At 49.7% G+C, this 143678-nt stretch overlaps 2 protein-coding genes across 2 annotated transcripts; one reads left to right on the plus strand and one right to left on the minus strand.

Moving 5' to 3' along the window:
* Positions 1-24849: 24849 nt before the first annotated feature.
* CCDC167 (coiled-coil domain containing 167) lies at positions 24850-38473 on the plus strand. The gene is made up of 4 exons (XM_056137363.1): positions 24850-24914; positions 37028-37122; positions 37264-37316; positions 38300-38473. The coding sequence occupies exons 1-4, from the start codon at positions 24873-24875 to the stop codon at positions 38401-38403; spliced, it is 294 nt and encodes a 97-aa protein (XP_055993338.1). The 5' UTR covers positions 24850-24872; the 3' UTR covers positions 38404-38473.
* Positions 38474-40473: 2000 nt separating this feature from the next.
* CMTR1 (cap methyltransferase 1) lies at positions 40474-91870 on the minus strand. Its single transcript, XM_056137291.1, has 24 exons — positions 91757-91870; positions 90449-90583; positions 77032-77183; positions 75001-75159; positions 73438-73530; positions 71814-71885; positions 68730-68824; positions 68542-68614; positions 62319-62517; positions 61274-61392; positions 57485-57581; positions 56995-57127; positions 56211-56390; positions 49298-49354; positions 48437-48494; positions 47697-47765; positions 46170-46301; positions 45214-45336; positions 44239-44330; positions 43610-43678; positions 42585-42632; positions 41806-41918; positions 41330-41438; positions 40474-40771 (listed from the first exon to the last, which is right to left on the minus strand). Exons 2-24 carry the CDS (start codon positions 90576-90578, stop codon positions 40639-40641), a joined length of 2505 nt encoding a protein of 834 aa, XP_055993266.1. The 5' UTR covers positions 90579-90583; positions 91757-91870; the 3' UTR covers positions 40474-40638.
* Between the last annotated feature and the right edge of the window lie 51808 nt (positions 91871-143678).

Here is a 143678-nt window from a genome sequence, read left to right on the forward strand (position 1 = left end):
AGGTGGTATTTCGCCCTTGAGCGGACCGACCTCCTGGCTGCAGAAGATCAGGAAGGGCTTTCATGTGTTGATTGTACTACTGAACCCAGGTATGGTTACTACCCCCAGTACTTGGAGGTTGGAGCTAGACAGAAGTTGCTAGATGGAGCACAGAGACTAGCATGGGGGACAGGAGGAGACGGAATGAGGGGCAGTGGGAGACCAGAATGGGGAGGAGTCAAGTGAGACTGGAACAGGCGTGTAGGGAGAATTGAAAAAACAGCTACTGATCACCAACCAGCCTGGTGGCCCTGTTCCCTCCTTCATGCATCTGTTGGCAGCGGCTGCAGGCCAGGGTGGGAGTAGCAGGTCATGGCACCGGGTGGGCGAGAGAGAGATACCAACACCACTGGCCAGTTCACTGTGATTACACTGTAGCACTGTCCTCCCATTGTTCATCGCTGTTCATCGATTAGCTCGAGCAGACCCAGTAACATCTCCATTGTGAGACTTGTTGTTACTGTGTTTGGCATATCGAATCCGTCACGGGTAGCTTGCCAGGCTTTGCTGTGCAGGCGAGATACTCTCAGTAGCTTGCCAGGTTCTCTGAGAGAGGTGGAGGAATTGAACTCAGGTCGGTCGCGTGCAAGGCAAAAGCCTTACCTGCTTTGCTACAGCTCCTGCACTGTGATTACACACAGCATGGTACTGGGGATTTCCATTCAGACATTCTGGACCCAGAGATGGTGTCACATTCCACAGGCTAAGCTCCATCTTCCAAGACTTCTCATTTCAGACACCTGTGCAAAGCCCAAGCACTTACTTGTGCTTCTGACCAACTGGCTAGGGGTCCCCACTGAATAGCACACTTAACTCTAGAATGCCACTTAGCACTGGAAACCTCCACGCATACCATTTATTACAAAGACACAAGTCAACAGGCAGATGAAGAGAAGCCACAGGGTGAGATCAAGGAACTAAGGCACCTTGTGGGACTTGGGGCATGGCAGGCTGGCACTGGGATTGTTCTGTCCCCCACTCAGCAGCTCACTGAAGGCCTTCGAGGGGCGTGATAGATCATTGCCATTAGACCTTGCACTCAACATCCAGCCTTTCCTTCCTGGAGAACCCAGGAGGATTGAAAGCCCACAGGTTCTGGCTTTCTAATCAGGTTTACCTGCATTGAGTGCACTACTTTTCTTCTTGCTCAATGGAACATTCTAGATTATAGAAGTCATTTTCCCTAAGTCCAGAACTAAAGGGCGGTTTGAATTGTTTGGTTGTTAAGAATTGCCATCCTAAGGGACTTTGGGGAACATGCTGATTAGAAAGGATGTCATCTTGCCAAGTATACATCATCTAGATAAGTATAAGAACTTACAAACATCTGAAATTTTTTTGTTTGTTTCTGGACCATATCTGGTGTTGCTAAGGGCTTATTCCTGGCTCTGCTATCAGGGATCACTCCTGGAAGGGGTCAAGGGGACCATATGTGGTGCTAGAGATTGAACCTTGGACAGCTGCAAGTATGTCAGGAGTCTTACACACTATACTATTGTTCTTCCCCTACAAATTTTTCTTTTTTTTATTTTTGGGTCACACCCAGAGATGCGCAGGGGTTACTCCTGGCTCATGCACTCAGGTATTACTCCTGCAGTGCTCGGGGGACCATATGGGATGCTGGGAATCGAACCGGGTTGACCGTGTGCAAGGCAAACACCCTCCCCGTTGTGCTATCAGTCCAGCCACCCCCTGCAATTTTTTCTAAAGGAAGACCATGTCAACAGTCTTTGTGGTTGATGGTTTTTATATGGAGGGCTGATAGCACAGTGGGTAGGGCATTTGCCTTGCACACGGCCAACATGGCCGACCTGAGTTCAATTCCTCCACCCCTCTCGGAAAGCCCAACAAGCTACTGAGAGTATCTCGCCTGCACGGCAAAACCTGGCAAGCTACCCGTGACATGTTCGATATGCCAAATAGAGTAACAAGTCTCACAATGTTACTGGGCCCGTTTGAGCAAAATCAATGAACAATGGGAGGACAGTGACAGTGACAGGAGGGTACAACCGACAAGGTGATGAGAAGATCACTCCTTACATTTTATATAAGTGACTGGAGACGGCCTCTCTGCAAAACCCTGAGAAGTGAGAGGGAGATTAACATGTGCTTCTCTGAGCAAGGCACACGGAGGACGTAGCCGTTCAAGTGGGAATGAACTTGGGGTGTCTGGAAGAACGAAAGCAGAGACAGAGAGGGAATGGCAAAATAAATCAAAAAATGGCCAGGCCCATAAAGAGGCTTTAGGCCCCTATCAGAGAAAGCATAGCTACAGCCAGGAGCCAGATTGTGTCCTAAATGTGCTGACTGGGAGGGAGGGGAGAGATAGTAAGGTGAGTGTCTGCCTACACACAGCATACCTGGGTTCGATTCCCAGCATCCCATATAATTCCTAGAGCCCTTCCAGGGATGATTCCTGAGTGCAGAACCAGGAGTAATCTCTGAGCACACCAGCTATGGCCCCCAAACACCCAAACAAACAAAAAATTAAATTAAAAAATTTAAATAATGTGCTGGGAGACTTTGTAGGATTTAAAGCAATAAAATAACTTAATAAAATGACCATTATTAACGTTTCTAATGGCCACTTGAGGGCTGGGGATGGTAAATCCCTGCCTTGCATATATGAAGCCCTGGGTTTCATCTCAGGCACCACACACACACACACACACGCCACTTTAACTGTCTCTCATTAGTCCATTGACCATCCTTGCTCCCCATTCCTTAATGGGACTGAGAGAATCACACTGTGTTGGTCAGCAGGATATCACAGGTTCTCATGAGCTCCCTGATGATGACAAAATGGACATTGAGATGTTGCACAGGCCATGTGAGTGCTTTGGGAGAGCCAGGTTGAGGGGCTCGCCTATGAAGGCAAACTCCGGGGCCTGGAAAGAAGCAAAGCTATTGGTTAGAGCCCATTTTTTTCCATGTGACGGGTGAGGCCACACGGCAGTGCTCAAGGCTTACTCTTATTTCTGTGCTAGGGATTTCTCTTGGGGGACCATATGGGTTGCTGAGGATCAAACCTGGGTCACCTGCATACATGTCAAGTGCCTTACCCACTGTAATGTCTTGCCAACACCAAAGCAGTGGCTTTTCAAATCAAGTAGCATCAAATTCTCCCTGATGGGCCTGGAGAGATAGTACAGCGGTTAAGGCACTTGTCTGCACAGAGCACATCCAGGTGTGGTTCTTGGAACCCCCAGCCTGCCAGGACTGACCCCTGAGTACAGTTACTGGACTTAACCTTGAACATGGTTTGTCACTCCCTCCCCCCCACAAAAAAGAACAAAGTCTCTCAGATGGCTTACTTAAGACAAATTGCTATGCATGCTAACCACCTCCCCCTAACACACACAAAATCTGATTCCGTAAACTGGGAAGGGCCTGAGAATTAGCATTTTGTCCAGTTACTGTGCTACTGCTACTGGTGGTGGTCCAGAAAGCACACCTTGGGAACCACTGGGTTGGAGGGGGTTTCAGCTCCTGGGTACCAGCACAGCTATGTCCGGGAACACATTTCAGCACCAGAGGCCCTGGACAGCTCCGGCGACTCACTTCCTGTTTGTCTTACCTTGACCAGACACCAGAGTCCACCATGGGGGCAGTTTCCCCAGTCCCCTCCAGTCCCTGTCAGAATGCAGGCCTTCCTCCTCTGCCTCCGGGAGGCGCGTCTTCCAGCACTGTCTCGCACCTTCCTGGATACCTCTCAGGAGGCAGAGGATTTCGTCACCATTGTGCCTGCCAGGCTCAGCCTCCTCTCTCCCTCCCTTCTCAGCACTAGTCCCAGACTTCCTCTGTCACTGCACGCTCCGTTCACTTCACACCCTGGTCATTCTCCAGGCCTCTGACTGCCTCTTTTCCTGGCCGCTGCCTTCTGCTAAGCCCTGAGAGTTCTCTTCTCTCCCCGCCTTCCTTTCCCAGTTTCTGAGCCCTCCCCACTCCCCCAGAGCTTGTAAAAGAACCAAAGTTCTGGGTAACCTTGGTCCACAGGTCCCTCAGGGACGGTACTGGGGATTCCGACATTCTTCAAGCCATGGTTGCTATAGTTGTTCATCCCCCAGTTTGCATTTCTTCCAGCTGCCCTTTAAGACCATAAGTCGCCTCGGATGTTCAGTGGGCAGGTGATCCTGGTGCCTGCATCAGTCTCAGCTCCTCACCCTGAGGTACTGCAGTCAGCACAGCAGCCGGCCCTGGCGGACGCCGCAAACAGTGCCTTAATGAGTGCCATCACCTGGCTACTCTCCGATTGTCCCTGTCGCCTCGTCCCCTCAGGCCTCACCCAGTACCTGCCCCATGGATCTCCACAGAACCCTCCAGGAGAAACCTACCGAGCGGAGTTATCATTCCCTCTCGCTGGGCTCACTCCTACCGCCTCATTCCTCCAAAAAAAGATTCTCCCTCCTTTGCCTTTTTTCTATGTCTTAACTGCCGCTGTGTTCCAAGTGGAAACATTTGAATGATTTTTATGCAATAACTCCCCACCCCCAGTGCCCGGATCTTAGAGGCCTGGGAGATTAGTGTCAGGAGATTTGGTGGGTAATGGGTTCTGGGCAGTGGAAAACGGCCCCCTTTCCAGTGATATAATTACACAGGTTACACTTCCCTGGCTCCCGACCCAGACACAAACCTTAGGGACCCTGGTCTCAGCATGGATGGGGCATGGTGCCTCGTTCTGTAAATATTCTCCACTTGTTGTAAAGCTCTTGACAAATATCTAAGAAACAAGATGGTTTCCTTTCCCTCTTTCTTCTTTTTTTTTAAAGCCAAACACCGCAGGCCCTCATGAGTCACAAAAGTTTTGAGATATTACTCAGGAATATAGGAGGAAAACTCCCTATTTCCCCCCGTCAACGGGTTGGTTTTCTTATTTATTTACTAGTGTGCCACTGGGTAAATTGAACCCTGAACAACATTAAAAGGAAATAAACATATCTCTCAGCCGCTCGCAGACCTGGCTCGCTAGGGAGCTGGCGATCAGCAAGCCTCCTGACACGGATGAAGGTGCACCCGGGATGGGGTGGGGGCCTGGGGCCCCTGCAGCTGATGGGGGGCTCTTGAACGCCCTCCCCTAGCTTCTGCCACCCCCATATGGAGTCACACACCTGCCCTGTGTCGCAGCAGCTCAAGTGATGCAGGGACCCCCTTCTTCCCCACCTTCCTGCTCCCGTGTCGCACAACCACCCCCACCTCCACATGCCGGCAGCAGCAATGACAAACAGACCAGAACCGCAGGAGGAATGTCACCTCTGAGTCGTATCTGCATGGTTAGAATCAGAGGTGGGACGCCCGAGAGCATTCTTATAGCCTGTTTATAGTCACTGAGAATCAATACTTACTTTGGGGGGAATACTATTTCTCTATGCACCCACCCCCACACACACATATCTATGGTGGATGGATGGATCCTTCTCACCCTGAAAACCATGACAGATGAGTTTTGCTCGGACCTCTATGCATTTTAAAGGCACATTTAAACGCACTAAATTAGAATCTGGGTTGCCAAGGGCACCCACCCAGCCCTGGCCGTGCGGCGTCTCTCAGCAGGGGGGCAGCCAACCAGGGCCTCATTCGGAATTCAATCTCTCCTGAGTGGTGTGACTGCTTCTCTCTCCCGGCTCAGTCTCCGTGATAGAACAGCTGCCCCCTCTCCAGGGGGACGGGCCTGGGCTTGGTGTGTCCCCAGGGGAAGGCAAAGGCCCTAACCCAGGGTGTCTGGGTTCACGAGAAGGGGTCACAGATTCCGTCGACAAACCCATCCTGAGAACGCATTCTCCTACTCCAGAACCCACAGAGACTCCCAGATATCCACAGCAACTGTCTCCTCTCAGTCACTAACCCAAGAGAACCCCCCAGGTGGCTCCTTGGGATGCAGTGATTGATTAGTGATGTCTGCTACAGACACAGGAGGATGATTAGGGCCCCCTGCTGAAGAGAGAAATGTCTTCTCTGCATTGCGGAATTCAGTGTAAATCTCTCTCATTTTGGTTTTGGTAGGGGAACTTTGGGTCACACCTAATGGAATCAAAATTTACTCCTGCTTGGTGCTCAGAGGTTATCCAGTGGTACTTGAGATGTGTGATGCCTTATACATGCCAGAAATGTCATTGTCACTGTCACTGTCCTACTGTTGATTTGCTCGAGCGGGCCCAGTAACGTCTCCATTTTGAGACTTGTTGTTACTGTGCTTGGCATATTCAGTATGTCACCCAGACTTTGACGCACGGGCGAGATACTCTAAGTAGCTTGTCAGGCTCTCTGAGAGGGGCGGAGGAATCAAACCCAGCTCGGCTGGGCTGGCTGCGTGCAAGGCAAATGCCCTACCGCTGTGCTATCGCTCCAGCCAGAAATGACACCAGGAAATAAATCAAGGGCTTCGCATATAAAACATGCACTCTGATCAGCCTGAATCATCTCTCTGCACCTCCCTCCACTTTCAGTTTGGTTTTAGGTTCACACCCAGCAGTGCTCAGGGCTTGGTGGACACTATGGGGTGCTGGAAATGAAAACTGGGTCAGCTGCATGCAAGGCAAACACCTTAGCTGCCGTCGCATCTCTCCAGCCCCCCTCTTCTTAATAGGGGGCTCTCCTGGCAGTGCTCTGGAGCCAAGGCTATCCCCAGTAATGCACAGGGAACCGTGTAGCACTCTGGGGAGCTCAGAGCCTTGATTCTGCCTGACCGTGCCCTGATCCCTGACCTTGCCCCTGACTCCAAGCCCTTTTGGCTTCTCCTGCTCTGGGTGTCAGGGCAGCAAGGCCTTCAGGACTGAAAGACTGACTGATGACTGAGTTTCGAGTTTCAGAGCTGCCCCGGCCCTATCATCTCCTTTCTATCCTCCACTGACCTTCACACAGGGCAGCAACCTGGCCCCGTGCTGATAACCAGGCCTTTCCTGGCCTAACCCGACGTAGGCGATCGCCACTCTCAGAAACCCAGAGACGGTGTAGACCCAGGACCAGGAATCCCAAGACCCACCTCCATCCTGGCCTCATGTTCCGTCTGCAGAGTGGCCAGTCACCTCCTTCCCCTCCTCGCTCGAGGACCCCAGGCAGTGCTGTTGGCCTAGGTCGCGCAGACCAGGCCACCCAGCCAGTGTCCGGAGAGCCAGCCCTGTCACTGCCCCGCTCTGGAAGCACAGGCCAGGGAAATGAGAAGACAGAAGGGGAAGGGGTGGGGGAGCCCTGGGAACCCACAGGGTGGGGTCCAGCACCCCGAGGCCTCCCTGCCCTGATGGGAGGGCATCGCTGGAGACTGGGAGCCAGTCACAGGGACTGGAGGAGGCCAGGGGCGGCCGAGGGGCGCTCACCTGTCTGTGTGAGGCCGAGTTCATCCGGCCGTGCATGGCCCCAGGGACACCCAGCAACACTGGCAGCCCATAAAGGCACTTTCAAAGGAAGAACCAATGTGGGGAAACACCCACTTTTCAGGGGGGGAAAGATGCACGAGCCAGCAGGACCCAAGACCAGACACAGGGAGACACATGGAGACCCACCGCTCCCTCCACGACACCAGCCTCACCCCACACAGGGACAAGACCTGCCTCACCCACACTGGGACCCCCACCCTCCCCACTCCTACACTGAGGCGACAGCTGATCCATCCATCCCTCCCCAAGCTGAGGACACCAACCCGGAGAAAGGCCTGTGGCACAGCCAAGCGAGTTGAGTGGCACGGCTGGTGTGTGCAGCGGCCGGAGCGGCATGTGAGAGACACGGATGACAGCCAGCAGGATGGACCCAGCGTCTCAGCCCAGCCCGGCCTGTCGGACCCATGTGACCCTGGCTGGTCACGTGGCCTTCCCGGGCCTCTCCCTTGCCCAAAGGAGCTTGAGGGGAGATGTCAGGTCCCCTCTCTGAAGCCCACCTTGAGATGGCGCTTGGCGCAGTGGATGGGCAGAAGGCGGGGGGCAAACTTGCACCCTGCACCCAGAAGAGCACCTAGCTCCGTGGCGTCTGCGTGGCGGGGAGGGGGCACAGCCCCACGCCGCTCTGCTGGTGGAGGTGACACACACGCATTCTCTGGGACCGTCTTCTAGTCTCTCTTTCCACAGACACTGAGCACTTGCCATGTACCCGGCAATGAGCTAGAGGGTGGCAGGGGTACCGAGGCGGCCAGACCCTGTAGTGGACACTTCTGGCTGTCTCCGTTCTATTCTCCTCTTCTCTGGTCATGGAACTTTGGGCCAGGAGCAGCTTCAAACACAGTAAAAACTACATCTCCCCCAGCCTTCCTTGCAGCTGGGTATAGCCGTGCAACTAAATTGTGATCAACAAGGTAGGAACGGACATCACCAGTGTCCTAACACTCTCACTCCTCCCCCAGCTGGCTGGAATGTTGATGAAATGGCTGGAATTGGAGCAGCCATGTTGGACTAGGAGGTGCACCTGGACACGGAGCCGTCCATCTTAGACCAAGAAAATGATAGGAGCCCAGAACCCAAGACACATATGGACTTCAGACTACAGAGACTAAGAAAGACAACTTCCAAGTGGTCTAAGCAGGTATTTGGCAGGTTTACTGTTACCTGCACCCATCTGGAAGCTGACTGATCTGGACTCCATCACTGAGAGCTCAGGCAACTGGGGGAAGTGCACAGGAGACCAGCACAACTCTGCTAACCATGGAGAGAAGGAATACAACAGTGAATCCTAGGGGGAAGCACGGGGGATGGGAACCACAGCCTCACAGGAGCCCCCAAGGAGGCGGAGGGGCCGGTCTCTGGAGGGAATGACATCATGGGGGGAGGGACTGGGTGTGCTATAACCAACATACTGAGAGCGAGGGTTCCCAGAGCGGAACCCTGATCACAGGACAGAAACAGGACTTGGGGGAGGATCGATCCTGGCTGAGAAAGGCAGAGGCTGCGGGTGCAGGGTTCCTCTGGTGCAGGGTGAGCCCGGGTGCGAGTCAGCTGGCATGGGGTGGGTGGGGTCTGGAAGGGGAATCTCACCCATGACAGGCCGTGGAGCCTGAGAGGCGTGTGGAGGGGTGGAGGGGGGCCTCCACGGCCAGACCTATTTTATTTTTTTCGCTTTTTGGGTCACATCTGGCAATGCACGGGGGTTACTCCTGGCTGTGCACTCAGGAATTCCTCCTGGCGGTGCTCGGGGGACCCTATGGGATGCTGGGAATCGAACCTGGGTTGGCCGCCTGCAAGGCGAACGCCCTACCTGACGTGCTATCGCTCCAGCCCCACAGCTAGACATATTTCGATTTGGGTTTTTGGGCTATGCTCAGGGCTCATTCCTGACTCTGCTCAGGAATGACTCCTGCTGGACTCGGGACTGTCTGGGCCACCAGGGATCGAACCCAACTCAGCTGCGTGCAAGTCCAGCTTGGCCCAAAGGGGAGAGAGAGGAAGAGAGAGGGTCCCGGCAGGCCCCGGACACGCAGAGTGGCCGAGATAAAGACACATCTGGAGTGGCCTGAATTTATTCACACAGGGGCTCCCTCTCATTCTAGGGGGGAGGGAGCGCTTCCCTCAGGAAAGGTGCCTGTGGGGGTGGGGGCGGGGAGGACTGTGTGTTCGTTGGGGCCCACCCTACTGCCACCTCACACCAGCACTGAGACTCACGTCTCATTTCCAGAGGGTTGAGCCCCTCGCATCACACCCGGGGAGGCCCCGGGAAGGAGCTAAGGAAACAGGCTGGCCCTGGGCCTGGCTGGACCGGCCCCCCAAACTCAGCGTGCTCCGGGGCTCTCTCCGTCCACGCGCAGGTCCAGAATTCTGCTCAGCCTCTGCTGCCCTCCATGCGCCCCCCCCCCGCCCCTCCCCTGCCCTGCATCTGCAGTCAGCCAGCGCCTCTGAAAGGCGGCAGAGCCCCAACCCAGCCGTCCTCATCATCCAAGGTTTTCTTCAGTGTAACATTATTATGCAAGAGCAGAGGGGGTGGTTGCTAGGACACCCCCTGCCTGCCTCAGTCCTGGCACGGAAACTTCTAAGACATAAATCTGAGTGCCTTCGGGTGCTCGGGCCTGGCTGCTCTCTGGCCGCCCGCCCACAGATTTCTTCCTAGGAAGAGACTCAAAGTGCGAGGTGGGGTGGCGGACACTCATGGAACAACTCCAGGGGGCGCCATTCCCACGGAACACAGCTTGCCTTTGCACCTGGGGCCACTGACACCGTCCAGGCCCTCCGGGCCCCTGCTGGGCACTCCCTCCAGGCCTGGGCGCGTCCTGCCCCCTCTGTGAAGTGTGCCGTCACCCCAGTCGCCTGGAGCTCTTCCCGGGAGAAGCCCCAAGGACAGCACAGTAAATCAATAAACAAATTAATAAGCAAATATTGCTGTCTGCTGAGCCGGGAACTCGGCTTTTAAAAATCAACAGATGGCAGGGCTGGGGCGATAGCACAGTGGAGAGGGCATTTGCCTTGTACCCGACTCAACTCGGGTTTGAGACCCAGCGTCCCATAGGGTCTCCCAAGCACCACCAGGAACAATTCCTGAGTGCATGAACCAGGAGGGACCCCTGTACATCGCTGGGTGTGATCCAAAAAGCAAAAAAAAAAAAATCAACAGACGGCCGCTGTCACACTGGGTGGGCACTGCTCTGGGCCCCACTCGGGCCAGCCTGAGGCTGTCAGCAAGAACTCGCACCCTGCGCTCCATCTTCCATCCGCTCTTCTCTCTGACCCGAGCCCACAGGACAGGAATGGGTGACTGGGAGCCTGGGACCCCGCAGGGCTCTCTGGCCGCCTCCCCATCTCTGCCTGCCCATCCGGGAAGGAGCAGGCCAGCTAGGGGGTTCCCAGCCCATCCTACCCAGGAACCCAGGAACTGAGTTGGCTGCAAAGGTCTTGCAGGACAGCGGGCCAGACCCCCCGCCTGGGCGCAGGCCCTCCCCTCGGTGCCCTTTGCTGAAAGGGCCCCCTGAAGGGCCACCGCCTTCTCTTTTGTGTTCACAAATGCCACCCGATTGCCAGGCCTGGAGCCACATAATGAGGCCCGAGAGGGCGTGCTGGGGCGCTGGGCTCTGGCTGTGGGCCAGGCCTGTCAGCATCATCGGGTGAAGGGAAGGAGAGCAGCTCTGGAAAGGCCTGGAAGCCCAGGGGAGAGCGACCTTCCACTGAGAGTTCAGTCAGCTCAGGGACTTGTGCCGACTGGACTACGAACACGGGCAGCGGCCTACAGCGCTTCAGGGGATTCTGGCCCTGAGGTGCAAGGCCACAGCTGGCTGTCCCCTGCCTCTGAGGAAGGCATGCAGGGACAGCAGGTGTGCCAGACAGGAGTGGCCCCTGTCTCCTTGAGCGGGCTGGAATGCGCTCTAGATGCAGGCACTGGGCTGAGGTCTGCAGCGCGTCTGCCGAGGAAGCAGATTTCATCTGGCTCTACAAGGCCCCGGGTGTCTGATGTGGCGGAGAGGCTGGTCAAGAGCCCAGTGCTGGGGACAAGGGCCTCACACAGGCTCTGCTACCCGCCCTACCCAGGCCCCTCACTGTGCTCTTTGCGGGGAGGGATGGAGGCATCCAAGGCTTAAAGGTCCCAGGGGCTGTTTCCAGCCCAGCCCCTTGGCCGGACAGGTCAGAGGAGCAGCTGGTCACACAGAGGCCTCCAGGCCACACCCAGGCCACCCCCAGAATGCCAGGGTCAAACGGAGGCTGAAACAGGGCCCGAGCACACCACCCCCCGCCCCCGATCTCCGTGTTGGCTCTGGCTGCTCTTTCAGGAAGACCTTCATCCTCTCCCATCCACCCTTCCTTGGTTTTCGTTTGTTTGTTCTGAACTTTGGGAGTTTGGTTTTGTTTGGGGCCACACCTGGCAGTGCTGAGGACGGACTCCTGGCTCTGTGCTCAGAGATGACTTCTCCTGGGGCTCAGGGAGCTGCACGGGGTGCAGGGGATCGAGGCTGGGAGCTTCACGTAGGGCAAGTGCCCGGCCTGTGTACCAGCTGTCATGCTGGCACAGCATGTCCCTTATGATACACTCGTGTGTCCCTTATGATACACCTGGCCTGTGAGCCCAGGTGTTCGTACTCAGAATGCACAAATAACCATGCGCTCACTGAGGCCATGCCTTCCCGGGCTCCTGCTTAGGCCCGGCCCACGGGGAGGAGTTGACTGAGCTGAGGCAGAGGCCGGGACCACAAAGGTCCAACACTTTGACTCTCTCCCTCTGAATCCCGACAAGCCCTTCCCCGAAGGGTGTGTGGTGCGGTCAAGGTTCTGCCCGGGGGACCCCTTGGAGTTCAGAGACAGCAGGGGAGCCCGGGAGAGGTGGGGTACAAGTGGAGTGCAGCAGGGCATGCAGGGGTGAGGGCATAGGGGGCTTCCTGCACACCTTCCTGAGGGCCTCCCCTCTGCTCCCAGGCCCTTGGGGAAGGGGCTCGCCCAATTCTAGCCCCTCCTCAGGAGAGGAGCTGGGCAGACCCCAAGGCGAGGAGGAGTGAGACGTGAAGGGAGACAGGGGGGAGGCCCAGGTCCAAGTGGAAGGTTCCAGAACAGCTGTGCTTTCCCCACAGACCAGCAGGATCCCTGGCCGGAACCCACCCCTGGGCGCAGGGGACTAGGCAGGGGGTGGGCGCGTCACGGAGGACACCACCAGGAGCGAGCCCAGAGCACAGAGCAGGAGTCGACCGCGGGCAGTGTGGTGGGGCCCCAAAACGGAAACAAAATGTGGAGATTCTGGGGTGAATGAAGCCAAGGCTCCACCCCCCCAGCCTGTGGGAGGAGTCTCAGGTCCCTCCAGAGGCCTGGCCTGGCGCTGCAGGGGGCGAAGACTCAGAGGTGGGGCTGGGGTGGGCGCGAGAGGGGGATCCTGCTGGCTCAGCCCTCGCCACTGCTTGGAACAGAGGTTCAGTCCCCACTGCCCGGCCCCTGGGGGGAGGCAGGTCCCAGAGACACAGACACTGGCCTGCACGCTGCCGAGAAGGGGTCGGGTGCCGGGTCTGCAGGAAGTCGTAGCCCTCTCCCCCCACACCCCTCCACCCCGCCGCATCCTCCTCCTCCCACCCACCTTCCCCTCCTTCTCCCTCCTCCCAGCCTCCCCTCCTCTCCCCAGCCCTTCCCATTCCTCTTTGTGCTTCTATCTCTTCCTTCCACCCTCCTCCCTCTTTCCTCTTCCTCTACCTTTCACCCTCCTCCCTCCCCCTCGTCCTCCTTCCCCCTCCTCCCTCCCCCTCCTCCCCCTCCTCCCAGGGCTGCCAGCACCAGGCAGTAGAAGCCAGAGCCTAGAGGGGGTGTGGCCTGTGGGTCAGCGGGAGGCCCCTACCCTGGAAGCAGGTGCTCCTTGCTCTGTGTCCTTGTGTCCTTGCTCTGTGTCCTTGCTCTGCTGCCCCCCACCATGTCCTATCAGCACCAGAGGCCCCTCCTGGGCCTTGCCTCTGATTGTCTTTCTGCACCTGGGGTGAGCAAAGCCCTCCCTAACTCCCGCTCGCTCTCCAGGCTGCTGGAACCTCCCCGGGCAGCCCCAGAGACCCACTCAAGCACTCAGGGGCTCATCTCACAGATGTTCATGAGCCAAATATGTGCATTATTTTGGCCTGAAGGGGGGGCTGGGTGGGAATATCAGAATGACAAAGTTACATCCTAGAGGAATAATAGCCAAAATAAATAAGCAAAATGTCATAACAAGCACCATGGTGAGAAGGGAAGGAGAGTAAGGGAAGTTGGAAGGGGCTTGACTGAAGGGAGAGCGAGAGGGTTTCATAGGCGACTCGGGCTGGACAGGAAGGAGGGGGAGAGCGTCGGGCAGTGGGCAGGGGGAGGCCACCCACAGCGCCACAGGCGAGTGGACAGTAAGAACACGGCAAAGGCCACGTCCTGGGTTGACTGTGCGTGAGAGTAGTGGGAGGGGCATGAGGGGCACAGAGTGGGGGAGGGTCCCAGCTCGGAGGTTGGAGGCTGAGAGCTTTAGGACTGAGTGAATGGGTTGGAGATGGATGACATCCGTGCCCCTGTTCTCTGGGGCTGGGGAGAGAAGACGGGGGAGGGGGCGGGGTGAGGCTTTTGCCTTGCATCCTGCCACCCCTGCTCTGAATCTTTTGGTACCACATATTTGGTCCCCTGGGGCTGGAGCGATAGCACAGCAGTAGGGCATTTGCCTTGCGCACAGCCAGCCAGCGGCAGAGCAGGGTTCGATTCCTACGCCCCTCTTGGAGAGCCCGGCAAGTTACCGAGAGTGTCTCACCCACATGGCAAAGCCTGGCAAGCTGCCCGTGACGTATTCGATGTGCCAAACACAGTAACAACAAGTCTCATGATGGAGACGTTACTGGGCCCGCTCGAGCAAAATCGATGAACAACGGGAGGACAGTGCAGTGCAGTATGGTCCCCTGAGCACTGCCAGGGGTCACTCCTGAGCACAGAACTAGGAATAGCCCTGGAGCACTGCTGCCAGGTATGGCCCAAAAACCTGGAGAGAGAGGGGGAGGGAGGGAAGGAGGGAGGGAGGGAGGGAGAGAGAGAGAGAGAGAGAGAGAGAGAGAGAGTGAGGGTAAATAAAGTGGATGCATAAACAAACCCCCTGTTCTCCCCATCACCCCCAGCATCCTGTCCACAGTCGCATCCTTCTCCCACGTTACTGCAAAATAAAATCACTTTGGTGTTTGCGACTCACACAACGTGCGCTTGAATAGTTAAGCAATATAAAGCATCCTGTTGAATATTGTGTTTTGAAACTTCCGGGAACTGGCATCATATGGTTTTCTCACACAACCTTATGTCGGGGAGATTTACCCATGTTGCTGCGTGGAGCGCTAGAACTGAGGTCGCAGGCTCTGCTGAAAGGGACAGAGTTTTTTCAACTTTGTGGGCCCAACAGTCTGTTGCAAATCTCCAGCTCTGCTCTGAAGCGTGTGAACGCAGACACAGACAATGTCTAAATGAGTGAGCAGAGCCGTGGTCCATGCCAACTTTATTTACAAAGCCGGGCTGCCAGCTGGGTTTGGTCTCGGGCTGTAGTCTGATGATCCTGCTGTAGACGTGGGGCTGCGTGGTCTGTTACTGGTGCCTATTGATGGAGAGAGTTGGCTGACTTCCACTCCCCTACTTTCTCCCCTGCCTGTCCAGGGTTGTGCTTTTGAACCCTTTGCCCTGGGGAATGAATGAAGAACACATCCCTGCCCCTTACTCTGGGTTTGGCCTAGTGGAATTTCACCAGTGGAAGGCTCGAGAAGGTGACACTGCACGGGTTTCCACTGCACTTGTATGGTTGAACTTGGATTCTTGCCTCCCACTTGACATCATGCTCCTGACAGATCTTGGTTCTCTGGTCTGAGTCTCAAGTGGGAAAGGCTTAGAGCAGAGCTGCCCCAGCGTCCCTGAATCCTGCGGGCGAGGAGCAAAAGTTTGCTGTTGTAGGTCACACGTCCTTCCCCCTCACTGCTGTGGTTACTGCTCTGCTGTCTGGGGTGTCACGCCCTTGGCTATGGTGCCCGAACACTGGAGGTCGTACTTGTGGTAACCAAGAGTCACAATGGCAGTGCCAGGGGTCACAGTGCGCGAGACGAGGACAGGGGCCAGAGAGATAGTACTGGGGCCGAGGCATTTCTTGTACACAATCAACCTTGGTTCAGTGCCCAGCACCGTATACAGTCTCCTGTGCACCACCAGGAGTGACCCCAGAGCACAGAGCCAGGAGTAAACTGTGAGCACCGCTGGGTGTAGCCCCCAAACAGAAATAAAATGTGAGTGATTGAACTGAAGGTCTCACTCCTACAAAGCAGGCGTTCCTATCACTAGTCACACCCCCAGGCCCATCTTCTGGTGAGGGGTTGTTTGGGGCCACACTGGCAGTGCTCAGGGCTTACTTCTGGCAGAGCTTGGGGGACCATATGGGATGTCGGGGATCAAACCCGGGCCACCACATGCAACCCCCCACTGAGTGTGCTTTAAAGGTTTGCTTTTTACCCAGCGTGAATGCAGAAGTAAATGACTAATGCAACATTTGAGTTATTCCAAATATTTTGCTGTTGCCACAATGTACGTATAAGCGTACATTGCCAACTGTATGCCAGAGCATCTTCAACTTTCTTAGTTGATGTTGATCTGTTTTCGGGAGGCTCATACCAATTAACCCTTTACACAGCGGCTTCCGTGGCCCTCGTCCCTGACAACACTTGGTTGTGGCAGACACCCACTGACGACCGGGCCGATGTAACGATGACCAATGCACCCATGGCTTCGCCTTGCCCTGTGCTGGTTGCCAGTCACTGCATTTGTCTGTTTGGTGGTGATGGTGTGGAGCCAGGGATCGAACCCAGGGCCTCACGCATGTGAGGCGCTGAGTCACATCTGGCCTTGCATTTCTCTTCCTGTCTCCCAGCCCCATCAGCTACCACATAGCAGGCGCTGGGTAAATAGCTGGTCAATGAAGGCTTGAGGGGGCTGGAGCGATAGCACAGCGGTAGGGCGTTTGCCTTGCACGCAGCCAACATGGCCCACCCGAGTTCGATTCCTCCGCCCCTCTCGGAGAGCCCGGCAAGCTACCGAGAGTATCTCGCCCGCACGGCAGAGCCTGGCAAGCTCCCCGTGACGTATTCAATATGCCAAACACAGTAACAATTGTCACAATGGAGACGTTACTGGGCCTGCTCGAGCAAATCAATGAACAATGGGAGGACAGTGACAGAGTGAAGGCTTGAGGAGAAACCTTACTCAGACAGTTAAAACCTTACCCGGGGGCGTGTTCACGCTGAGACAGTGAACTCATCACAAGTACTACACATGCACACATCAAGGGGATAAAAGGCCAGAGCCTGTTTTTTTTTTTTTTCATGTGGGTATCTGACTTGGGCTCTGAATGCCACATGTTTTCATGCTCGAAAATGTAATCGACCCAGGTGGACCTCAGGGCATAAACAAGGGTTAGGGAGGGGAGGAGGAGCTAGACCTGCAGAGTCTAGGAATGTTCTACGGGGAAATGAAAAGGTAAAGGCAAAGGCCCTCCCGTTGATCGTCGATTTGCTCGAGCGGGCCCAGTAACGTCTAAGAAAATAACTCACATTTGTTTCACAGTTCTAAGTACTTGATATATATGTGAATATTTACAACAACCTTCTGAAGGTAAACACTGTAGTATTAATATTGACATGACTGTATTAGTACTACCTCTGAAGGTAAATATTCAGAGTGGCAACCTGGGGGCTGGAGCGATAGCACAGCGGGGAGGGTGTTTGCCTTGCACGCAGCCAACATGGCCGACCCAGGTTCGATTCCCAGCATCCCATATGGTCCCCCGAGCACCGCCAGGAGTCATTCCTGAGTGCATGATGAGCCAGGAGTAACCCCTGAGCATCGCCGGGTGTGACCCAAAAAGCAAAAAAAAAAAAAAAAAAAAGAGTGGCGACCTGAGCAGAGGCTTCTCAAGACACACAGCTGGAGAGCAGAGAACTTGAACTCAGATTCAAGGCCAAACCTTTCATCATTTTCTGGAAATCATCCCACACATTCTCAAACCAATGGCTTTAGCCCTCAGGGACCCTGGCCCCCCACGGAGGCTCCCTCCCTGAGCAGCGGGGGCCCTTTGGACAGCCTGGTCTTGTTAGGTGCAGAAGGTGAGATCCAGAACCGCGGGTTCTGGGGATGCTTGGACCTGGCCTCTGTACTGTGGGCAGGGATGGAAACACTGCCAGGAACCCAGAAGATGTGCGCCGGAAGCCATAGTCTTAGGTGACTTGGGTTACTTTTCTTGAAAAAAAAAATCCCTAAAAACTGTTATAACTTCAAAACTTCTCAAATCAAGAAGAAATCGGTATTTGTGGAAATGGATGGGAGTGCTGGTCATCATGCCCCGTTCTGCCTGGGCTGAGACCCACCAGGCCTCCCTAGGCCGGACATCAAACTGACTCCACTCGATCACGAATTTCCACCCATGCGGTCAGCTGTTGCAGGACGGGGCGCTCACCCCAACCTTGGGAAGGGTAGATGTGTCTTGGAGGTGGCAAAGGTCCTAGTCCTGTAGACCTTAGTGACGCTCCCTGTGCAGAGCAGGTGGGCCCTGACCTGTGTCCCCCCACCTCTGAGGCATAGAGCAGATGTCCAAGCATGTGCTCAATGAATGGAGCGTACAGCCTCTGTACCCTCTGGGGTGCTGGAGTGCTGGGGAGGGGGAAGGATGGAGGAGGGGTGGGCACAGGAATAGGGGAGATGCACGGGGGGGGAAGGGGGGGCTTGCCTCTGTCCGCCTTCCCCAAAGAACCTGTAGGCAGAGTTTGGCCCCCCGCAGGGACCCTGGCCTGGAGGGACAGTGCCCAAAGCACTCAACCGACTCCCACACAAACATGGTCCTGAACAAAAGACCTTGGATTTTCCTCCCAGATTCAGAATCCACATGTAAGTGTCCTGAGTGGGTTACTTAACTTCCCCTGAACATCAAAGAGTCTTTATGAGCCAAATGAGTAAGAAAATATTTGTATGTCTCGCCTCATAGGAGCGCCTGAAAGATATTGCATGGAAAGTTATTCCAAAGAACCAAACTACATTTCTGAGGATGCTGTTTACCAAGTAGAGCTTTAGAGGTTAAAAATGGATTGTGTTGTCCGTATGACTGAAATCTAATCATGGACAGCTTTTTAAGGCTCTGTCTCACAGTGATTCAATAAAAAAAATTAAAAATAAATAAAGAAAACTCACATGTTGCTTTGCTTTAGATTATCACAATGAGACCCAAGTACAAAATAAAATTCAGTGAAATATATTTTAGATGCCCGAGCCAAAAGCTGATTTATGTAAATGAAAATAAGCAGTAGATTATATTCTATAAAATCATTTGACTTTCTTTAGTACCTAGGTTAAAATCATATAGCATGCAATTAGCACAAATTGGCTTTTATTTATTTATTTATTTATTTTCTAATAATCCCATCTGCCATTCCTTCAAGTTTTGTTGGATCAAGCAAGATGAAGAAAATTTGTTATGCGCCTACAAAGGGGAGAGCTACCAGGGTGGGAGGGACACTGGGGATATGGTGGAGAGAAGTCACACTGGCGGTGGGACTGGGGTTGCAACATTGCATGCCTGAAACAACTCTGTTAGAAACAACTTTGTAAATCATGGTGTTTCAATAAAAAATAAAATTTGATTTTAAAAAAAGGGATTCATAAATCACGACCATCCTGTTATTCATCGATTGCATCAAGCAGGCCCCAGTAACGTCTCCTTCATCCCAGCCCTGAGATTTTTAAGAAAGTGCTTATTCAAAGGATTATGTTGTCTAATTTTCACAAGATTCTGATGAGGTAATAAAAGTTCTAATCCCATTTCACAGGTGAGAAGACTGAGATCCCTGTCCCCACAGTGGGTGAGTAACAGAACTGGAGATTCCCTCTTTCAACCACCAAGCTCCATCTGTTGCCTCTGTTGAAGACATCCGCAAGCATGATGGTCATTACTGTTGCTCACTGTTTGTTATTCATGATTACTCATTCCCATTACAACCCAGTGTCTCTTGGATAAGTAAACAGACTCTATAACAGTGTCCCTAGGAGGCAGAACTTTAAACAAACAGAACTTCAAGGTTTATTTCCTAGTCAGGGAGGAGAAAGAGCTAGGTCTAAAAAGCAACTTAGGAAAATTCTGGGTTATGAGAAACTGAGCTTAAACTAGCTTCCTCAAGGGGGCGATTTCCGGAGACACACCTTGGAGCTCTTGGACCTGAGTTCCAGTGGTCCATGGGGCTATTCCTCTCTCAGCTGTATCCTGCCTTGAATGAGAAAAAAACCCAGGGACGAGCTCCTATTGGTCTACCTGGGTCACATGATCTCCTCTCTACTCCAGCCACTCTGATCAGAAGCAAATGGCACTGTCATTGACTTCCCAGCTTGTTTTTGTTTTATTTTTGTTTCTATTTGATTAATTTGGGGGCTATACTCGGCTGTGCTCAAGGCTTATTCCTGGCTCTGTGCTCAGGGATCACTCCTGGTGGGGCTCAGGAAACCACATGTGGTGCCAGGGATCAAATCCAGGTCCTTCCCACGCAAAGCAAGTGTACTATCTCCCCAGATCTGGCGGCCCCACTTGGGTCACTGTAACTGTTGACAGACAGAGGTGAGGTATCTGGGAATGGCAATGCAGAGACACAGAAAATCTCTGGAGCCAGTGGTCACTCCAGTGTGTGTCCTCTTCAACAAGTGACCCTATTCTTCGCGCCACAGCTACTGACCAAAAGTCACCTAACAGGTTGACTCCCCCGTGTTCTCCCTTGAACACCATCTTGCTTGCTTCTCTCTCTCTTTCTCTGCTTGCCTAGTTCAACTCTGGAGAAACCTGTGTCTTCTGCTGAACTCACACTTTTTCCTTTCTCTCCCTTCACATCTTTCTAAATAAGTTTCAATAAAAAACGACCCTTAAAAAGAAAGTCACCTAATAGATTATACTTTTCACGCTCCTATTTCTTCCAGAAGGATTAGGTAGTCGTATAGATGTACTTTTTATTTCATTTTGGGGTCGCACGCTGTCTGTGCTCAGGGGCTACTCCTGGCTCTCACGTAGGGAGCACTCCTGGTGGGCTCAGAGGACCATGAGGAAGGGCGGGGAACAAACTCAGGTTGGTCCTTCCAAGGCAAGCACCCCAGTCACCGAATTACCTCTTGGCCCCATCTTACAGGCATTCATAAATGAGGAATCATCTGTCCTCTGCAAGTCACTTCACTCTCAGTGTACCCATGCTTCCTGTTCTGCAAAATGGGGGCGATTGTGCCGACATGCGTTTCCTTACAGAACTATGCAAAACCCACAGAGCTAATGGAAGCGAACATCATTTTAGAAAGAACAAAGTGCCATATTGACAAACACAGGACGTATTTATTGATTTACTTATGCCCCTTGTGTTCCAAAAAAAGGATCTGAGGTAGTTTACCAAACCACACACAATACAGTGGGTTAAAAATAGATAAAGCAAAGAGAGAACAAGGATAGGGGGGTGGGGGCGGGGAGTCAGGAAAGCACTAGTTCTTGAAAAACCTATGCTCAAAAGCCCTAACAAATTCAGATCTGAGCTTCCTCAGGAACAGAAAAATGAGAAGTATGATAAGTTAAAAAAGGCACAGTAGCCATAAGGAAAAAACATAGCTGCAGGCCAGCAAAGGTCACATAGCTCATCTTGGCACTAATGTCAGCTAGAAATTTCTTCTAGCCAAGCAGCTTCAGGATGAAGCGATCTGAATATTCAACAATAATTAGATCCCGTCCTTTGGTTTTCACAAGGTCGCTTGACATAACATCTGGGTCTCCATGGATTTATCATCTACTTATTTGATTTCATTTCGTTAAAATGACTGGGTTCTCATAACGAACTGGCAATCCAAGACAGTCTTTTCATCTATTTTTCTTCTTTGATTTTTATGGTGAGACGGGGTCGGGAGCAAGGAGTGGTAGATGAGATCTCCCAAGAATGGACACAAAAAGTTTGAGCCTCTTGGCTGTGCTGAAACATAAAAACCGCTAAGACATAAAACTGATCCGAGCAGGCCATAAAGACGCCACTGCCTTTGCCTCAAAACTTGGGCTATAATCTGCTGTCCTAAAACAAAATTTAAACATAAATCAGCCTCCCACTATATTTTTCACCACCTACGAAAATCTTCATTTCCTGCCCCAAATATTTCTGAAAGCAAAGAATTCTGGTCTCCCGAGTCCTGTTCTGAGATGGTCTCAGGACAATGGTGGAGGTTCAGGTCAGGGACCCCAGATCAGGACAGGGGTGGGTAGAAGAATGGAGCCAAGGGCCTCAGGACAAATAAACCCGGGCGATGCCAACCCGGGCTGCACTCTGTGCAGAGTCGTGAAGAGCATTCTCCAGCACAGGAGCCCCTGGGTGCTCCCCCTGCCCCGAGGTTTCTACTCCCCCATCTCCATCCTTATTGATGCAGTATCCCACCCTCTATGGAGCTCCCCTTCACATTCGTGATACTTTCCCTTTTGATCCAAAGCTGTCCCAAGACCCACAGCATTCTCGTATTTTATCTGAGCTCCTGATGCACTAAGTCCCAGACAGCTGAAATTCAATTGTGCCATGCCTGGCATTCTCTGTTTCCTGTGGTCAATCTCGCTCTCTCTAATTAGATTGGCAACATAGCAAGGCTCAGGGCTGGTTCTTCCTTTTACATATTTACCATGCAATCGATAAGAAAGTCTCGTCTCTGGATATTTGATACATGATGCAGTAACTCAAAATGGAGTCCCAGGAAATTAGCACTGTCGACTTCTTGCTGTACCCATTAAAGAAAGAAATGGAAAGCTGATGAGGAACCTAGATCTGCCCAAGGTCCTGCAGTAAGAAGCTGGCCCAGCCAGCAGAGAATGCAGCTCTCCTGTCTACCATGTGAGACTCTATTTCCCTTAAACATTTAGATCTGAAGATTCCAAATAGATGCTTACCGATGGACAGAGACAGACAGACAGCTGGCTCTCAGGAATCCATCTGCGTGTGGGCAGAATATCCAGCAGGAAGGCAGGCCAAGATGCACCAAGCTCGCAAACGCCCCCAAAGAATCTAAACCAGTGTGTGTGTGTGTGTGTGTGTGTGTGTGTGTGTGTGTGTTCTGGGAGGTGGAACAGAGACACCGGAGGACTTCAGTGGGTAACTGGGATTCATTCATCCTCCCAACACCAGGGTCATCAGTGTCTATAACATCCTGGCATATCAAGCCCATGATTGATGGTGTCAGCAGGAAGACCCAGGAGAGAAAGGAGAGATGCTTGTGACCAATGGGGGCTGCCTTCTGCAGTGAGTTATTGCACCCTTGAGAGCAGGAAACACCCCAAGTATTTGCCTCAAACTCCCAACAAAAGACACTTTACAATAATGTCTCAGAGAGAGAAAGCAGCATCAAAACAACGACAACAAAAATACCAATGTCAACAATTCCCAAGTGAAACTCTTAACAAGAAGCAGGCAGGAGTGGGCTCGTCCTGCAAAGTCCCTACTGGTCATACAAAGGCCACAGCACAAAGCCCGAGTCAGTCTCCCCTCAAAGTGACCCGGTACATGGTACTGTCTCTTGCCCCAGATCCTGTCTCTGCTAAACAACAGAACTGGAACTAGACTCCAGGCTGGACTCAGTCTGCAAGGGCCTTTCACAACAGTCCGCTGAGGCTCCTACCCCAGCCCCATTTCAAGTGCTTGTTCCACGATCAGAGCTATGGAATAGGGTTGGGTTTGGGAATCTCTTCAGAGAGCAGGATGCCAACTTGTCCATCATGTCTGGGGGGCAAGGGAATGGAAACAAAAGGAACTGCCATGAGGCACACCCAGATTTCCTTGACTTTTTCTTGGTGCCAACAAACAGACGCAGAAGGAGCCACTTCTCAAAGAACACAGTGTTTTTTCCTCCTCTTCTCACCTCCCCAGGGCCCGTGCCTGTGATAATTGGAAGCAGAGTCTGGATTTTCTGGGATCAGAACCAATGCAATGAAGAGAGTTCTCACAATCAGCGCTGTTGATTGACAGTTGATGGACAATGTTCCTGAGTCGGTTTTTCCTGCGCTGGGTGTTTGGCTGAGTGTGGCACTAAACAACTGCTCAACAGCCTGTGCCCTGCTCTGACAGATTTTACTGCACTCTCCCTCTGGGGGCCTCGAGCAGGCGGCAGGCGAGATGGTATCTCGGGTCCCCTCCAGCCCCATCAGTCAATGACTCTATCAAGAAAAGAACACAGATCTGAAAACATTCCTTTTCTCTTCGAACACAGAGTTGAGGTTATTATTCACACATAGAAACATGAGCTCCAACAGAGATAACGGGTCAGAAAATAAGGCCTCCGTTCTGGTCTTATTCTTTTTGATTCAGTAACTTCATGGTGTGAATTTCTCTTAAAGAGAAAGTTCAGGACAGAGCTACCTGCACAAAGATATTTGTGTTGGCATTATTTGTAGGTAAAAAAAAAAGGTAAAGGCCCTCCCGTTGATCGTCGATTTGCTCGAGCGGGCCCAGTAATGTCTCCATTGGAGACTTTGTTGTTACTGTGTTTGGCATATCGAATTTGTAAGTAAAGTCCAATAAAATAATAACCAATATAAGGATGGTATGTCTTCACTACGTGACTTTTGTCATCACAAATCACTTCAAAGGCATGGGGCAATGTCTGTCTGTCTGTCTGTCTGTCTGTCTGTCTCTCAGGGCTTACTCCTGTCTCTGTGCTCAGAAATCACTCCCGGTGTGTGTGTGGGGGGGGTGTCTAAGGGAACCTTATGCGATGTTGGTGTCAAATCTGGGTCATGTGCAAGGCTGCACCTTGCCCATTGTACTGTCTCTCCGGCCCACTCCCAGGTGTGTGTGTGTGTGTGTGTGTGTGTGTGTGTAAAATGAACTAGAAAATATCAGTGTGCATCACAGGTGGTAAAGATATTTATCATGATAAATATAAAGATATTTATCATGTACAATAAAATCGCTACACTAAAAAAAGGCCGGGCCTAAGCCAGGCCTGGAAGGGAACACAGAGCAGCCGTGGTGAGTGGTGGTGTACCTTTTCATCTGTACTCTCCTATTAGTACCTTTTCATTCATACTCTCCTGTTAGTACCTTTTCATTCATACCCTCCTATTTATTGTAAGCTGTCCTTGTAATACAACAAGTCAGAACACAAGACACAAGAGGAGGAAACACTGCTCGGCTCTGCTCACGGTGTCCCAGGGCGATCGTGAAGCCGCGTTAAAGAGCAGCTGCCCCTGCCCGACCTCCTTCCCCCCAACCCTTCGCCGAGGTCCCCAGCCCGAACGCCGCCCCTCACAAACATGGCAGCGCCAGGCGCCCACGCCCCTTACCAAGATGGCGGCGGGCAGAAGCTCCACCCACCGCCCCGGCGGCCAATGAGGGAGAGGCACGCTGGCTGGCGCGTGCGCCCTGGCCCCAGGTGGGCGTGTCCCCGATGACGGGCTTCCCGGCGAGTAACATGACCAAAAAGAAGCGGGAGAATCGGGGCATCGCGCTGGAGGTGAGGGGCTGAGGGGGGCTGCGGCGCCTCCGCCTCGTGGGCTCGTGGTCGGCCCTGCTGCAGGCCAGCGGAGGGGCCGCTGGGTGGGAGGGAGCACGCGGGTCGTGGGCGGGGGGGGCGTGCCGGGTGGGGGCGGGGTGCCCGGGCCGGGGAGAGGGTCCCGGGAGCGGGGAGGGGGTGCCCGGGCCGGGGAGGGCGTGCTGGGGGAGGGGAGGGGGTGCAGGGGGGCGTTCCCGGGGCAGGGAGGAGGTCCCCGGGGGCGTGGCGGGGGATGCCTGGCGGGGAGGGGGATGCTGCCTGGCGGGGAGGGTCACGGGCGTGCAGGGGACCCCCCAGAGGTGGCACGGGTGAAGGGACGAGAAGCCCCCCTGCGGGCTCTGTCTGGGCGGGGGCGCCCCCAGAAGTGCGGGAGCGTGACTCGGGGTTTCATTAACCCCCCGAGATGGGAGCTCTCCGCCCGGTGCCCAAAGCTTGTAGCTGGAAAATTACTCTGGAACCTTTGGGAATTGGTACAGGCAGTTCGGGAATGCGTCCTAATAGTGGACTGCAGGATGGGGGGGGGGGGCAGGGGGGTGCATCCTGTTGGGCAGCTGCTGCCTCCAGGGTCCTCAGGCTCACCCCAGACCTGAGATTTGCTTACAGGTGAGGAAACAGGCTCAGTAGAACTCTGTGTGCAGCAGCTGAGAACCGGGCACGTGGGGGTTGCCTTCTGGTACACAAGGCCCTGTTGGCATACTGCAAGAGAGAGACCGGTGGCCGCCTTCCAACACTGGCCACCTAGCCCAGTGGTTTCAGGCTGAAGCCCGCGCTGAGGAAGCTGGCAGGGCGTGGAACCCACCCTGAGCCTCATTCAGCAGGACCTGGGAGTGCATTTTTGAGGAAAGACTCAGCGTTTAAAATGCAGCACCATGGGGCTGGAGTGATAGCACAGCGGGAACGACACGGCTGACCCGCGTTCGATTCCCAGCATCCCATATGGTCCCCTGAGCTACCGCCAGGAGTAATTCCTGAGTGCAGAGCCCCGAGCAACTCCTGTGCATCACCAGATGTGACCCCAAAAGCCAAAAAAATAAAATAAAATGCAGCACCGCAGGGTTGAGCCATAGTACTACAGCCAGGAGAGTGTTTGCCTTACACACAACCAACTGGGGTTCTAGCCACAACAGCACCCATATGGTCCCCCTAGTACTGCCAGGAGTGATCCCTGAGTGCAGAGTGGTGTGCATCACCGATGTCACCACCCCCACTACTCCCAAATGCACTACAACCCCATTCTGATGTGGAAAACTTAGTCCTAATCAGCCCATGAAAAATAGAGCTCTACTTGGCGGGGATGGCGGGAGAGAATAACATAGTGGTAGGATGAGATGCACCATAGAGACACCATAGACATGAGCTGATAGAAGAGAAATCCCAACATTTCTTGTTCTTCACCAAGAAAATTTGTTTTGTTTTTTTGTCCAAGCAGGCTAGTGGAAGGATCAGCAGGTGTCTGTAAAGGGTCAGATGTTAAATAGTTTAGACCTCATGGGTCTTAATCATTATGATCTTCATTGCAATGTTGGGCTATCCTCATTACACAGACTCTATTTCTGAATTTGCCCAGTTGCTGAAATATACTTGTAACCCACAAATCAGTACAAGTGCTTTTGTTATCATTGACAGTCAAGCAATGAAACATGGGGGTCATTCAGCTCAGGTCAAACAAGGCCGCATTCTGCTTTCTTGTTTCAGCTCTCATACTGTGAATAGATGTTCCTTTTTATGGACATTTAGTGCCACTTTTTTGCATGTTGGTGATTTTGCTGTTTCAGATGGCCTCCAAGTATAGTACTAAAGTGCTGTTGAGTGCTCTTAAGTGCACGAAGACTATGCGTGACTTAGAGCAAAAATATCTGTTAGCTAAAACTTCGTATGGACATGAGTTAAAATGCTGTTGGCCGTGAGCTCAGAAGTAACGAACCTACAATAAACATTAAATAAGCTCTCTTTAAACAGAAGCAGTAGCCCAGCGGGTAGCGTGTTTGCCTTGCATGCTGCCAACCCGGCCAACCCGAGTTCGATTCCTCCACCCCTCTCGGAGAGCCCGGCAAGCTACCGAGAGTATCTCGCCTGCACGGCAGAGCCTGGCAAGCTCCCCGTGACGTATTCAATATGCCAGACACAGTAACAACAAGTCTCACAATGGAGACATTACTGGGCCCGCTCGAGCAAAGAGATGAACAACGGGAGGACAGTGCTACAGTACTACATACAAAACAAGGTTTTGTATTGACCGGTTGGTGAAAATGTCGTGACCAGAGGCTCCGAGAAATGTCACCTGGTTCAGTACTCACCAATTTGTTGGTGCAGCAACTCTATATAGGACACAACTACTGCAGTCGTAAGAACTGACTCTATACCCAAGGCGTGTCTTAGCACAAAACCACCATGGACAGTATGTAAAGGAGTGGATGGGGCTATGTTCAGGAAACGCTTTTATATGAAACCAAGTGATCAGCCCTGCTTGCCGAGTCCAGGCTGGGGTACCGGAGAGCAGGGGCCCTGCCCTATTTCTTCAGTCTGTGGCTCTGGTCCCTCCCAAGGCCTGGTTATCAACATTCTGGTCCGTCATTTTTTTTACTTAGATCTTCTAAGATTTGAGCTCAGAAGCTGTGCCTTCGAAAAAGCCGGGCATCTGGCTGTGCCCCCACCCTGCTCCTCCATTGCCCCCAGCGGACCTGAGTATTGAATGTGAACGGACGCTCCATAGCAGTGGATATTGCCCTCTTATTAAAAGTCGTGTGCTCGGAGCCAATGAAGTGGTGATTTAATCAAAAATGTTTGTTAATCTGACGAGTGCAATAAAACCCCCACAAGTGAGTGTTCTCAGCACCTGCAAACAGTCTCCACTTGTAATGAAGCAATTACTGAGCGGGTGGCACTGGCCCTGGGGGCCGCTTGGGCAGCTGCTGCACGGGCAGCCCCAGACCCCCCCCCCCGCCTCCCCTACGGGGGACTCTTCAAGGGGGTTGTGGTTCAATTCTTTGCCACCTGTGAGAGCTCAGAGTTGGCATGCAAAACTGACTGTTAGTTTCCATTCTGAGGATTCTGGAAAATGGGAGAATTATAATGTAGACGAGAAATCCCCAGATCTGGTACTGATTTTTTTAATAGGGGCACATGTGCCGTGCTGGGGAGCCAGGGTGTGGCGTCCTAGTTGGTTGCTCAGCCCAGCACTAGGGCCGCTCCAAGCAGGAGCCATGTGGCGATGAGGCCCTCATGCATGCCAGCATGTACTCTGCTACTTGAGCCGTTTCCTCGTCTCTGCTAGTGATTTTAAAGTGAGAGAAAGAAAGGTTGCATTTTGGTCTCAAGTGAGAGGATCTGGACTGATTTAAAAACTAGTTTAGATTTTTTTTTTTTTTTTGGCTTTTTGGGTCATACCCGGCAATGCCCTGGCTCTGCACTGCTCGGGGGACCGTATGGGATGCCAGGGATCAAACCTGGGTTGGCTGCATGCAAGGCAAATGCCCTACTTGCTGTCCCATCGCTCTGGCCGCACCTGTTTTCGATTTTTTGCTCTTGGAGAGTAACGGCTGTACTTGGTCACAGCACTTTTCACAGCTGGACAGTTTTATTTGATGTCTTTAGACCTTCCAGTAGCCACATGATCTTCGCAGACATTTAGTATCTTAGCTGGTCTCTTAAAGGGGATGGCTTTGTTAGGACTGTTCACTCGTGCTCAGCAGTGAGAACTGCCTCTGGCCACAGGAATCCAGGTGGGCTAGGTAAGCGGAATATACCTGTTTTCCCCGTACCAAGAAATTCTGAAGTAGATGGCGACTGGCCTGGGTACAAAAGCTCTACCCTCTTTGGGTTGGCATTTCTGCCTTTTTAGCTGTTTCCTCTTCTTCAGGAGATAGCTGCCACAGCTTAAGCCATCACCTCCAACTCAGCCAGGAAGGAGAGAGGAACCACTGCCCTCTTTGGGTTTTTCTTTTTCTTTTTGGAGGGGCGGGTCATACCCGGTGATGCTCAGGGGTTACTCCTGGCTCTCCACTCAGGAATTACTCCTGGCAATGTTCGGGGGACCATATGGGATGCTGGGAATAGAACTCGGGTCGGCCACGTGCAAGGCAAACGCCCTACCCGCTGTGCTATCGCTCCAACCCCTGGGTTTTTCTTTTTTCTTAGCAAAGCCACAGTTCTTCCAGGACTTTCCCTCTTGGGACTTCTCAGTGTCCGAGCTGGCTCATCACCACCTGGAGCCGCGGTGAGGCTGGGACAGCTACCGCTGACTCTCTGACTTCCATAATGGAGCCGGGCAAAGGAGCAGCGGGCGGGAGTCAGGGCTGTGCCTGGGAACCAGCAGGGTGTCCGGTCAGGAGTAAACAGTGGAATCCTGATCCCAAAGCCAGGGCCAGGCTCTTGGGGTGGGAGAGGAGGGGAGCCTCCCACACTGCTGGCCCAGAGCTTCCCGCTGCTGTCTGTCTGGGAAGGCAGGAAGGGCCAGGCAGGGCACTCGGCACGGACAAGGCCAGCCCCAGCTGAGGGGTACCCACCGGTTGGAGGCGGGGATGGAAGCAGCTTGGCAGAGCATCCATAAATACTGACTGAATTGGCTGGAGGGGCCGAAGGAGGCTGTGCTCGCTCCTGCTGGTCCGTGGGAGGGTAGGAAGCTGCCGGACAGGGCAGGCAGCTGGACAGCCCTGTGCTGGGGCGCTGTGGCCGGGGGGCTGAGGGACAGGCTTTCTGTTCAGGGCTGCTGACCATTAAATGAGCCTCACCTGCTGCCGGGCCGAGCGACAGGTCGCCATTGGGCAGGTGATTTCTCTCGGCAGCCCGCGCCGGGCTCTGCTCCACTTGACGGGGGTCAGGAGACTAAAACCTCATTACCTAACGCGGCTGGAAGTCAGCATGTGTGCGGTGGCTGTTTGCCAGCACCTTAATTAATGAATTCATAAGGCGCGGGGTGGATGCCAGTTCTTGAAAAGTGCTCTGAGCCTTTCAGTGATGAAGAAGCTTTTGCTAATTTATCAAAAAAAAGGTATATATCCAGGAGAGGAGAAGCATCCCCCAAACAGCTTCCTGGCTGGGAGACGGGCCGAGGCCTCCAGGCAGGCACTGACTGAGTCCCCTGCAGAGCTGCTGTCAGTGTGCCCGAAGGGTCTGGAGGGCCCCTGCAGGTCTTGAAGGTCCGCATGGACCCCCGTGGGGCCCCTCGTGTTCCTCTGCCCAGCCCGGGAGAGCCGTGTGGAAGGTGGTTTTCTCTCACCCCGCATCCTTCCATCCTTCACAGAACTTTACTGCTTTAAATGGTGTCAAGGTAGGGCTGGAGAGATAGCACAACGGTTAGGGCATTTTCCTTGCACGCGGCCGACCCGGGTTCGATTCCCAGCATCCCATATGGTCCCCCGAGCATCGCCAGGAGTTAATTCCTGAGTGCATGTGCCAGGAGTAACCCCTGTGCATTGCCGGGTGTGACCCAAAAAGCAAAAAAAAAAAAAATGGTGTCAGGGTAAGGCTGGTCACCTGGAAAATCAAGGCCCCTGACCCCAAATTAGCATGGTGGTGTGACCTTGAGGCCCAGAGGCCTAATGGCTTCAGTGCCCTGGTCAGAGGCCAGTCGAGCAGGTGCTCTGCCACCTTTGCCCATCATAATCAGTGGAAATTAATGAATTTCCAGAAACCCAGTTTCCAGATTGCAGGGGCTGGAGAGGAAACAGCTGACGGCCCAAGCCTGGCTGAAAGGATCACGGAGACTCGGGGGGGCGGGGGGAAGGAGGCATGTCAGACCCTCGTGCACATTTTTTTTGGGGGGGGTCACACCCGGGATTGCACAGTTGTTACTCCTGGCTCATGCACTCAGGAATTACTCCTGGCGGTGCTCGGGGAACCATATGGGATGCTGGGATCGAACCCGGGTCGGCCGCATGCAAGGCAAACGCCCTGCCCGCTGTGCTATCACTCCAGCCCCTTCGTGCACATTTCTTGTTCTCCGAACTCAAACTGTCTGTGGGATCACAATTGAGGCAACTCGCAGCAGGTGCTCCGTGGATGCTGGTGAAGTAGGAAGCAGAGGGGGAGGACTGCAGCTCACTCAGCTCCCGTCTTAGTCTCTGATTGAGCCGATTTCAGTCAGTTCCCCTGTCACGGAGCAGAGCCCTTGTCCAGGATTATTCACTGGAGAGGCTCTGTTGAAGGCAGATCAACCAGCTTAGAAGATTTTTGGCTGGGATATGGAATCACTGTCCGCAGAGCCCTTTGTCGTGAAGGCGATTGGGAGGGATTTGAGAGGAAGAGCTTAACCTGCTGGAAAGAGCACAGGCTCTAAAGCAGGAAGACCCCGATTCAGGACCCAACCCTGCCACTCCCCAGCGACACAAGCAGGGGCAGTTTCCTTAACTATCTCTGTGCCTCTGTAAAATGGGGACAGTCCCTATCTTGCAGAGGTGGTGTAGATAACTAGATTGCACCCACATGCCTTGCCCAGGGTGTTCTTGCTTTCTTTAACTAGGCTGGTGAATCCACTGACAGCTCCTCAGTACTGCTGGGTGATCCTGGGCAAAGTGCTCGGTTGACCCAAGTTTGTGCATTGAAGATGTGGCTTGTGGGGACTGGAGCGATAGCACAGCGGGTAGGGCGTTTGCCTTGCACGCGGCCGACCCGGGTTCGATTCCCAGCATCCCATATGGTCCCCTGAGCACTGCCAGGAGTAATTCCTGAGTGCAAAGCCAGGAGTAATCCCTGAGCATCGCCGGGTGGGACCCAAAAAAGCAAAAAAAAAAAAAAAAAAGAAGATGTAGCTTGTCACATTACACCTCATGTCCAGCACGAGACACCAGTGGGTTCCCAGGAAGGCATCTGGCACTCCGGCGCATGCAGCTAGGAGCTTGAGCAGCTGCTGGCTCTGCATTGGTTTCACTGCGTGAGGACTTGGCTTCTGGAACCTTCCTCCTGCTGAGCATCCCAGCCATGGGGAACTCTGATTCGAGATGGTCTCGGGAGCCCATACTGTGCCTTTCCCTTCCATCTCACAGCCTGATGTAGACCATGCCTTATACCTGAGAGGCCCTCACCACCAGCTCCTGCGAGCAAGGCCAGCAAGACTGGGAGCCACTGCTGGGGATCGAACCTAGGGCCTCCAGCATGCAGCGTGCACTCCAGTCCCTGAACCACTGCCCTGGGCTGGCAACTCCTTACGCCAGAGAGCAGAGCAGCACTCAGGGTGCCTTCTGTTCTTTCCTGGCCGAAGTCTGGCCAAGCAGAGGCTCCGTAGGGAATGGGGGCGGTGCCATTTCACCTCCACGAATATGCTTGTGGGCAGCGCAAGTGAGTGTGAGGCCCCCAGCAGAGCCAGGCCTGACCTAGCCAGCTTGTGGCTTCCTCGAGACCTTGCTGGAGGGCTTCAGTTAGGGCGTCCTGTCGCCGTGCCTCAGGGGGTTTCAGACCCACAGTACAGTTTCTCCTAAGCGCTGCTTTTCTGGCTTAGAAACTCCAGGGAGATTTCTCCAAAGCTTGAAGGAGGTGTTGGACCCCAGCCAGGCCGCAGAGGGGAGGTCTGCAGATCTCGGGGAAGAGCACCCAACCAGCAGCAGTGAGGACCCCCTCTGCTGACCTGGACTGTGCGCCTGACATGTGCAGGAAGCAGACTGTCTCCTGTATTCTCCGTCTGTGGCAGGATTCCTCAGACCTGTTTGTTAGAGAACAGACCTGCCAGCGCTCCCGGGCTCCCCTCAACTCCTTCCTGTCTCACACCTCCCTTTTCTTCCTTTTCTGTGATGTCAGGACGGAACCCGGACTTCCCGGTTCCCAGCTCGGTGCTCTGCGGCCTCCCTGCCCAGTTCCCACTCCCAGCGGCCCCCCTGGGCAGGTTTAGCCAGGGCTGACTGCCACCGGGACACTCCCACACTCCCCACCTCTTAGTGGCCCGAACTGCTGGGACACGGGTGCACGTTCCACCCGCCCAGGTCCTCGGCACTGGGGCGGTGCCCAAGGGAACCTGCAGGCACTCACCCCGTGGCCTTTCCCCAGGGCCCCCCTGCAGCCATGCTTCCTGCTATCCCTCGGTGCCTGGCAGAGCTTTACAGCGCTGTCTTTGGGTGGAAGAGTGCACACCCCTCATCTAGCTCCCTGCACCTGCAGCTCCTGTCCCCTGAGCTGCAGACTGGCTAGGTTTTCCTGCCGTGACCCCCCAATCCAGCCTGCCACATAAGCAGGCAAGTGGCTGACAGAGCCCCGAGCACGGCCGCCCACCAGAGTTGACCTCTTTATCAGGGTCTCTTTCTCGGCAGGGCCAGGGCTGTGCGTGCCTGTTCCAGCCTAGCTGGATGCCAGCCCTGGCCCGGGACTCACTCGCCATCCCCGTCTCGGATACCGAGTCCTCCGTTCTGTCTGCCCCAGCCTCTGCCCCCAGCACCCACTGGCCAGGCACTTAACTCCCCGGGGGAAGCTCCTGCGTCTCGGCCCCGAGCCAGCACGCAGGCTGGCCTCAAGAGGACCAGCTATTCTGCAGCCAGTGGGGCTGACTCCCACCGCACCTTCCGTTTCTTTTTCTTCTTTTTTGGGGGGTCACACCTGACAATGCACAGGGGTTCCTCCTGCCTCATACACTCAGGAATCACTCCTGGCGGTGCTTCGGGCACCATATGGGATGCTAGGAATCGAACCAGGGTCGGCTGCATGCAAGGCAAACATCCTACTGCTGTGCTATCACTCCAGCCCCCTTCTTTTTCTTACAAACATCACAGGGTAACAGCCAGTGGGAACAGGCATTGTTCAAGCACTGTGGAACACAAGCGGTCTGATATGCTTGTAACTCTTTGACACATGAAATGTTGATCTCTGAAATGTCACCTCTTGTGCCTGTCGGTAACCTGAGGCCCAGGACTCAGGCGTTCTGGCGAGCAGCCCCGGCCATGCTGCTATCCTCTCTGAGAACCATGAGAGAGGCTTTCAGTTACTTGCGCTCCCAACAACCTGCCCAACATTGGCCCTCGGGGCTTCTACAATCTTTTTTTTTTCTTTTTGGGTCACACCCAGTGATGCACAGGAGTTACTCCTGGTTCATGCACTCAGGAATTACTCCTGGCAGTGCTCGAGGGACCATATGGGATGCTGGGAATCGAACTAGGTTGGCTGAGTGCAAGGCAAACGCCCTACCCGCTGTGCTATTGCTCCAGCCTCATTCTAGAATCTTCTTGACTTAGATTCCTTATTCTGGCCTAACCCCCGTCTTCTCTCCTATCCTGGATTCACTGTCCTCTGTTGCCTTAAGCTTGATGACAGCCGGGAGGAAGCCTAGTACACAATTTGCAGAGCACGTAATCCTTGCGCGTGGAGTTGAGAGCTCACTGGGAGACTCACCTCCCGGGTCCTTCCCCACCCTTGCCAGGCCCATCCTGCTGGGTCATCTGTGAGCCACCACCCTGCTCTAGTCCTGACCTGCCCTTCCTGCCTTCCCCACAGTGGGGGGCCTGGGTGCAAGGGCCGTGAGCCGTCTGCTGCAGTCACCTTCTGAGGGAAGAGCCTCCTCACAGCCTCCGTGCCCCCACACCCCCCCGCCGACCCAGCCCACATCAAGCAGCTGGTTATAAAGGAGGGGAACGTGCTATTTAGAAAGGAATCAGAAAGAGCTGTCAGCAGGACATAAATATTCATAGAGGGAGGTTAGAACTGAGTCCCTAAAACCTTGATTTGTGTTAGTTCATTTAAGCCTCATTAAAAAGTGGTAAATGAAAATGGGGCTATTCCACAGGACTGCAGATGAACTGGGCTTGTGCCCATGAAGGGCCTCCCACTGCCGGCCCCACCGGCCCCCAGAGGCCGCTGCACCCTGGCAGCGCCGTGTAAGGATCTGCATTGCTCCTGCTCTAGCTCTGGGTCCACGACCTCTTGTTCAGGCCCTGTGAGCTTTACGGGGGCATTTAGGGGTGGGAAATCCATGACCCACTCCTTTCCCAGACTGATAAGTAATTCAGGACCTGGTCTCGGTGCTGGTGGAGGACACCTGCTTAGGACAGGACAGTCCACCGAGGGGCTTCTCCGAGCTTCTGGCGTCTGGGCACAGGGCCAAGTTCAGATTCTCTTTGCTGGTTGAAGCCTCCCATCAGCCCCGCCGCTCACCCACCCAAACTCATGAGCACGGCTGCAAAAGCAGATTGTTGCCAAGGACCTGGCCGCAGAAGGGAGACCAGTGGCCACTGTGCTTTTCCAGACAAGCTGGAGTCAGGCCCCCCAGGGGCTGGTGATCACAAACACTAGAGGACTGAGTCAGCCAGTGGGCGGGGCTAGGACTGCAGCCTTGGCCATTGCCTCGGGCACTGAGTTGGAGAAGAATGGGTTTGGGCACACAGGACAGGGTGTTCTCAGCAGAGATATGGGTTGGATTTGGGGGGGAGGAGAGCACATCTGGTAATGCAGGGGTTACTCCTGGTGGCGCTCAGGGAACCATACGGGATGTTGGGGCTCAAACTGAGCCTGGGGCAGCTGATGCAACAAGCGCCCTATTCATGGTGCCAGCTCTCGGACCTGGTGTGGGTTACTTTGGCAGGAGGCAGTGGCTCTGCAGCACAGTAGCCGAGAAATCCCACCAAGCGAGCAGAGCCTGAAACCTGAAGAATTAAGCTCTGCACCTCGGGGTGTGGCCCTTAAGCACCACCACAGGGGCCTTAGTGGCCCCCAGCACTGCCCAGCCCAGAGCAGTACTTGAGCGTGCTTTCCGCCCAGGCCCCGACGCCCCCCACGCCCTGGGTCCCTGTGGGACCCAGCATGGAATTTGGTCGCCTAGTCGTGGCAGTGTGTGAACAGCAAGTCTTGGGATGCTGAGGGGGCTGGGCCAAGTGGGGTGCTGCTGATTCCACTCACAGTCCTAGCCGGCCCCTGAGCCTGGCTCGCCAGGGCAGGGGTTCCGGACAGCTGTTGGGCTCCCCAGGCCCTGGCTGGACTGCCCTCCCTTTGTGCCCGTTAGCAAAGAAATGACACAATTAGTCAGGCAATTAACTCAAAGCCCAGCAGTTGCTCCCTCCCACAGGGCCTGCTTCTGGAACCAGACTTAGGCAGCTGGGCTGCAGGAAGGGGGCGGCTGGTGTCCTGGAGACTGGGCACTGGGCCCAGATGTGCCACAACAGGGCTGCCAGGGGGCTGGGGAGGTCCGGAGAGTCCAGCACCGCACACCTGCCCGAGAACCCCGGTTCCTCTCAGGGTTGCTGATTCCCATGGGCAGAAGCCGCTCCAGGAAGAGGTTGGCGCCACTGACTCCTCAAAAAGGAGACGGCACCCAGGGGTGCCCTGTGCCCCACTGCCAGAACGGAGGCTGGCTCTGCCATCCCTCCCAGCCTGTGGGACAAACAGGGACCCAGCGTCGCAGAAACCAAGATCTGGGCCCCCTGCTGGCGGCTGTGCAGACAGACAGACGGACGCAGAGGCACTCTGGAAGCCAAGAGCACTCCAGCGGAACCCAGCTGGCCCGGTCCTTGACAAGGCATCTCCCTAGACCACAGCTTTGATTTTCCCATAATCAAAACAAATGGAGGAATGGATACCTTTGACAACTAACCTTTCAGGAATCAGCTATTCTGTCACAGTTACGGACACCTCGGTGATGGAAACTGTTTTTTGCGTAAGAAAAAAAGTCAGAAGTAGGCGCCTTGAGCTGCACTGTTTATATTCTGGAATCTGTATTCTGACAATGCATGCTCTTACAGCTGAGACTAGCTAAAGAGTGTCAGTGAGACAAAGAACCGCCTTCCGTCCCTGGATGTCACATTACCTTGTGTGTGAGGGCGCTTTCCCACGGCACCTCAGTTCACACTGGGGTGCACCCCAGTGGCAGGAAGTGCCCTGTGCAGCGCTCTGGTGGCTTCCTGCTGGGTCCGAAGGGGCATGTGGCGGGGACAGACCCAGCACAGGGGCTGCTCCTCCCTGCTCCCATCTCAGTCTCAGCCTCGTATCCGGGCAGCAACACCCAGAGTGGATTCTGCTGGCACTGTGGGACACCCGCATGCAAAGGACCCCCAACAGAGCTGCGGGAGGGGCCGGCAGGCAGGCTCCCCAGGCTCCCCTATCCCAGGCGCAGCATGTGGGGGCCGAGGCCCTGCCCCCGGACTAGTCCAGGCCGTGCTGTGTTTCAGATCGACGGGCTGGAGGAGAAGCTGTCCCAGTGCCGCAGGGACCTGGATGCCGTGAACTCCCGGCTCTGTGAGCCAGAGCTGAGCCCAGAGGCCAGGTAACAGTCCTGCTCCACCCCCAGCCCCCGACCTACTCTGGGGTCCTGGGTGTCCGTCCATCCCCCGACCCAGGCCATCCTCAGCCATCCTGCGCTGGCATGCCAGCGGCCTGGAGTCCGAAAACTCCTTCTCCCTCACAGGAGGTCTCTGGAGAAGGAGAGGAAGAGCCTGATGAGCAAAGCCTCCAAGTACGGTAAGAAAGTTCCCTTCCACTGGCAGTTCCACGTCCAGTCCGAGTCAGGAGGGTGGAGAGCCCAGTGGGGAGCAACATGGGAGCGCCTGGGAAGAGCCACCACCAGGAGGCTCCGGGGCCATTTGGCCTTTATTCCTCGTGAGGAGGCCTGGGATCGGGGCGCGACCAGACGAGGCTCGCCCCCACCCAGGTCTGGGCGTCCTGTTCTGCCGTGCCTGTGTCTTCTCCACCAAATTCCTGTGAGGCGAGTGGGGGACATACTCGCCCACCCCCACCCAGGATCTGCTTGGGCAGCAGGAGGGTCACTGTGGGTGGAGCAATGCTGCCACCTTCTGGATGCGAGGGGCAGCGCCGGCTGGAGGAAGAGGCTCCGTCAGGATCCCGACTGGTCGGTTTTGATCTCCCCCTAAGGGGACCAGCCCCGCCCAGAACAACCCTGACCCTCAGGCAGATGCTGAAAGCCTGAGCCGCCATCACCAGGCCTCTGTGGCCTGCCCCAGCTGCTGTGCCCTCCTCCCACGCCAAGGGTGGGGCCTCCGTCCTCATCTCCAGCCACCGTCCCCTTAGGGCTGAGGCCGTGCTGTGAGGCCTGGCCTCCAGGTCCCTGCCTCCCGTCATCCTCAGGAGCCGGGCAGCAGGGTCCACCCCCAACCAGCCAACCGCCCTCGCCTGAGCGTTTATAACTGCTCACACCAGAGTGCCAGGACTCCCTGGCATGCCACGTCACCACCGAGCTTTTGGGGGTAGCCGGGGGGCGGGGCCACAAACGCCGCCCCAGCTTCAGCTGCACCAGAGAAGTGGCTTGGCACAGCCCGTGCTGGGGCTTCTCCAGGCCGAGACCTTCAGCCAGGACCCGGCGGGGCGGGGCGGGGAGAAGGCTGGGAGGCCAGGGCCTCGCCCCAGCAGGGTACTTATCCGTGGCAGAGGAGAGGGGAGGGGTGGGGAGCACGCGGGCAGCCCGTCCAAGCCCCCCTCCCCGGCAGAGAAGGAACTCAAGCTGCTGCGGAAGGAGAACCGCAAGAACATGCTGTTGTCCGTGGCCATCTTCGCCCTCCTGAGCCTCCTCTTCGCCTACTGGAGCACGTGACCGGTCCTGCGCCCAGAGGCCCCTGCGCCCGCCCGGGCGGGCAGAATGCCCCTGTGCCCCGTGGCGCGGCCTCCCGCAGCCCACGGGAGAGGCAATAAAAGCTGCTGAGTAAATGCCAGGTCTGCCTGTGGCTGCGGACACGGGGGCACGTGGAGGCCGCTCTGGGCTTGGAACTTGGGGGGGGAGGGGCTCCCCTCGGACCCTCCCCGCCACCCCACCGCACAGCCTGCCCTCGAGCGCCCGGGAGAGGCGGGAAGCACTTTCCAAGCAAGGCCATGCTGGGAGCAGCTCCTGGGCCTGGACACTGCCCTCCTGTCCCCGTCCCCGTTCCCCCCCCCCCCCGCCCCCACACACACACTCTTCCCTTCCAGTCAGTGCCACTGTCTGTAACGCTGGCAGGGGAAAAATGCAGCCTGTGCAGTGAAGGGTGACGTGAGGACTTGAAGTGGTCGTGTCTAGGTCCCGGAGGAGCATGGAGTTAATCCATCTTCGAGAGGCCAGGCGGTGAGGCCGCATGGAGCAGAGTGGGCAGCGCGAGCCATGGTAATGACCAGACAGACTTATGGTGACAGTGGCCAGTAAATCAGGCGGCTCTGCGGCGAGCAGCAAACACAGACATCACTGCTGCCCTGCCCATCCCCCCAGCTCCCAGCTCGGGGACAGGCCGGGCAGGAGGTCACAAGAGCTGCAAGCTAATACCAATTAACTAGGTAAGAACAAGGAAGCAGTCGCCAGGGGGGCGAAGGCCATGGCAACACCCATCGGCCCCTCGGGCCAGGGGGACGAGTCAGACGCAGGGTGAGGACAGGCTGTGCCCACCCAGGGCAGAGGGGAGCTGGCTGGGGGTCGGCAAGCCCACTCCTCCCTGCTTCCTCCCCCCACTCGAGTGACACTAATTGGCCTGACACCTCTTGTTATTTTAGCCACAGACTGATCCTAGATTGTCACACTGCTGCGTGGAGCGAGCTGTGTGATTTACAGGCGGGGAAGGCGCCTGGCCCCTGCCGCCCGCCCGTCCCCTCTGCCTTGGGCTCCCTCTGGCAGCAAGCCGGGACCCCGCTGAGCGCGGACCCTGAGTGGTCCCCCTCCAGCCCGTGCTGTGGATCAGGCCAGCCCCGGAGCACCCGGACACAGCAGCTGCCCTCGCAGAGCCCACACGAGCATTAAAAATATGTTCCTCTTTAATGATCAAGATTCTGCAAGACACACTGATAGACCCAGAACTGGGTGGGAATCCGGCATCTCGGAGGCGCTGCCGCCAGGTGGACGGAGCGGGAGGCCGGCGGGAGCCTCGGCGTCCATCACGGGAACCTGTCGAGCCGGGCCGGGGCCATGGGTGCCCCCTCCCAAGCTGCTGCCCGGCTTCCCTCTTCCTCCCCCGCTTCCAAGATAGAGGAAATGGAGTGACCACGAAAGGACAAACTAAAGTGACTGTATCGCCTACTGAGGAAGAAAAACAAAGGGCGGGGGCAGGGGTAGCAAGGTGGCTGTGGCGAGCCCTGGTGCCATGATTGCCAGAGGGCCCGGGGGGCCCGCCCCAGGAGGGACCCTCGAACAGCGGGACGGGCCCAGGAAGGCGCGGAACCCCAGGAGGCAGTCGCGGCCATTCCCCAAGGCAGCGCCACCCACCTCCTGACCTGGCGTCGGGAATGTGGGGCCCACGACCTCCCCTCCCGGCCTGCGGGACTGTCGGAGGTCCGGGCTGGGGCAAACGGGGGAAGACCAGGACAGGTGGGAATGGAGACAAAAACCTTCTCCAACTTGGCATCAAAACAGAGCAAGTTCTAAGGACAAAGCCTTGATTTGTACAGCGGCTGCTCCTGCCAGCTCCCGGCAGATGCCCAATAAAAGCTGGGCAAAGCAGGAGCGCGGCCGCCCTCGGGGCAGTGCACAGAACTCAGAAAAGTGAGTACAGGAGACGGGAGAACAGCCGCAGCCAGGCCCCGCTGCTCTCCGGCGCCGCCTCCGCTGGCCCCCGTGCCCTGGACCTGCCCGCAAGGCTGCCCCAGGAGCAGTGTCCTTCGGGCGGAGTCCTGGCAGGTCTCCAGGAAGGGGGGAACGGACGGTGTCCCCGAAGGACCGCGGGAGAGCCTCTGGAGGCCCACGGGGAGACCGTCTCTCCCTCACGGGCACAGGCTGCCGTGAGCTCTCTCCCTGGTCTGCCCAGTGCTGGGGGACAGGCCGGGCACCCCGCCGTGGAATGACAGGACATTCGGTGGGGCTGCAGCCCGGCTCTCAGGCGCTGTGCATCTGGATGAAGGAGAGGACGTCCTCCTTGGACAGCCTGTCGGGGTCCTGAGGCTTCTGGGAGTCGTGCACGCGGATGCCATCCCCCCACTCCCAGAAGAGTCGGCCAAAGTAGCAGGTGCTGGGGGCAAGGGGAAGAGGGTCAGGGCCACAGGGAGGACGGGGTGGGGAGGGGGCTTGTGTCTCAACAACTTGCCTTTGGCGACCCAATTCCGCGGGGGCGGGGGGGCACCCCCTACCTCCTAGATCAGGTTTTCTCAAATCCTGCTTCCTTCACCCAACTGGATTCCTGCAATGACTCACCGGTATCCCCGGCTTAGCTGCCTAATGGCACAGTAGTGGTGTGCTAACAAACACCAGTGTTAACGGCCGATCACTGGCAAGTTAGGGCTGCCAGCCGCTGCCCAAACCTTTGACCAACAACCTGGCAAGTGGGCTCAGCCAGGACTCATGTCCGGGGGGTCAGGCAGTGGGTCCACAGCGTTTTCCCACCAGCCGGCAAATGACCGCTCCATGGGCAGAGCCCTGCCTCGGGCACCTCGCCCCCAGCCTGGCACTAGCCTGGGGGAAAGGGCCGCACTTCCTCCCGCCTGTGCTCGGTGAGCCTACCCCAGGCTGTGGGTGCCCAAGAGGCCTTCCGGGTGGGAGCAGCGGGGTGCTGACGGGGCGGGCTACTTACTGAAAGGGGGCAATGGAATCGACGGGGAGGTCAAAGGTAGACTTCTTGGTTTTCTTATTGTAGAAGAACTTCCTCTTCATTCTTTTGCTGAAAGCCATAGTCCATGGATCTGACAGGAAGAGGCCGAGAAAGGAAATAAAACACCCCCAAGAGATGGGCCAGGACGGTGTCGGGGCCTGCCTTCCCTCCACTCCCATCCTTCCATGGCCCTGTCTCCCGAAGCAGTCGGTGGGGTGCAGCCCGGGTCTCCTAAGCGGACAGCTGAAGCGTTCCTTCCCAATGGCCTGCAGAGCGGGAGAGGGGCCAGGACTGGAGGCTGGGGGCACTGAGAAAGGGATCGCTGGGGAGTGCAGGACAGAGGCCCCATCGCTCCAGCCCCAGGAGCTGCGGGGGATACAAGGTGCCCCCCCCCCCCGCCCACCACGGAAGGGAAGAGGCTCAGGAAACGGGCCCCACGACCGCCGCGCGGCACCCACCGTTCACCGTCCTGACGATGTAGAGGCCCGTGGGCACAAAGTGTCGGTCGTCCCGCCCCGTGTAGCTGAGCTTCGGGGTCCCACTGGAGCCCTTAATGATCTTCATCTCTAACCTAGCCCCCCCAAAACACAGAACAGAACCCTGACTGTGTGCACGGAAGCAAGCCAGCCCTGCCGTCCAGTCTCTGGCCAGTGACAGCTCGTCCCGACTGGGCGCTGGGCCCCCCAACAGCCAGTGTGCTCTGGAGGCCCAGCTCCACAGTGGAGGCGGAGCTGGGACCGGGCCCCCGCTGTGCTGCTGCCGGGGGGGGGGGCAGGGAGGGGGGCCGGGGGTGCCGTGAAGAGTCCATGAGAGCAGAGAGCCAGCGGCACACGCCCAGGGCGAGACCCACAGATCTCCGCACCCTCCACCCCCTAAGAAGGCCATGAAGAAGCTTTGCTCCCTCCAGCCCTCCAGGCTCGCTCTCTGTCAGCACCAGGAGCTGGAATTTATAGTGTCTCAAACAGCCTGCTGCTCGGCCCCTCGCAGGGACAATCTAACTATTACAGCATCAATGAGCCCGTATTTCTGCCTGACACGCCTGCCCCGGCCTCCTCCTGACAGGGTGCTGACTCAGCGCTCGGCACCAGAGTCCCACGGAGGCCGCTCGCCAGGCCCACACACTACCCCGGCCCCAGCCTTCTCTACTGAGAACCAGGGAACAAATCCTCAACACGCCTGCCCCAGCCCCCAGCCCGACTCCTCTCAAACCCTGAGCTAGTCCGGCCAAGCCACTCACCTGACAAAAATCTTCTCCATCTCTTCAAGCCTGTACACTTCCTTCACCCTGCGGGAGAGAGTAGCCGAGTGTCCTGAAGGGACAGTCTTGGCAGGGAAGCAGGACCCCACACCTGGCCTTGCCCTCCGCCTGGACCCTTCACCCTCCGAGTCCGGTGTCTGTTCTCCAGCCAGACCTTGGGTTTCTCAGTTGCAGCCCTGGCCCAGGTAGCTGGGGAGTGTGCCGATGGTTAGGGAGGAGGGAGAGAAAGAGAAGGCCCAGCAGACAAATGTGACCACCAGCAATCCCCTGCCACCCTGTCACCTCGCTGCGTTGACTGCAAGAACCGTGAGCGTCCCGGTAGCAGTCACTTCCAAACAGTCCTGACAGGCCTATTTCCACGGGGCACAGTGGACCCCTGCCCAATATGCAGGGCTCTTATCTGATGTCCACCTTTTCACCCTGGGGGGCTTGGGGACTGCTACTGGGTAGGGTCCTCAGGAATGGCCGTGATGGCAGCGCCATGGAAGCAAATGGCAGAAGGCACTTTCTGAGGAGTAGGAAGAAGCTGTCCCAGACACTCCGAAGACATCGGTAGGAGACACTCTTTGTACTGAATTTAAGTAAATATATTTACATTTAAAGGAACAAGAATTATTCTGACAAGGTGAAAATAGAGACCTCGATCTTTTGTGCTATGAAACCCAAAGGTCCCAGTCTGTTCTCCACGTGTCTGCCTCCTGACTGCCCTCAGCCCCCGGACTTTCAAGCGCGGCAACGAAGCCCGGCGTCCTCCCTCGCACCGAACATCCTCTCTCTCAAGCCTCGTTTTTTCCCCCTTTTCCACACCCGAGCTCCCCCAGCTTGCCTTCCTTACCTGAAGCAAACAAACAGGCCAGGTGTGGGTCATGGTCGGGGTCAGTGCTGCCACAACCATGTGCAGCTTAAAGGAAGGGAGCCCAGGAACAGGGGCCCACTGGGTGCTCCCTTCACAGACAGGGAGCCGGCGCAGGGCTTCCGGGTGACAGGCCATCTCATATGCTCACCTGATGGGATTCATATCAGGCCGACTGGGCTTGGAGACAGCTTTCACAAACTTCTCGGCAAGCTGGATTCTACGATTCAAAGAGTCTCTGAGACCCAGGTCAGGGCCCCAGCACCAGCAGCCAGCCCCCGGATCCTGTCTGCGGTACCGGCTGAACCCCAACTGCGAAGGAACTGCTCAGGGCAGCGCCCTGTCTCCCCAGAAGCCCCGTCACTCAGCGGTGCCCTCGTCAGCACGTCCCTCTGGCTAGGCCGGGACGTCTGACTCAGCTGCACCTGTGGTGGGTTCTGTTGCTGCGCTTTAAGGGCTGAGGCCGGGACACACCTGGAGAGCTCAGGGACACTCCTGGCAGAGCTTGGGGGGGACACTGGGCAGAGGATCATACCTGGGTTGGGGGCGCCCAAGGCAAGCACCCTCACCCCTGTCTGAGCTCTCTGGCCCCCAGCCCCTCAGCAACTGTGAAGCACACAGTCACCAAAACAAGTCCCCTGGGGGAGGTGCGGGGAACGGACTGCAAGGGGCCCACCCGAGTCTAAGACACACTTGCGACGGGAGATGCCCTCCCTTTCCTCTGCAGCCTGCCACACGGAAGCCCGGCCCACCCGCCCGGCCCCAGGGCGCAGGCCAGACCGTTGGTTGAAGTGTTGCTCCCGCACATCACTGCCATTCAGCACAAGGACATCCAGGATGTGGATCGCACTGATCTTCCGCTGAGCCTTTCCCTAGAAGAACACACACACACACTGCTCACGGCCAGCCCACAGCGGCCCGCTCTGCCAGCACCACGCAGCCAGGGCAAGGGAAGGGACTGGAACCATCAGCCGGTGGCCTCTTCAGTCTCCCTCCAGCTCATTTTCAGCACGGTGCAAGGGTCCAGGCTTCTGAGCATGGAGCTCTGAAGCTGGGAATGTCCTCTTGCACCTCAACTTAGTGGCAGGGCTGCCAGGGCCTGGCTTCCTGCTCTTTGCCAACTGGCAACCCATCTGTGTGAACTAAGATGTCATCCTAAGGGTTGTCATACCCGGAATTTGCGGGAAATAACAAACGGTTTCTTTCCAACAGACTTCAGAGCAAAAATTAAATCAGCAACTGAAAGTACCCAGCAGACCCAATAGGGCCCCTCAAAGCACAGAGATAATCATGGCCTCCCTTAGACATGTGGAGAATGCCGCCAAAAGATGAAATTTTATACACACACACACACACACACACACACACACACACACAGTCAGGACTTCTCAAATGTCATCCACTTGTGACCCTTTAAATCCTGAGAAAAGCGACATGGGTACGGACTGCCGGAAATACCTAAGATTCTCTGTGAGGTTGACTCTGAATCATTTGGCTGCCTTTCACTTGTGGCCAAACCCTACTCCTAACCCTGCCCACGTTCTACAGTCGCCAACTGGACCACAGTCCAGTTTAAGCAGCAAGGACTTAGAATCATTCCTCAAGAAGAAGGCTAACTACAAAGCCTTCCCCAACCCTGGCGGTGCCAAGCACCACCACATCGGACCCCGTTAACGCCAGGAAAAGGGCCAGGCTCAGAGTGGCCCTGGTCCCTTAGCTGCAGGGCCAGAACACATGAGCAGAACCACCTCTGACCTCCCCTTTCAGCTCATGGACAATCTCCACAGAGAGCAGAGTATCCCGGGGTAGCTCTGTCTTCAGGTCCAGCTTGACCCAGCGATCAGACTGGCGGCCATCCCACGTGTAGATCTGGGACTTCTGTGGGGCAAAGAGACAGGGCGAGGTTAGCAGAACGGTGGGGCCTCGGTCCTCAAAAGGACTTTCAGCTGGTGACCACAAGTCGATGAGGCTGAAGATGGCAGAAGAAAACGCCTAGGAGAGAGCAACTGTTCTATTCTGTGACGAGAACGGTGTTCCCTACTGATCAGTCCTCTATGTACAGAGCTGTACACCATGCCAAAGGTTGGCAGAACTTTGCCAAAGGTACCCAGAACTTCAACTTACTATAAACTTCAGCTTACTATATGTCTGAGGTGGGGATGGGCCCGGGTTCAGAAAGCAGAGATGTGGAGAGAAGGAGAAAAAAGACAAATGGGAGAAAACACAGAGAAAGTGAGGGAGAAAAATTAATCAGAAAGACAAGTGAGATTGTAGAGTGAGCAATGACTCTATCCAGTGGCGTCCGAACAGAACTACCAGACCTTTCCCTCCCTTCCTTGACACCAGGCGGTGTCAGACACAGGTGATGTGGGGTTGTGATGCTGCAAAGAAATGGCTGCATAGGCTCAAGTCAGATGAACTAACCTGCTACCCATGCTGCTAGTCTGGAAAAGTCTGTATCACAAGAACAGAGGCACTAGTCCTTTTGGCAAGACAGAGAGGTGAACAGCAAACAGGAGGCAGGGAGGGAGCGAGGGAGGGAGACAGCTAACTCAGAGGAAGAGAGAAAATGTAATCTGAAGAAACACTTCCCTGATGTCAAAAATCCCTCCTCCCTGGTGCCACGAAAACACGCAGAGTGCCAGGCAGCTGCCCAGACTGCCCCAGGTGCCGCCACCCCAAGCGGGGGAGGAAGCCAGCCGAAGTCTTACCCCCAGGCCGATGAGAAATTTCTGTTCACTGCCGGACACCATGCAACGGTAGTCGAGCACCGGCCGGATCTTCTCCAGGGTCCTGGCGGTGAGCAGCGTGGGCTTGTAGCTGAAGATGTCGATCTCAGTGCCCTGCACCCCGGGTCAGAGAAAACACGGCTGGGTTGGGAGAAGCAGCAGGCACTCAGGAGGGGTGCCAGTCCAGGGCGGGTCAGCAGGGGCAGGCAAGGGAGACGAGACGCCTGCTCTCTGAAACAATCCCCCTTCCCCAGGCCCCTGCGCCTACCCACGCTGTAAACAGGATCTATTTCCATCTGCCCGGAGTGTTCCTTTAGGGCCTACTACAGAACGCTGGGAAAGGATGCCGAATTCCCAAGGACATCTCCGTTTCCCAGGGCTAGAAGGAAATGTCCTGGAATAGAAAGGCCATCCCCCTTCCATGAAACGGAGACTAAGGACTCACCAGCAATTGGGTCTAAAGCAGTCAAGTCACACACACACACACACACACACACACACACACACACACACGTTACTCCTGGCTCTGCACTCAGGAATCTCTCTTGGCAGTGCTCAGGAACGGACACACACAGACACACACAGACACACACACACACACACAGTTACTCCTGGCTCTGCACTCAGGAATCTCTCTTGGCGGTGCTCATGGGACCATGTGTGATGCTGGGATCAAATCTGGGGGTGGCTGTGTGCGAGGCAAGCACTGTACGTCTCTGGCCATATATCTATGTATATTTTGATTTTGTTTATCTGTTTGTGGGGTGGGAGGTTGGGCGACACCCGGGGCTCCACTCAGGGAACCAGACAGGGTACTGGTGACTGAACCTGGGTTGGCTGCACACAAGAACCTTACCCACTATACTATCACTTCAGCACAATTTCTTTCTGTTATTACGTCACACTCAGTGGTTGGTGGTATGGTTTTGTGAAAGTCAGAGACCGACAGGTGTTCACTCCTGGCGGTGGGGCCACGTGGTATCAGGGATCAGACCCAGCTCTCCTAAACACCTGCATGCAAAGCATCACTCCGCCTGCTGGGCTGCCTCTCCAGACCACGGAAAACATGGAAGTCAGGTGGTACAAAAAAAACAGGACAGAAGTGTTCTGAGGGCCTTCTCACCAGTACAGGCAAGCTGGAGAGAGGTCGGCCTTGGTGACAGAGCTCCCCAGGCAATCTGTTCTGGCCCTCCACACCAGCTCCCTTGTCTATGGTCATCCCACACCTCACATCTCCCCTGGAGTCGGGTTTGAACCAGTCGGGGCAGGGGGGCCAGTGTCAGCCTTTGCCCAGAAGGGGTGCTGAGGACAACACATCTTAAGAATTCTCGGGCAGCATCAAGCTCTTGGGGACTCGACATCCTATACCAAAGGGTCTCACCTACGCTGGCCTCCATCCAGCCCCTTGGAGCCTGGGCAGTGCCTGAAAAGGCTCTCTAGGGATTTGGGGCTCCAGTGACACCTTCCATATAAGCCTCTCTTTTTATTCGCCCCAGACACCCAACTTACCTGAATGAGCTCAAAGAACTTAGACTTTGGGTCTGAGGAAGAAGGAGCAACCCGGGCCTGGTCCGGAATCTGAAACAAAGACGGCAAGAGCTGTTCTCCAAGCTCAAATGGGAAAATGCCCCCTGACTAATACGGCTTTTGTGGCATCGACAGCAGAAGGGCGGGATCAGACTGGGAAGAGGAAAGGACGCACAACAAAGACAAAACAAGGAGGGGCCAGGGTGACCGTACAACAGGCTGAGCGCCTGCACTGCACGTGGCAGATCTGGATTTGACCCTGGCATCCCATATATCCCTGAGCACCACCAGGAGTAATTCCTGAGTGCAGAGACAGAAGTAACCTCTAGTTATTGCCAGGTGTGACCCAGGAAGCCAAACGTAAATAAGACTAGTAATGCTTTAAGATTAAAAAAAAAGCAAGAAAGTAGAAAGGGGTGGAGGTGGGTGACGTAACGGTCGCTCCCCTTCAGGCCCTGCAGTAACACACCCAAGGGTGCTCCCTTTTGGGGACTCTCTAGGCCAGCAACGGCACAATGAGGCCCACTCCTTTCTGACCCAGATGCCAGGCCAACTGGCAGTGAAAGGGGCAGAAACACGCTTCCCAACGATGCCGAGACAGTCCTGAAAGGGACAGCAGACATTCTCCGGAGGGGAGAGACCCGCCAGCGACAGTGCGGAGCCATCCCATGCTTTCCGACAGCTTCCCTGCCCTGAGCAACATGCACCAGAGGGAGACTCACCCCCCAGAGTCGGAGGCACTCTTTCCGGATTTCTGCCTGACGAGGCTCACTCAGGGTTCTGGGGAAATGAAGTCAGCGAAAGATTAAAACCCCAAGAGACACAAGGGATTCGATTCCCAGAATCCCACAGGGGGCCTGCGTGAAGGACCACCGTGCTCACGCTGCTCTGAGCCCTGAGTGCTTATGTCATGTACATGATGCTACCGCCTCAACACGAGAGCTCAGATGGACGGCTTTCCCGCCCGTCACAGCAGCCCTCTGGAGGGGGCAGGAGCCACAGTCCAGCAGGGAGGGCACCTGCCTCGCACGCGGCAGACCCAGGTTCAATCTTCGGCATCACACATGGTCCCCTGAGCACCACCAGGAGTGATTCCTGAGAGCAAAGCCGCCCTGAGCACAACGGGTGTGACCCAAAAGGGGGGTCGGGGGGTAAAAACAGCCTCCCGACCACCCTCGATAACAGGACTGGCCACACACCCTCCTCCAAACCGCTGCAGGTGAAGTCCACTCTTCCCCAGGGAGTCGAATCAACTTCCGCCCATCCCTTCGGAGGTTGCCTTCCTCATTCCTATTTCTCCTCCTTGGACCACTTGTGACTGTCTTCTGGAAAATACCTCCTGCTATGCTACTCTCGATCCCTTGTCGCACTACCCTGCTAGTCATTTTTTCTACAGTCTTATCCTAGTTCCTCTTATCTCCTCAAAACATTTGAGGGGAAGGTTCATGCCATGTTTCTCGGGCAGCCTTCACAACCCTCAGCAGAGTGCGAGGTAAGTACAAAGACAGAGCCCAAGAGGAGGAGCAAAACAAAAAAGATCTTCCCTTGCCCGAGGTGGATTCTGGAAAGTGGGGAACACTCACGTGTCTTGCACAAAGGCATGAATTTTGGCCAGAGCTTTGATCTGCAGACTGCAATGGCTAGAAGACAAAAAAAAAAAAAAAAAAAGGTTTAATCTCAGAAGGTGTACAAAAAAGACAACCTAAAGATATCAAAACAGAGAAATTTAGCTGGAGCACTGGCCCCTGACACCTGGCGGACGAGTTGGAAAGAAACCCGCTTTAACTACGCCCAAACGAACGACTGACGTGTGAGGGCTGCTGAAGGCTAAGGACAGACAGGAACCGAGTCAGAAGCCCCCCCCAGACCCAAGTCTCACTAAAAGGAAGGCTCCGATCCCATCTTCAAATGGCGGTGAAGACACTCCAAAGAAATCAACAACGATTTAAGCCACCTATAACACCTGCTCTTTCTCCTCTATCCAGACGTGTTCTCTTACAGAAAGTGCCTAACATTTCATTAAAAATCAAAGTTAAATGTAAATAGGATGCGGCATTATAAAAGAAGAAAATGCCACCTGTAAACAAGAAGGAAAGAGTCCAAGAGAAGACCCAGAGAGGGTACAAATGCTGAAGTTAGCAGACAGGGCCTTTAAGTACATGTGACTGTGCTCAGGGCCAGAAGTCCCGTGCTCAGGGACCCAAGTCTGATGGCACCACGGACCCCGAAGCTCTACCAGGTTTGCCACTCCAAGCTGGATTGCTCTGGTGACTCACAGCACTGCACTGTTGGGCACAAACCTTGAACCCTCAGCCTAGTTGGCCAAGTATCACCAGAAGCAGCCTGCAAACTCTGAGCACTGTTTGGAGCCTCCAAAAATAAATTTAACACAGTTAGAAAGATAAATAGTACAAGGGTTAAAGTACGTGCCTTGCGTGTGACTGATCCCAATTTGATTCTTGTACCACATCGTTCGCCCCAAGCATCAGCTGGTACAGTCCTGTGGAGGCCCCTGAACACTGCTGACTGTGGCTAGGAGGTTCCCAGAGACCACCAAGGAGGCCTGGGTAACCCCCAGCACTGCAGGGCCCAGGCAGCAGGGCACTCTCAGCTCCATGCACTGAACTGCTGGCCTACTTGGCCAAGAATCACCAAAAGGAGCCCCCAGGCCTCCTGGGAGGCCCAGAGCTAACTAATTGTGATAAACATGTTAAACGTGCACAACAAGCATAAAAAGATGGACATCAATGAAGATACAGAATCTACTTTAAAACTGTAGCACTTGTCCTCCCGTTGTTCATCGATTTTTCAAAACAGCAAATATAAAATATTGTAAAAATGACTGGGCCGGAGCGATAGCATAGCGGGTAGGGCATTTGCCTTGCACGAGATCAACCCAGGTTCAATTCCTCTGCCCCTCCCGGAGAGCCTGGCAAGCTACCCATGACGTGTCCGATATGCCAAAAAAAAAAAAAAAAAAAACCAGTAACAACAAGTCTCACAATGGAGACGTTACTGGTGCCCACTCGAGCAAATCGACGAACAACGGGAGGACAGTGCTACTTTCACAGACAATAAAAATGATTCTTTTAATGGGATCAGCAGCAGTCTGAACAAGGATGGGAAAGATTAAAGTGAGCTTCAGGACAGGTCAACAGAAATCCAAACTGAGGGGCCAGAGAGCAGGCAAGGTGCTAGCCTTACACAAGACCAATCCAGTTTCAATCCTTGGCACCCATGTGTACTGCCAGGAGTGATCCCTGAGTGCAGAGCCAGGAGTAAGCCTTGAGCACTGTCAGTGTGACACCCCAAACGAGTAACAATAACCACAACAAAAACACACAAGAAACCGAAACTGGGCCAGAGAGACAGTACAGTGGGTAAGGCGTTTGCCTTGCATCAGCCGATGCGAATTTGACCCCTGGTATCTCATATGTCCCATGAGCACTACCAGAGTAATTCCTGAGTGCAGAGCCAGGAGCAACCCCTGAGCATTGTTGGCTGGGTGGCCCCGAAACAAAAAATAACAAAAAAGAAATCCAAAATGAAACATAAATAGGGGGGAAAATATAACAAAGCATCTAAGTTCTGGACAATAACAATTTAACATAAACTATAATTGAAATTCCAGAAGCAAAGGAAACAACATAACAACATCACAAAAATACTGACAAGATAACAGCCAAATACTTTCCCAAATGGATGACTAAAGTCAATTCAAAATCAAAAGAATCCTAAGCACAATCAATACCAAAAAAAAAGAAAGGTCATATATAAAGACATTATAAATGGGGCTGGAGAGACAGTACGAAAGTTAAGGCCCTCGACTTGAAAGATGCTGACCCTCTTAATCCCCAGCACCACTCCCTGAGCACTGCCAGGAGTGATTCCCGAGCACAGAGCCCAAAACATCCTCCACGCATCACTGGATTTGGCCCCAAAACTCTGTAATAAGTGGGGCTGGAGTGACAGCACAGTGGGTAGGGCATTTGCTTTGCACCTGGTCAACCCGGGTTCAATTCCCAGCATCCCATATGGACCCCAAGCACTGCCAGGAGTAATTCCTGAGTGCATGAGCCAGGAGTAACCCCTGAGCATCGCCGGGTGTGACCCAAAAAGCAAAACAAAGACAAAAAACAAACAAACAAAAACGCTCTATAATAAGGAAAAAAATATATATATATATATATCTGTCTCACGGTCAACATGCTAAAAGCAAAAGACAGAAAAATACTGCAAGGAGTGCAATGTCATTAGAATACATGAAAGGTGTTATGAATATGGCTAACAATGGGGAACAAAGGCACAGTATCTTTGAAGAGATGAAAAATTCAACCTCAAATTCTATATCCAATGAAAATATTCCTCAAAAATGAAAGAAGAAAACGCATTTTCAAATAAATGCAAGAAGTTGGTCTGCTATAGACCTGCACTGTGAAGCGAGAACCCCGGGGCCTGGAGAGTGCCGCAGGAAGGCTCCTGACTGCAGGCAACCGATCCACGCACCGCCCCCAGCACCCCATGCAGTGTGAGCCCCGTGGGGAGAGACCCCTAAGTCCAGTCAGGAATATAGCCTGAGCAACACACGGGGGATGGCCCAAACACCATCAACAAATAAAACAGGATGACAAGAATTCTTCGGGGTTAAAGGAAATGATTCTAAATAGACACGGTTCTGTGGGAAGGAACGTGGGACACATCATCAGTAAACATCAAGGGCATTAAAAAGAAAAACTGATGGATGTAGTATCTACATATTTAAAAATACTATGGATCACCCAACAACAGTGGAAAATACATTCTTCTCACATGTACCCGGAACACTTTCTAGGGCAGACTACCTGTTAGACCACAAAACAATTCGCCAACAGTCCCACCGTGCACCTGCTCTGATGAGCATGCTGTAAGACTGTGTTTCACTACGATGGCATCAAACCGGACTCAGCAAAAGGAAAACTGGAAAATGCATGGAAACATGGAATTAAATCACACTCTCTTAACCAACCGATGGGCCAAAGAAAGTAAAGGGAAAATTTTTAATTTTTGAGACAAAAATGGAAACACAACATACCAGAACTTATGGAATGCAGGAAAAGCAGTTCTAAGCGGGAAGTTCATAGCAATAAAGACCTACATTAAAAAGTAAAAAAAGATGTGTGAGGCCCTGGGTGTCATTCCCAGTACCAATTTTAAAAAAATAAGTATGAAAGATCGCAAATAAACATCCAAACTCAAACTCTATACCCTAAGTAACTAAGAAAAGAATAAGATTACCGGGGGCTAAAGAAAGGAAATGATAAAATTAGAGCAAAAAGAGATGAAACAGGGAACAGAAGAACAATTGAAAAGTAAGCAAACTAAACATTGGTTCTGTCTCTATTTGGGGAACACAGAGTGCTCAGGGAACCATGCAGTGCAGGAGACACTGGACCCCTGGACCTGGACCCCCCCCCCACACACACACACGGAAAGTACGTGTTCCAGCCCTCTGAGCCATCTCTTCAGGTCCCCAAACAAAACTGGTTCTTGCTAAAGAGAAACAAAACTGATAAATCCTTGGCTAGACTAATCATCAAAAAAGGAGAAAAACTCCAAATTAACCGAAACATATATTCAAAGGATCATAAAAAAAACTTCTTCAAATAACTATTTGCTAACAAACTGGGCAACCTATGAGAAAGGGAAAAATTGTTAGAAACACACTACCAAGACTGAATCAGAAAGAAAGAAAATATGAAAAAAAAGTTGCTTGCTAAATTAAATCAGAGACTAAAAACCTCCCACCCCCTTAGAAAAAAGTCCAGGACCTGGTGGCCTCACCAATTTTACCAAACATTTAAAGATGATACACCAATTATTCTCAAACACTAACAAAAACAAAACAAACAAACAAAATGGATGGAACACTCCCAAACTCATTAAATAAGACTAGCACTATTTTGATACCAAATCAGAAAAGGCTACAACTAAACACTGCAGGCCAAAATTCCTGATGTACACAAACGCAAAAAATTTCTCAATAAAATACTATGAAACTAAACAGCATATTAAAAGGATCCTCCATCCGTGTGGGACCACTGGACAATGATGGAGGGAGCTTGAAACACTGGTGAAGGAACTGGTATAGCTGTAGTACTACAACTATCACGGTCACGGTCCTCCCGTTGTTCATCGATTTGCTCGAGCGGGCCCAGTAACGTCTCCATTGGAGACTTTGTTGTTACTGTGTCTGGCATATCGAATACTCTCGGTAGCTTGCCGGGCTCTCCGAGAGGGGCGGAGGAATCGAACTCGGGTCGGCCATGTTGGCCACTTGTAAGGCGAACGCCCTACCCGCTGTGCTATCACTCCAGCCCATAAAATACTATTTTATACAACTACAATACTATTGTAAACTATGATTCAGTGAAAAAGAAATTAAATATATCAACGGGTCACTGTTGTTCATAAAGCAGGAAAATGTCTTTTTTTTGGTTCTTGGCGCAGACCCAGTTGTGCTCAGGCTCCTGGTGGTACTCAGGGTACCACCTGGAGTGCTGAGGATGGACCAGGGTCAGCCATGTGCAAGGAGAGTGACAGGAATGCCATCTTTATGTATGTACCCTTCCAAATTGGAAATGCCATGAATGTTATCCTCAGAAGGAAAGATAAGTTATGGTACAGCCTCACAACAGGTATTACCATTCAACGACAACAAAAAGAGGACAAACACAAGGATAAACATCAAAGCACTAAAAATAACCCGTGTATGATTCCATTCTAGAAAGTAAAATAGATGATAAAAATCAGAGGAGAGATCACTTCAGGGATGGGTTGGGACTCAAAGAAACTTCTGAGACAACAGGAAAAGTTTTTTTTATCTGAAGAGGTACAGAAGCTCCATGGACATATGCACTTGTCAAATCTGAGTAAAGTGTATGTATGGGGGAGGGGTGGGAAGTAAGGGATCAGGGTGCTTGCCTTTCATGCAGCTTCCCAGGTTCAATCCCCAGACCTCTATGGCCCCCAAACACAGTCAAGTGATCCCCAAGCACATAGCCAGAAGCAATACGCATCTCGGGGTGTGGACCCCACCCCACAAAATTTTTAAAGGAAAAGGATCATAGGATTAAACACTGCGATGGGAGCACCCAGAAATCCAGTTTTCTATTACTCATAGCAACAAGCTCAGAAAAAAAGATAGTATGGGGGGGGTGGGATACTGGGATTAGTGGTGGTGGAGAATGGGCACTGGTGGAGGGATGGGTGCTCGATCATTGTATAACTGAAACCCAAGCACAAAAATCTCTAAGTCTACAACTGTACCTCATGGTGTTTCACTAATAAAAACTTAAAAAAAGAAAAAAAGTGTTCCAAAGCCCTCACTTTGCCAACAGTAGGCCAGGTCAAGTCTGCTTTCCCCTCCTGAAAATTGGCACCCAATCCACCCTGGTGCCAATGATTTCTATCACGACAACAGAGCTTCTGTAGCAGTACTATGGAAAGTCAAAATATCTTGAGATGATGGGTAAATGGGAAAGTGCAGAAAAGGATAAAGATCTCTTCTTCTATGAGTCTCCAGCGCTGCTTATCCCAACAAACTTCCATGGAAGATTTGGAATTACACCGTTAAAAAATGGCCTTTCCAACCTATTCAGCCCCCTAAGAAATTACTTCCATTGATTCACTGCTGCAACTCTCTGAATCAACTCAAAAAACTTTTTTATCATCTTTGTCCACTTAGAAAAATAAGCCAAAGATAACAACTTTAAATTATGACCATTAATAGGGTAAAAATGTTTTTAAAGGTTTCTTTCTTTAAAAAAATAGAAACCATTCAAATTACCTCTCTGGGGGTGCTCATAAGCTGGAAAGAACTTTAATACTAGGAACTTTCAAAGCATGTTTTATACCTGCTTTCCAGGCATCTCCTGCCTCTCAAAAGGGGCCCTCTTACAAACTCAGTTACTCTTGCCTCTGAGGACACAGGAGGAGGTGCTCTGTAGGGTTCACTATCACACAGGGTCCCGGGACGGGAGGGTGGGGGGGGCTATACCAAACACCCACGAACCTAGGGATGAGGCACAGGAACAGGACAGAAGCCCCCAAGGTATCCACACGGGGCACTACAATCAGAAGACCAAATCCAAATGCCAATTTTTCAGGTTGACAAAGTGATACCAAGAGCCCGTCATTCTACCCTTCTTCATTTGCATCTTCTCTGATACCTCAGTCACGGTCACGGTCCTCCCGTTGTTCATCGATTTGCTCGAGCGGGCCCAGTAACGTCTCCATCATGAGACTTGTTACTGTGTTTGGCATATCGAATACATCACGGGTAGCTTGCCAGGCTCTGCCGTGCAGGCGAGATACTCTCGGTAGCTTGTCGGGCTCTCTGAGAGGGGTGGAGGAATCGAACTCGGGTTGACCATGTTGGCTGCTTGTAAGGCAAATGCCCTACCGCTGTGCTATCGCGCCAGCCCAGTAGTGCCGGCAAAATCCTTCCTATGTACTTACCTTTCATTGGACCGGATCATGTAGTCAGTAAATTCTTGGTCTCCCTTGATCACCTCCAAGGGCACCACAAGGTTCACATCAGCATCGGTGTTTGCCAGCTGGTTGAGTTTGATGTTCACCGAGAAGAGGTAGTCCCGCACGTCATCTATGCCCACCTTTAGGCCCTTGCACACCACATACCTGGGAGGAGAGACCTTGTCACTCTACTGAGCAAGGGTCCCCTCCCCACATACCCATCTCCCCAGTGCTCGCTGATCATGAAGCTAAAGAGTCTTCCTGTTCAGCCTTCTTTGCACAAAGAAAAGAGCAGGTGCTGTACAGCAAACGCTTGCCTCAAGCCCTTCCTTTTTACCTCTGGGTTCTCTCTGGCCGTGGCCTTTAACTACCCTGTGTCGTGCCAGCTACATCACCAACACTTGTTAAATCACAGACCCAATGAATCAAACACTCCACGGATCTGTACCCTAGCAATTCTACCTTGCTACGTTTTCTCTACATCACACAATATATGTGGTGCCCTGAGATGCCCACAGATCCTCTGGTTGTGTACTCCGGCCCCTTCCTCCCAGAGTTGTCTCTGGTTAGGCCTCTGAAAGCCGGAAAGGCAAACAGGCATATCCCAGAACCAGTGTCCTCCAGGTCATGACTCCTGTTGGCTCAAATCACTTCTTTTAAGCCAAGGTTTTCAAAGTAGCCTAAGAGAGCATGCCAGAGAGATGCGAGAGAATTTGCCATCTGGACAATCGGCCCGCTAGCCTGATAAAAACAGAGAGAAACAGCTCACCTCTCTGAGTTGGCAGGACGGCTGGTGACCGGCTTAAAGAGACAGACACGTTCAAAGCAGCAGTACAGCAGGTAGATGAGCCCCACGCTGAACGGTGTGAACAGGTCAAAGGTTTTACAGATGAAGTGGCCTCCTGGGTTATAGAGAAAATAACAAGAGCAGCGAATGCATCCTACTTTACGGAGTGGTAACGGCAGTCTTAGAGCATACGTGACAAAGTATGCTCCCAGGGCGCAGCATCTGGGCCAATCAAAAGTCAGAGGTAATTTAAAGGCCAGACTCAGGGACACTACAGAAGTTCCTTTCCAAAACCTCTGATGTCACCTGAAATCAGAAAACGTGTATCTGCGTGCGTGCGGCAGGTATCTAGCCCAGGTCCTCATACATGCAAAGCACGTGCTCTACCACTGAGTTACATCCCAATTCCAAAGGCAGAATCTGAGTACATGCTCTTATCTGACAAGAATATCTAGTAAGTCCGGGCTGTCACCTGTGCGGACAATGGACAGTGCCATGAGGAACTGACAGAGCAGCAGCTGCTTGCTGAGGATTTCTTGCAGATTCTCCTGCCCCTCCACTGAGAAACCCTGAAATGAAAAAACAAGGGTCAGGTGCAAAAAGGAAATGATGAAGACTAAGGAGAATCCCTACCCTGATAGGTACAGAATGATCTCTCTCAGACGTGGGCTCTAAAGAAACACAGCAAGGTGGCAACAAGGGGCGAAAGACAACACAGCCGGAGAACTGATGGGTACACTGGCGAGGGGTGTGGAACTCTGTGCACGGGAAACTGCTGGAACAGCAACCCGACGTATTTTAGGCTTCGTCAGCGAACTGCTCCTTTTCTTCCTCCCAGAGTAGCTTACCGTGCTCTTGCTAGCATCCCTAACTTAGTTAAAGTTTATCTTTGACCTTTCCTTTGTATTTTATCTCTCATTGTCACAGCTCCCCAAGTCAGTCTTGATTACTGATAAGCCAAAACTTTTTGGTAATTCTGGACTTTTTATTTGTAGTGCTTTGTATTTGAGGTGCCGTGTATTTTTTACCAGCTTTTCTATTTCCCCTATAGCCTTTTTTATATTTTACCACAGAGCAATGTTCTTCGCTTAAACACAGAAAGACTATCAATGCTGTGCCTCCAATATTTGGGAGCTGATTGACTGTGAAATATATCTACTCCAGGGCATTGGTCACGATTACTTGACTCAGGCTTCAGTTGCTGTCGTTCCTAACACCCTAAAAGGGAGGTCCTGCCGTGGGACTGGGATGGACCCAGGTTGAGAGGTGAAGCTATCCCAGCATCAAAACGGGACTGTCTAGAAAGCATAAATGCATGGTCTTGATGCAAGCTGATATGACTTAAGAGACAGGACCCCCATGGGGAAGGACAAGATGAAGTGGCTTCAGGAGACTTAGTCTGGTATTTACGGTAAGAGACTTGCTTGCTCTCAGAACCCAGAGAACTGGAAAGTAAACTTGACTGTTTAACATATACAACTGGAGGGAAAGACAAAAGCAATGCGGATGTCCCTGGGAGACCATGTGTCTCCTTGAATTCATCTCCCCAAGAGAATTGCCTCTGCCAAATGTTTTTCTCTGTAAATGATTAATCACACCTAGGTCCTATACCTCAACCCGCCTCAGATGTTCTGTAACTATGTTAGCAGCTCTGCATTAAGTATGCTAGCAGCTCGGGCCACTTTCATCACCACAGCGTGGTTCCTCGTCTCTGCTGGGGAGGCCTGGGGAGGATGAGAGGCAGCCAGGCCACCAAATGCACGCATAGCGCAGTACCCACACACTTTGTGGACTCACAGGAAACCATCATTAACAGCATTTTAGGGCCAGAGCCATAGTATAGCAAGTAGAACGTTTGCAAGCGGCTGACCCAGGTTCGATCCCTAGAATCCTATATGGTCGCCCAAGCATTACCAGGCGTAATTCTGAGTGCAAAGCCAGGAGAAACCCCTGAGCATTGCCAGTGTGGCCCCAAAGCAAAAACAATGAATACTTCAAATCACAGAAATAAAAGCAATCACAAAGTCAGAAGGAAAAAGAGAGAGAAAGGGGCCAGAATCAAAGTACACCACGAAGGGCAGGGTGTCTGCCTCACAAGCAGCCAGCAGGGTTCAACCCCCAGTCTGGTTCCCTGGGGGCAGGCTCCAAGAGTGATTCCAGAGTGCAGAACCAAGAGTAGCCCCTGAGCATTGCTGGGTGTGGCCCAAACTCTCCCTTCAAACAAAAAAGGAAAAAACTGAGAACCCCTACTTAATTTTCACTGAGATTTCTCGAACTGTTTTCACTTGATCTCCCCTAAAGACATAAGCTTTAAAGAAAAAAAAAAAGACATAAGCTTGGTGTTTAAATAAGTTTTAGCAGGCATGCAGCTCCACTGTGGGTGAATGGCTCCACGAGGACCCAAGTTCAACTACTAAGGCAGTGCAATTTTCTTGTTCTACCACTCACAAACAAGTCTCACGATGGAGACGTTTACTGGGCCCACTCAAGCAAATCGATGAACAACGGGAGGACAGTGCTCCAGTGCTGTGAAACTGAACGTGCTTTCGAAGATTACCAAGAAAAATCTAAAATTCATATGGGAATCCAAGGGCAAAGGCGTAACTGACCAAGAAATGCTAGATCGGAACCCCAGATCTCAAGCAATGCTTGGGAGGCCAACCCTCCCCCACAAAGAGTTGAGATGGTAAATTTTGTGTTTTTGTTTTACCACAATAATTTTAAAAGGTGAAGGGGGCTGGCCTTCATCCAACTGGGCCAAGCAAGGGCAGGCCTCCCTGACTCAGCCCTACTGACTCAAGAAATGACACAACACAAATGAAGAACACTGACTTCCAAATTTGGAGGTGCTTCTCGAAACACATGTCTGAGGGTTTTTCCCTTAAAGTGCAGGTCGCCTGTCCACACTGCAGAAAGACAACCCTGGCATTCACAACTCTGCAAGGGTTCCGTCCTCAACCACCAGGTGCCTGCCCTGCTCCTCCTTTCCCTGCCACAGGCTTTGGTGAGACATGGCACCTGCCGATCCTGCGATGACTGACATCTGCACGCTGCTTCCCTCCTGAGTGGGAGAGCCCCTCGAGGAGCCTCCAAGAGTCCTTTACCAGTCAGCCCTCCTCTCACCAGTGTCCTTTAACCTTTCTACACCTGGGAGCAGCACCTGTCCTGGATATGGGTCTATGAGCCAGCAGCTACCGCCAACTCGGTCAGCTGGAGCTTTTAACCTTTCTACCCTTGAGACGAACATAGTCTAGGGACTGACCGTTGAGGAGGCCAGCGCTACCAGGGCTCCCCAGAGCTGCCCGAGGAGCAGGCTCCGTCCGAGTTCCCTAGAGCCCAGCAATCCGGAGCCACCTGCAGATGCCCAGAAGGGGCTGCCTTCGGTGACATGGTCCTCTATGAGCCTCTCAAGAGGCTTAGAAGTAGACACCATAAATTGCACATGGCCCCCCACAAAAAAAGCCTCTGCCGAAAACAGTACCCCACGGACGAATGATGGAGATGTTCTCCTCAGATAGTTTGGCCTGTTTCATTTTGGCCGCAATCCTCCCCTCACCAAGTCTCACCGCCAAACTTTGAAGAAGTGAGCTAAAAAGGTTCACATGCCCCAGAGTTATCTATCTCACTAAATTACCCAGAGGCTTTATAAAGTCATTTAAAATATGTACACAGAGCTGAGAGGTAGTCTACATGCCTAACATGTGCCCCCCCTGAGTCCGACCTGCAGTACCATAGGGTCCCCTATATCCCTGGAGGCCCCCAGACACCACCAGGGAAGCCTGAGTAAGCCCCCAGCAGTACCACATCCTCAGGCCTTCACAGTGAACAGTTGGTCTGGTAGGCTGAGAATTTCCAGTAGGGCCTTGTACCCCTTTTGGGCCTTGGAGTTCCCAAAATCAATGAGAAAATAATATTTTGTACAAATATGTACAAAAAAATAAAACTGCATCACTCTCAGCCACTATGATCGAGAAGGAGCATCTATTAAACCAAACACAACAAAACATAGATACAGGGAGATAGTGCAGTGAGGCACTTGCCTTGCATAAAGCTGACCCCAGTTCAATCCCTGGCACCCCATCTGGTCCCTAGAGCCCTGCCAGTAGTGATCCCTGAGCACAGAGCCAGGAGTAAATTCTGAACACCAGACTGTATGGCTCAAAAACAGGGGGGTGAAAAAGAAGAAAAGACAGTAATAAATCTTCAAGGCTGTAACCAGAGAATCCCTAAAGTTTCACCCTAAGAAAAATAAATCACCTACCCCATCGGCCATCAGGAAGTGGACACCCTTACGATCTGTGTTATCCAGGACAAAGTTTCTAAAAGCAGAGATGTTATCCGGGCGAGTGATGTCTCCATCTCCATCGATCCCACCCTCGCCTGGCAGGACATAAGAGTCACAGTTAGCTCATCTGTCCCCTGTGTCCCAAGAGCTGGGACGAACACAATCTGGGACACAGTGCACACAGGTACCAGGTGGGCCCTGGGCCCCAGGAGGAAAATCTCTGTGAGGAGCAACTCCCTGCAGAGCCTCTTGTGCAGTGTTGGACCAAGAGAAGAAAGCAGAGCTTTACAATCATAAACACGGGTTCAATGGGAGCTGGCTGAAAGGCATCAGCTGAAGTAGGTCTGCTTCCAGCTAATGCAGTACTGAAAGCACCTGTGTTTAGGAACGAGTCTTAATAGTGTGAACAAGCACTATTAAGAATGGACTTCAGGGGGCTGGAGTGGAACGAGAGCACAGCAGGTAGGGCCTTTGCCTTGCACGCAGCCAACCCGGGTTCAAGACCCAACATCCCATATGGTCCCCTGAGCACCGCCAGGAGTAATTCCTGAGCACATGAGCCAGGAGTAACCCCTGTGCATCGCTGGGTGTGACGCAAAGAAAGAAAGGACTTCAGGTTTGGTGCCAATCGCCAAAGTGGAGGCGGGGGTGGGGGGGGCTCTTGTGCAAGCACAGACCTGTCTGCTATTCAGCAGTGCCAGGCCCGACACAGAGGACTGGAGATGGGCATGGGCATGGGGCCGTCACTGAGGACGAGGCAGTTTTCAGTATCTCCTGTTCCCCACAAAAGGAGGGAAGACTAATAGTGTTGGTGCAAGGCTCCTTATTGGGGAGTTTCAGTGTATCCTGCAAGCTGGTGGGAAAAGCAGACACTAAAGGGAACTGAGATGCTTATGACATGGACAAGAACCTCGGGCTCAGAGACCGAGGAAAGAAAACCAGCAAGCAGTTTTCACTGCTTCTGACCTGAGTCCCCGCGAGGATTGTCCCTCCTAGAACCTTGGACCCTCAGTATCCCTACCATAGTAGGGCTCGAAGAGCTCGCTGGAGGCCGAGTAGAAGTCCTCTAGCTTGAAGTCATTAGGGCCCCTAAGGGTCATTCCGAAGCCCTTGGCATGCCACTTCTTCCTCCACAGCACATACTCCGAGAAGCCGCCTGGGCCTGCGCAGACGTCAGCAAAGTACAGAAGTTCTGCTTCTCGGTCCTTGACCAGAGGCCTCTGCAAAGGCAAGCGAAAAAGAGGGGCGGGAGAAGAAAAACGAGCTAAGTGGGGCACAGACATACCCAAAGCTTCTGCTTCCCTTCTCTTCTTCCTCCTTATGACTTCCATTTTCTTTCCAATTTTTTAATTTGAAGTGATTTGGGGCTTACAGAAGAATTGCAAAGCCAAAGTTCTAATTTACTCCACCCTTTGCCCAATCCTGTTTTTTAACATCTTCTGCAGATCGATCAATGTACCACTGAACAACCAACTAGAAGAGGCTGCGCCACGGGGTCTTCCCTCTCTGCAAGTGTGATATAGCTTAGGGCACGCCCGGAGTTCTGGAACTACTAGGTGAAGATCAGAGAACCGCAAGGAAACAGTACACGAAAGAAATCGAAACATTCATGTCCCAACACAGCTTCTAGGTGACAAGGCTCTGCCTCTGATGACAGCCATCTAGTTTTATCACAACAGTAACAACTATCTCTAGAGCAAATAACACGAACTAAAACTCCATCATCCTATGACAAGCTCATCCAGGCATGCCGGGGTAGATCATTTCTCCTCCCCTGCCCACCACAGCACCCCACCCCAGCACTCTTTGTTCCTGAGCATCAATTATTCACATATTGGTACTATATTCATTTGTATACACACACTTAATGGCTTTTGCCACAATTTACCCTGTAGCACTTTCAAAGCAGCACAGTGGAAAAAAGGCTAAGTCATTCCTGCACACACCGGAAAGAGGGGGAAAAATCATGTTCTTAACCCAGCCCAAGGCTGCAATCTCACCTGATGAGTTACTGGCCCAAAGGAAGACTGGGGGAATAAAGGAAATAAAGCACTGAGAAAGCACCTCCCGCTGGAACAGAGGGCCTACATATGATCTCATTGTTGATCCCACGACATAGAGCCCTCACAAGCCAGAGCCAGGAGGTCCTCCCAGAGACAGGACAGCTGGAGTTCTCACCTTTCCCACTAACTGCTGTGAAGTCAAGGGCGAACACACAGATGATGTCTAGACCCAAGCTTCCTCGACTGTAAACTAGGACTAATGTACGTCATTTCTCAAGTCTGCCACAGGATTAAATAAAGTACCACATGTCAAAGAGCATTATAGACTACTAAAATATAAGGTATTTTATTCAACTAGATCAACTACCTTGAAATCAAAACTCTTATCCTTTTCCTTTCTTTTCTATGTCTAATACCTAGTGCGATAGTCTGTTTGCCAGCACTTTCTAAGTGCTATTCCCTGTAAGACAGAACTGAAACTTACAGATATGTATTCAATTTCTGTCACCTGCTATGCTTCCTACTGTTTTTCTCACCTCAACAATACCCCCAGGCACAGAAATTCCTCAAAAAAATGTTATGGTTTATAATGTAATACCTGTCACTGTCACTGTCCTCCCGTTGTTCATCGATTTGTTCGAGCAGGCCCAGTAACGTCTCCATTGTGAGACTTGTTACTGTGTTTGCCATATCGAATACATCACGGGGAGCTTGCCAGGCTTTGCCGTGCGGGTGAGATACTCTCGGTAGCTTGGAGAAATCGATCTCGGGTTGGCCAGGTCGGCCGCGTGCAAGGCAAATGCCCTACCCGCTGTGCTATCTGCTATCGCTCCAGCCCAATGGAATACCCAAGAATTTAAATTCCCTCCCTTCCTTTGTCTCTTCTAATTCTCATTTGCAGTTCAATGTCTTTACCACAGTCCCCTTTTTCTTTTTACCACAGCATGCAGAACTAGAAAGCTACTTATAGATCTTATCCCAACTAACTACCCATCACATACCTCCCGACCACTGCAGTCAGCCAAGATTAAGTTCTCCCTGCTCTTATCCTGCCACTTGCCTGACCCAGGTGGGACACTGAGGGAGATCCTAGCAAACCCTCCAGCCAGCTCATCTCTGCTGGAGCCTCACTGGGGTCTCAGCTCACCTGAAAAACACACCAAGCCTGCAGGGCTTGGCTGCTACTCTGGTCCCTCAGGGGGAAACAGAGATGAAAAGAAAGGAGGAAAAAACATTAGGGGCTAGAGAGAACTGCCTTTTATAGTGGAGGGTAAAGAAAGATCTCTGAAAGGGCGATTCTCCATGGCCACTAACAATCAATTCAGGTCAAGAAGCTTCCTGAAGCATTTACAAACAGGCCTGTATTTCTTATGTAACTAACATCTCTACCCTAAACCAGAATGGTACAACCCTGGTGCTGGCTCCATTTTCACAACAGAAAAAGACAATAACCGAATAACAGCTGCTGAAGGCGTTTACTTTCAAAAGCCCAAAATGACACTATGACTCCCCATCAGCTTGACAGAGCTCCTTTGCCAGGCAGGGGTTTAAAGAAAATCTGATGGAGCTCAGAAAATTAAATCAACATTATATCAACCTAATTTACTCAAGATGCTAATTCCAAGCGCCCTTTTGTGCTGCCTGCTGGTACTGGAAAACGCGGAAGGAGACTTAGCAAAGAGTTAGATGACTGAAGGCTGGAGGGGTTTCTACGCCAGCTCTACCAGCATGGAGGAAGGAAGCTGGAACTGAAATGTTAAAGAACTTTAAAATCAAGTTTCTTGCGCGAGTGGATAATGGGCGGGGGTGGAGGAGGAGTGGCGGTGGCAGGAGAGTGAGGACAGCAGGACAGGTCCAGGACAGCTGGCTTATGGCCGTTTCATTGTCAGAGAACTAACTGGGTAGAAAGTGTTCTGAAATCCTGAAGGTAATTTTTAAAAGAAAACATTTCAGAGTTTGTGTTGAGAAAAGTAAGTATTCTGTCTTGCCATTTCCCAAGAAGAGCCAAAGTCTGGTGATCCCACACAAAGGGGAAGGTGGCCACAACTGAAGTCTTACAGACAGAACAGTCTTAGAACCAGCTGGTCTCCCCTCCGCCCTCTGACTGGTGAACAGGGGCCCTGCAGAGAGCCAAAAAAGATCTACTTAAAGGACATCACCCATAATGCAAATGCTGCCCGGCTCCCTGCACTAAGTGGAAACAGCCTCTAGGTTCTCAGAGCAGATATTGATCACAGAGATCAATAAAAAGCACACAGATGCCCACATTTCAGTCAACACTCAGACCACAATTCTCAGAGCTCTTCCTCTCAGACCAAAGGGAGCACCCAAATCAGATGTCACAAATCTCAGTCTGGAAAACAAGCTCCCCATAAGAGCTCCTGTTCACCCAAAAGTATTCTCTATCCTATCAACAGTAAGAAAACAGTAGGCAAAAGCTCCCCAGTAGCAACAGGCTCCGTTCACAATGAGTCCAGCAATGTTTTCTAAATACCCCAACTCCAGCTCTCAAGCCCACTAGAACGTCCAGAACCTAAATGCAACAGGGACAGGGTCACACTGAATTTATCATTAGATTCCTGGGTTAGAGGTACTTGGGTTAAAGAGCTTGCCTTGCACACAGCCAATCCCAGCTTGACCCTGGGGCAGTTCTGGCACTGAATATGGTGCCCCCAGCACTGCCAAGAGTGATTCCTGAGTTCAGAGCAACTCCACCCGGTGCACCACCAGTACGGGGGCCAGCTAAGTATGTTTAACGGATGCAGAAAAAGAATCTGTGGCAGTGTTCCCCAACATGCATGATACAGCCCCTTCTCCATCCAGAGGGCACTGGAAGGATCCAGTAGATGGTAGCAGCCTGGAGTGCAATTAGGAGGTACTTTCTGGTTTGGTTTTGTTTTTTTCCTTCAAGAAAGCAGACTTCAAACAACACATCGGAGAAATGCCTCCAGACCCTGTGCCAGGCTGTCTCATCTGGGGCAACTTGGACTGGAGTGGGTGATCCCCCTACCCACCCCAACAGAGCCCAGCAGCTGAAAACCTCCAGAACTCAATCACCACCAGGCTTACAGCCGCTCTCCACATGCTCAGAAGAGCCTCAGCAGGAGTGAGCCTGCTGTAGAATTCCTGGAGCACGCGACTGGAACAATTCTTACTCTACACCACTGATATACCAAGAGTAGCACACCACATCTGGTGGGGTTTAAAGTAGAAGGCAGTACAACAATCTTTACACACTTTATTCAAAATAAGTTCTCGCTCTCGGAGAACCCGGCAGGCTACCAAGAGTATCCTGCCCACATGGCAGAGCCTGGCAAACTCCCCGTGGCGTATTCAATATGCCAAAATCCAGTAACAATGATGGGTCTCATTCCCCTGATCCTGAAGGAGCCTCCAATGTGGCACTTGCTAAAGTCTCAGGGCTAGGACAAATGGAGATGTTACTGGTGCCTGCTCGAAGAAACTGATGAACAATGGGATGACAGTGATACAAAATTAATTATTTCGGTTCTGCTCTGGGGCACAGTTTGGGATCTGAGGTGGAAACATTCGAAATATGGTGGTGGGAACGTGCAATGGTGGTGGGATTGATGTTCAGATATTAAATGCAATGAATTATTGTGAACAACTTTATAAAAATAAGATTTTTTAAAAAGGGCAGGATTTTCAAGAGGATATAGAGTAGTTTTTCTGTTTTTGTTTTGGGGTCACATGGGGGTAAGCTCAGGGCTTACTCCTGGCTCTGTGCCCAAGCATCTCTCCTGGTAAGGCAGAGGGCACGCGACGAGGTACCAAGGACAGAACTCCAGGTGGCCACATGCAAGGCAAGCGCCTTTCCCCCTGTTCTCTTTGGCCCGATTCTTCTGTCTTTTTCTGGAAGTACTCAAGATTTCATTTGGAGGCTTTTACAAAGAGGAGGGAAAGTGAGAGAGAGGAACGTGCTCAAGAGAGAATGTGGCTTTCCATAAAGCCAGGAAAGACAGATATGAGCCGGTCGTGATGGGGTGACCGAAACCTCATGGGAAGGGGGGCATTCCCGGCTTGTCCTTCACACCCTACCGAGGTCAGGAGTTGCTCCCCCCCCCCCCCCCCCCCCCCGAGCGGCTCTCCGGCACGGCCATGGCTCCAGAACACAGAAACCAATCTCATAATTATCTGACTCTCAGCAGAATTACTTCCAGGCTTAATAAGTAAAATACCAGAAATCCAAAATCGCGCGGCCGCGACATCATTTATTCTTGTGACAGCTGTAGAAAACAAATTATTTCACAATGCCTTTTCAGCATTGTCTGATTTGGGGGTGTAAACTCCAAATAATAAGGGTGCATCTTTTGTCGAAACAATGAATCTAATCAAAGTAGACAGAGTGTTAACTAGAATTCATCTGCCTCACAGGCATTGGGAGGCATGGGGAGAGGGGGTTTATTGGGGTTCTTCGTGGTGAAAAATAAGTATTGGTAAAGGGAAATGTGTTTGATATTTGCATGACCAAGACTTAAACCTGAAAGCTTTGTAATTTTTCCCAGTGATTCAATAAATAAATAAATAAATAATGAAATTTAAAAAGAAAAAAAAGAGAATGTGGGCTTCTCCAAAGGCAGAGAGAGCCCCTACACACACCCCAGCATTAGATATCACAGATCACAGTACTCCCATTGTTCATCGATTTGCTCGAGCGGGCCCAGTAACGTCTCCATTGGAGACTTTGTTGTTACTATGTCTGGCATATCGAATTCGTCACGGGGAGCGTGCCAGGCCCTGCCGTGCGGGTGAGATACTCTCAGTAGCTTGCCGGGCTCTCCGAGAGGGGCAGAGGAATCGAACTTGGGTCGGCCACGTTGGCTGCGTGCAAGGCAAATGCCCTACCACTGTGCTATCGCTCCAGCCCGGCATTAGATATGGAAGCATGAAAGTCCACATCTCAAGAGGGCAAGTGCGAGCGACACGTGTGCTCAGCCACATGGGCGCCAGCAGCACTTGGGCAGGGCAGCATATGCGCCTGCCATTTTCTTAAGGGTTTGGAAGAGGAGGCTGGGAGGCTGCCTCTGCAGCACGACTTCCCACTGTCTGCTGAGGCACCCCTGGGCCACGCACAGCACTGAGGAACCCTGTCTGAGGTGCCCTTCGCCAACCGATCTCTCTCTCGCAGGAGCAATGCTATGCGAGAACTGAATAGACACCAAACCCGAACCACCGAAGCCAGTCAGCATTGGGACTTCAGAAGCAGAATCTTGTTCTCACCCCACAGGAGTCTCGTGGATTCGTGAACATGCGATCAAATACGAAATCCATGTTCGCCATCTTCATTGCTGCCCTAGAACAAAGCAAGACAGGAAAGTGTCACCACCTCAAGTACGCAGGAAGCAGAGGCTCGTGACAAGGCGCACAATGACATGATGCCCGGGGAAGGAAGGGAGGCGTCAGCAGACCTGTTAAGGAAGAAGACGCCTCGGATCATCTCGTAAGGGTTGGCCCGGGTCCGAGCTCGCCGCATCTCCTCCCCATCCAGGACATCAAACACGCTCTGCCGGAGAGAATCAAAACCGCAAAGTGAGGGTCACCCTAACCCTCTGGGATGGCCCAGGACAAAGTAACGGACCAAAGCGAGTATAAAGGGGAAGTTCCTTGACTTGCTTGCGGCCAACCCAGGCTCAACCCCCACCACTGTTTATGGTCCCTTGAGCACCCCCAGGATTTGAGCAGAGCCAGTAATAAGAACTGAGCACTGAGCAGCACAGCCCCCCAAAATAAAATAGGAATTATAAAAAATAAAATCTTCGGGCCGGACTCCACTGCCTCACGACTGAGCTCCATAAAGATGCCATGTGCCTGCTGACAATTTCAGGTACATCAGGAGTTTGGGGGGCTGAAAACTCCAGGCCTTCTTGGAGTAGGGGCAGGGGCCATGCCCTCACCCCTCATCCTTCCAGAAGCCCCGGCAGACACACCCTCATCCCACTGGTGCTGCCATAGAAGCTCATCCACTGGCCCTATTCCAGAGACACATGATTAAGTCTCGAAAAATTTTGGATCAACTCGCTGCAAAAATTCTCAGGTACACAGGTCCCGGCTGGGATGTCCAGGGTGACATGGGGAGCGGCAAGCCAAGTTTCCACCCTACCAAAGCCCTGACAGCCACATCCACACCCCAGTAGCTGCCCCCAGCCACCATTCTTGTAGTATAAGTTCCTAAAGAAAACTTTAAGCTCCTGATTCTGTGAATTCCATCCGGAATACAGTAAATAATTTCTTTTCTATTCACTGCCTGATCTGGCTGGGTAATACAACATTTTCCAAAAATTAAAAATTGGAAATGTGAAATTAGTTTTCTTTACTTAAACACCATTTTTTTTTTTACTGAATCACCTTGAGATACACTTACAAAGCTTTCATGTTTGAATTTCAGTCACACAATGATAGAACACCCATCCCTCCACCAGTGCACATTTTCCACCACCGATGTCTCCAGTATTCCTCCTCCACACTGTCCCACCCCTCCCCCTGCCTCTATGGCAGGCAGTTCCCCTCTGACTCTCTCTCTACTTATGGGTATTTTGGTTTGCAATATAGATACTGAGAGGCTATCATGTTTGGTCCTTAATTTAGTTTCAGCACACATCCTCCATGACAAACAATTCCTCAAACCATCATTGACTTACTGATCCCTTCTCTATTCCAGCTGCCTTCTCCCCCAGCTCATGAGACAGGCTTCCAACTATGGAGCAATATTCCTGGCCCTTGTGTCTATCGTCCTTGGGTATCAGTCTCATATTATGTTATTTTATATTCCACAAATGAGTGCAGTCCTTCTATATCTGTCCCTCTCTTTCTGACTTATTTCACTTTAGAATGATATTCTCCATGGCCATCCACTTTCATGACTTCGTCTCTCCTAATAGCTGCATAGTAATCCATTGTGTAGATGTACCAAAGTTTCTTTAACCAGTTGTCTCTTCTCGGGCACTCAGGTTGTTTCCAGGTTCCGGTACTGCAATGAGCATACAGGTGAAGATGTCATTTCTACTGTGCTTTTTTGTAGCCTTGGGATATGTTACCAGAGGTGGTATTGTGGGGTCACATGGAAGCTCAATTTCTAGTTTTTGAAGGAATCCCCATATTGTTTTCCAAAAAGGCTGGAACAGTCGGCATTCCCACCAACAATGAAAGGGAGTCCCTTTCTCCCCACATCCGTGCCAGCACTGGTTGTTCTTGTTCTTTTTGATTTGTGCCAGTCTCTGTGGTGTGAGATGATATCTCATTGTTGTTTTGATTTGCATCTCCAGGATAATTAGCGATGTAGAGCATTTTTTCATATAAACACCATGATTTTCCAAGTTTTTCATAATACAGTTGTTTCAGACGCTCTGTTCAAACAGTCTTGACACTCAACTGCCCAAGTGGAAAACAGTAAATCGTAACAGTGGTATCACCACCAGAAAAATGGCTCCTGTGGTTGTGCGTGCAATGCCAGCTCTCACCCCTACTCATCCTCACTACACGTATGTTCCTCTGCACCACACCTGCGGCATCCTACCGAGGGACAGGAAGTGTGACATCAGGTCTCACTCAGAGTAAACAAACCCAGGCCAGGGTTCCTCCTGGTACCGAATGCCAGGGAGGGAACCTTTCTCCCTACTTCAGTTTTGCCTTCTGAAAGAAAGAGAGTCACGCTTCAGCTGAGATTCAGTCACCTCAAGGATACTCTGAACGCCAACAAGTGAGCTCCATAAAGCCCATCTGAGTCCTTGTTTCTTCTTCCAAACCATTTTCTCCTGGGAGTTTCTCAGGTTCGATATTCTGCAGACAATGCACTTCTGGGTCCAAACCAGGTCAAAAGCCATTAAGGAGAGGCAAACATTCGCTCAGCATCCTAAGCACTTCCCACCCACAACATGAATTAATTCTCACCATACCATAGCACAGCGGGTAGGGCGTTTGCCTTGCACGCAGGCAACATGGCCGACCCGAGTTCGATTCCTCCGCCCCTCTCGGAGAGCCTGGCAAGCTACCGAGAGTATTCGATATGCCAGACACAGTAACAACAAAGTCTCCAATGGAGACGTTACTGGGCCCGCTTGAGCAAATCGATGATCAACGGGAGGGCCTTTACTTTACTTTACCAGAAAGTACTTTCCACCAATTTTATAGATGGAAAAAAAAACTCAAACTCAAAGTAGCACTTCACTGATCCGGTAAAAAAGTTGCAAAACCAGAATTTGAATTTAGGTCTAAAAGAAACTGCAACCCTTCCACTAGGCCACAACCCTCTGGACCACAAAGATGCATCCCAGAGAGGGTTAAGGGGACTCTTTCCTGGCTGGGAACACAGGGACGAGCACACTACAAGGCAGAACAGGCACCAGGAAAAAAGGAGAACCTGGAGCGATGTACCCATACACATTTAATCTCCAAGTAAAATCTCTGTGAAACTCAGTCCCCGTAAGCGGATTCAAAATAAGCCCGGCACAGCCCCTCACAAGGCTCCCAGTCAAGCTCAAGCCAGAAGATCTTACCTTACACTGCAGCACACTGTGGAGAAGTTCTTCCCCACAAAACTCTGTTTCATCTTCAATCATCAGCTTTCTCTGTGAGAGAAGAATCAATTGTGACCGTGTGCAACTGCATTTGGAGGATAAACAGCAAAATTAGGATTCCACGGGTAGAGTAAGAGCAGGCTGAGTCTCTGCCAAGGAACAACAATACCTGAGGGACAGAAGAGGAAATCCTAAATTCCTCCAGATGGCTGAGATAAAGCAGCCCCTAGGTGCTTGCACTAGAGCACCATGTGGGTCCAAGCCTCCAGAAAGCAGAGTGAAAACTGCAAACAGAAAGGGTAGCTTCAAGCTGCCCACTGAGAGCCCAGAGGCAGGATGAGGACTGCCCGACACGAGGCCAGCCTGGCCTGCAAGCAGAAGCCTCTGGCGCCGTGATGAGTGTGAATGCACAAGGACAGGCACTAGCCTGGCAGTGCCAGAGGAACAAGGGCTCGGGGGGCCTCGGAGGAAGGTAGACCACCCCTAACCTAAAGTTAGAGGCACCTCTAAACAGTGATGCTCAAACGCAGACTCCTCAGGTGACTCTCTTCCAAATCACCAAAGAGCCCAAGAACTTTTGTTCAATCTGTGTCAGTGTTAATTATTAGAAATTAAAATTGAGGAATTTAAAAATACTGATCCATCAGTATATTTAAATATTAATATTTTAAATATCAATTCAGTCTATAAAAATGGAATGTGGGGGAAAGAGCGATAGTACAGCAGAGAGGGCACCTGCTTTGCATGCGGCTGACCTGGGTTGACCCCTGATATCTTATACGATCCCCCGAGCCTGAACACAACCCAAAAATAAAAAATAAAAATTACATGAATTTTAGGATTAAAAAAAGACATAGGAAATATAAATCTATTTTCCCACAAAAACATAAAGAAAATTGCATTGTTTTCTATTTTTGCAAATCCCTCCATTTCTGGTTTAAGAAATTTCTGCTTTAAGTGTCCTCTCCACATTCACATTCAACTGGTTGTGTTAACATGTCGAGCTACTGAGAAGCTCCACTGGACACCTGCTAGAAAATGAGGGCGAAAACGACAAGTGTCATTACAAAAACAGCTTTAAGCTGTAGACCGCCTGCAAGGGTCTCAGAGATGCCAGGAGGCAAGTATACTTTGGGACGCTGCTCTCGAGACCACACCGATTTGGTCACCATCTACATTACTCTTCCAATTTTCCAGGAGATGAAAGAGGTTCCTCACTTCCGAAGGACAGGGACACTGTCTTCACATCCACTTGGAACAGTGCCTGGCACCAAACAGAATACACACGAATGTGTAACAAGCTGGCCTAAAAAGCATCCGTAAGAAGATAAAAGCATTCACAGGAAGAGAGAAGTTCTGAATGTTGTGCTGCCTGGCAAGGTGAATGACTCAGGGGAGCGCGCAGGGGACTTCTCTGCCCCATCTCCCAAAGCCTTATTTGTAAAGGCATTAACACACCCTTTTGAAATCAGCTTTATTTCTCCCACAAAGGTTGGCTTCACGTTGTTCTTAAAAGGAGGCTACATATAATCTATACTGAACTGCAGAAGAAAACGAAAATAATCATGAAAGAATTCAGGGTGTATTTTCCTGAACTCCTTACCTTTCCCACGACTAACCAATCGCTCATTTCCTTAGCATCAGGAATTTCAGTGGTACATTCTGGGAACCATGACACCTGCTCAAGGGCACTGGGCTGCAAACACAAGAGACAAGCAGAGCAGGGTAAGATCGACGTGCAAGCTGTGCCCCAGCTCACTTGTGTTTTCCACCAAAAGAGAGTTAAAGAGAAAGGGGTAAAGAATCCAGGAAGCAGAGGCCAAACAGAGTAGAACTGAGTGAAACTTCCAAAGTTTAACTTCTGCAGACCAGCTCTGATCCTGGTTTGATTTCTTAGAGACTTCTCAAACTTCCAAGATTTCCTTTATTTCCTTCAATAATCCAGTATTATGTAATCAACATCCACCACAGTCTAACTGCTCAGAATGCAGTCAGAAAGAATGGTTCCTGACTAAAGGATCTATCATCAGAGCACTGGGGACACAAAAAGTGTCCGGCTTGCGTGTCTATATGTTTCTTTGCTTGCTTGTTTCCACTCTGTTCTATCGTGAACACATACTTTTCTCCTTCTCTTTACTCACATCTTTCTAAATAAGTTTCAATAAAAAACTATCTTGTGTCACCAAAAGAAGTATTTCTGAGGTGAAAACTCTTATCTAGCACCCTATTACAATATTTACTCTCTTCTGCCCTGTCTCACCTGCTTTTCACTTTTATTCATCTCCTCACAACTACCATGCCGACAGCTCTCGTGTCAGAATCTTGCTTGGAAGCCTTATTGGGCTTTTATCATGAGAGTTCTTTCCTGAACTGGAATATCAGGGAGACAAATGCAGTAATAATTTTCCAGAGCTCAGTTACATCAGAAGCTCAAATACAGCAATTATGGAAAAAGCTAAACATTTATGTTCTATTTTCTCTAGTTTCAACCCTGTAGCAACATTTCACCATGATTTGTAGGTGCTTCTACTATACCTATTTCAAATTATATTAGAATAAGATAGAATGTAAATAAATCGATAAAAAAATGAAAACAGCAGTATCAGTGCCAGGAAACAGGATATTTCTTTTGGTGGTCAGAGCTAAAACAACAGAGATGCAAAGAGTAATCAGGCTAAACTCACACACAACAAAGAGGAGGGTTACCTGGCATAGCACCTATTTCAAACCAGGATTGTCCTAAATCTGAGGAGATGGCAATTATTCCCCAGAAGACACCTAATCCAGCCACTCACACCATGAGTAAGGGAGCCCTCAACTGTGAAACAACTAAATTGTTTCAGCAAAGGGAGCTGACACCTTGTGAGATATATCAGTCACTGGTGGAAAGCTGTATCTATTTTCTAAAGTTTCTCGTGAAGCTCTCTGCCTTCCACTAGTCTTAGTCCTGCAGGAAGCAAGAGGAAGCAAACCCACATCAGCTTCTCTCTCTCCAAATCTGCTTTCCATTCCGGATGTCCCCCTTACATTCCACACAACAGTCAAATCCCCACCAATACCCTGATCATATAGCGTCTGGAGACTTCTGATTTGTTGTTAATAAGCTACGTAGAGCCACGCATCCCAAAACACAAGGAACTTTCTATCTCCTCCCCACACTGGTTACCTCAGGCTCGTCTCTCCAGTCCACATTCAGTTCTTGGTCAAAGCCTTGCAGAGTCAGACCCAGACCTCTTCGACCTTTCTGATTGGAGGCTTCAACAATGTCCTTCCGACCCTGGCTGTATTTACCCAATCCTTCGCCTTCTCTGAAGCCCATCTTGGCCTGAAAAAGAGAAGTAACAAAGCGTTTATATAATAGTAATTTTCTTGCAACCATCCATACAAGATAAACCTGAGAAATACAGTAAGTAAGACCTACACTTCCCTTGCAGTTTAACTGTGCCCAGTGCCTATCCTGGTGGTGAAATTAAAAAAAAAAATTCAGCCAGCTTCCTAGATATGTATTTTCTTTAAATGAACAAAAAGTACCTCCCACCATACACTACCTCTCTCACCCCAGCGCCCCTACCCACAGAGGGGAGCATCACTCACTGCGGGAAAACTGGTCTACAGCAACCAGAGGTTAGATAAATAATGAACTCCATAGCTGTAATTAAATGTACCGAGACTACAAAATGAACCTCATTGGACATTTGCATAACTACCCTTCCATTTAATTTGTCTGATTAAGTGAGAAGTAAATCTAGACTAGAACTGATAAAGAGGACATACTGCAAATGGAACCACTTTAAGTGGCAACTTCTATCTTCCTGGCAAACTGCCAATGACAAGGAAGACTTGCAGGTGTCCACTCAATCAAGAGATTAATTAAAAAGTCACGTCACGTAAAACTGAGGCATGGAAGGTATTTTGGACTGAAACATTTTCTGAAATGCCAAAACTATCTATAAGCCCCTGCTAAATCTAGATCATTGTGCCCAACTGTAGACCCCAAATCCTAAACTCCACAAACTCTCAGGACTGAAGTTCTAATAATAAGAAATGAGAAAATCTCAGAAAATTTATTTTATAAGATCTAATTCCCCCTCGGTGGTTTGTATTTCCTTTGGACAAGGCATTACCAGCCTAACACCTGGATGAATTCCTATAGTAGCCACAAATCCTTTCCCCCAGTTCAAAGGAGGTGACTGAATCACAAATCTTATTGTTTACTCCCTTAAAGTTCATGAATCCCCAAACTAGAATCCTGAGTTCTACTTTAGACGTGGTAGCCCTCATTGAGTGAATCAATTAGAAAACAGAGAAGTCAGTTACAAATTCAATGAGAAAAGTGATCAGGTTTTCCTATTCACCTTTCTGTGTTATATTAATGGGGAAATGGAAGAAGGGGAATTCTTTCGAAAGCACTAGTTGCACTATCCCATTTATTGTGGGTGTCTGAGAGTGACTAGAATTTTAGTCATTTTTCTTTCCTTTTCTCTTTGTTGGCAGGAAAGGGAACCGAGGAAAGGGGGTGGGCATAACTGGTGGTGCTTGGGGTGTACTTCTGACCTTTGTGTTCAGAGGACCACGTGGTAGCAGGAATCAAACCAGAGTTAGCCACATACAAGGCAAGTGCCTTAACCCTGTACTATCTTCCCAGTCCCTTTAGTGATTTCTTTTGAGATGACTCATAAAAGCAAAATTCATAGCACAAAGCCTTTTTGCCCATAGACATACATCTATGTGCAGGGAAGCATATTTACATATGCTCATGACAATTCACGACTAACGGCCAGAGAGACAGTACAGTGGGTTAGGCACTTGCCATGCACATATTCAATCCAGACTCCATCCCAGACACCACTATGATCCCCTAAGACTGACAGGAGTGATCTACGAGGAGAGCCAAGGAGTAAGGCCTGAGCACTGCCAGTTGTGGCAGAAAACAAACAAAACAAAGACCCAACTCATCACTAAGAAGAACAAGCGGTGACCCAGCTCCAGACATGACCGGAGGAGGAGCTCTAAACGGTCACTACGCATTGATGAATCCATATACTTTTACTGAGGAAAATGGCTACATTCTACATTACTAAATTTCAGTAACTAGAGGTTAAATAAAAATTCATGCTCTAGCTCTCTTCTTGTCATTTCCCTTCTCTAACTGTCCTCTAACTTTCCCTTCTCTAACCCAACCCAAGCAGTGACATACCATAAGCTTCTGGGAGACACTATTATACATGGAGTAGCGAGAAGACGTTCCCTCCACGAGGGAGTCTGCTTTGAATGCATCGTCGAAAGAGTCAGAGCTGTGCTGCTTCCCCTCAGTCTCGCTGTCAGACCCGCTGAGGCTTGTCATAGGTGCTGGAGGTGGGGGAGGGAGAAAAGGAGAATGTTTAGGTGAACTGACAATGCAAAATGTCTCTGGCAGGAAACATTTCTGTTTCAACCACTGCTTATTATAGGCATTGCACACATAAAATTCATTACATGACCAAGGGTCAAATATATTCTCTATCTCTTAACTAATCTTAGCTAAGTCACTTAAAGTTGCTAAAGGTATGTGACACACAATAGCTCAAAAGTATCTGTTTTCCTTTTAATTTCTTCCTTTACAAAACTGGAAAGTAAGAGTAAGTATCTGCCTCATGGGGTAAAGGTAAAGGCCCTCCCGTTGATCATCGATTTGCTCGAGCGGGCCCAGTAACGTCTCCATTGGAGACTTTGTTGTTACTGTGTCTGGCATATCGAATACTCTCGGTAGCTTGCCGGGCTGGGGTTAAAAGATTAAATAATATATTTGAAAGTGCACGATCCCCTAACTTCAAACTCTACTAAAAAGCAGTAATAATTAAAACAGCATGGTACTGGAACAAAAACAGAGCCGCAGACCAATGGAACAGGGTTGAATATACTGACATCTCCCCCCTAAACATATGATCATCTAATCTTTGACAAGGGAGCAAGAAATGTGAAGTGGATCAAGGAAAGCGTCTTTAACAAATTGTGCTGGCAAAACTGGACAGCTACACGCAAAAAAATGGGCTCAGATCTCTGCCTAACACCATGTACAAAAGTAAGATCAAAACGGATTAAAAACCTCAACATCAGACCATAATCCATAAGGTACACTGAAGAAAAGTTGGCAAAAGCCTCCATGACATTGAAGCTAACGGTATCTTCAAAGATGTCACGCCAACTGGCCGAGCAAGTGAAAACAGAGATAGACAAATGGGACTATCTTAAACTAAGAAGCTCCTGCACCTCAAAAGAAACAGTGACCTAAATACAAAGACAGTCTACAGAATGGGAAAGGATATTCACCGAATACACATCCGACAAGGGGTTGATATCAAGGATATACAAAGTACTGGTTGAACTCCATAAGAAGAAAACATCCAACCCCTTCAAAAAATGGGGTGATGAAATGAACAGAAACTTTTCCAAAGGAGAAATCTGAATGGCTAAAAGGCACATGAGAAAATGCTCTGCATCATTAATCATCAGGGAGATGCAGATCAAAACAACAATGAGATATCAACTCACACCACAGAGATTGGCCCACACCCAAAAGAACAAAAGCAACCGGTGTTGGTGCGGATGTGGTGAGAAAGAGACCCTCCTTCACTGCTGGTGGGAATGCCGACTGGTTCAGCCCTTTTGGAAATCAGTATGGACGATTCTCAAAAAATTAGAAATTGAGCTCCCATTTGACCCAGCAATACCACTCCTGGGAATATATCCCAGAGAGGCAAAAAAGTATAGTCGAAATGACATCTGCACTTGTTTGTTCATTGCAGCACTGCTTACAATAGCTAGAATCTGGAAAAAAATCTGAATGCCCGAGAACAGATGACTGGTTAAAGAAACTTTGGTACATCTACACAATGGAGTACCATATAGCTGTTAGAAAAGATGAAGTCATAAGATTTACATACAAATGGTACTACATGGAATGTATCATGCTAAGCAAAATGAGTCAGAAAGAGAGGGACAGACATAGAAAGATTGCATTCATCTGGGGAACATAAAGTTAACAAAATAGAAGACAAACACGCAAGAATAGCCAAGAAAAGTACAAGGAGGTTTACTCCAGGGCTTGGAGGCCATTCGCACATGTTAGGGGAAAAGGCAGCTCAGCTAGAGAAGGGAGCACCAAATAAAGGGTGTTGGGAGGATCCTCCCAGGGTGGGAGAAGCATGCTGAAAGTAGACTATAGACCAAACATGGTTGCCACTCAATGCCTCTTTTGCAAACCACAGCACCCAAAAGGAGAGAGAACAAAAGGGAATGCCCTGCCACAGAGGCAGGGTGGGATGGGGGGGATGAGGGGTGGGAGGGATGCTGGGACCCGTGGTGGTGGAGGATGGGCGCTGGTGGAGGGATGGGTACTTGATCATTGTATAACTGAAACCCAAGCACAAAAATTTGTAAGTCTATAACTGTACCTTATGGTGTTTCACTAATAAAATTCTTTTTAAAAAACTGCACTATCAACTATAAATTATATCTACTGACAGTATTATTTCAGTGCTGTTTACTTCTTGAATGCTAAATTTCCCAATACTGATGATTCCCGATTCTATTTTCAACAATTCTATCACCAGATTAACAGTTTCTGTTTTGAGTAGTCCAAACTCTTAAGCAGAGCGTGGGATTACAGCGCAGTCCCAGAGAAGCGCTGACTCCAAGGGGAAAAGCAGGGGAAGAGCAAGGAGAGCCGAAAAGCTGCACCCAAGCACTCCGGAAGGGAGTCAATGGCCAGTGAGTCATGGCTAACAACCTTGCTGCCAAAGGGTTCCAAATAAAACCCACCTCAGCACCTCCAGACTTTCGCCCTGACTTTTTTTCACTGTATCTATAATCCAGGATGGGAGACGCATGCTGAAAGTAGACTATAGACCGAACATGACTGCCACTTCATTGCCATGATTAGTCTGCATGCGGCAGACCTGAGTTTAATTCCCAGCATCGCATATGGTCCCCCACGCACTGCCAGGAGTAATCCCTGAGTGCAAAGCCAGCAGTAAACCCTGTGCGTCACCGGTGTGACCCAAAAAGCAAAAAAAAAAAGTTAGCCCCTGAGTACCTGAGTACTGACTGAGCCAGGTGCTCTGAGCATCACCAGATGTGGCCCCGAAACAAAAAATAAATAAAACTAAAATTCTTTTTTCATTTATCTCATTTTTTTAAAACATCAGTTAGCTGTTAGGATACAAATGCTTGTCATTCAGACCTAAACACTTACTAAGTATTTCTTGTAGATTATAGATACAGTAAAAAAAGTCAGGGCAACATTCAGTGTGACAAGAACCAAGAAAACTTAGGAGCCTCTGCTTTACACTGTAATGCATCAACAAGGCACTGTCAAATTATTAACAAATGAGTCACACTGCACATACAAACATGGAGGGTACCTGAAATCTCTTGATATGAAGAGGAAAACTGGCTTGCTAACTCAAGCCTGCGTTCTCCCCTGAACACATCTGTTTGCTTTTTCCACTGAGAAGCCTGTGTTGTCTCTTGAACGTGTCCTCCTCTTCTGTCTCTCCCCTCATATCTAAGTAAATTTCATTCAATATAAAATGTCTAACTTCACTTTAAAAAGGGGGGGGGGACAATAACATTGCTTATTTATTTCTTACCATTGCAAAAAGGATTTTTGGAAAGCAAGATATACAATACCAATAAAATTACTTAAACATGCTAGAAAGCATAGTTTGCACGCAGGGGTCCAGATTCCCAGCACTACTGTAGCCCTGTACCACTGTCCTCCCGTTGCTCATCGATTTGTTCGAGCGGGCCCAGTAACGTCTCCATTGTGAGACTTGTTGTTACTGTGTTTGGCGTATCGAATACGTCACGGGAAGCTTGCCAGGCTTTGCCGTGCGGGCGAAATACTTTCAGTAGCTTGCCGTGCTCTCTGAGAGGGGCTGAGGAACCAAACCCAGCTTGGCCGGGCCAGCGGCTTGCAAGGGACATGCCCTACTGCTGTGCTATCGCTCCAGCCCTACATGGTCCCCCAAATACTGCCAGGAGTGACCCGCATGTACTACCCTGGAGTAGGCCCAAGCACTACCAGATCCAAAATAAATAAACATGCAGCAACTAATGTTTAGAAGCAGAATACCTAAATAATTTCTTGAAACAAGTGAAAAAAAGTGAAATTTAATAGTAATATTTTTATATTGTTAGAGTTTTATATCACTGGCTATCTTTTATTTTTGGTTTATCAATCATGTGTATGTTATCTATAAAAAATGTAAATAAATAACTGGGGAGAAAACCTGACTTAGTAATTTAACATAATTCCTCTAAGAAACAAAGAAAAGTGCCTTAGACTAGAGAGACAGTACAGTTTTAGGACATTTGTTATACACGGCTTAGGCAGGTTTGATCCCTGGCATTCCATAAGGTCCCTCGAACATCGCCTGGAGTAACCCCAGAGCATGGAAGGGTATGCTACCCCCTCCAAAAAAAAAAAAAGAAAAAGAGAAGTGCTTAAGAAGAAGTGTTGACTCAGCTTAACTGCTTCTGGGAGGAGCTTCTAAGGAAAGAAACATAAGGCAAACATAAAACAGTTCTTTATACAGTCAAGATAGTCTCTACTTGGGTATCCATAACTTGAGGATCATGCCTAACTTAGAGGACTACAAATCATAACTCTCTATTGCAACAAACCATCTATTTTCCAACAAGAAAAGAAAGGATTCGCATCAAGAAGAACATAACCTTTTCTAGCACCCCAGGTCTAACTGCTCTGCCCTTCCACTAGGCACCAGTATTCAGATCATTAGCATAAAACATCACATTGCCAGACAGCCAATTACTGTCACTTGCCATCAGACTGGACAGCCACTCCTGAGAAATACGAACTATGGCAGTCAACTTTCTATACCAACACCTGAACTAAAGATTTCCATTTAATGGAGAGTAAGTGCTCATCTTATTATCTAGTTCTTACTCTGGAGAACCTGGCAGGCTACCGAAGTATCCTGCACGCATGGCAGAGTCTGGCAAACTCCCCGTGGCGTATTCAATAGGCCAAAACCCAGGAACAATGATGGATCTCATTCTCCTGACCCTGAAAGAGCCTCGAATGTGGCACTTTCTAAAATCTCAGGGCTAGGACGAAGGAGACGTTACTGGTGTCTGCTCGAGGAAATCGATGAACAGGATGACAGTGATACAGAAGTGCTCACTGGAGTGAACAGTTCTGAAGTTGTCACTTTTGCAAAACACCTTCTGTATCCAGATCCTGTATCTCTATTTTTCCTCTTATGATACCTCATGTACAAGGAAGGCAATACATTCAGTCCTCAGAAGTACAAGGGGATTCGGAGCGACAGTACAGTGACGAGGGCACTAGACTTGCACGCAGCAGACTCAAGCTCCATCCCTGGCTTCCGATAAAGTCCCCTGAGCACTGCCACAAGTAATTCCTAAGTGCAGAGTGAGGTATAACCCTTGATAACTGCAGACTGTGGCCCAAAAACAAACAAAAAGCCTAAGGGTACTTGTTATTGTACCTTTGTCCAAGCTCAGATGTGAACCAAGAGTGAACCACACTGTAAACAGTGAAGCCTGGGTAATACTGGGGTAGCTGTCACTTGTAAACAATGTACAAATTCCAGTGAGGATGCTGATTATGGGAAAGACCACACAAGTGTGGGGACAAGGAACAGATCAGATACTTCAGCACTTTCCACTCAAATCTGCTGTGAACCATTACCTGCTCTAAAAAACTGTCTTAAAAAGATGTTTGAAAGCAAGGTCTGGGTACAGCTCAATGGCAGAGCACATGCTTCATAGGTATAAGGCCCTTGGTTCAATCCCCATGCACCTTCCCCTCAAAAAAATATTTAAAAGGAGGGGTGAAAGCAATAGTATACTGGCTGGGGCATTTGCCTTCTATGTGGCTGACCGTGGTTCAATCCCCTGCATCCCATATGGTCCTTTGAGCACCACAAGGAGTAATTCCTGAGCACAAAGCCAGGAGTAACCCCTGAGCATCTCCAGGTGTGCCTCTCCCCCCCCCCCCACACACACACAAAAAAAATTAAAACAGCAACACTAATCATGAGAATGGAATACCTTTACCTTGATAGAGAATTGGTTCTCCTTGGACTACTGGTTAGCAATCCCTGCTCCAAGCAGAGATCAGGACATTGGTCAGAATCCAAAACACTGATAGTTTAATTAAATTAGACAACTTTGGCTCAGGACCAGGATATAAAAGAACCAGGCTATATGGAATGGGACACTATCCAAAAAACCCCATTCAAAAAACTTTTTCTTTCTTTTTGGGTCACACCCGGCAATGCACAAGGGTTACTCCTGGCTCTTCACTCAGGAATTACCCCTGGCGGTGCTCAGGGGACCATATGGGATGCTGGGAATTGAACCTGGGTCGGCCGCGTGCAAGGCAAACGCCCTCCCCGCTGTGCTATCGCTCCAGCCCACCTATTCAAAAAAACTTTTAAAATATCTAGCAGCCAAGGAAAAAACTGTGAATTTTTCAAGGACACATTTTATAAAAGAAAAAGGTAAGTGATCACATATGAGAAAACTGAAATAAACTTAAAAGCCAAATTCTGGGACTGGACAGATAGTATAGTGGGTAGGATGCTTTGTATGTGACTGAGTCAAGCCTAGAGTGATTCCTCAGTGCAGAGCCAGACACAGAGCCAGATATAGCCCCAAACCCAAAACAAACCGAACCAACAAACAAAAAACCCAACCTGGATTTTAAGCAGTTAGCATGGGGGATATCTGGGCTGAGGGTATCTGTACTGGGAGGTACAAAATATGCTCCTTCCCCTTAGGGTGGCTGTCCAATTCCCTTAATAAGGAGACAACTTGCTTACACAGACCAATGCAGTCCATGTCACAGAGTGCCACTTAGAAGGAAAGAACCAGAACATTAATAATGAGTAACCATGGAAACTGAGGGGCGAGATGGTATTTATTTTGCGCACACTTTTCTGCATTTTCTGAGAAACAAGAATACATTCGTTTAAAAATTGCAGCTTTTGAAAAAATGTTTAAAGCTATCAAGGAAGCCTTGAAATTCTTTCCAAAGAAACCTTCAGAGGTGGGGCCACAGACACAGCACTGCAGGTAGGGCACCTGCCTTGCACACAGCTGACCCAGCAGTCTGTTCGGTCCCCGAGCCCTGCCAGGAGTAGGCTCTGAGAATTGCCAAATGTGCCCCCCGCCCCAAACCAGCCCCTCCAACAGGGAGAAAAGCAAAGAAAGAAATCTTCAGAGAATAGCAGATCTGAGGGGCAAGACTTCCTGAGCCTGGGCCCCTCATCTATTTGAGCTCAAGAGGGATGTGCTCTGTCACAGAGTGCCCACCTGCTAGAGAATACAGATTCTGAAGGTGTTTACTCCCCGGCAACTGCTTCCAAGCCTTCCACACGTACTAAGACTGAAAAAGGGCATACCAGGAATGTGAACATCACCCTAAAGTTTTCTGCTGGGCAACACCAGAGGCTACAGCATTAAATCAACTACCGTTCCTTTTATCAGCTTTAGAGGGGATTTAACAGGCCTATAAAACAGTTCTACTAGGGGGCTGGAGCAATAGCACAGCGGGTAGGGAGTTTGCCTTGCATGCAGTCGACCCGGGTTTGATTCCCAGCATCCCATATGGTCCCTTGAGCACCGCCAGGAGTAATTCCTGAGTGGAGAGCCAGGTATAGATGCACCCTGTTCATGCACCCTGTGACCCCAAAACAAAACAAAACAGTTCTACTAATAGTTTTCTGAAAAAGGGAAACCTAGTATCCCCAAATGAGAGTGTACTCTTGGTCCACACGACAGAGCGGTCAGGCTGTCAGATTGCAGCAGGGAGTGGCATGGTGGTGTGAATACCACCATATCACCTTCAGATCTCAGAGAAAGATTTTGCCTTCATAATATTTTTATCAAATGACAGAATTAAATTTGGAAGGAAGGCATATTAGGCAAGTCACTAGTACCTCTGCTGCAAATACCCAGCACCAGACCCAGTGTAAGGATTTTTCCATTCTATTCTCTTCCCTGGGCTGGAGCGATAGCACAGCAGGTAGGATGTTTGCCTTGCAAGTGGCCAAGATGGTCAACCCGAGTTCGATTCCTCCGCCCCTCTCGGAGAGCCTGGCAAGCGACCGAGAGTATCTCGCCGGCACGGCAGAGCCTGGCAAGCTACCCGTCAGGTATTCGATATGCCAGACACAGTAACAAGTCTCACGATGGAGACGTTACTGGGCCCGCTCGAGCTTGAGCATTCTCTTCCCGAAGCACATGGCTGCGCTGTCCAGTTTCTGAGAGAGAGGCTGAAGAAGGGAATTTTTTTATTTAAGTCATCTGTAAATTATTCTACTTGAGACATGTGTTCTTGCAGACAAGAAGGGGACTTCAGCACCTCACGTAGGCCAATTCAAGTACCATCTCAGGTGCCGGAAGAGACACTCGGGAGGCAGCCCGTCCCAAGGCGACAGCCTCATGTTTGTAAGCACGTCAGATGCTAGAATTGCGGGGCCAACCTACTACCCCAGGAGGCATTTTTCTGTGAGAGTGAGGTGTGGCAGATAGGCAAACGAGCCCTTCTCTCTTTTTTATGTCACGTGGCATTTGAAGCCGAGTCTTAGCCTGATCCGATAGAAGCCAAAGTTTATTTTATCGGCGCTGCTGTCTGCAGACTGCCACAGTCGTACTCATTCTAACCCTGGGCCTTTGGGGCGATTCTTTTCAAATGAAAGGAGCTAACTATTGTGGCTGCAGCAGGACCAAGAGGAGGTTTGGATGCCCAAGACTGATAAGAATTTAGCAAACACTGAGCAGACAATTTTGTAATGAGGATATAAATTAACAGGAGTAAGAAGGCGAGTCTATTAAAATCATTAGTTTCATTAAGAACCTGCCAAAGCTAGGTGGCATTCCTATTAACCTCCCCAGGAACTTCCTTTCTTAAAACCTACCAGAGGGTCCAAAACATTATTTAGAGTTTTCATTTAAGATTTCATCTCTACCTTACAGAATTCATTACTCTTAAGTCATTCTTAAAAATAAAGCTCAGCAAGGCAGATAGCTTAGTGATGTCTTGACTGAAGGAGGCTGTGGGTTAAATCCCCTGCACCCAAAACCAAATCAATACAGGAAAAATATATATATGGTTTTTAATCTTTGCCACCACCATGCCGAGACCACTCTCCACACACATGAAGGTACCGGCAGAGGAACAAAGGCATGTGGATCCCGGGGCTGAAATCTCCAAGCCTGCTCGGATGGGGGCTGAGCATCCTCCACCCAGATCCTCCATATTCCAGTAGGCAGGGGTCACACCCAGCAACTGGCCCCCTGGCACCGTGAAATCCCATCAACGGCCAAGACCCAGAGACTATAAAACCCAGCTCCCACGGGGCCGCATTCATGGCCACGCGACATCTTATTATCTCATTCTTACTTTAGACAACCTGGCAGGCTACCGAATGTAACCTGCCCACACGGCAGAGTCTGGCAAACTCCCCGTGGCGTACCCAATATGCCAAATACCAGTAACAATGATGGGTCTCATTCTCCTAACCCTGAAAGAGCCTTGAATATGGCACTTTTTAAAAAAATCTCCAGGCTAGGACGAAGGAGACGTTACTGAGGTCTGCTCAAGGCAATCGACGAACAACAGGATGGTCGTGATCGTGAATCTTTGCTTTGTAGAACAGAGATTTCTCAACAACTGGCACAATTTTTTCACATGGCAACAGAGCAGTAGGACAAACACAGCAGGATTAAAAATCACAACAACACGCTGGGCATGGCACTAGCCACTAATGACCAAGGCGTGCAACACACACAGAAGAGTCAATCGTGGATTTTAGTGACCATCACATCCTGCGTGACAAGCGCTGTGGACCACACTCATTCCTATTTAAAGACTCAACTTCCCCTTCATGCCAGACAAATGGTAACTCATTAGAACAATTTAAACAGATACCGATAAAGGAAGTTTTTGATTAAGCTCATGAATCTGAGCTGACAGGAAAGCAATGGTGTTTCAGGGAAAATAGCCTATTTAGGTAAGAATTAAGCGTGGTGGACAAAAAGGCACTTCAGTGTAGGCTGGTAAAACAGTCTAGAAATTTCTAGAGCCAAACACCATAGAGTGTCAGAAGCCCACAACGGGAACACAGTTAATGAGGAAAGGAAATTGTTTTGGTGTGGACTAGTTTCCCCGTAAAGAAAAAAGGAACCAAACCGACCTCCACCTGCCTCTCTTCCCTTCAAAAGGTTAAATTTACTTAGTAGCAAATTTGCCTGTTTATTTAAGTTTTTAATAAATGCCTTCAATTTCCTCTAAAAAATACTCAAAAGAGCTCAATCCCACAGTGGCCATGACATCCCTTTTCCTCTTTGGCCTGGTGTTATTCTCAGATCTGGCAAGGCAGCAACTTTGCCAATGCTGTAAAACAGACATTAAGCTAGACAGACCTATTAGGGAACCATCACAATGACCTAGCAGAGGAGTCCAAAGAGGGCCAGGACAGTAACCACTGCTTTCTTGTTTTCCTAACTTACTCTCTTAAGAGTAAGTTGGACAAACTTGCAGGCTATCGAATGTAGCCTGCCCACAGGGCAGAGTCTGGCAAACTCCCCGTGGCGTACCCAATATGCCAAATACCAGTAACAATGATGGGTCTCATTCTTCTAAATAGCCTTGAATATAATCTCAGGGCTAGGATGAAAAAGACGTTACTGGGGCCTGCTCGAGGCAATCGACGAATAACAGGATGATGAAATGAAAATGATGAAAAACTCTCTTAAGAATGCTCCTCAACCATCTCTTCAGTTTATCTAGGCAGAAGTGGTTGGAGCAAAAGGAAACACACCTGGGGTGGGCATGGGGGTCAGTAGTTAAGCTATGCCTCTAACGTGTGGCTTCCTGACTGTGAACCCCGCCTCCACCCCCCACCCCTCCCACACCACACCCACACAAACCAAACAACCCCCTGCTTTCAAGCTTTCTTACAGTGACTAGAACAGGAAAGCTGCATTCAGACCTCAGGAGATCCATCATTTCTGAGAAGCAAACTACCAGGGTACATGTACAAGGGACAACCAAGAGTCAACACAGAACGCTTCCGGCGTAAGTGGCAAGTTCTTGATTAAATGCTCTGCCTTAGACTGGAGGAGAGACAAGCAAGAGGAAAGGGCTGGAGCATTGGAGCTTCTTGCCAAGACACTATCTGAGCGATTCAGCGAGAGCCAATGAGCAAAGAGTTTGGGCGAGAGCACAAACAGCCAGGTTGCTGATGAAACCACCAGAACACGGGCGCGCAGAGTTTTGCCGTCAAAGCGAAGCTGCCCTTTTCTAAAAAACAAGTTAAAGGTAAAGGTAAAGGCCCTCCCGTTGATCGTCGATTTGCTCGAGCGGGCCCAGTAACGTCTCCATTGGAGACTTTGTTGTTACTGTGTCTGGCATATCCAATACTCTCGGTAGCTTGCCGGGCTCTCCGAGCTGGAGCGATAGCACAGCGGTAAGGCGTTTGCCTTGCATGCAGCCAACATGGCCAAAAAACAAGTTACCCAAGAGAAATCTAGCAACGTTTATCTATCTCTGTCTCACGCCACACTTTCTACAAGCAAAATGAACTAAATGGCCTAACATCGGGCAGACCCCTAAGAGGCCCTGTCCACCTCATTTCATACAAACAGGCCATTTCATACAAACAGGCGGTCTGGTCATACGCTGCTGCTTCAAGAGAAGGCCAAAGGGGATTCCTGGAGGACAGGAGGAAAATCTCAATTCACATTCACATTTTTAAAATCTCGGTATTTAAGGCGGGCCAGTTTCTTGAAGGGTCCTTAACCACATACGCTTCGGTCCTCTATCTGGGAGTTGTGTTCTCCTTAAATATCTTGAAATATTTTTCAGATATTTTCAGCTACCATTCAGTGTAAATGCCTCCTCACCCCCTCAAAGATCTGCTTAGGGCTCGAGAGCTCCCAGCACTGTAGTAAGTATTCATTCGCCCAGACATGCGTTCCCTGCCCCCTGGTACCCCTCTCTTCCAGTACCCCAGAGCCCTACCTTCATCAAGCTTGCATTTTAGCAGCCTCAGTTGCACAGAGCTTTGCCACTTACTCTGGAATCCACCAAGACAATTTTAAAGGCAAATATATCTTCACGTACATCATGAAAGAGTCTGCCCACAGCGGCATCAAACACTGTCTTCTCAAGCTCCTCTCTGGACTAGCTTGTAAGTACAGACGATGAGTAACTGCCCTCCAATTAGTCTGCCACTTGTGAATAAACTCTACTTTCAACCACCCTCAAACCATGCTTCATCAATCTGTTAGCAAATTTCATTCCAATTTACCAGTGATCCAGCAGAGGACCCAAAATGCAACGTCTGATCTATCTGACTAAACAGATTCTCCCAAAGGCCAAGCCATCTAGGACATACAAGTGTGGAAATTCAGTCTTTGCAGGCATAATAAAATTAGGTGGAAACAGATTAGGGTGGCTTTAATCCAATGATTAATGTCATTATAAGGAAATACAGGGAAGCTAGCATAGTACAAGGGGTGGGGCGGGGAGGGCCATAGGACAGCGGGTGGGGCATCTGCCTTACATGGTCAACCTGGGTTCGATCCTTGAAATCCCATATGGTCCCCAGGCCCCACCAGGAGTAATTCCTGAGTTTTCCATATTTTAAAGCCCTGAGTTCAATCCCTGACATTCTCTCTCTCTCACACACACACATACACATACACACACACACACACACACACACACACATGCGCGGAAAACTTAAAAAAAAAACAAACAGGAACACACAAGCTATGGAAGACAAAAAAGCAAGAGGCAGAGGCAGAAAACAGAGTTCCCCTGCCACATTCCAGGAACACCTCTAAGAGAAAAGAAAGGCGTCTCAAGTACCCTGGGAGGAAAGACCTCTCTGCTGACACCCTGATACTTTTGCCCTCCAGAATTGGTAATAAATGTGTTTTCCCACTTTGTGGTAATTTGTTTCAGCAGTCCTAGGAAACTAGCTGGGCAAGCCAAACGCCAAAAAAAAAAAAAAAAAAAAAAAAAAGGCAATTTTTAACTACCTAGTATTTGAGTCAAGGTCCTAGACACTTTAGAATTTATCGCAAAAGTTGGGTGAAAATTGGACGATCATAACCAATAAGACAGGAAAGCAAAGTTCCAACTAGATCATCATGGATTACTATAAAGAGTGAACACAGGGATGTTTCAACTCATTTGTTTTTGATCACAATGGCTAAGGAAATGAAGAAAACAAAATGCAAAAACCTAGTGAGGTCGGATCAAGGCAGAAAGGAGCCCATGTTCTGTGAAAAAGTTCCATGATCATTAACAGCTACCAAGAGCACAGAGTACTCAATACTCGTCACCTACTGAAGGATCAGCAATCAACTACGGTCCTCCTGTGACAACTCCTGTTTTCAAAACAAGTGCCTCCTTATAGGAGAATGGCAGAGGGAAAGAGAATCTACCTACAGGCAACACTTAACCCTAGAATTTGCCCGATTTTCTCCAGGGACAGGGAACTGCATCCTGCCCAAGTCAAGCCCGAGATTCTGCCGGCCAGTGACGCCAAAGCCTACTGAAAGCATACCTTTGGCTGCATTATTGACAGAAGAGGGGGGTTCATCTGGTGTAGAGCTGAGGCTCAGGGCAAGCTCTGCCACTCTTTTCTTCTGCTTCTTGATAGGGGCAGTGCACTCTGGATCATTTCTCCTCTTCATTGTTACTGCAACCATAAACCCAGAGAGTGAGCAGCCCTTGTCAGGGCCACTAAAATCTGAGCAGGGAATCCACAGTATAAATCAACTGGATGGAATTTGGCAACTGGAAACAACTTTCAGTGCCAGCACTTGAATAACTTCTTCCTCAAAATGAGGTCCGGCAAGGATGCTAAGCCAAGCTCTGGTTTTCAATAACAGCAGCTTTACTGGGAAACGTGGTACCCACGGTGTCTTCTAAGCCACTGTCACCACTGGGTCCCAGTCATAGATAAACCCCACAAGCCGCAAGCAAAAGGCTACTGGCACTTTTGATCCCCTGCTTGTGATGTGACACTGGTTGCGGGAGATAGTAACGGACGTTGGAAATGATGAGTAATAAATATTAGCTACTGACTCCAAGGTGAAAAAAAAAAACCAGAATTATTCATTAGCCTTATTACCAGGAATCTTTTTTCTTTTTTTATTTTTTGGTACACTTAAGGATGCTTGAAAACATGAAAGAACCGGAAACATTCTTGGATTTGTGTTGCATTTTTGCAGGGCTGGGAGCTGAAGCGAGGAGGGCCTTGCAGCACGAAAGCCATGTGCTCTAGCAGCAAACCACGTCCCAGACCTGGTCGATCCGTCCTGAGACTGGAGAGGTTCTCTGCATCTTTTTTGGGGGGTGAGGGGCCACACCCGACGTTGCACGGGGGTTCCCCGGGCTCATGCACTCAGCAATCACTCCTGGCGGTGCTGCTGGGCATCGAACCCGGGTCCGCCGCGTGCAAGGCAAGCGCCCTACGCGCCAGAACTGGAGCGGTTCTAGCACGGGGGAGAAACAGAGCCCAACGCCGTGACGGGCTCGGGACCGAGAGGACGTCCGGGCGGGCACGTCACGGCGTGGCGGGGGTCCCGCCGGGCCCGCCAGGGCCGGGGAGGGCGGCGACCCGGGGACGCCGCGCGCGCGAGGGACGCGGGCACGGGCGCTCCGAGCAACGCCCGGCGGGAGCAGCGGCCCGGGCGGCGGTCAGCGCCGGCCAGCCCCGGCCGGAGAGCCCCGAGCCCGCCCCGAGCGCCGTCCGGGCGGCCGGGGACCCCGCAGTGTCCGGCGCCGCGGCCCAGGGCACCCCCCGCGCCCCCGCCCCGGCCCCGCCCGCACAGCCCGGCCCCGCGCGCCCCCGGGACCCGCCGGTGACCTGCAGGCGGGCGGGCCGCGCCGGCACTCACGGGGGCAGGCGACGGCGACGGACAGCAGCGGGGACGGGCCGCGCCGCCGCCCGGTTTCGTTTTCCCCGCAGGCCGGCCCCGCTCCGCCGACGCGACGCGCGGCCTGATGACGTCACGAGGCCGCCCGCCCCGCCCCCCCGCCCGCCCCGGCCGGGTCCCGGCCCCGGGCCGCGCGCTCGGCGGCCCCGCCCCTCCGCCCGCGCCGCAGGGCGCCTGCGCGGACCGCCGCCGGCCACGCCCCTCCCTGCGCGGACCGCCGCCGGCCACGCCCCTCCCTGCACCGCCGCCGGCCACGCCCCTCCCTGCGCGGACCGCCGCCGGCCACGCCCCTCCCTGCGCGGACCGCCGCCGGCCACGCCCCTTCCTGCGCGGACCGCCGCCGGCCACGCCCCTCCCTGCGCGGACCGCCGCCGGCCACGCCCCTTCCTGCGCGGACCGCCGCCGGCCACGCCCCTCCCTGCGCGGGCCCCGCCCGGGCCGGGCCACGCCCCGGCAGAGCGGGAGGGACCCCTGAGCCTCGCTGGGCCCGGCCCAAAGCACGTTTAGAAGGAGGTCGAGTGGCCGAGGGCAGAATCCCCGGCCTGGTCACCGCCGCGCCCTCCGCATCCCCGGGGCGCCGGGCAGAGGGACGGCGGCTTGGGCGTCTCACCCGGGACGCAGCCCCAAGCCCAGCCCAGCCCAGCAGGGCCAGAAGCCGGCTGAGCATCTTCCCCCTCCCGGAACAAAAAGCGGACCTCAAGTTCCTCACGCACGCCTGCCCCTGCCCTAGTGCCCGGTTCCACGGTCCGCCTGCTGGGGGGCGGCCTGTGAAGTCTGGGGGCCTCCCCCTGCCAGACGCGCAGCCCCCATCCCCAGCTCCAAACGTCTCTAGCTGTCCAGTTGTCATCCGCTGACACATCCTCCCAAAAACCAAAATGCACTTTTTTCTTTCCGTTCAGTCTAACCCATCAGTGACTAAAACCCATCAGTGAAACTTGAATCCCTTTAAGGTGAAGCTTTTAGGGCAGGCGTCACAGCCCAGCATGTAGGGTGCTTCCCTGCCTGGCACAGGGCCAACCCTGGTGGAATCCTCAGCATCCCATATGGTTCTCCGAGCCCATTGGGAGCCACCCCCTGAGAGCAGAGGCAGGTATAACCCCTGAGCACCACGGGGTGTGGCCCCCACCTGCACCCCAAAAATGAAACTTTCGATTCTTTGGGGTGGGGGGCCCACACTGGGAGGTGCTCACAGCTTACTCCTGGCTCTGTGCTCAGGAATCATTCCTGGCAGGATCAGGGGACTATTTAGGAGGACAGAGATGGAGCCCAGGTCAGCCACATGTAAGGGAAGCACCCTGCCTGCTTCACTATCTCTGGGTCCCTTCATTCTTAAAATGACTGAAAACAGAGCCAGGATTACCCTAAGGCCTGGAACACATACTTTGCACATGGGAGGCTTGGGTTCTGTCCCTGGCACTCCATGATCACTGAACTCCACTGGGGAACCCTGAGCACAGTGCCAGGAGCCGCCCCACCCCACCCCAACACCACTAGGAGTGGCCCCCCCAAACAAAACAAAGGTAAGAGTACCTGTGGTCGTTGTGTCTCTTGTAGCAGTGCCTTGTGCGACAGGTTCCTTGTCCCTAGCCTGGTTTTCTCTTTCACAAAGATGTCTTTCTTGTTCTTGGGCCACAGCCATTGGTGCTCAGATATTACTCCTGGCTCTGTGCTCAGGGATCACTCCTGGTGCTGGGGATTGACTGGGACGCTGTGTGCAAGGAAGAGCCTTATCTCCTGTGCGATCTCTCTCCTCAAACAAGTCCCTTAAGTCTGACTCCCTGGATCGTTCTCCCCACCCCTGCACCTTGCTTGGCTAATCCACTTAACCCTGCACTCTCAACTTCTCTGTCCTTTTCTCTGGAAATTATTCCTGACTCCCTAAGTCTTAGTTCTATTTCCTGTCCCTGAATGCCCATATTTTTCTGTTATCCAAGGGTCAAAACATTCATGTGTTGTGTAATGACCTCTTAACTCACTTTCCACCCAGATTGCTACAAACTCTGTACAGGAAATATGTCTGCTATTAAGATTACTTAACATATGGTGTCTGAGTAAATATTAAATCTTAAGACAACTTTCTTTTGTTCTCTCTTTTTTTTTTTGGCTTTTGGGGGTCACGCCCAAAGATCTCAGGGGTTACTCCAGGCTCTGTACTCAGGAATAATTCCTGGCAGTGCACGGGGACACATGGGATGCCAGGGATCGTATCCAGTCAACCATGTGCAAGGCAAACATCCTCACCACTGTACTGTCACTCCTGTCCCTATACTACGGTCTCTTGGTAGGGATTTGGATTGTTTCCATATCTTGATTATTGTACTAAGCACTACAATAAACATAGATGTGCCAATATCCTTTCAATTAATGTTTTGTGTGTGTATGTGTGTGTGTGTTCTGGAGATCTATGCCAAGAAATGGTATTGCTGGGCCATATGAGAGTGCTATTTTTTTTGTTTGTTTCCTTCTTTCTTTCTTTCATTTTTTTTTAATTTTTAGAGATCTACATATTGGGACCAGAGCAATAGTACAGCGGATAGGGCATTTGCCTTGCATGCAGCAGACCCAGGTTCAATTCCTGGCATTCCATATGGTTCCCCCCAACACCGCCAGGAGTAAGTCCTGAATGCAGAGCCAGGAGTAACCCTTGAGCATTGCTGGGTGTGACCCCAAAAGCAAAAAAATAAAACAAACAAACAAAAAATAGATCTACTTATTGCTTTCCATTAAGGTTGAACCAGATGACATTTCTGCTAACAATGGGCTTCTTTCTCATGTGGTCTTTGTCTGTTTGTTTTTTTTAGGGGTGGGGGGGACACACCTGGCAATTCTCAAGGCTTACTCCTTCTCTGCACTCAGGAATTACTCCTGGCAGTGCCCAGGGGACCATGTGGGATGCCGGAGATCAAACCTGGGTTGGCTACATGCAAGGCAAACACCCAACTTGCTGTACTATCCCTCGAGCCCCTCAGGTGGCCATTTTTTTTCTTTATTTTAAGAAACCACTTTTTTGTTGTTGTAGTTGTTGGGTTGGGGCCACATTTGGTTGTGTACAGGGATTAATATTGATTCTGTACTTAGGGATCAGCCCTGGTGGAGCTAGAGGCCATATGTGGTACCAGTTCAAGCCCAAATTGATCACATGCAAGGCAAGTGCCCAGCCCTGGTCTAGGGCGATGTCTCCATCCCCAAGAAAACACTCTTGATTTAGAATATGCCCTGAGGGGCTGGAGCAATAGTATAGCGGGTAGGGCGTTTGCCTTGCACGAGGCCGACCCATGTTCGATTCCCAGCATCCAACATGGTCCCCTGAGCACTGCCAGGAGGAATTCCTAAGTGCAGAGCCAGGAGTAACCCCTGTGCATTGATGGGTGTGACCCAGAAAGACAAAAAAAAAAAAAAATAGAATACGTTCTGGACAGAACAATAGCTAAAACTACTGGAGAATATGCTACACGCTCAGGGGCCTGGGCTCCACCACTGACCACATGGTCCCAAGCACTACTGGTCATGACTGCTTTCCAAAAGGAAATATTTTCCTGGACTCAGGAAGGCACATCACAGTCACAATCATAACCATCCTGTTATTCGTCGATTGCCTCGAGCAGGCCCCAGTAACGTCTCCTTCGTCCTCGCCCTGAGACTTTTAAAAAAAGTGCCATATTCAAGGCTCTTTCAGAGTTAGGAGAATGAGACCCTTCATTGTTACTGGTATTTGGCATATTGGGTACACCATGGGGAGTTTGCCAGACTCTGCCGTGTGGGCAGGTTACATTCGGTAGCCTGCCAGTTTGTCCAAAGTAGGAATGAGATGATAAGGAGGGCACATACAGTCATCAAAATGCCCCAGATTCAATCTGTTGTAACTGACTTCATTTATTTAATGAATCACGGAGAGACTATCTTAGGTGAGAAAGGTAGGACATTTAATTATTTAAATCGAGACAGACCACAACTAGGCAATCACCTGAAATTGCAGCCAGGAGTAGAGGTACAGAGCGCTTTAAGCAGGAAGATTCCTGGCAACACAGCACACTCGTGGGACAAAGAGGAGAAGGGAACAGAATGGGGCTTCTCGGTTGATTGCATCGTGACAATACACGGAGGGACACTGAGGCAGGAGGGACACGACACGGCACTCAGAGGGGCCCCTTGCTGCCAGGAACCTTTGTGGGGATGCATTCGGTTTCAGGTCTGTGGACATGTGCTAACCTGTTCATTGTTTCGGTGTCCCCACTCCTCCCCGCCTGGGGACAGGTGGCTTTGGTCCTTCTGCTCTGTTCTGGGCGGTTTGATGGTTTCTGACCTGCTCATCTCTGCCCAGCTCCCAGGACAGCTGCTCAGAGCTCCTGCCTCTGGCTGCCTCCCTGGTCACCTCAGCTTAGCTTCCTCCCGTCACTATAACAATACAGCAATATGGGGCGTTTCTTAACTCCAAGGGCACAGGGGGAGCAGAGCACAAGCCCTGCCATATCACAAAGCCCTGGCACCATGATGCCCCCTGAGCGCCACTGGAGCAGCACGGTACCCCCTTCCCCCGTACCCCAGAAGCAGAACTATGTCTCTGGGCCTGGCACGAGCTCCCAGCTCTGCTGGCTGAGTGTCACAAGAGCAGTACCTGGGCTCCTGAGCACTGCTTGGAAGGTACCCCCTCCACCCCCAAATAAGAATTATTTCCCTTGTCTCTATTAGTTTCAATTTTATAAAAGGTAAAAGGTAAAGGCCCTCCCGTTGATCGTCGATTTGCTCGAGCGGGCCCAGTAACGTCTCCATTGGAGACTTTGTTGTTACTGTGTCTGGCATATCGAATACTCTCGGTAGCTTGCCGGGCTCTCCGAGAGGGGCGGAGGAATCGAACTCGGGTTGGCCATGTTGGCCGCTTGTAAGGCGAACGCCCTACCCGCTGTGCTATAAAATGTTTAAAACACTTTAATTTCTTAATTTCAAATTTGCAATTGTAAAATCAGTGTTTCACAGGCATCCTTTAAAAGATTTACCTAATTGGGGCTGGAGAGATAGCACAACGGGTAGGGCGTTTGCCTTGCACGCGGCCGACCCGGGTTCAACTCCCAGCATCCCATATGGTCCCCTGAGCACCGCCAGGAGTAACTCCTGAGTGCAGAGCCAGAAGTAACTCCTGTGCATCTCTGGGTGTGACCCAAAAAGAAAAAAGAAAAAATTTACCTAATTAATTTTCATCGTTTCTAGCCCACAGACTTTCTTATATTTTAATTTTCCAAGTGATACAGACACATTCTACCCACGGATCTAAACTGACAGTTTCAAAAGTAACCTAAGGCCGGAGTGACAGTACAGCGGGGAGGGCGATTACCTTGCACACAGCCGTACCGGGCTCAATCCGCAACAGCCCATTTGGTTCCCTGAGCCCACCAGGAGTGATCCCCCCCCAACCCTGCCCGGGCATAAACCCAGCAGTAACCCCTGAGCACTGCTGGGTGTGACCCCCAAACAAACAAAAACAAAAAGACTAGTAAACTCAGGTTTACTAGTTAACATTTTAGCAAAATGAAACAGTCAGTGATTCTACCTTATTAAACTGTCAGAACAAGCCAGGATGTGGCCCAGTGGTAGATTGCCAGTCTTCCGTGTTGAGAACCTGGATTTAATCCCTCGTACCGCAAAAACAAACAAATGTAGTCAAAACAAAGTCAATCATTTCTCTTTTAGGCAGTAAGAGTTAATTCCTGAGTAATAAACATGGTTTATTAAACTAATAAACAGAACAATATTGTTCTCATTGTTACATTTCGCAATTCAAAATTAAACCCTTAACTCTTAACTGGCTTTTATTTACTAAAAATTACCCTGAATTGTACTACTTGCATCGTATTTTGGATCAGGTATTCTAATAATGCCATTTGGAGGCAAAATAAAACACAAGTGGTTGTGGGACAGGGGCACGTAAATATACTATATATAATTTAACAAATTGGTTGTTTTGAACCAGAACAAACCTAATTCTGTGGGCTTTGCTCCAGTCAACCCCCAAAGAGCCATTACTTGGTGCAATAAAACATACATACATACATACAAAACAGAGCAAAACTAGTAAGCAAATTTACTGACAATTTCAAAACAAGGATCAGCTTATAATCTGGTGCCTGGGTGTTAACAGTGAATCGTAAACTTTTGTGCTGTCTCTATTTTTGTTTGGGGTTCACACCCAGGCAAGCTCAGGGCTGACACCACTCCCCGCCCCTCCCCACCTCTGTGCTTAGGGATCACTCCTGGCTCTGGCTCTGACTCAGGGTGATGGAGAAAGAGGCAGACCCCTGCCTACATTTCAGACAGATGACTGGGGGGGGGGGGGGGGGGCGGGGGAGCAGTGGGGTCGGGCGACATGACCCGGCCGCAGATTGCTGTCTGGATGGCCTCAAGACGGCCTTGGTGGCCTTGGTAACTGCGGAATGTCCTTGAGACAGATCCAGTCCTGCTGGAGATTCTCCGCTCTCTGCCTCCAGCCAAGGTCTCCCGGGTCGTGGGATTCCTGTGAAACGGAGCTCCCTGCTTCGTCCAGGCATCTGGGCGCACAGGCCCACGTGGGTCAGGGGCACAATGTGCCTCTGCTCACCACCAGGATTCCCACAGAGCTGAGCTGTGCTCCAGCCTTACTCAGGCTTTAAAGAGAGGGGCTGGAGCGATAGTACAACGGGTAGGGCGTTTGCCTTGCATGCAACCGACCAGGGTTCGATTCCCAGCATCCCATATGGTCCCCCAAGCACCGCCTGGAGTAATTCCTGAGTGAAGAGCCAGGAGTAGCCCCTGTGCATTGCTAGGTGTGACCCAAAAAGCAAAAAAAAAAAAGAGAGAGAGAGAGAGAGAGCTTCTGCAGTCGCTTTCCCAGCCCTCCCTGAGGAGGAACCCAGGAGCACTCAAAAGGAGCACCTGTTTGAGCAGCGCTGCTCTGAGGAGGAAGAGCTGAGTTTGGTGACAGCTGAGTTCGGTGACAGGAGAAAAGGCCCCCAAAGCTCGGGTGGGAGACCTAGATTCAAAGAAACCCTGGCCCCCTCTGACCTCACAGTCTGTCAGTTCTTGGTCCGGAAGTTCTTGAACCATAAGTGAATTCATCCCCAAGCTGAGGGTGCCTCGTTTTTTCATGGTCAGCAATGTCCTTCCGCCCACTAGTGCTCCAGGGATCATCTCTACCAGGAACGCCATGAAGAAGACCTTCCCCTGTGCAAGAACAGCAATGGAAGTGTCTGTGTGGTGCTGCTGCCCCTGGGGTCGGGTCCCCATGCTTAGGACATGGCCCTTTTCCTTGACTCCTCCTCCTTCAGGCTCCTCCACTTCTTTCTTCTTCGGGACCTGCACTGCCCAGTGTTTGTGGGCCTCTCTTCAGCCTCTCTAGCTGGAGGGCTAATGGGGAGACAGCTTCTAGTACCTTTCTCCTTTCTCCCCCTTTCTCTATCACTTTCCGACTATACTTTAGACTTCTTGATTGTTAGCCTCTGTCATACTCAGTGATTGTTTTGGTTTCTGTTCCTTGACTTCCCAAGGGGCTTAGAACCCCCCAAAATCCCTTTCACCATCTTTTTTTCTGGGGGTAGGTGGAAGGGCTTGAAATTGTGGGGGCAAGGTAGGAGACGCACCAATAAAGAGGAATTCATAAGGAAAGAAAGAAAGAAAGAAAGAAAGGAAGGAAGGAAGGAAGGAAGGAAGGAAGGAAGAAAGGAGTTAGCAAGCTGTCACTTGTCATCTGCTACAACATGGATAAAACTTGAGAACATTCTACTAAGTGAAAAAAGCCAATTTGGGCTCTTCAAAGTTATCAGATGCAGAGAAATAGGACACAGAGTTATATTGGCAAGGACTTGGGTGAGGGGTTAATGGGGAGTTCTTTTCAACAGGTATAAAGTTTTAGTTTCCCAAGATGAAAAGATTCTAAAGATTTGTTTCACACCAATAAATATATATACGTACATATGCATGTATTTTTGGTTTTTTATTGTTTGTGTGTGGGCTACACTCAGCTGTGCTCAGGGATTACTCCTGGCTCTGTGTCCAGGAGTCAGTCCTGGCAGTGCTCAGGGGACCATATGGGATGCCAGAGACAAAATGAGAGACAAGCACCCTGCCTGCTGTACTATTGCTCTGGCCCCAACAATATAAATATATTTAACACTACCAAACTGTGTACCTTAAAGTGGATGGTAAGTTTTGGCTCCAGTGAAAAGAAATCTTTGGTTACATAACTTTGATCCAAGTTACAGGGAAGATTCTTGGAATCAATGGAAAAGTAGTCTCAACAGAGAAAGAAATTATATGAGAAAAAAATTAACTAGATGTGTTCGGTATAATGGAGTTGAAATAGGGAGAGACAGTGAACTTGAAGGTAAATCAATGGAAAGGACACATTCTAAAGAACAAAGAGAAAACATGAGAAAAAATTAACAGAGATTGAGGATCATGTCACCAACGGTCACCTTATTGGCATCCCAGGAGGAAAGGAGAAAAAAGAAAGAATTGAAGAAATAATGCCTGAAAACTTCTCAAATAGGGCCAAAAGATATGAGTCTGAAGAATCCAGAAGCTTGTCAATCACCAAATAGAAAAAAACTCAAAGGAACCTATTCTCATATCCCTTATAATGAAACAGCTGAAAAATAAAAGCAAGAAAAGTATCTTGGAAACAAGAGAAACTATACATCATATATAAGGAAACAATTACAATGACTGTGGATTTCACTTCAGAAGTATTAGAAATTCTATGTGTCAGTTGAAAGCAAAAAAAAGAAAAATTAGCATTGATGGCGTTTCAATGTATGTATATCTCTCTTTTTTTTTTCTTTTTGAATCACATCCAGCAATGCTGATGGGGTTACTCCTGACTCTGTACTCAGGAATTACTCCTGGCAGTGGTTGGGGGACCATATGGGATGCCAGGGATTGAACCTGGGTAAGCTGCATGCAAGGCAAATGCCCTATCCGTTGTACTATCGCTCTGGCCCCTGTACATCTACTCTTAAGACAACTACAACACTTATAAGCAAATTCATGACTTCACCTCTCCTAACAGCTGCATAGTATTCCATTGTGTAGATGTACCAAAGTTTCTTTAACCAGTCATCTGTTCTAGGGAACTAGGGTTGTTTCAAGATATTGTGAACAGTGCTATACTACAATGAACGTATAGGTACAGATGTCATTTCAACTGTGCTTTTTTGCATGCTCGGTATATATTCCAAGAAGTGGTATTGCATGGTCATAAGATTGCTTCATAGCCTGCCTCAGGAGAAGGGGGAGAAGGCATCTGGAATAGAGAAGGGATCACTAATAAAATGATGGTTAGAGAAACCGGTCGGGATGGGAGATGTGTGCTGAAAGTAGAGAAAGGAACAAACATGATAACCTCTCAGTATCTGCACTGCAAACTATAATGCCCAAAAGTAGAGAGAGAGTATGGGGAATATTGTCTGCCATGGAGGCAGGGGGAGGGTGGGAAAAGAGGGTATACAGGGGATATTGGTAGTGGGGGATGTGCACTGGTGGAGGGATGGGTGTTTGATCATTACGTGATTGTAACCCAAACATGAAAGCTTGTAACTATCTCACAGTGATTCAATAAAATTAAAAAAAAAAAACCCTAGGCGGCTCGATGGCCGCCATCCTCCAGAAACCATTCAGGTTTGGGCCCTCAGTGACGAGACACATGGGGTCTCACAGGATGGGGGTGAAGCTGGCCCTTTTCTGCCCACACCAAGAAAACCTCGAGTCACCTCCTACGAACGGCCTCTCTGACTCCTGATCAAGCTGCTTAATTGCCGTGATCCAAGAGCCTTAGGAACAAATCTCAGAACTCAGCAGGTTTTGGCAGAAATCCCTCCAGATTTAAGTGTTAAAATTTCAGAATTTCAAAATCACGCGGCCACTACTGCAGCCACGCAACATCATATGTTATTCATAATCAGCAATAGAAAACAAATTGTCTACTGTTGCCTTTTCAGCAGATCTGAGTGTTGGGGTAAAATCTCAAATAATAATGGTGAGCCTGGTGTCAAAATATTGAATGTGATCAAAGTAGAGAAAGAGTAATGTGGAAATCATCTGCCCCACAGGTAGGGGGAGGGTGTGGGATGGGGGTATACTGGGGTTTTTGGTGGTGGAGAATGGGCAATGGTGAAGGTATGGGTGTTTCATTGTATGACCGAGATTTAGACCCGAAAGCTTTGTAACTGCTCTCACGGTGATTCAATAAATAAAATTATAAAAAATGAAAAAAAAAGTAAGTTGGAGTTTATGCCCAATTCAATCACCTAATCAGTGGCTGAATAAATAGCAGTACTCCTACATTAAAAAAAAAAAAGACAACTAGACAACTACAACACAATGGGAGAGGAGAATAGCAAAATGATGAAGAGGTGGCAAAACTTCTTTATTCCACTAAAAATAGTGAAATTTTAATTCCTAAAGATTGTGGAAATTTGGGACTGGAGATATAGTACAGCAGGAGGGCACTTGCCTATTAAGTGGCCGACCTGGGTTTAATCCTCAGAATCCTGTAGTCTCCCAAGCACTGTCAGGAGGAATCAGGAGTGTAGGGACAGGAGTAACCCTTGGGCATTGCCGGCATGGTGCATCCCCCCAAAAAACTGTGGAAATATAAGTTTGTATATTGTTTTTCCTAGAGAGCAACAGTTTAATACTTCCAGCTTCTTGAATGGCAAAGTAAGAACGTCTGAAAATGCAGTTTGCATAAAGGCAAGGAAAACATAGTCTTGTTTTTCAAAATCGACCTTTTCAGAACTCTCAAAGTTCAGCATTGACCTGAAACAGTCCAAGAACTATTTCTTCAGGGCCCGATTTATAGTACAGTGGGTCAGGCATTTGCCTTATGTGTGACTGACTGGGATTTCTTCCCCCCGGCACCAAATAAGGTCCCTGTGTCTGCCAGGACGGATCCCTGAACACAGAGCCAGGAGTAATCCCTGAGCATTCACAGGTGTGGCCCAAACACCAAAAACAAAAAATAAAGGAAAAGAAAAAATACATAGATTTCTTCAAGAAAAAAGGGTGTCAGTAAGAAAAATGAGCTTTGTAGCATTGAACTTTGCCCCAATCCTATCTCCTTATCACCAACTCCACGCTCTTGACTGTAGTAGCTGTGAAAGCCAGGAGCTTCACAGCTACTGAAGAGGACAAAATAAAGTCGGAACCCCCATCTCCACCACACACATAAACACACATATACATACGCATACATACACACACACACACACACACACACACACACACACACACTCCTGGCCCTATAGAATGATGAGTAAGTGATCTACTTGGCAGCTCACAAGATATTCTCAGGGCTTGTTTATCTACCTGTGCAAACAGTCTTATTTGCTAGACATTGTAAACAACCAGTGGCTTTTTTTTTAATTGCAGCTGACCAGTGCAGCATTAGCACTTGGAACTAACAAAAACTTGAATAACAAAAAACCCTGTGGGAGTATGCTGCTGCCAGCAGGTCAACCTGTACCTATGGGGCGAGCGCATCAGCAGCCTGATGGTGCCTTCAGGCTTCCTGACACCCCAGAATTGCCCCCGTGCCTCTGGCTGGGCCCCCAACAACTTGGGACCAAGTTTCAAAAAAAAATTAAACGGTCAAAAGTTCGGTATGTGGGAGCCATGCCTACAAACCACCTCCAGCTCAGTTATACAAGCTCATTTACTGGCCTTGCTTCAGAGACCCTGAAGCAATTTCAATAACTAAATATTGAAAAAATGGGCTGGAGCGATAGCACAGCGGTAGGGCGTTCGCCTTACAAGCGGCCAACATGGCCGACCCGAGTTCGATTCCTCCGCCCCTCTCGGAGAGCCCGGCAAGCTACCGAGAGTATTCGATATGCCAGACACAGTAACAACAAAGTCTCCAATGGAGACGTTACTGGGCCCGCTCGAGCAAATATTGAAAGAGATCAAAATCAGAGGTTCGGAAATGAATCTCGGAAGAGAGCAGCATACCACAGAGATGTCTCCCCACTCCGTGCCAGGCTGATTTCACTGGGGCACCTTGGAGGGGGGCAGATGTATTCCTCTACCTGCCCCAAATGAACCCCAGCAGCCACAAACCTCCAGAACCTAATCACCGCCAGGCTCACGGCTGACCACCACAGGCTTGTCCTGTGCCTCCCACACATGAGAATGAATCCGCTGAAAAAACCAGGTATGAGGAACTAGCGACTGAAAACTCCAGGTTTCACAGAGTTGGGGATGGGTGACCTCCCCCATCTCCCAGCCCTTCCAGTTTCCTGGCAGTCACGCCCACAAAGTGCCTCTGGGCACCATCTAAGAACACTAATGGCCATGATTCAGAGACCCACAAATGAATCTCAGAGGAGAGCAGCACACCCCAGATGCCTCCCAACCACAAATATAAAAAAAAAAATTAGAATTCTAGGAGCACGCAGTTGCTTTCAGAGCCACAAGACATCTATTTATAGCAAGCAATACAAAATAAATTATTTAGCATCTGCCTATGGGCAGGCTGGAGTGGTGGCTGGAAAACTTGAAAGAATGGTGGTGGGAAGATGCAATGGTGATGGGATCGGTGTTAAAATGTTGAAAGTAATCAATTATTGTGAACAACTTTATGAAATCACTATCACTATCACCCTGTTGTTCATCGATTTGCTCGAGTGGGTGCCAGTAATGCCTCTATTAGTCCCTGTCATGTGCTAGTGTAGCCCAATGGCATATTGGGGGCTCTTTCAGGGTCAGGGGAATAAGGACCATCATTGTTTCTGTTTTTGGCATATCAAGTACGCCCTGGGTAGCTTGCCAGGCTCTGCCGTGCGGGTGAGATACTCTCGGTAGCTTGCCCGGCTCTCCGAGAGGGATGGAGGCTTTTGGGGCAGCCTCTAATCACCTTTACAGGTGTTCCCAGTCAGGCATATATGCAGGCAGGAGACTCTTGGTAGCCTGCTGGGTTCTCTGAGAGTGAGAACAAGAGAATAAGAGTCCCCTGCCCCCGTGCCTGGCTGTCCTCACTGGGGCCCCTTGGAGGGGATGGATTGAGTTTCCCTCTCCACCCTGAGCAGAACCCTGGCAGCTGAAGACCTCCAGGACCCAGCCACGGCCATGCTCAGACCACTCTCCACACACTAGGACGGGCCTCACGCATGAAGGAACCCGCAGAGGAACCCAGGTGTTTTATTTGATTTTATGAAAAATAAAAATATTTTATATTTACATAAATATAATATATTTTATATAAATAAGACTTTATGAAAATAAAATTTAAAAAATGTAAAAAACGTAATGTGGAGTTCATGCCTGTTCCAGTCAGCTTAATCAGTGGCTGATTAAATAGCAGTACTCCTACATTAAAAATTTAAAAAACATTTAAAAGTCTTGGGAATGAGTTGTCTTTGAAGAGCAGGGCGGGGGGGTGGAGGAAGTTGTCTCAAAATATTCGCTGAGAATGTTGCTGGGTGTTTAGATGGTGACATGAATGCACAGAGTTCCATAGAGGCTAAGCAACCCTGGGAAGACTGACTCAGAGTCTCTCCATGCAGGGAGTGTTGGGAACTGTATTCAGTCGATGGCCTTGACATCAACCACAACACACACACCCACAGACCCTTATAAAGGGTGAGACCAGGTGGAGGCGTGGAAGGAAATCTGTCTAGCCATTAAGCTAGTGGTTGATCATTAAGCTAACCAAGAAGCCTTCAGTGGTCATATATGACAAGGAATACAAAGAACACAGAATTCGTTTAGGAAAAAATAACTGAAAACAACCCCAAGTGTGGCCTTGGGCGCTAAGGAACATCACTAGCCTGAACACCATGCAATGTGACCCAAATTGAGAAAAAGAAAACAACAACAACAAAACCAGCAACGAGGCTAGAAAGACAGTACACTGGCTAAGTCGCTTGCCTTACATGCAGTCGGCCCATGGCTGATCCCTGGCATCACATATGGTCCCCGGGCAACACCAGGAGTGAGGATGCCTGAGCAGAGAGCTAGGAGGAAGTCCTGAACACCACTGTGTATGCCCCTCAACCAAACCAAAACACACACACGCACGCGCGTGTACACACACACACACACACACACACACACACACAGAGCATCAACAGAAACAAACTTGCAGGGGAGGAGGGGGTCTGGAGAGAGAGCACAGTGGGGAGGGCTCTTGCCTCGCACACAGATAACCTTGAGTTGGATCTCCGGCATCCCATATGGTCCCCCAAGAACCTTCAGGAGCAGTTTCTGAGTGCAGAGCCAGGAGTAACCCCTGAGCATTGCTGGGTGTGGCCCCTCCCCAAAAATCTAACAACAAAAAACCTGGGAGGTTCGTATTTCCAGTGTTACCACAATATTTTAAATATTAAGTCTTTACCATCAAAGGAATGGTAAAGTTGGTCCAGAAACTTGTGGTGGAAATGAGTCAGTAGAAGCCAAAGCCGAGAAGGCTAAGAGGTTAGAGCTCTAGGAAATGATTTCTTGCACCTGGAGGTTCTTGAAGAACCACATGGGCAATTTTTGAGCCAGAGTCAGCTAGATGCAAGGCTTGTACATTCACCCTCTTTCCTATCTCTCTGGGCCTTCATTTAAAAACTTAAATATAGAAATCTTAGAGTTGAAAAGCAGGTTTTACTCTGGGTTCTCACTATGGACCTACTTTCTTCCTGTCATGCGAAAAGCACAAGAAAGGGGCCAGAGAGAGAACAGTGGGGAAGGCATTTGTCTTGCACAAATGTGCCTAAACTGAGTTCAATCCCAGCACCCCACATGGTCCCCCAATCACTTCCAGAAGTGATCCCTGAGCACAAAATTAGGAGTAACCCCTGAGCATCGCCAGGTGTGTGTGATCCAGAAAACAAAACAAAACAAAAAGCACAGGAAAAACTGAATAGAGAAGAGGGGTCGAGCAGCATCGCATCCATGGCCCCTTGGCTGAACTGACAGTCCAGTTGACCAAGAATCACTGGTGGGTTTCTTGGCCAACTGGGCTATCTGGTCCAGATTTCCTGAACCTCACTTAGGAGGCCCCCCAAATTAAAAAAATGTTAAAAGAAATAAAAGAGGAACTTTAGGGCCAGGGAGATAGCTCATGGTTCGGGGGTGCATCTGGAAGGACTTGCATTCAGTTCCCTAAAGGTCCTGTCCCCCAGGTGTGACCCTGGTAGATGGCCTCCACAGGTCTATCGTGGCATTGAGCACTGACCCAGCTGATCCCTGAGCTCTGCTTTGGAAGTGGAAGAGGTCTTCATTCCAGTGCAGTTCCCACTGACCAGTGCTGTCTAGCTGGGGACCTGGGGCCCTGGGGCCCTTGGATAACACCAAGGCCTTGTTCTACTGTGATCAGAACCAAAAGATGTGGCTTATCTCAGAGAACTGTCACCTTCTCCAAAATGCAAGCCTCAGACCAGTCTTAAAGCTTTTCCGCACCCAGAAATTCCTTCTGGGTTTCAGTAGGAAGGGCACAAAAAAGAAGAAAAGTTGGTGGGGAACCACAGCCCAGCAGTGCTCAGGGATCTGCTCCGTGCTCAGGGATCACTCCTGGCTGAGCCCAGGGCACCGTCTGGGGTGCCAGGGATTAAACCCAGGTCAGCTATTTGCAAGCAATCACCTACCCTTATACGAAGTAATGGCTGAAAATGAGGACGAGGGAACTTTCTGGGATGATGAAAATACTTGATTTATTCATTTGGTGGTTGTATTATCAAGGTAGGTGTATTGTCAAGATTCATGAAGCTGTTCATAATGGACATTTATGATATGTTGGATGTGAAATTTACCTCAATAAAATATTTAACATACATGTCGAATCATATTTACATACATAATTCATGTTTACTTATATACATGCATATCAGTAAGAACTGTCACTGTTACTGTCACTCCCGTTGTTCGTCGATTTGCTCGAGCGGGCCCAGTAACGTCTCCATTGTGACACTTGTTACTGTGTTTGGCATATCGAATATGTCACGGGGAGCTTGCCAGGCTTTGCTGAGCGGGTGAGATACTCTCGGTAGCTTGCCTGGCTCTCCAAGAGGGGCGGAGGAATTGAGCCTGGGTCAGCCAGGTCAGCCACATGCAAGGCAAACGCCCTGCCCGCTGTGCTATTGCTCCAGCCCATCAGTAAGAAAAGTTCCTTAAGTTTTAAAAATTTAATTATGAGGGTGGGGAGATAACTCAAAGGGCTGGTGTGCTTGCTTTGTCTGTAGGAGGTTCGGGTTTAATTCCCAGCACTTTATGGTCTCCTGAGCTCTGCCAGGAAACCGCTGTGAGCACTGTCAGATGTGGCTTAAAGTGTGCCTCTACCCATGCAAAAATTAAATCAGGAGATAGAATTTGACACACACACTTTGCAGAATGTTGTTTTAATTTTAATTTATTTTTATTTTATTTTTATAAAGTTCACAATAATTTGTTACATTTAATATTCCAACACCCATCCCACCACCATATTTCAAATGTTTCCACCCCAACCCCCAAACCCTGCCCCCAAAGCAGGACCTAAATAATTTATTTTGTATTACTTGTTATGAATAATCCACTAAAAATAATCCAAAAAAGTTTTCCTTAGAGGAAAGTATGTGAAGATTGCTGTATTTCACCCTGGAGCCATCAAGCCCTTGTATAATAATGAGACGTGGCACAGCCACAAATGCAGCTGTGCACTCCAGGAATTCTAAAATTTTAAATACTGTTATACTATCACTGTCACTGTCCTCCCGTTGTTCATCGATTTGCTCAAGCAGGCCCAGTAGAGACTTGTTACTTGTGAGACTTGTTACTGTGTTTGGCATATCAAATACGTTACGGGGAGCTTGCCAGGCTTTGCCGTGCTGGCGAGATCCCCTCGGTAGTTTGCCGGGCTCTCCAAGAGGGGCGGAAGAATCGAACTCGGGTCGGCTGGGTTGGCCATATGCAAGGCAAACACCCTACCTGCTGTGCTATTGCTCCAGCCCAATGTTATACGATCATGATCACGATCATCCTGCTGTTCGTCAATTACCTCAAGCAGGCACCAATAACGTTTTCTTCATCCTATCCCTGAGAAATGCTTTTTCAGGGTTAGGAGAATGAGACCCATCATTGTTACTGGTATTTGGCATATTGAGTACGATATGGGGAGTTTGCTAGACTCTGCCCTGTGGGCAGGATACATTTGGTAGCCTGCCAGGTTGTCCAAAATAAGAATGAGATAATAAAATGTCGGGTCCCGGAGCTGAGATCTCCAAGCCTGCTCAGATTGGGGCTAAGCATCCTCCACCCAGATCCCCCATCTTCCAGTATGCAGGCATCACACCCACCAACTGCCCCCCCCACCCCGCCCGCGCCAGGTAATCCCATCAACGGCCAAGACCAGAGACCATAAAACCCAGCTCCAGGAAGCATGTTATACAACTGAGGTAAATTTAATTTTTTTAATTTTAAAATTGTATTTTCATAAGTTAGTTCACATTAATTGATTACATTCAATATTTCAGCACCAATTCCACCACCATTACACCTTACCACCACCATTATTTCAAATTTTCCCACCACTATTCCAGCCTGCCTGCCACGGGCAGATGCTAGATAATTTATTTTCTATTGCTTATTATGAATATCATGAGAGGTCACACAGTCGTAAAATCAGCCACGTGCTCTTGGAATTCTAAAATTGTAAGTGATTGAGATCCAGAGACATCTCTGTAGGGAGCTAGTCCATTTTGAGATTCATTTGTGAGTCTCTGGATCAAGGCCCTTAATGCCCTTAATGGCCCCTGGAGGCAGTTCGTGGGCACTACAGCCAGGACCCTGAACCGACAGGGAGACGGGAAGGGACAGCCCCATCTCTGCTACTGCCATGTGACCTGGAACCTTCAGTCTCTGGTCCTGCATACCTGGGTTTTAATTCTGGAAGTTTGTTGCCGCTGGGGATTCATTCGGAGTGGGCCAAGAGAAAGGACACCCACTCCATCTGAGGTGACCTGGTGAAATCAGCTCGGCACAAGGTCTGAGAAATCTTCAGTGAGCTGCTGTCTTCCGGGATTCACCTCTGAGTCCAATTTAATTTTTTTAAAAACTGGATCATGACTTTGGGATCCAGAGGCATCATTGCGGTGTATTCCAAGAGATTTATTTATGAGTCTTTGGATCACGCCATTAATGCAGGCTACCAGAAGCACAGGGAGATGGGGGAGGTCGCCCATTCCAACTCCGTGTGAGCCTGGAGACTTCAGTCACAAGTCCCACATACCTGGGTTTCTAGCAGATTCACTCATGGATGAGGCTCATCTAAACCTGTGGAGATCAACCAGGAGCATGGCGGCGATTGAGTTTTGGAGGTTTTTGGCTGCTGGGGCGCTGTTGGGGCAGGTGGGGGAACTCACTTGCCCCCCTCGGGTTGCATGAATGAGATAGCCTGGCGTGCGGTCTGGAGGCATACTCTATGGAGTATACTTATTTTAAGTACAAAATTCTCCCTTTATAGAATCATAACTATCTATTGCTGAAAATGAAATAGATGCTTTAGGGTGTTTTTTTAATAAAAAAAGAAGGCAAAATTAATCCTTTATCAAAGAATATGAAAATTATCAGGGCTAGAGTAGGGCACTTGTCTTGCACGCAGCCAACCCCGATTTAATCTGACACCCCATATGTTCCAGGAGTGATCCCTGAGCACAGAGCCTGGAGTAAGACCTAAGCACTGCCAGGTGTGGCCCTAAAACAACAACAACAAAAAGGTTTAGCTCATTATCACAGTTGAAAGTAACCTGGAGGGAAGGGAGGCAAGAGGTGACATTGAACCCCAACCCAGACATGCAAAACATGGGCTCGGCCCCGAGTCCTATTATCTGCCTCATGTACTTTTTTAAAATTTTTGTTAATGGATCAGAGACAATGTTCAAGACAAATGTCTTGAACGTAATAGAGCCAACCCTGATTTGATCCCGCCATCATTCCCCTGAGCACCCAGTCAGGAGTCACTCCTTAGCCCTGTTGGGTGTGGTTCAAAAACCCAAGGCAAAATATTTTCAGCCAGTGAAAAACTTCTGGCCTTTCTTTGTTAAGATAGAGAAGGGACCAGTATAGTCTATAGTAGTAGTTGGAAATGAGCACTCTGGACAAAAACTGAGCATTGAAAGTAGGTAAAGGGATATACATGATAACCTTGCAGTATATGTATTGAAAACCATAAGGCCCAAAAGGAGAGAGAGAGAGAGAGAGAGAGAGAGAGAGAGAGAGAGAGAGAGAGAGAGAGAGAGAGAGGAGTGCCTACTATGGGGGATGGGCAGGAGGGAAACTGGGGACATTGGTGCTGAGGAATGTACACCGGTGAAGGGATGGGTGTTGGGACATATCTGAAACCCAATCATGAACAATCTTGTAACTGTGTATCTCACTGTGATTCAATAAATAAATAAAAACTCTTCTGCCCTTTGAAGACTGGAAAAAATACTTGAAAGCCAGCAAACGTCTTTGGTAGTAGAAAAGAAATTCAGATTTTGCTTTCAAAGCTTTAAAAAAAAAAACAATTTAATGCACTTGATTTAAAAGTTGACCTCTGACAAAGTTGGTGACATTTAAGGCTCTTTTTCATGATCACTAGGTGAATTTGTGTCATGGGTGCATGCCTATGTGAAAAACAAATCATGTAAATGTGAAGAGTTTTCTCATGAAAATTGAAGAACTAGGGATATCCCTCTCTTCCTTCTAAATTCCCACAGCCTCCATGCCTCACCATATCAACAGGTCCAATTCCGCATCCTCTGAAGCACAAGACTGCACATGCAGCCATGAGACAGTTCTTCTCATCAAGTTCCAGACTGCTGGCAATTATACTTCTTGTCACTAGGTGAAGACAGAAGGAAGGAAAAGAGCAAGTCTCAGTCTATTCCTCAGAAAGTTAGCCTATGAACCAGAGAGACAGTAGAGCAGCTAGGGCATTTGCCTTGAATGCGTCCAATCTGGGTCTGATCCCCTGCAGCACCCCATATGGTCCCTCAAGCCCGCCAGGAGTAGTCCCTGAGTCCAGAGTAAGCCCTGAGTACCACCAGATCGCAGAACAACAACAAAGTGAGTTGGTAAGGAGCTTGCCTTGCACACAGCTGACCTGGGTTCAATCCTTGGCACCCCTGAGCACTGCCAGAGACTGATGATTGAGAACAGAGCCAGGAGAAAGCCCTGAGCACTGCTAAATGTGGTCCAAAAATTTTAAAAAAAGATGAAAATTAGCCCAGGGGGGCCTAACACAAAGCTCCCCTCTCAGCACAGCAAACAGCCTAAGGAATACTCGTAGAAGACAACCAGGTTCTGTGAGCAGGAATAATAACACAGACGGCTCAGACAGCACCAACGAACTCTGTAAATCCTCAGGTTTTTTTTTTCTTTTGGGTCAGACCTGGTCCAGATGATACTCAGGGGTTACTCCTGGCTCTGTTCTCAATCATCAGTCCCTGGCAGTGTAATTCCCCTCAGAATTACTCCCGGTGGTGCTCAGAGGACCATATGGGATGCTGGGAATCGAACCCGGGTTGGCTGAGTGCAAGACAAACGCCCTTCCCCCTGTGCTATCACTCCAGCCCTGTCTGTAAATCCTCAGAGAATGACTTTAGTGACTCCAGGATGAGAATGTTTAATGAGCTCGAAGTCAGCAAAGACCAAAAAAGTATGAAGGCTGAGAAATGAGAAATGAAAAAACTACAATCAGAAATGAAGAGGCGCTGGAGAGATGGCACAGCGGGTAGGGTGTTTGCCTTGCATACGGCCGACCCTGGTTCTATTCCCAGCATCCCATATGGTCCCCTGAGCACCGCCAGGAGTAACTCCCGAGTGCAGAGCCAGTAGTAACACCTGTTCATCACTGGGTGTGACCCAAAAAAAGCACACACACACACAAAATGAAGAGTATGGTAGGTTATATACATATCTCAAAAGAAGTTCTGAGCAGCAGGATAACAGCAGCTGAGAGAAGAAGAAAGAGCTCCACGATGGAAATCTCTAGAAAACAACAGAGGATGGAAAATACCTGAAAAGAAGTGAACAGTACAGGAGAGAAATATGGGATGAGTTCAGGAAGGACAGTATGAAGTTTATTGGAGTTCCTAAACAACATTTAACAAAGAATGAATCCTTCATTCAAGGAAAATTCAATAAAGAACCAATAGTTTAAAAAGTCATAGGCGAGCTGAAGAGAAGAACAACATGGAGGGCGGGATCCACAGATCCCGAAGGGAAAAAAAAAAAAAACAGGTTCCAAAAAGAGCCGAGATCATCAGGAAGCCCCAGATGGGGTAGGTACCACATCCCGCCTCCCCCAGATGGAACCCCAGTGACCAGAAGCCTCTACAACCACAGCTCAAGTATGCGGGAACTTGGACTTTTCCTCAAATGTGCTGGGACTGCAACTCCCAGGTAACCTCAGATTCTGGAAGTCACGCCCACAGCCCGCCCCCCAGCGCCATATTTACAGCATTCAGCCGAAGAGAAGAACAACATGGAGGGCGGGATCCACAGATCCCGAAGGGGGAAAAAAAAAAAACAGGTTCCAAAAAGAGCCGAGATCACCAGGAAGTCCCAGATGGGGTAGGTACCACATCCCGCCTCCCCCAGATGGAACCCCGGTGACCAGAAGCCTCTACAAGCACAGCTCGAGTATGCGGGAACTAGGACTTTTCCTCAAAACCGCGTGGCCGCTCATGCGGCCGCGCGACATCTCCCTCTATACAAAGTGATCCATGGAAAGTAAATGACCCAACGTTTCTCTCTGAAAATCATAGTTAAGTTTGGAGCACGGCCACAGCCCCAGAAACACAAGGACTTAATGCATAACCCAGCAGCTTGTAGCAGAAAAGTGAACGGGCTATGCGTTAATCCAGGCCATCATGACTGTCCAGATGGGAAAGGGTGTTGCCCCATTCGCCCTCTCCTCTCTGGAAAGAAAGATGGCGGCCACATGGGAGCCTTGTGGACAGCAGGTATGAGCCGGGGGTGTGGGGGCAACTAAAACCTCATGGGAAAGGGGGCGTTCTGGTCCATCCTTCACGCCCTAACGAGGTCACCAGTTGCCCCCCGCGAGCGGCTCTCCAGCACAGCCACGGCCCCAGAAGCACAAGGACTTAATGCAGAACCCGGAAGCTTGGAGCAGAAAAGTGAACGGACCATGCGTTAATCCAGGCCATCAAGTCTGCCGGAGGAGAAAGGGTGTTGCCCCATTCGCCCTCTCTTCTCTGGAAAGAAGGATGGCGGCTGCATGGGAGCCTTGTGGACAGCAGGTATGAGCCGGGGGAGTGGGGGCGACTAAAACCTCATGGGAAGGGGGGCGTTCCGGTCCGTCCTTCACGCCCTACCGAGGTCACCAGTTGCCCCCCGCGAGCGGCTCTCCAGCACGGCCACGGCCCCAGAAGCACAAGGACTTAATGCAGAACCCGGCAGCTTGGAGCAGAAAAGTGAACGGACCATGCGTTAATCCAGGCCATCAGGTCTGTCCGGAGGGGAAAGGGTGTTGCCCCAGTCGCCTTCTCCTCTCTGGAAAGAAACATGGCGGCCGCATGGGAACCTTGTGGACAGCAGGTATGAGCCGGGGGACTGGGGGCGACTAAAACCTCATGGGAAGGGGGGCGTTTCAGTCCGCCCTTCACGCCCTACCGAGGCCACCAGTTGCCCCCCACGAGCGGCTCTCCAGCACGGCCACGACTCCAGAGCACAGAAACCAATTTCTTAACTATCTGACTTTCAGTAGAAAAACTTCCAGGGTCAATAAGTAAAATAGCAGAAATCCAAAACCAACATATAATTCTTGAACCCAGCTGTAGAAAGCAAATCACTTCACAATGCTTTGTCAGCATGTCTGATTCGGGGGGGGGGGGGGTAAACTCTAAATAATAGTGGTGAATCTTTTACTGAAACAATGAATCTAATCAAAGCAGATAGAGTGTTAACTAGAATTCATCTGCCCCACAGGGACTGGGAGGGGTGGGGGGTGGGGTTTTATTGGGGTTCTTCATGGTAAAAAATAAGTTTTGGTAAAGGGAAATGTGCTTGATATTTGCATGACTGAGACCTAAACCTGAAAGCTTTGTAACCTTTCCCATGGTGATTCAATAAATAAATAAATAAATAAATAAATTAAAAAAAAAAGTCATAGGCAAGAATTTCTCAGAGTCGGGACCAGAACGAGAGTACATCAGACTGGGCACTTGCCTCGCTCGAGGTGCACCTGGGTTTGATCCTTGGCACCCGATATGGTTCCCAGAGCCCCACCTGGAGTGATTCCTGAGTGCAAAGCCAGGAGGAAGCCCTGGGAACAGCTGGGTGTGAACCAAAAAACCCAAAACAAAACAGAAAAGAATTTTCCAGAATTGAGGAACACAGGTACCCAGATCTAAGAGGTTAGAAGGATTCCAGCAAAAATAGATAAATAGAAAAAACTCCAAGTACATTATATTCAAAAAGACAAAATCCAAAAACCAAAAGAGAATATTGAAAGTGGTAAGATTTTTTTTTTTTAAAAAGTAAGGTACATACAAAGAAAACCCATAAGATTCACAACAGATCTATCAAATGAGACTCTAAGAGACAAAGAGGATGGAGGCAAATACTCAATGAAATGGCACGTCACAAGAATATTTTATCCAGCTAAACTATCATTCAGATTTGAAGGAATATGAGCTTCACAGGGAACAGCAACAGCTTAGGAAATCCGTAGGCTTGAAGCCATTCTTGCAAGAAGGCAAAGGAGCTTCTTCAAAGGACAAGACAGGAGCCATCTCAAAGTTGTGGGGAGGGAGGGCGGAGATAAGGAAAAAGAAAGGCTATGAAAGGAAGCAGGAGAGGGGAGGGGAGGGAGGGTGCTCAGACTAGGCATTCACTCATGGTGCTTATGGTTACCCCCTACTAGATTAAGAAAGGCTTCTTTACTGCTAGCTTGCTAAGACATTTCTCATATTTTTAGTAGCAAATTAACATTTTATTTATATTCAATGTTCTATGCTTGATCTCCAAGCTTGCTCGGATCGGGGCTGAGCATCCTCCACCCAGATCCTCCAAATTCCAGTAGGCGGGGGTCACACCCACCACCTGGCCCCCTGGCGCCGTGTAATCCCATCAACGGCCAAGACTCAGAGACTATAAAATCCAGCTCCTGGAACCGCGCAGCCACATTTGCGGCCGCGCGACATCTTATCAGGACATCTTTTTATGACATCTTATTATCTCATTCCTACTTTGGACAAACTGGCAGGCTACCGAATGTAGCCTGCCCACAGGGCAGAGTCTGGCAAATTCCCCGTGGCATACCAAATATGCCAAATACCAGTAACAATGATGGGTCTCATTCTCCTAAAGAGCCTTGAATATAATCTCAGGGCTAGGATGAAAGAGACGTTACTGGGGCCTGCTCGAGGCAATCGATGAATAACAGGATGATGAATGAATGAATGAATGCTTGATCAGGTGTTGTGTTTTGTTATTTCTTAAGATCCATAGAGGGTTTGGAGTGATAGCACAGTGGTTAGGGAGTTTGCTTTGCACGAGGCCGACCCGGGTTCGATTCCCAGCATCCCATATGGTCCCCTAAGCACCACCAGGAGTAGTTCCTGAGTGCAAAACCAGGAGTAACCCCTGTGCCGGGTGTGACCCAAAAAACAAAAGAAAAAAATAAAGATCTGTAGAGATTTTTCCCTTAGTAATTTTGCTATCCATGCAGATGTGCAGTATTTATAATATTTTCTGTTTTTATTTTGAGGGTCCACACCCAACTATACTCAGGGCTTATTCTTGGCTCTGTGCTCAGGGTCACTTCTAGCAAAATAGGGAGAACCCCATAGGGTGCAAGGGTCAAACCAGGTCAACTACACGCAAGGCAAGTTTCTGACTAGTTGTGCTATCTCTCCAGCCCCAGTACAATATTTTCTAACATAAATCCAATATTCCCTTTCTTAGGGTAAAACACACTTATAGTTTTATAGGCTTTTCGAATTTTCCCCTTAAAATGTTCTTAATTCAAAAGCAAAGGGGAGGGGCTGGAGCGATAGCACAGCGGGTAGGACGTTTGCCTTGCACATGGCCAACCCAGGTTCGATTTCCAGCATCCCATAGGGTCCGCCAGGAGTAATTCCTGAGTGCAGAGCCAGGAGTAACACCTGTGCATCGCCAGGTGTGACCCAAACAAACAAACAAACAAAAAAGTAAAGGGGGGGGCGGTAAAGTGATAGTAGAGAGGATAGAACATTTGCCTTGCACAAGCTGACCTGGGTTCAATCCCTGAGAACCATGGGGTCCCCTGAGCAGCGACAGGAGCAATTCCTAGGAGCAGAGCCAGGAGTGAACCCTGAGCACCACTGGATATGACCCCAAAAAGTGAAAATAAAATTTTCTTCATTCTCTTCACTCTTACTAAAGTTTCTATTTGTAGGATTTATCTATTTTATGCAATTTAATGTATTAATACGTAATGATTTACAATATTAATTTGATTTAAATACCTGTTAAAAAGAAATATACAGTTTTTAAAAATTTTACTTTCTCAACCTATCACTGGTTTATAAATTTTGTGGTAACTTTTTTTTTTAATCATTTTTTTTATTAGTGAAACACCATGAAGTACACTTATAGACTTATAAATTTTTGTGCTTGGGTTTCAGTTATACAATGATCAAGTACCCATCCCTCCACCAGTGCCCATTTGTGGTAACTTAAGAGGTTGGTAGATCTATTCCTCTATATGTATGTAGGTATCACCAAGTGCACTAAAAACAACAACAACAAAAAGAACCATACCTCTCCCATATGTGAGATAACACATAAACAGGCAACCACGAATGGTCAAAGTCATCAGAACTTCATATCCTTCTTGCCCTCCCAAACCCATGAGTTGCCCCCCACAAGAGGCTCTCCAGCATAGCCATAGCCCCAGAGGCACATGGACCTAATTCGGAACCCAGCAGCTTCTGGCAGAAATGTGAATGGACTATGAAGTAAGCTACGGTGCCATGCCCCCCACCCCGGAAGAAAAGGGTTTCTGTCTCTTCCACCATTTCCTCCACCCCCCGCTGGCATGGTGGCCTTCGCCTCAGAGCTTATTGGACAGCCAGGTATGAGCCAGCGGTGACAGGGCAACTGCAGCCTCATGGGATGCAGTTCCTTCTTGCCCTGCTGAGACCACGAGTTGCCCACCACGAGTGGCTCTCCAGCATGGCCATGGACCCAAAGACACACAAACAAATCTCAGAACTATTCGGCTTTTGGCAAAAATCCCTCCAGACTTAGTAAAATATCAGAAATCCAAAATCATATGGTCTTCATAACCAGCAACAGAAAACAAATTATTTCACAATGCCTTTTCAGCAGGTTTGATTGTTGGGGGGAAATTCCAAATAATAATGGTGCATCTTTTGTCGAAATAATGTAATCAAAGTAGAGAGTTAAGTGGAAATCATCTGCCATTACCAAGCATCTTCGTGCACCATCTTCTTATAATGAGGTTTTTTTTTTTACACAATTTTATGTGGCGAAAGATCTTACCATCTCTAAAATGAAATATAGTGCCCACGGTCTTTCTAGTTTCCAGAAGGACTCACAAAACAAGATTCTTCCTTGTTGGAATCAGCATGTGTCCAGGAAACAGAAACATAGCAGAAATTAGCAGGCCACACTGAGAGTGGGTTAGGGAGACACTGTGTCCACCTGCGAAAACTCTGTCAGGCTTGCTGATATTATATATCAATTTGTATTAAATTTACACACAAATACACAAACCTCCACACACCACACTCTGGGTTTTTGTTCCGTAACATTCATAATGCCAGTGAAATCCATAATAAATATTTTTCATCATTTGTCATTTTCTTTGACATTTCATTTAAAATTGGCCTTGCAAAAAATATACAAAATAAACCCAAAAGAAAACATTCAATTCCCTTTCTTATTTGATCCTGAAATCATTTCTGATTTTAGAAAAGTTGCAAGAATATTATGAAGAATTCCTGTATACCCTTGACCTAGATTTCTAGAAGGTTCACATTTTACCATCTTTATTTACCATTTCCTCTCTCTTTTTCTCTCTCTCTCTCCATATATATGTAAATATCTTTTAAATGCATTTTTATCACCCTTTATACACATACCGCTGTACTATTGCTGGGCTGGAGCGATAGCACAGTGGTAGGGCATTTGCCTTGCATGCGGCCGGCCCGGCCGAGCTGGGTTCGATTCCTCCACCCCTCTCGGAGAGCCCGGCAAGCTACCGAGAGTATCTCGCCCGCACGGCAAAGCCTGGCAAGCTACCCGTGACGTATTCGATATGCCAAACACAGTAACAACAAGTCTCAAAATGGAGACGTTACTGGGCCCGCTCGAGCAAATCGATGAACAATGGGAGGGCAGTGACAGTGACAATACACATACCTTCTCTGTACAAATGCATGCTGCCTTTATAAACTGAAAGAAAATTGTAGGCATACGTGGTATCCTTTATCCATTATGAAAGGGGTTGTTTCATAAGAAAAAGAAATTAACATTGTTACTTGACCATTGTGTTTTGTTTTTGTTTTTGTTGTCTTTTTGGGTAACATGGGGAAATGTTCAGCCATTTCTCCACACTCTGCATTCAGGAATTACTCGTGGTGGTGCTCAGGGGACCACATGGGATGCCAGGAATCAAACCCTGGCTGGCTGTGTGCAAGGCAAACAAACTAGCCACTGTACCAGCCTAACCGTTGTTATTTCTATTTCACCAATTATTCCATAATGTTAGTAGTAGTAAACAACCATTTTCTGGTGAATGTATGCATACATGTGTGAAATCACCTCTCCCCCGCCATGACTTTAAATAAAATTTTATAGGTACTAGAAGTTTTCAAAATATTGCATATAAAATTCTTTCTATAGCAAGTAAAACAACTCAAGAAATAAATATAAGAGCGATAGCACAGCGGTAGGGCATTTGCCTTGCACGCAGCCAACATGGCCGACCCGAGTTCGATTCCTCCGCCCCTCTCGGAGAGCCCGGCAAGCTCTCTGTGACGTATTCGATATGCCAGACACAGTAACAACAAAGTCTCCAATGGAGACATCAAAGTCTCCAATGGAGACGTTACTGGGCCCGCTCGAGCAAATCGACAAACAATGGGAGGGCCATTACCTTTTATAAAAAACAAGGTAAGTTTTATATTCACCTTTAATTTTAATCCTCAGACATATGGATTAAGACAGCAGTAACACAAGAATTGTATCCTTGGGACCAGAAAGATAGTACAGGGGTTCAGGCATTGGCCTTGCATGCAGGCAACCTCAATTTGATCCCCACTCCTCAATATGGACCCCTGAGCCCTGCCAGGCATGACTCTGTGAGCTCAAGCTGGAAGTTAGCCCTGAGGTCAGGCATGGCCTAATGCCTCTTCCCAAACTGAATTCCTCCAAGAATCTGATTACATATATATGGTGTTGAGTGACTTTCTGTGCCTGGTAGAAACAATGGTTCTTGGGTTTTGTTTTTTGGTTTATTTTTGTTCCTTTGTTTGTTTTTGCTTTTTGGGTCACACCCGATGATGCACAGGGGTTACTTCTGGCTCATGCACTTAGGAATTACTCCTGGCGGTGCTCGGGGGACCATATGGGATGCTGGGAATCGAACCCAGGTGGGCCGCATGCAAGGCAAACGCCCTACCCGCTATGCTATTGTTCCAGTCCCAAAATAATGGTTCTTGGTGTTGATCTTTTTCCTTCAGATCGTTCTGTTTTCTACAGAGTTTTGACAATCATATATATTATAGCACACAGTGCTGTCATATTGGGCCCAGGGATATCTGAGTGGTAAACACCGGCCTTGCAGACGTGGAGCTGCCAGCCGGGTCCCAGCACTGCCCCACGAGCTGAGCCCTTGGGGTCCCTGCTCCCAGCAGCCTGCACAATGCCTGGCAAAGCACAACCAAAGGACTGTGAGCAATGCCACTGAGGGTGTGACACCACCCAGCACTGCAGCCAAGAGTGTGAATGCCATGGTCTGCTACGGGACCCCCAACGAGCACATCCACCCAAACACCTGGAGCCCCTGAGCTAAAGTGTGCAGCTCTGCGGGAGTTGCAGTGATGTGTTAGGTCACTACTGGGGTGTGTGGGACCCAGCTCCGGGATGGCTAAGAACTGTGTGAGCACAGCAGCAAGCTGCCATAGCCCCCATCTGCTGCCACCACAAAGGGACGGGCAGGGAAGAAACTGGTGTAAACATTACATTACCCCATTGAAAACTGTGTTCCCCTCCCATACCCATTGCGTGGCTGCCGTGGCGCTGAGCAGACGGCATGTGGCCATGGCGCCCGCTGGAGGGCACACACTTGGTGACAGTGCTTGCACATGCTTTGCTGCATGGCACTAGAAGCTGGGCCCTGTGCTGTGCAAGTGGCATGCCACAAGGCACATATGAGGTGGAGCCCAGAATTGCACGGGAAGCCCCACACGGGTCTTTATCCAGTTACTTCTTTTTGGATAATGACAGAGTTTGCCCATTACCATGCTCTTAACTTATTATAAGTGTTTTATAGCACTTGGCCTATTCCTTTTTGATGCCAGGGTAGTTCACAGCTTGCTTTGTCGGGACCCTGCTTCTGGGGTGCTAGGAACTAAGGGCAACTTGAGTCTTAAGTTGAATAAATCTGGCAGATGCCCAGGAGTAAATATTATTCGGAGTCAATTAACTCCCAAGTTACAAAAGCACAGCATTAACTGGCTTCCTATGTCTATACTTTATACCACCAATATACCAGGAATAGCACACCACATTTGATTGGGAAGGCAACCAGTCTTAGGGGGAAATATATTTATACAGATAGAGACATAATCACACAAGGCTCAGTCTGTAACATCATGTTACTAATCTCTTATAGAAGGGATTAATGGCCCTGGGAGAAATACAACAATCTTCACACACTTCCCTCTAAGAAATATTTTTTGTCTCATGAGGGCTGGAACGATAGCACAGCGGGTAGGGCGTTCGCCTTACAAGTGGCCAACATGACTGACCCGAGTTCGATTCCTCCGCCCCTCTCGGAGAGCCCGGCAAGCTACCGAGAGTATTCGATATGCCAGACACAGTAACAACAAAGTCTCCAATGGAGATGTTACTGGACCCTCTCGAGCAAATCGACGATCAACGGGAGGGCCTTAATTAATTCAGAACAAGCAATACAAAATAAATTATTTCAGTTCTGCTTTGGGGAAAGAGTTCAGGGTTCAGGATGGAAATACGGTGGTGGGAAGATGTACTGGTGGTGGCATTGGTGCTTCAGTATTAAATGTAATAAAATATTGTGAACAACTTTATAAAAATAAAATAAAACAAAATGAAAAAAAATTGGTTCCTTTTAAAAAATTATTATTTTTATTAAACCACCATTGTTGGATAACATTGGCTTGTTCTTTCTCCCCTGCCACAGGGAGCTTCGGTTTATTGAGTTACACCCATCACAGTGCTCCCAAGGCAGTCCCATTCCTCTGTGTCTATCTGCCTCCCCCTCTGTTAATCAGTATATCCCCAAATCAGACCCTGTGACTTGTTCTGAAGACTCTGGATTTTATATTTGTAAGTGAAATATTGATTTTCTCTTTCCTTTATGTCCTTTGCATAGTTTAGTTTAGAGCAATGTCCTTTTTTGTATAGACACAGGAAGACAGTTAATGCTGTGCTTTTGTAACTTGGGAGTTAATTGACTCCGAATAATATTTACTCTTGGGCAACTGCCAGATTTACTCAACTTAAGACTCAGTTGCCCTTAGTTCCTAGCACCCCAGAAGCAAGGTCCCGACAAAGCAAGCTGTGAACTACCCTGGCATCAAAAAGGGATGGGCCAAGTACTATAAAACACTTATAATAAGTTAAGAGTATGGTAATGGGCAAACTCTATCATTATCAAGAAAGAAGTAAATGGATAAAGACCCTGCTGGGGTTAGGAAAGACTAACCTAGCCTGAGGACTGTAAAGGTAAAGGTAAAGGCCCTCCCGTTGATCGTCGATTTGCTCGAGCGGGCCCAGTAACGTCTCCATTGGAGACTTTGTTGTTACTGTGTCTGGCATATCGAATACTCTTGGTAGCTTGCCGGGCTCTCCGAGAGGGGCGGAGGAATCGAACTCGGGTCGGCCATGTTGGCCGCGTGTAAGGCGAACGCCCTACCCGCTGTGCTATCGCTGTAGCCTGGGAAATATAGCAAGACGTCCCCAGGAAAGTCACCATTTAAGCTTAATATATCTCTTACTATGTCCATACAAAATGACTAGAAATAGTATTAAGAAGTAAACTTAAGATGATTGTTTAAATGGGTACTGGCTAAGGAAAGGGGAAAGGTTTCACTAATACACCTTAGATGGAATTCCACCCTTGGGTGGATCTCCTAGCAGGATGAGATTTTGTCCTAGAAGAGCTTCCCCTGAGGGGAGGGCTCGACATGCACCTGTGTGTAGTTGCTACCCCAACTTTAGAGGATAACTAATGCTGTGAGAGTGGAATAAAGGGTGACTGCCCCCCCCTTTCCTCCTTTGTTGCCCACTGCTGTTGGCCAGTCAGGGTGGGAAGGCAGCTCTTGGCCACATAACACACCTGTCATGCACCACACGTTGAACTCACACACCATGAATTATAATGTTATTCAGAGTTGAATTTTTTTACATACGCTCTTCCATCACCAATTCCACCACCAGGGAAAATATTCACTGCTGACGGCTTTGACCATTTATTATTCTCTTACTATATATTTTTTAATCTCACTTATGGGAAAGATATCTATCTCTGTCTCTGTCTCTCTTTCTCTCTCTCTGAGGTGGTGACACCTACACACATATCAGCGAATAAAGTCGATTTTCTAAAATTCCATAAAATTGTATGTTAATGATGATTGATAAAGTAAATTTTATCAAAAACAAAATCTTTCTTTTTTAGAAGTATATAAATTAAAAATTAGTATTATGAGTAACAATATTTCTTCTTTTGTGATCAGCCCTCTCACTTAGCATAATGTTTTTATGATCGCCCCTGCTGGCATATGTCAGAATTTTCTTCCTTGTTGAGGCTGAATAGAAGCCCACTGTATGTATCTCCACATTTTGTTTATCCAGCAATCCATCCATGACATTCAGGCTGCTTCTACCTTTTGACACTCATAAAAAGGCTTCTCTAAAAACATGTGCTCTCACCACAGAGACTGGCCCACATCCAGAGGAACAAAAGCAACCGGTGCTGGCACAGATGTGGCGAGAAAGGGACCCTCCTTCACTGTTGGTGGGAATGTCGACTGGTTCAGCCCTTCTCGAAAACAGTATGAACGATTCTCAAAAATTTAGAAATTGAGCTCCCATTTGACCCAGCAATACCACTCCTGGGAACATATCCCAGAGAGGCAAAAAAGTATAGTCGAAGCAACATCTGCACTTGTCTGTTCATTGCAGCACTCTTTACAATAGCCAGAATCTGGAAAAAAACCTGAGTGCCCAAGAACAGATGACTGGTCAAAGAAACTTTGGTACATTTACACAATGGAGTACTATGTAGTTGTTAGAAAAGATCACGATCACGACGATCACGACCATCCTGTTGTTTGTCGATTGCCTCGAGCAGGCCCCAGTAACGTCTCCTTCGTTCTAGCCCTGAGATTTTTTAAAAAGTGCCATATTCAAGGCTCTTCCAGGGTTAGGAGAATGAGACCCATTATTGTTACTGGTATTTGGCATAGTGGGTACGCCACGGGGAGTTTGCCAGACTCTGCCGTGTGGGCAGGTTACATTCGGTAGCCTGCCAGTTTGTCCAAAGTAGGAATGAGATAATAAGATGTCGCGCTTCCGGGAGCTGGGTTTTATAGTCTCTGAGTCTTGGCCGTTGATGGGATTACACAGCGCCAGGGGGCCATTGGTGGGTTTGACCCCTGCCTACTGGGATATGGAGGATCTGGGTGAAGGATGCTCAGCCCCGAACCAAGCAGGCTTGGAGATCTCAGCCCCGGGACCCGCATGCCTTTGTTCCTCTGCCGGTACCTTCACGCGTGTGGAGAGTGATCTCAGCATGGTGGTGGCTGGTTCTGGAGGTCTTCGGCTGCCGGAGCCCTGGTCGGGGCGAGGAGGGAAACTCAACCCACTCCCCTCCAAGGGACCCGGGCGAGGACACCCAGGCGCGGGGGCAGGAGACTTTGCGCTGTTCTCTTCCGGGAGCTGGGTTTTATAGTCTCTGGGTCTTGGCCGTTGATGGGATTACACTGCGTTAGAAAAAATGAAGTCATGAAATTTACATACAAGTGGTACTACATGGAAAGTATCATGTTAAGTGAAATGAGTCAGAAAGAGAGGGATAGACACAGATTGCATTCACCTGGGGAACATAAAGTAACAAAATAGGAGACTAACACCCGAGAGTGGACGAGATTAGTACCAGGAATTTTGCTCCATGGCTTGGAGGCCAGCCACACATTCTAGGGGAAAAGGGAGCTCAGATAGACAAGGGAGCACCAAATAAAGGGTGTTGGGAGGATCCTCCCAGGATGGGAGAAGCATGCTGAAAGTAGACTATAGACCAAACATGATTGCTACTCAATGCCTCTTTTGCAAACCACAACACCCAAAAGGAGAGAGAGAACAAACGGGAGTGCCCCGCCACAGACGCAGGGTGGGATGGGGGGAATGGGGGTGGGAGGTATACTGGGACCCGTGGTGGTGGAAAATGGGCACTGGTGGAGGGATGGGTGTTTGATCATTGTACAATTGAAACCCAAGCACAAAAATTTGTAAATCTACAAATGTACCTCATGGTGTTTCACTAACAAAAATTTTTTAAAAAATGTAAATGATGGAGAATGGGCACTGGTGGAGGGATGGGTACTGGATAATAGTATAAATGAAACCCAAGCACAAAAATTTGTAAGTCCACAACTGTACCTCATGGTGTTTCACTAATAAAGCTCAAAAAAAAATAAATTAAAAAATCACACAAAATCACAAATCATTCTGTTAATCGTCGATTGCCTCGAGCAGGCCCCAGTAACGTCTCCTTCATCCTAGCCCTGAGATTATATCCAAGGCTCTTTAGGAGAATGAGACCCATCATTGTTACTGGTATTTGGCATATTGGGTACGCCATGGGGAGTTTGCCAGACTCTGCCGGAAAAAAAAATAAAATAAAAACGTGTGCTCAAGTATCTGTTTGGGTCCCTGCTTTCACTTCTTTGGCTGTCTGTCTAGGAGTGGGATTATTGATTTATGTGGTAATTCTAGGTTCCATTTTGTTTCTTCAGAAACAACAGTATTGTTTTCTACAGCAATGAGAATTTTACATTCCCACCAACAATGTACCGGAGTTTCATTTTCTCACGTCCTTGTGGTTCTGATATGTGAGTGTTTCCATTGTGGCCATCTTAATGTGTAGGAAGCACTATCTTAGTCTTCTTGTGCTTTTCATTTGCATTCCACCAATGATTATGTTTAGAGCTTTCTTCTCCTCCCTCCCTTACTTCCTCCCTTTCTTCCCTCCCACCCTCTTCCTTCCTTCCTTCTTCCTTCCTTCCTTCCTTCCTTCCTTCCTTCCTTTTTCCTTCCTCCTTTCCTCCCTCCCTTCCTTCCTTCTTCCCTCCCTCCTTCCTTTCCTTCCTTCTTCCCTCCTTCCGTCCCTCTCCCTCCTCCTCCCTCTCTCCCTTCCTCCCTTCCTTCCTTCCTTCCTTCCTTCCTTCCTTCATCCTTTCCTCCCTCCCTTCCTTCCTCCCTCCCCCTCCTCCTCCCTCCCTCCCTCCCTCCCTCCCTCCCTTCCTCCCTTCCTTCCTTCCTTCCTTCCTTCCTCCTTTCCTCCCTCCCTTCCTTCCTTCTTCCCTCCCTCCTTCCTTTCCTTCCTTCTTCCCTCCTTCCCTCCCTTCCCCTCCTCCTCCCTCTCTCCCTCCCTCCCTTCCTTCCTCCCTCCCTTCCTTCCTTCCTTCCTTCCTTCCTTCCTTCCTTCCTTCCTTTCGTCCTTCCTTCCTTCTTCCCCCTTCCCTCCCTCCCTCCCTTTCCTTCCTTCTTCCCTCCTTCCCTTTCTTCTTCCCTCCTTCCCTCCCTCCCCCTCCCTCCCTCCCTCCCTCCCTCCCTTCCTTCCTTCCTTCCTTCTCCCCCCTCCCTCCCTCCCTCCCTCCCTTGCTTCCTTCCTTCTTTCCTTCCCTCCCTCCTTCCTTCCTTCCTTCCTCCCTCCAGCACTCCCTTCTTTCCCCTGTTCATTACCTAATATTTTTCCTGTGGGAATCATTCTTACAGGCCCACCTTTGACTTTTTGATTAGGATTGTTTGTTCTTTTCACTTTGTGTTGTAGGAGCTCTTTATATAACCGGAATCTTTCATTAGCTGGGCAATTTGCAAATATTTTCACCCGTTACATAGGTTCCCTTTAACACACAAATGTTCTTAACTTTGATAAGGTGCAGTTTATCTATTTTCTCTCTCTTTCATTTATTTATTTTTGCTTTTGGAGTCACACCCAGAGATGCTCAGGCTCTGCACACTCCTAGCGGTGCTTGGGAGACTACGGAATGCCAGGGATCAAACCAGGCTTGGCCGCGTGCGTTGGCCGCTGTACTATCGCTCCAGTCCCCTATTTTATAATTTCTCACCTATCCTTTTGTATATTCAATAAATCATTGCCAAATCCAGTGTTGAGAGGATTCTCATCTACATCTTCTTCTAAGAATTTTATTGTTGTGGTGCTTATATTCAGGCTTTTAATTAGTTAAGATTCTTTTAGGGGGTGGCCTCCCCAGTGGTGCCCAGGGGAGTCAGGATTGTAGCAATTATTCGCCAACAGACAGTAGAGTTGAATGCCAGGCCCTGAGGCTGCTGTGCTGCTTGGACCCTGTGGTGATGGTGGACCATCGGGGCCACACCTGGAGGTGCTCAGAGGCTTCCTGGGCTATTCTGGGTGGTGCTGGGGAACCATGTTGCTGGGAATTGAATCAGGATCAGATGCACACACGGCACATACTCTAACCACTCTACTATCTCCTTTGTCCAATTCATTTTTACTTTATTTTTCTTATTGTTTGGAGGTCTTACTCCTGGCTCTGCACTCAGGGATCACTCCTGGCGGGGCTTGGGGATTCTGGGATTGATACGGGATTCTGGGGATCGAACCCAGATTGGCCATGTACAAAGCAAGTGCTTTACCTGCTGCCACAATTTTTTTTCAATTCGGGGGCCACACCCAGCTAGTGCTCAGGACTTACTCCTGTCTCAATGCTTCTGAATAACTCCTAGGTAGGTCTAGGGGGTCATGTGGGGTGCCTTAAATAAATTCTAAAAGGCAGACTAAAGCAAAGGTACAACTTCATTGTTTTGCATGTGCCAACTAGTACAGGAGGGCCAGGACAGTAGGTAGGAAGCATATCCTGCACACAGCCCACCCGGGTTCAAGTTCCAGCTGAGCTGCCCATAAAGCCCCCTTAGCCCTGCCACAGGTGTGGCTCAAAAATAAAGCAAACCAACCCCAAAAATTATCCTTTTCTCCACTGATTCGTTTTAGAATTTGAAAACCTCATCAGCGAATTGTCCCTTTTCCTCCTCCCGGAGAAGCTTACCATGCTCTTGCTAGCGTCCCTAATTTAGTTAAAGTTTATCTTTGACCTTTCCTTTGGGTTTTACCTCTCATTGTCTCAGCTCCCCAAGTCAGTCTTGATTCCTTCTAAGCAAAGCTTTCTGGTAACTCTGAACTTTTTATTTGTACTGCTTTGTATTTGAAGTGCTGTGTCTATTTCCCCTATGGCCTTTTTATATTTTACTATCGAGCAATAGTAAAATGCTGGGACCACTCTCCACACACTTGGATGAGCCTCACGCATAAAAGAACTGGCAGAGGAACCCAGGTGTGTGGTACCCGGGACTGAGATCTCCAAGCCTGCACAGTTTGGGACTGGACCTGCCAGTAGCTAGACAGTTACACCCACCAACTGCCGTGTAACCCCAACAACGGCCAGGACCCAGAGATCATCACACTCAGCTCCTGGGAGAGAACAAGACAGAGTCTCCTACCCTATGCCTGACTGTCTCCACCAGGGCCCAACAGCTGAAGACCACCGAGGCCCAGCCAAGGCCATGCTGGGAGCACTCTCCACACACTTGGATGAGCCTCACGCATAAAAGAACTGACAGAGGAACCCAGGTGTGTGGGACCCGGGGCTGAGATCTCCAAGCCTGCACAGTTTGGGACTGGACCTGCCAGTAACTAGACAGTTACACCCACCAACTGCCGTGTAACTCCAACAACGGCCAGGATCCAGAGATCATCACACTCAACTCCTGGGAGAGAACAAGACAGAGTCTCCTACCCTGTGCCTGACTGTCTCCACCAGGGCCCAACTGCTGAAGACCACCGGGGCCCAGCCAAGGTCATGCTGGGACCACTCTCCACACACTTGGATGAGCCTCACGCATAAAAGAACTGGCAGAGGAACCCAGGTGTGTGGGACCTGGGGCTGAGATCTCCAAGCCTGCACGGTTTGGGACTGGACCTGCCGGTAACTAGACAGTTACACCCACCAACTGCCGTGTAACCCCAACAACGGCCAGGATCCAGAGATCATCACACTCAGCTCCCGGGAGAGAACAAGACCGCGTGACATCTTATCATCTCATTCCTACTTTGGACAAACTGGCAGGCTACCGAATGTAACCTGCCCACACGGCAGAGTCTGGCAAACTCCCCGTAGCGTACCCAATATGCCAAATACCAGTAACAATGATGGGTCTCATTCTCCTAACCTGAAAGAGCCTTGAATATGGCACTTAAAAAAAAAAAAACTCAGGGCTAGGACGAAGGAGACGGTACTGGGGCCTGCTCGAGGCAATCGACGAACAACAGGATGGTCGTGATCGTGATGGAGCAATGTTCTTTAGTTAAACACAGAAAGACCGTTAATGCTATGCTTCTAATATTTGGGAGTTGATTGACTCTGAAATATATCTACTCCTGGGTATTGGTCATAATTATTTGACTCGGGCTTCAGTTGCCATAGTTCCTAACACCCCAAAAGGGAGGTCATGCCGTGAGACTGGGATAGAGCAGGGCGAGCAGGGAAGCTACCCCGGCATTGAAATGGGACAATCTAGAAAGCATAAATGCATGGTCTTGATGCAAGCTATTATGACTTAAGAGACAACCATGGGGTTGGACAAGCCGAACTGGCCTGAGTCTGGGATTTACCATAAAAGACTTGCTTGCTTTCAGAGCCCAGAGAACGAAGTATTGGGATCTTTGCCTCTTACTGTGTTTATCCAAACAACTGCAAGTATTGATAACATATACAGCTAGAGGGAAAGACAAAAGCAATGTTGGTGTTCCTGGGAGACAGAGCGTCTCCTAGAGTTAATCTCCCCAAGAGAATTTCCTATGTTTTATCTATGCAAATGATATATGTAAATTTCCAGATGTTTTAGCTACTAAATGATCAATCACAACTATGTCCTTACCTCATCCCCCCTCAGATGTTCTCTCAAGTACGCTAGCAGCTCTGTGTTAAACGGGCCATTTTCACCATCAGGCTCTAGCCCCCCACCCCAGCCCACACCCCCATCTCTCTGTCTCTCTGCTAGGGAGGGCGGGAGGCAGCTCTGGGCCACCAAACACACGTGTTGAACATATGTGTAGTCACAGCAGCCCCCGCATACTTTGTGAACTCACAAAAAAAAATTGACAATATAATCAAGCATTTATTTCTGGATTCGATTCTATTTGTCTGTAAGTATAACTTTATGTAAGTATCAGACTTATTGCAGATTTGTAGTAAGTTTTCAAAGTGGTTTAATTTGTTTTTCTTTTTCGAGACGTTTGAAGATATTGAGTTCCATGAGGGTAACACCCAAGGACAGTAGATACATGGGGCAGGAGGATAGCTCCACAGCTGGAAGCCTGCCTCATGAGCAGAGGGGAGAAGGCAGCTGGAATTGAGAAGGGATCACTAAGAGAGTGATGGCTGGAAGAATTGGTTGGGATGAGAGATGTGGGCTGAAAGTAGATAATGGACCAAACATGATGACCTCTCAGTGTCTGTATTGCAAACCATAATGCCCAAAAGTAGAGAGAGAGTATGGGGAATATTGTCTGCCATGGAGGCAGGAGGAGGGTGGGGAGGGGGGTATGCTGGGGGTATCGGTGGTGGGGAATGTGCGCTGGTGGAGGGATGGGTGTTTGATAATTTTGTTATTGAAACCCAAATATGAAAGCTTGTAACTATTTCACGGTGATTCAATAAAATTTTTTTAAAAAGAGAGGGAGAGAGAGAAAATAAAGAAAAATTAAAGAGAAAATTGAAACAAGAAAAAAAATAGATATTGAGTTTCTTCAGATTCCATATACATTTTGGAATAAAAATTTTCTATTTATGCAAAACAAAAGTATGTATTTGGAAAATGATTGCTTTGAGTGGATAGAGTGCCTTTCAAACTCACTACACTTTTCAGCTCCAGAATTGGGTTCTTTGGTTGTCTTTTGTTATATTACAATGGAATTTGCTTAATCAATTATACCAAAAGCATCTTTAGGTGAGAAAACACGTAGAGTTAATTATTTAATGTCAGGACAGACCGCAGCTAGGCAATACCTGAAACTGTGACCCTGAATAGGGAAACAGAGCACTTTTATAGGAGTTTTGCGGGTAACATAGCAATGGTGAAATAAAGAGAAGGCCACAGGAAGGGGGATTCTCAGTTGGTTGCATCGTGACAATACACGGAGGGACACTGAGGCAGGAGGGACACGACACAACACTCAGAGGGGGCTCTTGCTGCCAGGAACCTTTGTGGGGATACATTCAATTTCAGGTCTGTAGACATGTGCTGGGCTGGAGCGATAGCACAGCGGGTAGGGCGTTCGCCTTACACGCGGCCAACATGGTCGACCCGAGTTCGATTCCTCCGCCCCTCTCGGAGAGCCCGGCAAGCTACCGAGAGTATTCGATATGCCAGACACAGTAACAACAAAGTCTCCAATGGAGACGTTACTGGGCCCGCTCGAGCAAATCGACGATCAACGGGAGGGCCTTTATGGATATTATGGATAGACATGTGCTAACTTGCTCATTGCTTCAGTGTCCCCACTCCCCTCCCCACCTAGGGGACAGGTGGCTTTGGTCCTTCTGCTCTGTTCCGGCAGCTTCATGGTTTCTAACCTGTTCATCTCTGCCCAGCTCCCAGAACAGCCGCTCAGACCTCTTGAGGGGAAGGTAGCCTAGCCCAACCCCAATAAACCTGGAGATTTCAGTCACAAAACCCGCAAACCCGAGTTTTCAGCAGATTATATCTTGGTGAGGTCTGTTCTGAGATGGTGGAGTCTGGCCAGGGACATGGCAGTGATTTTGGATTGTGGGAGCAAGTGACTGCCAGGGGCTCTGCCTGGAGGCTGACTCACCCCCCTTCAATTTACCCTGGTCTGTTCAGCCTTGCGCGGGTCCAAGATAAACTGTGGATTTTGATCTCTTTCAGGATTTATTTATGGGTCTCTGGAGCAAGGCCAGCAAATGAGCTTGTATAGCTGAGCCAGAGGTGGTTTGTGGACATAGCTCCCACATACCTAACTTTTGGTCTTTTAATTTCTTGGGAAGTTTGCTTCCAAGTTGTTGGGAACTGACCAGAGGTACAGCAGCAATTTTGAGGTATCAGAAGCCTGAAAGCGCAATCAGGCTGCTGATGCACTTGTCCCGCAGATACAGGTGACCTCCTGGTGGCTCCATACCCCCTGCCTTCATTTTAAAAGTCTATATTTCCTGATTGTTGTCTACTTTTTTAAAAATTATTTTTGCAGTGCCTTAGGGATTGAACCCAGGGCCTTCCACATGAAAGACTGCACTCTACCACTAAGCCACATCCCTGGTCCTGTTTTCATTCTTTAAACTTGATTTTTTTTTTTGTCCTTTAAACACAATCATAAGAGCCTTTGAAGATTTTGTCCGTTAAACTCAATATATATGGCAGTCAGAGTCAATTTCTATTTATTACATTCTCCCTATTGTAGATGGGCGACATATCCACACTTCATTGTGTGAGTTGTCATTTCTGTTGTCGAAAATTGGGTATTTTTTGATAACAGCATCTGGCAATCCTGAATTCTCATTTTCTCTGAAACTTACTATTGTTGCTATATTTTTGTTCTTTTGCTTAGTAACTTCTATGGAACAAATCCCTGAAATCATCTCTCCTATAGCTTGCCACAGCTGCTGTTTCCCGTTCTGTTTGGTTATATTTCATTCTTATTTTTGTTTTTGGTTTCCTAAGAATTGTCCGTCTCTGCAAGCCTTTGAAGGGACAGAGTGTGTGTTTGACTACCTTCCGTGCAGGGTTCTTCCGTCTCCTGCAGAAGCTGTGTGTGGAGGGAGAGAGCACACCCAGCATTTACTCTTTCAACTTGCAGCAGTGTCGATAATCCCTTGGGCCTGTCTGAGCTTTGGACTCACGCCTGAGTCCAGTTCTGGACAGGAGGCTCCAGCTGACCCGGGCTCCCCTTGGTTTCCGCACTTAACTCCCTCCTCAGCCTGAACTAGCCTTACTCTAAGCAAGTTGGTCACCTGAGGCTAAGAACCCCAGGATCTCTTCATGTCACTGCCTCTGAGCCTGGAGGTGGCCCTAGTCTGTCTCCTATTCAAAGAGCCCTTGTGACCAGCAAGGAAGCTGAAGTCTCAACGGCACCCAAATTCAGAAACATGGTGTCCAATAAGCCAGGGAGTGTGGTGGACAGCCGCCAGCTGGACAGCTCCCATTTCCACTACTGGCACCCGAACTTCTGCTTTTTGTTTGTCTGGGGCCACGCCTGGCAGTATTCAGGAGCAATGAACTTAGGAATTACTCCTGGCAGGCTCAGGGGACTATATGGGATGCTAAACATCAAACCCGGGTCAGTCACTTACAAGGCAAATGCCCTACCCACTGTACGACCACTCCAGTGCCAAGTACTGCCATTTTACAAGCATAAATGTTGCTTAGATTGCTGTGTGAAGTTGGTTGATTTCAGAATTCTAAATTGGTTGTGTTGTTTTTTTTCTCACCATCAACTATTGCTTTTGCTACTCACTTTCTTGAGGGAGAAAGCTGTGCTGACATCTTTCTTCAGTCATATCTGGAAGATTTTACCCCAATTTTCTTATTTGAAAATTAGAAATTACTGGGTGTAGGGGGAAGAGGGCATTTGGGGCTACAACCTCTGATGTTGAGGGCCTACGCTGGTCTCTGTGCTAGGGCGTCACTCTTGGAAGTACTTAGAGGACCATACACTGTGAGTTTCCCAGAAAAGTGTGGGCACGCACGGGACTCAAGTGTTTGGTGGCTGCCCCATGGCGACAGATGGATGAATGACAGGGGAATGGAGAAACTGGGCTTCGGGCTGGTTGGTAGTCAGTTTATTTCTCTCTCCTCCCCAATCTCTCTCCTTACAGCATAGTCATAGTTGTAGTTTTGGTCGGATTCCCAGTCATCATAGTTCCATCATCCTAATCTCCTCTTAGATCTCAAATCCTCTCTTTCTAGTTCTCATCTAGTTATCTCTTCTTCCTTGTCTCATCTTAGTCTCATAGTCTCTTCTTTCCGCTTACAGCAAAGTTATATAGTAATCATGAAGGATGGGGGTACACATAGGTGGGGTTGAATGTTGTCATCACAACAAACAGAGGTGAAGCCACTCCTTCAAGGGGAAGTTCTAGGGGATTAATTCAAGGACAAGATCTCATCTGAGAGTTCAGCACTCCAGATTACTAGGAGAACCGCTCAAGGATGAGATTGCATCCAGGGTGTATTGCTTTCTCCTTTCCTCAGCTAGTAATCCATTTAACCAATCATACTAAATTTACTTTGTATATTTCTAGTCATTTTGTATGAACACAGTGAGAGATATATTAAGCTTAAAGGTTGGCTCTTCCTGGGGACATCTCACTAAATATTCCAGACCACAGTCCTCAGGCCAGGTTAGTCTTTCCTAACACCAGCAGGGTCCTTATTCAGTTACTTCTTTTTGGGTCATGAAAGAGTTTGTTCTGTGACCGTGCCTTTAACTTATTATTCTTATGGTTCTTAGCTTGCTCCCTTTTGATGCCAGGGTAGCTTACAGCTTGCCCTGGATTCATCCAGTCCCTTTGTCGGGACCCTGCTTGTGGAGTGCTAGGAACTAATGGCAACTAAGGCAAGTAAATATGGATGCCCAGGAGTAAATATTATTTCTGAGTCAATTAACTCTCATGTTACAAAGCATAGCATGAACTGTCTTCCTCTCTCTATACAAAAAAGACATTGCTAAACCATGCAAATGACATAAAAGAAAGAGAAAAGCAGTATGGAATTCTTAATGCTTGACAGAACTGGGTGTGCCTCAGGGGCACTGTTGTGGGAGTAGCTCAATAAACTTAAGCTCCCTGCAGAGGAGCAAGGACAACCCAATGTTATCCAACAATATACAGCGCTGGGATGGAATCACATCAGCCGCATGCTAAGAAAACACCTTAACTTCTCTTCAGTCCCTTTATTTCCTGAAAAAAAAAATCCATTTGGTGGAGGGAAGATGTAATGATGGTGGAATTGGTGTTGGAATATTGAATGCCTGTAACAAATAATCATGAACAACTTTGTAAACCACATTGTTTATATAAAGTGTAAGGTCACGGTCACGGTCCTCCCGTTGTTCATCAATTTGCTCGAGCAGGCCCAGTAACGTCTCCATCGTGAGACTTGTTGTCACTGTGTCTGGCATATCGAATACGTCACGGGGAGCTTGCCAGACTCTGCCGTGCGGGCGAGATACTCTCGGGAGCTTGCCGGGCTCTCCGAGAGGAGCGGAGGAATCGAACTCGGGTCAGCCATACTGGCTGCGTGCAAGACAAACGCCCTACCCGCTGTGCTATCGCTCCAGCCCAAAGTGTAAGGAGAAAATAAAATTTATTTTTAAAAATTTTTTATTTATTGAATCACCATGAGTACAGCCACAAAGCTTTCCAGTTTAAGTCTCAGTCATACAATGATCAAACACCCATCCCTTCACCAGTGACATTTTCTACCACCAAGAACCCCAGTATACCCCCCTCCCACCCTTCCTTCTGCCTATGTGGCAGAAGATTTCCACTTTACTCTCTCTCTACTTTGATCACATTCAATATTATGACAAAAGACCCACCATTATTATTTGGAATTTTCCCCAACAATCAGACCTGCCAAAAAGACAACATTAGATAATTTGTTTTCTATTGCTGATTATGAAGAGTGCAATTTTGGATTTCTAATATTTTAGTAAAAAGTCTGGAGGGATTTCTGCCAAAAGCCACTGGGTTCTGAGATTGGCTTGTGTGCCTCTGGGATCATGGCCATTCAGGAGCCGGAGCAGGCATTCATGGGCGGCAACTCGGGGCTTCATCAGGGCAGGAAACAGGTAAAATTTAAAAAATTTAAAATTTTAAGGCTAGAGAGATAGTACAGGAGGTAAAGTTTTGGGTTCAAGTCCTTGAGCACTGCCAGGAGTGATCAATGAGCACAGCTAAGTGTGGCCGCCCACCTACAAGATGGTCGGACTTCTTTGTTAAGACCCTGAATGATCGCTTTGAGGCTCTTTGTGTTCCTAGAACGAGCAGACGCCATTGGGCTATACTAGCACACAACAGGGACGAATGGAGACGTTACTGGCGCCCGCTCGAGCAACTCGATGATTAAAGGGAAGTCAAGTGATCAAATGAACTCAGTATGACAGACTCCACAGCCATTAAAATACCTCTCGTACTTCTGGTGCCTACTTCTAGTGTGAACACTTGTTCATTTTGCAAAAATCAAGCTGCCTAATGGAAGGCTAAGAATTCTCATGTTGACTGTGCAGTTTCCAACACTTGAACCAACAATAGAAACAACTCATCTTTTTTTTCTTTTTGGGTCACACCCGGCGATGCAAAGGGGTTACTCCTGGCTCTGCACTCAGGAATTACTCCTGGCGGTGTTCAGGGGACCACATGGGATGCTGGGAATCGAACCCGGGTCGGCCCCGTGCAAGGCAAACGCCCTACCCGCTGTGCTATTGCTCCAGCTCCACAACTCATCTTCTTCATTTGATTAGCAAACAATTTTTGATACAAACTCCTGAAAAGCAGTAACTGCATCTCAGTCATGAACGAAAGAAATATATTGCTTACAAGGGTAGAACTGCCTGACGCATGGTCAGCCTGTGTCACATAAAAGTCATGGAAAACAGTAAATCATGTGTTATCTTACAGTAGATCTGATTCGATGGTAAGCCAATGAATGGAAATGTCCGTAGCAGTTTTAATGTGAGATGAAAAATAGTTTTGGCTCTATTCTTTTCTTTTCCCCTTTTTTTCTCTTTGTTGTTGCTCAAGGACCATGAATCACACCCTTGACTGTGGGGTTCGCCAGGGGTTGTGCACTTGGTTGTGGCACTCACACACACTTTGTGGAGTCGCATCTCACAATGGCGATGCCCCAGGGATGACACTCAGCCTGTGAGCACTGCAGGCACTGAACTGTGCGCAGGTGCTAAGTCATTTGCAGGTTTCTACGTGTGCTTTCTAGCTGGAGACAAGGTCACAGAAATGACTAATATGAACAGAGTAAATATTACCCATTGTACCTATTGTTACCCATTGTATTAGTTTTCTCCTGCTACATCACACTTTACTCCAAAATGTATCACCTAAAACACATCTGGGTCAGAGAGACAGTGCAGGGATTCAGGCATTTGCCTTGCATATGGCTGATCCTTTGATCCCCATGGCCCTTGATTCCCTGGAGTCTCACCAGATCCCTGAGCACAGAGCCAGGAGTAAGCCCTGAGCACTGCTGGATGTGGCCCAAACTACAAATCCCCCTGCTTCCAGCAACCACCCTCCCCGCCGACACACTAAAAATACTGTCAACAACTTATCTCACTTTGGTTTCTGAGGGCCAAGAACATGGCAGCAGCTTAGCTCAGTGGATCTAGCTCAACAGTTGAGGGACTCAAGTTGTTGGCCCCAGGAAGACTGATTCAAGCGTAAGATTCACTCCCAACCACGCTGCTGCATGAGAAGCTGAAACTCTTTGATGGACCTGATTTCGTTCTGAGTGGCACTCAATGGTACAACAACCCCAGCCTCAATGGCAGCTACATGCCACCGGGTTCCCTGTTCCGGCCCATGAGGCCTACATTGATGTCAGGATGGAACTTCTGGGAAGTCTTTACATTCCCAAGACTTGTTGTCTTGGCCTATCAGCGACCACTAGGGATGGCTAAGGCCATCCAGGGCCCGAGTCTCAGTAACAGTAAAACCTCCCTTCAGCTTCTTGTGTGTGTGTGTGTGTGTGTGTGTTTTAGGGAATAACTGGCTTAGCCTGACCTAACCTACAACTATCTCACTCACTTTCACAGGCAAAACAAATTGTTGTTTTGCTTCTATTATGTCATGAAAAATGCTTTACAATGGGTTGCTAAACCCACTGATATTTTCAACTTGAATTACTTGACCAAATAGCAACATTAGCCCAATCATCTACTCCCTGGACCAGAAAGATAGTACAGCGGGTGGGGTGATGCCGTGCATGTGGCCAATCTGGGTTTGATCTCAGACATCTCACATGGTTCCCCTGATCACCACCAGGTGTGGTCTCTGAGTGCAGAACCAGGAGGAGGAAGCCCTATGCACTACCAGGTGTGGTCCCCAAACGAAAAAACAAACACAAGCCACCTACTCCTTAGATTATTTTTTCCTGGGTGGGAGGATACTGAGTCAAACTCAGCAGTATTCAGGGCTTACTCCTGGCTCAGTGCTCAGAGATCACTCCTGGCAGTGCTAAGGAGACCATATGGATTCTAGGGATCAAACCTGGCTGGGCTCTGTGCAAAGCAAGTGCCGTCCTGCTGTACTATCTCTGCAACACCTACTTCATAATCCGTAAAATGTTGCCTTGCTACATTAGCAGGGATTCATTTCAATAAACAGAATTTATATGTTGTAGACAGGTAGACAGACAAACACAGTTACAGAATCGACTCGTGGGGCCTGGAGCTGTGATTTAAGTGTTAGAGCACAGGCCTTGCATATGTGAGCCCAAGGTTTAAGTTCCAGCACCACCTAGCTCCTCTGATCACTGCTATATTTGGTTCCCCACAATAAAAACAATTTTTAAAAGAATACTGGCGTCTCCTGCCTCTGCGCCTGGCTGTCCTCACTAGGGCCCCTTCGAGGAGGGTGGGTTGAATTTTCCTCCCCACCCCGAGCAGAGCCCCAGCGGCTGAAGACCTCCAGTTCCAGCCACAGCCATGCTTAAGACCACTCTCTACATGTTCAGTTGAGCCTCACGCATGAAGGAACCGGCCGAGGAACCCAGGTGTGCGGGACCCAGGTCGTAGATCTCTAAGCCTGCTTGGATTGAGACTGGGGCCTCCTTCACCCAGATCCCCATCTTCCAGTATGTAGGCATTACACCCACCAACCGCCCCTGGCGCTGTGTAATCCTATCAACAGCCAAGATCCAGAGACTATAAAACCCTGCTCCTAGAAGTGAAGCTCGCGGCCACAAATGTGGCCACGCCACATCTTATCATCTAATTCTTACTTTGAAGAACCTGGCAAGCTACCAAAAGTGTCCTGCCCACACGGCAGAGTCTGGTAAACTCCCCGTGTCGCATTCAATATGCCAAAAACAGGTAACAATGATGGGTCTCCTGACCCTGAAAGAGCCTCGAATGTGGCACTTTCTAAAATCTCAGGGCTAGGACGAAGGAGACGTTACTGGGGCCTGCTCAAGGCAATCGATGAACAACAGGATGACAGTGATACAGTGATACTGGTGCCACCACAAAGACTGGAACAAAAGCAACCAGTGCTGGTGTGGATGTGGGAAAAAAGGGATGCTCTTTCACTGTTGGTAGGAATGGCCACTAGTCCAACCTTTCTGGAAAACAATATGGACAGTCCTTCAAAAACTAGAAATTGAGCTTCCACATGACCCTGCAATACCACGTCTGGGAATATATCCCGAGGATGCAAAAAAGCACAGTAGAAATGATATCTGTACCTATATGTTCATTGCAACACTATTCAAAATAGCCCAAATCTGGAAACAACCCAAGTGCCCGAGAACAGATGACTGGTTAAAGAAACTTTGGTACATCTACACAGTGGAATACTATGCAGCTGTTAGGAGATGAAGTCATGAAATTTGCTTATAAAAGGATAGACATAGAGAGTATCTTGCTAAGTGAAATGAATCAGAAAGAGAGGGGAAAGACATAGTAGTATAAAACAACATAACATGAGGCTGACACCTAAGGCTAGTGGATTAACGGGACAGGAAGATTGGTCCATAGCTGGAAGCCTGCCTCATGAGCAAAGGGGAGAAGGCAGCTGGAATAGAGAAGGGATCACTAAGAAAATGATGGTTGGAGAAATCGGTCGGGATGGGAGATGTGTGCTGAAAGTAGATAAAGGACCAAACATGATAACCTCTCAGTGTTTGAATTGCAAACCATAATGGCCAAAAGTAGAGAGAGAGTATGGGGAATATTGTCTGCCATGGAGGCAGGGGGAGGGTGGGAAAGGGGGTGGGGGTATGCTGGGGATATTGGTGGTGGGGAATGTGCATTGGTGGAGGGATGGGTGTTTGATCATTGTGTGATTGTAACCCAAACATGAAAGCTTGAAACTATCTCACAGTGATTCAATAAAATTAAAAAAAAAACTGGTGCCTTGCATGCACCAACCCCAAATGGTCCCTATGCACTGCCAGGAGTAATTCCTAAGTGCAGAGCCAGTGACTCCCAGTATCGCTGCGTGTTGTCCCCCCACCCCAAGAAAAACTTAAAACTAGGCTGAGGAGATAGCTCAAAGGGCTAGAGCACATGCCTGGCATGCACAGGGGCCCGGGTTCGATCCCTGGCACTGTATGGCCTCCCGAGTACAGCTAGGTGTAAACCTAGAGGCTCCCAGCACCACCGGGGAAGCCCCAAAACAAACAAAATAATTGTCCCACACAATTGTGGAAGCGGATGAGGACCAACATCTGCCACTGGCCAGCTGGCCAGCCCAAAGGAAACTGAGGAGTGGATCCTGGCCAAAGCCACTGCCAGCCAGAGAGAAGGGGCGGGGGGCGGATGGACAAAGGGGCCCACAAGAAGGGAGAGATGAAGAGCTTCCGCCTCACACAGCAGCAGCTGCTGTGCTCAGCCTCCAGCTCAGAGACGAGACTCACGAGACTCACCACGGGCCGCCTGCTCCACTCTGCGTCTACCTCACCCAGAGAGCACCTTCAAAGACCCAGAATTGCAGCTGACCAAATAGCTGGGTTCCTCATTGCCAGACCAAGGTGCCCATACAATCAGTCGGCACGTTTGCCCTTGAAGTGTTCTCAACATTGATTTCTCTTGCCTCTCTGCTGCTCACCGCTCTCCCCCCCCCCCCCCAATTGTTGGCGAAATCCTAGTTTCTCATTCAACCCCCATGCCCACCCAATTTGCACGGTCAGCCCGGACCGCACCTCTTAGCTCCCGAGTGTCTGCCGAGAAGCCATAAAGTCCTGGTCCATGACCTGCATTATTCTCGGCCTGAGAAGCCGCCTCCTGGTGTGGGAAGAGGTTTCCAAGTTCCCTCCACGCGGCCACTTCCTTTTGTGTCACAGATGTCCACATGCAGGTTTCTCCGGCGCTGTGGGAAATTTGGCTCCTTGGCTCCAGGTTTATGCTCACCCAGCCGGCAAATATCTATCTCGACAACCAGTGCAGTGACTGTTGGAGTGGACTGCAGGTCCCCACACCACGCAGCACACACCTGAGGACTCACTGTGGGCAGTGTGGAAGAACCAATCTCAAGTCTGCTTACTAGCGGTGAGTCCTTACGAGCACCTCTCTAGGCCACCGGCACAATTCCCACCCAAACTATGGAGGCTGAGGCTGAGGAAAGGCGACCCCCGTGTGGGAGGCAGAGGGCACCTCCGCACAGTACGTGGAGGCTGGAGATGCCGTTTCCTCCAGACATCCTAAACTCTTGATCCCCCAACGTTTGGGAAATTCCTGCATGCCCAACATCTCCCTTCCAAAGGCATTCCTCTCCTGGGTTATTTCAGTGAGTCCAGGGCAGACACCCAGTGGCCACCCTAAGTTAGAGCGTGACCACTGGAAAGGCAGTGACGGGGCTCTCTTTCCTACCAGCTGGCCTCTGGCTCGGATTACTGCATTGTCTTACCTGATCTCCGTAGATCATCCTATTTTCCTTACTCAAACCTTCCCTTTACACAGAATCCAGACACACTGTGGGAAATAGAGGAAAATGTCCCCCTACCAAAATATGACCTTTGGGCCAGGAAGACAGATCATATGGTTTGCACGAGGGAGGCCTGGGTTGGTCCCCAGCCCTGTACAGTCCCTAAATTCTGCTAAAAGTGCCTCCTTAGCACGGAGCCAAGCATAGCCCCCAAACACCAATGGAAGTGGTCCCAACCCCAAATCTATATGTATTTCAACGATGCCCAATTTTCTTAGATAAAGCCCCACACCATAATTGGACTAATCACTTCTGACCATCATTTTTTTTTCTTTCTTTTTGGGTCACACCCAGCGATGCACAGGGGTTACTCCTGGCTCTGCACTCAGGAGTTACTCCTGGCGTGCTCAGAGGAACATCTGGGTGCTGGGAATCGAATCCAGATCGGCTGCGTGCAAGGCAAACGCCCTACCCATTGTGCTACCTCTCCAGACCCCTGACTATCATTTTTGTTTCTTTTGTTTTGGGGTCATACCTGGCAATGCTCAGGGGTTACTCCTGGCTCTGCGCGCAGGAATTACTCCTGGTAGTGCTTGGGGGACCATATGGGCTGGCAGGATGAAGCCCTTGTTGGCAGCGTGCAAGGAGTCCCTGACCCTATGGGCTCTTCTCTAGTCTCATTGAGTATTGGTGGGACAAACACTGCTAAGCTTTCCTAGGGGCTGGCGCTACCTTTTTTCTTCAAAGGTCAACTCCAGAACCTCCCCCACCCCACATTCAAACACCAGAAAGGGCGGAGATGACCCCTGTGTCCCTGTCCCTGCCCCCAAGAGCAGCGGTTCTTGCAGCGGAAGCAGGAGACCAACCACTGCTCTGACCCAACAGCCTTGGGAAATCAGCCTGTCACAGGGGTCAGCCTGAGGGCTCTCACCCCCCAGAGCCATTCCTAGTCAGCAGAAGGCACAGGAGAACAAAAGCCATGTTGGGTCTTTGGCGTTTTTTGTTTCTTTTTTTTTGGGGGGGGGCACACACACGTCGATGCTTGGGGGTTACTCCTGGTTCTGTGCTCAGGGTTCACTCCTGGAAGTGGGTGCTGAGGATTAAACACAGACTGGACGCATACAAGGCAAACTCCCATTCTACTATCACTCCAAGCCCATCCATTGCCATGTTGGAAGATGCCAGAGCTGGTCTGTGCGGAACCTGGTACCTCCCTGGGGAAAAAGAGCTGATATCCAGTCACCTAGGTTCAGGGAATAGAGGTCACAGCACCCAGCACTAAGTCTTGGGCTGGAGAAACACCTTGCACAATTTCCATTCCCTCCTGTCAGAGCTTCCTGCAGTCGGAGGAGGTGTGATGGCACTCACCCCATGACTGTGTATGGCTGTGGAGACGCCTGTTTGCTTCACTCTCCAACTTACCTGCCTCTCCAGGTGTCTGAGGTAAGGTCTGGGAGGTGCTGGGAAGTCCAAAGGTGACTTTGTGTGCTGTGCTGCTCTGTCTCTGTAATGACCCCATCCCATCATGGGAAAGTCCAGAGCACCAGGGCCATGAGCACCTGGGAGTCGACCATCTGCCAACATGGCCATGATGTCCTGGGAAAGGTCTCCTTCTCAGGAAGAAGCGCCAATTTCTCTGATGTCAAAATTCCCACCACAGGGGCTGGAGCAATAGCACAGCGGGTAGGGCGTTTGCCTTGCATGCAGCCGA

This window comes from Sorex fumeus, unplaced genomic scaffold, assembly GCF_029834395.1.
Source record: "Sorex fumeus unplaced genomic scaffold, SorFum_2.1 ptg000123l, whole genome shotgun sequence".
Lineage (NCBI taxonomy): Eukaryota > Metazoa > Chordata > Mammalia > Eulipotyphla > Soricidae > Sorex > Sorex fumeus.

Bases quoted from the DNA above. Each gene is read 5' to 3' on its own strand.
- CCDC167 (XM_056137363.1), top strand. From the start codon at position 24,873: ATGACCAAAAAGAAGCGGGAGAATCGGGGCATCGCGCTGGAG. The intron at 24,915-37,027 runs GTGAGGGGCTGA...GCTGTGTTTCAG, and splicing joins ATCGGGGCATCGCGCTGGAG to ATCGACGGGCTGGAGGAGAA. The intron at 37,317-38,299 runs GTAAGAAAGTTC...CCTCCCCGGCAG, and splicing joins GAGCAAAGCCTCCAAGTACG to AGAAGGAACTCAAGCTGCTG.
- CMTR1 (XM_056137291.1), bottom strand. From the start codon at position 90,578: ATGAAGAGGAGAAATGATCCAGAGTGCACTGCCCCTATCAAGAAGCAG. The intron at 61,393-62,318 runs GTAGGGATACTG...ATGTCCTGCCAG, and splicing joins GCTCTTCGAGCCCTACTATG to GCGAGGGTGGGATCGATGGA. The intron at 44,331-45,213 runs GTCAGAGGTGGT...GTGTTCTTCTAG, and splicing joins TCCATGAGCTGAAAGGGGAG to GGAAAGGCTCAGCGGAAGAT.